Genomic DNA, 144179 nt, shown 5'->3' on the forward strand with positions numbered 1-144179 from the left:
GGTGAGCTTTGGTTTCTTTGCCTTCTGTCCACTGGAGTTGTGAGATAAACCAATGCAGGCACTTCACTGAAACTGAGTCTGAAAGTAAAGATCCATCCATCTGTATTTACCAGCAGGGGGACCTCTCAGAGGTCTCAGATAAGATAAGATAGGAGAAGAGGTACACCTGGCCTGGGAGGACAGGATGAATCCTGGGAGCTGGGTGGTGGCAGCAGGAATTACCCTTAGGACATGGAAATACAGTTAGCCCACGAACAATGCAGGGGTTAAGGGCACTGGTCCCTGCAGTCAAAAACCAGGTATAACTTTTGACTCTCCCAAAATTTGGTTACTAATAGCCTATTGTTTACCAGAAGCCTTACTGATAACATCAATAGTCTATTAACACATATTTTGTATGTTATACATTTTCTATGCGGTATTCTTTCAACAAAGTAAGCTAGAGAAAGGAAAACGTCACTAAGAAAATCACATGGAGGGGCGCCTGGGTGGCTCAGCTGGTTAAGCGACTTTCTTCGGCTCAGGTCATGATCCTGGAGTCCCGGGATCGAGTCCCACATCGGGCTCCCTGCTCAGCAGGGAGTCTGCTTCTCCCTCTGACCCTCTTCCCTCTCGTGCTCTCTGTCTCTCATTCTCTCTCTCTCAAATAAATAAAATCTTTTAAAAAAAAAAGAGAGAATCACAAGGAAGAGAAAATACATTTACGGTACTGTACTCTATTTATCCAAAAAAAATCCATGTATAAGTGGTTCCATGCAGTTCAAATCCCTGTTGTTCAAGGGTCAACTGGACTTCAAGAGCAGGCATAAACTAGTTATGGAAACTCATTCCCTTATTCTATTCTACTATCCTATTAGCCGACATTTGAATATACTGGCATAACACCAAACCTGTGGGAGTTTTAACCAACATTTATAGATTGTGTAATTGATGTTTGGCATCCATTAATCACAAGGCCAAACTAACGGCCGGAGTTGTTTACATCTCCCCTGTTGTCTTGCTTTCGTGGGTGTGCCGAAATTATATCACAAATGCCCCAACTACAGACCCCGACATCTGTGTTTTGCTTCCTGCCCAGTAGACCACCCCACCTGACAGCTTCCCACCACTGTAGTAATAAAGGCTTTTTGCCTATTACTCTCCCTCCTCTTTCTCCTGACTGACCTGGTACTTCCCTGTGTAGCCCTATTTGGTGTGGCATGCCCCCATCTTTTTAGGAATTATAAGTAATAAATTCTTCTTTCAAATACAGTTATCTCCTTGCCTGTCACCTTACCATACCTGATATTTTAAAATCCCAAGTATATTTTAAACACAGGATGAACCCCACAATATATAAATTTTTATGCCAAGCAATGGCAAATGCTATGAAGGACAATAAAACAGAGAAAGGGTGTAGAAAGGGATAGATAGAGTGATCAGGGACAGACGCCAGTGAGGGGACATTTGAACAAAGAGACCAGAGCAAAATAGGGATCAAGATGCACTGATACTTACCATCAAAAGGAATGAGAGCTTGCCATTTGCAACGACGTGGATGGAACTGGAGGGTGTTATGCTGAGTGAAATAAGGCAATCAGAGAACGACATGTATCATATGACCTCACTGATAGGAGGAATTCTTAATCTCAGGAAACAAACTGAGGGTTGCTGGAGTGCTGGGGGGTGGGAGGGATGGGGTGGCTGGGTGATAGACATTGGGGAGGGTATGTGCTATGGTGAGTGCTGTGAATTGTGCAAGACTGATGAATCACAGTTCTGTACCTCTGAAACAAATCATACATTCTATGTAAAAAAAAAAAGATAGCAGGAGGGGAAGAATGAAAGGGAGTAAGTCGGAGGGGGAGACGAACCATGAGAGAGGATGGACTCTGAAAAACAAACTGAGGGTTCTAGAGGGGAGGGGGGTGGGGGAATGGGTTAGCCTGGTGATGGGTATTAAAGAGGGCACGTACTGCATGGAGCACTGGGTGTTATACGCAGACAATGAATCATGGAATTCTACATCAAGAACTAATGATGTAATGTATGGTGATTAACATAACAATAAAAAATTTTAAAAAAAGATGCACTGATACTTAGGAGCATAGCATTTCAGGCAGAGGGAACAGCATATACGAAGGGCCGGAGGCAGGAGAGAACATGCTTAGAGTGTGTAAATAGGAAGAAAGTGAGGCAGCATTGCTTAAGAGTAGGGTGGCCTCAGAGTATAGGAGGGGGGCTGATTTGTGTCCTCCCCAAATTTCTCTGTTGAAGCCCTAACCCCCTAGTACCTCAGAATGTGACTATATTTGGAGATGAGGTCTTTAAACAGATAATTAAGTTAAAATGAGGCTGTTAGAGTGGGCACTAATCAAATCTGACGGGTGTCCTTATAAGAAGAGGAGATTAAGACACAGATACGAGGAGTGCACATGCACAGAGGGACAACCATGTGAAGAGGCAACAAGAGTATGGCCATCGACAAGCCAAGAAGGGGCTTCAGAGGAATCCAACCTGCTGGCACCTTGGTCTTGGACATCTGGCCTCCAGAACCATAAGAAAATAAATATGTGTTACATCACCCAGTCTGTGGTATTTTGTTATGTCTGTACTAAAGCTAAACCGCGATGGCAAAATGTTGCTACCTTACAATGACCATTAATTAGCATATCTGGCAGGTTCGACCTGTGTTCTCCTGGCCCGATGTTGTTTTCTCTAATTTTGTATGCTACTTATGTTTCCAGATAATGTGCAAGCTTCCTGATAGCATGAATGAGTTTACACATTGTTCATATACTCCTAACCTGGAATAGCCAAGTTATTTGATTTTTTTGTTTGACATCTGATTAAATAATAGGAGTCTCATTTAATTTTATCTTAATTTTTTCTTTCTTCTTTTTAAAAAAATTTTTAAAGTTTTTTTTTATTTATGTAAGTAATATCTATACCAAACATGGGGCTCAAACTCATGACCCCGAGATCAAGAGTCGTATGTTCTTATGACCAAGCCAGGTGCCCCTTTTCTCTCCTCTTAATTGTTAATCTCCTTATTAATACATTCAATTTGTACTGCCCCCTCCCCCAGCTTGCCCAACATAGTAGCTTCTTCACTTTCCCATTCTGTTTTAGTCTTCTCAGGCCATTCCCATTTTGAGATTTCTGTTATCAACAATGTTACCCTTTCAGACCAAATATAATTTTCTTGTGTTCTTTGCATCTCTGACCATAAGATCAGACATAGCCCACCCCCCTCCCTTTTTGGTCCCAGGACTTTTCCCTGGCTTTTTTCATCCTCTATACTCTGTGAAACCAATTTGTAAATATACAAAAGCTGTGCATTTACAGGAAATAGTCATATCCTTGATGATCCCGTCCCTTTCTAACGTTGCTAAGACATTTACATTTATTATTTCTTTGGTCAGCTTGTGAAATCAGAGCTGAATTTGAGCTTTTGGACTCAAAGAAGACATTTCTGAGAAAAACAAGTCCTGTGGCTTAGTTTCAGGAGAACATCTAAGAGATCTTTTCAGGGACTTAGTTTTCAAGTCACTTATGAATCAGAGGATAAGACAGGCATTCAGGAAATCTCAGAGTGGATGGGATAAAAAAAAAAAAAGAGCGATTCAGCAAAGAAGGGAGTAAATAACAAGAAAATTCCTATGGAAAATAAATTTCATCCACATAAGAAATCGGAAAAAAATCAGTTTTTATCATGTAACACATCTGCAATTTCCAGGTGAAGAGATTTCCTATAAATGTGATATGTATGGCAAACGTTTCAATTGTGGTTCAGCCTTTTCTCAGCACGGAGAATCCACACTGGAGAAGAGTCCAATGAGTAGGGATCGTAGCAAAGCTTTTGCCTTCAACTCTACTTCTGTTCAGGCACTTCACTGAAACTGGGTCTGAAGGTGGAGATGCGTCCACCTGAAACCAACAGGGTGACCCCTGAGAGGACCCACAACAGGAGAGCAGTCCTATGTGTGCAAAGAATGTGGCAAAGGCTTTAGCTTCAGCTCAGCACCAACAAGCCCACACTGGAGAGAAGCCTTTCAGATACAGGGACTGTAGCAAGGCCGTCAGTCAGATCACCTCTGTTCTACATCAGAGGACATACACTGGAGAAAAATCCTGTGCAGGTAATGCATGGGGTAAAGATTTTAGTTTGAACTCACAGCTCATTCACCATCTAGTACTGCACACTGGGGAAAGATCCTTCCTTTGCAAGGAGTGTGGGAAAGGCTTCGCTCAGAACGCACCTCTCCTCCAGCACCAGAGAAAGCTTATCAGGGGAAGGATTGCAGCAAAGCCTTCAAGCAGTAAGTCAGCTCAAAACCACATCGATGGATCCACCCTTAGGCAAAACCCCATGAGTGGGAGAAGAGCTGCCATAAGAGCTCAGGATGAGGCATGACCAGAGACTCCATGTTGAAGAAAAACACTATGAATGTCAGAAATGTGGGAAGTCTTCATTTGGAACTCAAGTTTTATTCACCATTGGAGAATTCATCCTGGAGAGAAAATTTTAAATGTTAAGTGTTGGTCTATGTATTTGCCGAGTGCAAGTTAGCAGGCCCTCCTCTTCTTGGCCTGATTATCCCAATCCAACTGTACTTCCTCCCCCTCCCCAGAGTGCTCACTCAGCTCCAGCCATTCCTCTCTGCTCACTGTCTACCTCTGAGCCCTTGCCTTTTCTGCTCCCCCAGGTAACCTCTACCCACCTCTTCCCCTTTCTTTGATCCTAGCCAGCCTTAAGACCTTTTCAAACTTACCAGTTTGATGCTGCCTTTCTCACCACAGTCTCCTTCATCTCTGTTTTCTTAAAGAAAGCCTATTCCATTTAAAATTTACATGCTGGGTTTTTGTTATTGTTGTTTTGTATTTTTATTTTTTTATTTTCCCTCCAGTTGGCTCAGTATCATTTCCAGCTCTGCAGTGGTAAGCTTCTTCAGAGCAGGATAGGTCAGGAAGTCGTAATGTCCTCAAAGGAGATAAATAAATGGAGTGGTACAGTTGATAACATCCAGGATTTTATCAGTTTGTGTCCAATTAGGAGACAGAAACCAATAGTGATTTAAACAAGGGGAGTTTGGGGTGCCTGGGTGGCTCAGTTGGTTAAGCAGCTGCCTTTGGCTCAGGGCATGATCTCTGGGTCCTGGGATCGAGTCCCACATCGGGCTCCCTGCTCAGTAGGGAGTCTGCTTCTCCCTCTCCCTCTGCCCCTCCCCCTGCTTGCTCTCTCTCTCTCAAATAAATAAAAATCTTTTTTAAAAAAAACAAGAAGTTTAATAAAAAGAATTATTATTATTTTTTAGAGAAAGAGAGACAGTGAGTGGGGAGGAGCAGAGGGAGGAGGGAGAGAATCTTAAGCAGGGGCCCGATCTCACGACCCTGAGATCATGACCTGAGTCAGCTGCTTAACCGACTGAGCCACCCACGTGCCCCAACGGAAAGAATTATTAAGCTATGATGAAAGAATAGCCTATAAGATGTAAGAGAATGCGATATGGTACCTTAGGGCTGATGGAGATACCAAAGGAAGCATAAATTTGGAAGGGAGGTTTCTCCCCAAGGCTGAGGTTCAAACCTGGTTGGAGAAGGTATAGCTGTAGTCCACTAGGTGGCAGAAAATGGTCTGGTTTGCTCAGGCTAGAGCTGGTTTGTAGTTGCTGGGCATGCAGCAAAGAACCCTCGAGGGCATGGGTAATCTATAGTCAGTGAACAGGTATGTAGATGGCACCATTGTGGGCCAAAGCACATCGTATTAATATTGGGAGAGTCACTAGGGACAAAGCTGGGGTGGAGATGTTTACTGGAGATCGACATGCGTATTAATGAGTATGTGGGATTAGGATTTAATACCCATAGAAGTGGTTATGATCACCAGGCATATATGCAAAGAAGAAAGTGGCCATCTGGACTCACTAAAGGTCACACTAATATTTGTCACTGATGTGTGTCCAATGTGCTGGGTCCAATAGTGCTGTCAAATGGGATGCTCCAAGAGTAGATTTTGACATGCGTAGGCCCTGGGCTCTGTTTCTCCCCTTAGGGACACTCTCTGAACTTTTACCCTGTGTGTGGAGTTGACTAGGTGCACATGCATACGGTTGTCCTGGGGTCCTATGGCTGGGCCTCAATTTTAGGATGGTGGCTGGCATGGTTTTTCTTTCACAAGATCACATGAGACTGGGCCATCAGAATGATGGTGACAGTGATTTTGGGTGCTGACAGTGACTCGCTCATGTCACTCACAGGTTGAATTCAGGGCTCGTATACTGTGGATCCACTGCTAGCCCTTGGGTATGAGCTGCATGGGCCTTTGTGTCAGCTCTTGTTCATCTGTGTTCCTACTGCAACGCTGCCTATGTCTATAACACCCAAGACAATGGAGGCAGCAACAAATGTCCTTTATCTTGTGTCCCAACATTGTTGGCATCCAGGGTGGTCACTTTCCCCCTGCTACAGGCTCTGGAACCACATGTCAGGCAATCCTCTGGGAGTAGCCTCTCCTATATCCTCTGAGGGCTTTCAACAGGCTTTCTGATGTCCTCTCATCTTTAAATTGATGTAGTGTTGGGCACCTGGGTGGCTAAATTGCTTAAGCGTCTGCCTTTGGCTCAGGTCATGATCCTGGGTCCTGGGATGGAGTCCCGTGTTGGGCTCCTTGCTCAGCGGGGAGTCTGCTTCTCCCTCTCTTTCTCTCCCCTGCCCCCGCTCGTGTTCTCTCTCTGAAATAAATAAATTTAAAAAAATAAATTGATGTAGTGTTGCCATGTTGTCCTGGGTCTGTCTTAAGCTGTGCTGGATGGGGATGGACATTTCTTAGGTAAATTGAACTGCTCTCCCTACTCTGCTCATGGGTCCACTGCTTATCCTCCCCACTGGTGGTGGTGTGTGGAAGGGAGAGGTGTGATCAACATGGAAAGGCATCATGTTTTAGGAATGCAGTGATTATAGCAGTTGCTGTGGTCTGAATGTTTGTGTCCCCTCAAGACTCAAATGTTGAAATCCTATTCCTATTGTGATGGTATTAGGAGGTAGGGCCTTTGGGAAGTGCTCAGGTCATGAGGATGGAGTTCTGATGAATGGGATTAGTGTTTTTATAAAAGAGACCCCACAGACTTCTGTAGCTCCCTTTCCACCATTTGAAGAAACAGCAAGAAAACCCTGTCTATGAACCAGGAAGAGGGCTCTCACCAGAATTCAACCATGCTGGTCCCTTGATCTTGGACTTCACAGCCTCCGGATAGTGAGAAATATAATTATTTATAAGTACTCAGTCTCTGGTATTTTGTTATAGCAATCCAAATAGACTGAGACAACAGTTCCAGAGAAGTCATGGTTGTAAAACATGTTATTTAATGATTACGCTTTAACATTCCACATGGTAGATTTAACATGTCCAGAAAACATATTACAATTCACATTTCCTCCATATTCTTGTAAGATTCGTATTTGTAGTCATTAAAACCAACTTTGAGAGTATCATTAGAAACCAGTATTTGTGGGTGGCATGATGCTGCCATGTCATTAGTCATGATGTAGTGTTAAATAAATGGTATTAGAGAACTGAAGAGGCAAAATGATCTATATTGTTTCAATACCATGGTGAGTTCAAGGATCTCAGGGTTGATCAAGAAAAAGACAAGAGAAAGAAAGGAAAGAAAGAGACAAGAAGACCAGGAGATGGCTTAGGTAGCCCCTGTCCTGGGATTGCGCAAGAGGGGAAATCCTTACAGAAGGGGACTGCCCAGTAGGGAAAGAAGGTAAGGAAATTCTGCGGGTGGGTGGGGGGTGGGGGTGGGTCTGGGCTTAGGTGGGGGCGTTAGAAAGGGGCTTACCTGTCTCGGCAGTGTCACTCAGCAGCAAGGTGGGAGGCTCTGGGTCAGAGAGTTTTGAAGGGCAGCAGTGGTTTAGGATCTTTTATGGCCACAGGGTTTGTCTTATCTATGGCTAGCAGATGTTAGGTGCAGTTTCATGGTTTATGCAAAGCAGGTAGTCTCTAAATGGCTAAAAATATGCTCATTCGGTTTATATTTACGGAAATGGGATGGCTAAGAATTTGCAAAATGTGTAAAAGCATTTAGACATGTAAACACATGTCTTAAAGCTTGATATAAATTCCTTATGTTTATAGGTTATTTAGACAATTACAACTGAATATTCAAATTCAATATTCAAATTGAATTAATTTCATGTTAGGGACAGTGATGTTTTGCTGAAACTAAATTGCTTTTCTAAAATGAATATTATACTAACCACTATGGTATAAGTTCTTTTGATTTTGCCTTGGCATATCTACCCAGCCATGTACCTTGTGAACTTCTGAACTTCTGAACAGGAAGTGAGATCCTAACCCGTGCTCTCCCATATTTAAAGGTCTTTTGGGAGTGATCAGAGGAGTTCTTATAAAGGTCTGGGGTTATGTCAACCACTGAGGACTTGAGATTAAATTACCTTGAAGAGATATGATCTAGGCTCCACACAAGGTTCTCATCAATTCTAGGGAAGTATTGGCCTCAGTAGGACATGACTGAGAGCTGCATGTTCCTCTGGATCCAGCCTTCTTGGCTGTGTGGTGGTTTTGTGGGAGACAATGGTTGAACATGAGTGTGAGATGAAAGAGATGTAAACTTTGAGTCCCGTGTAGGGCATTACAGTAGCCTGGATAGGAACTAGGCAAATGAGGACATCCAGTAGTGGTGGACAAATGAAACTAGCCAAACCAATCAAGATAGTCGAAGAAAGGTATGCAGGTGTGTAGGCTTCTAGCTGGGGCCTACACTCACTTCGTCTTGCTCCTGACCCTCCCTCATGCAAGGTAGTTCTCCCTACTATGCAGGACCAAAAAGCACCGCCTTCTTGACATCCTTAGGGTCTTCTGGGTGCACAATAAGATCACTACTTTATTTCTCGACTTCCATTCATTCAGCAAACGTTTCGGAGGCTCCTCTGTCCTGCAGTCCCTACCCCGTCCAGGCCAGCCCTTAGCCTTGTTCAGATCTCCCCATCAGACTGACTGCTCTTCCAGGCTCTGAAGAGACTCATCTCCAGGTGGGAGATCTGCCAGGTGGGGGCCGGGCCTCTCTGGACCGGGAACAGGCTGCTGCTACCTAGGGGAAGGATGATCTATGCAGGATCTATTGCTCATTGGCCTGGCTGGGCCCCGCCCCCTCATCTGATAGCCAATGGAATAGTACCCTGCTTCTTGCTGTAGTCTTAGGCTCCGCCTCCTTCTGGAGATCAGTTGTACAAGCTTCGTCTGGGTTCCCGGAGGCAGGGAAGGAAGGTAGCTACCTCTTCGCCTGCCCTCCCTTTTCCTCAGATGTGTCTCTCAGGAACTGGAAGGGGGGGGAACCCCCGAGATGTGGGGTCCTCCAAGTTTACTAGAGAGAATTTCAGAAAAGGTATAGGTTGGTAGGACAGTGTGATGACGTACTTCCTACGCAGCCCTTATTTTCTTTAACTCGTGAGGGTTTGGTTTGTGAGGACCAGGAGTGGTGCCCCAAACCTGTTAGCTAGAAAGCTGTAGAGGCCGCCGGGAGCCCACGGTGAGCGGGTCTGGCTTGGCCTGAGCAGGAGGTGAAGGACTCCACGGGAAATGGGCACGGTTACTGCTGCTACAGGGTTCCTCACCCAACCCCTTGAGCCTGACTCGATTCCATGGAGAGGGGGCGATGACAGCCCCGGGACCCTGGTCTTGCCCGCTGGTTTCTCGTCCCCACGACAGCCTGTGGCCTGTTCAGATTCTGGTACTGACACAGATTCGAGTGTTGACACCAAGGTCCTCAAAAAGTTTTAAATGTCTTCGCTTCAGGACACACTATCAAGAGAGAACACGACTTCCCAGTCACTCCAGCCCCCTCTTGTCCCAACTGTGGAGACCTCAGCCCTGCCCCACGGCCCGTGTACATCTTAATGGTCTTTCTGCCTTTTCTGTTGGTTCTTCACTTACTTTACTTGCCTGGCCTGGTGTAAACACAATCTGGAAGCTCATTACTATCCGTAGAGCCAAGTTTTGAGAATATTGAAATAGTTGAGTCTTTTTACTCCAGGATGGAGGCTATTTACTTCGTCCACAAATGGGAGAACGTAGAGCCCTGGATTTGGATTGTCCCATATGAATGTTTAATCTAAAAATCTCATGACGAGTCCTATCCACCAAGCACCTAGTAGGTGTCCAATGTTTAGCGTACAGTTTCATATATACAGTATTGAAGATACCAAGAGATTTCTTGACCTTCTCACATCCTTTGTCACTCTTCTCATTACATTCTCTTAACTTTCCCGTCATTGTCGTAATCTCATTGTTAGGGTTCCTAACAATCAGATTAAATATTTGGTCCCTGCTGTTAGTGAAGTGTGTTGGGTTGTGATTTATTTTCAACTCGAGCTTGTTATCTATGCTTCAACTCCATAGATTTGGTTTTCCTCATAGGCAAGTAGGAGGGAATGTTTTGTCAGGTGGTCTCTGCTGTTGTTCTACTTCCAGAGCATTTTCTTTTCACAGATTGTCACCTGTGCAGATCAGACCTTTCTGCTTCAATCCTTTTGTTTCATATGCCAATATTATTAAGTATCCATTGTAAGGGACATTTATTACAAAGAGAGGATGGCAGCATGATTTAAGGGAACTAGAGCACACAACTACAAGGCGTAACCTATTTGCTCAGTATGAATCACTTCTTTTTGTTACCCTGGGACAAAAACCATCCATGAATTTAGCAGTATTACTTGTGTGGGTTTGCACTGCATTTTCTTGTACCTCCTGCACTTATATCTTCTCTTTTTCCTTATTGGAATCCCTATAATTGCCAAAATATGGTTTTTAGCCTCTCCTAACAGCTCTGTTTCTGTGAGAGCCTCAGCTTTGTCTACCTTCCTGGATGACTTTCTGGATTCACTAAGAAGGGTCAGTGGAGGAATGGGCAGTGTACTGAGTATCTAAAGTCTTTTGTCTGATGCTATTGTAGTACCTGAGACTTACAGCAAACTGCAGAAATGGAGTTGAAATGTAAGTTGTTTTTAAGGTCTATAAGTGCATTCATTTTTGTGCTTGTTGAAAAATTCTGACCTGATAGCAGCTATTTGAATTTCAGGTGTTACCTTTAATGTGTAAACCTTGCTGATTCACTCTACTGAATGGCAGAAGGCTTACTTCTTAATGATGCACTATTAACTGATATTAGAAATGAAATTGCTTTGGGGCGCCTGGGTGGCTCAGATGGTTAAGCGTCTGCCTTCGGCTCAGGTCATGATCCCAGGGTCCTGGGATCAAGTCCTGCATCGGGCTCCCTGCTAGGTGGGGAGCCTGCTTCTCCCTCTTCCTCTGCCTCTGCCTCTCTCTCTCTCTCTGACTCTCATGAATAAATAAATAAAACATTTAAAAAAAGAAAAAAGAAATGAAATTGCTTTGCTTCTCTTATACTATAATATTTAGAACTTGGCGTATTTGAGATACGTCATGAAGTTGATGGATCATTTAATATGGTAGTATGTTTCTTCTCACCATCTACCCCCAACACTTATAAAACTGAATGAAGATCTTATAATCAGTCTGTGTATTTAGAGGGAAAAATAGTAGTGGAGAGACATAAGGATATTCCTAATAAACTCTTTCCAAATTCTGTTCTGACTTATTACTTAGGTAATAAAACTGTCCTATTCTAATATTTTAAAGAACATAAGAGGAAAAACAGATCTGGGGGATCTTATGGTGTTTGATGGATTCCTTGTAAATAACTCATTCCTAACTGTACTGTGTGGATTCTAGAGATCTTAACTGGGGCCCCAGCTTTCTTTTCAGCCTATCACATTCTATTCACTAACCACCTTAGTTTCCTTTTCTGTCCTCTTTCCTATGATGTTTCTCTGGATTACCGAAAATTATAGATTTCTCAGTCTACCTTCACATCACACATTCTGGGGATGATTTTTGTTTCCTTTCTGTGTTCCCCTCTATGCCCACTATTTCATCACTGAGATGAGAATTGCCATGATACAAGGCAGTAACTGATGAAGAGTAGTGATTCATGTAGCCTCAAACAGGGGGGGTCAGATGTTGTGTACAGGAGTTTTGGTCAGTAGGGTTACTGTTACTAATGCTTCTTTCTTTACCTTCAGCTCCTGAGACTTACTTTTCTCCAAGATGAGAATAAAAGAGGTCAGATGATGGCAGCAATACCCTTAAAAGCCAGGCCCCAGGTGAGCTGTGTTTCCTCTACCTCTGCACATACACATGTGTGTATGTACATATGTATATTTATATATGCATGTATACTTTCATGTATGCATGTACAAACGTACATTTAATATAAATATACATTTATATGTTATATACATGCATATGTAAGTATACATGCATATATAAAATATATGTAACGTATTTTTATATTTGCATATATAAAATATATAAATTTACTTTCCTATTGAGGTATAACTTATTTATGACACAAATCTGAACTGTATAGCTCACTTCTTAGAAATATATACCCTTGTATTACCATCACTCATATTAAGACATAGAACGTTAGTGGTATCTCAAAAGACTACCTCATGCACCACCCTGAAGTTGACCATTATTCTGACCTATCATCATAGATAAGTTTTATTTGTCTTAAATGCATATAAATGGAGACATTCAACATGTACTCTTTTATATCTACCTTCTTTTGTTCAACATATGTCACTGAATTTTGCCCCTGTTCACACATAGCAGTAGTTTGTTCTTTTTCATTGCTGAATAGTTTTCCATTATATGGTTATACCACATTTTATTTACTCATTCGTAGAATGTAGCTGGACATTTTGGTTGTCTCCAGATTTTAACTACTGTGAATAAGAATGCAGTGAACATTTTTGTATATGTCTTTTGATGGATGCGTGCATTCATTTGTCTCGGCTTTACCTTTTGGAGTCAGATTGCTAAGGCATAGGGTATACATATTTGATTAGTTTTAATAGGTGCTTCCCAACGATTTTCTGAAATGGTTGTTCCAGTTTATACTTTCACCAGCAGTATATGAGATTTCCAGTTGTTCTACATCCTTGCCAACACTTTTTGTTATTCATTCTTGATAGCTCAAGAGGTTTTAAAATTTCCTTTTCCCCAATAAGCAGTGATACGGAGCACGATTTCATAATGTTTGTTGGCTACATGGATATCCTCTTATGTGAAGTCGTTGTTCAGATATTTTCCCCATTGTTTATTACACCGTGTGTCTTTTCTTTTCTCCATGTTGTGGTCCTTTATTATGGATATGAGTCCTTTGTCAGGTGTATGTATTATGAAATATCCTCTCCTGGTCTGTGGCTTTTTCACGGTCTTCATGGTGTCTTTGAAAAGCAATTTTTCTCTAGCCTATCCCACGTAAGCAGCATTTTCCTATGCCTCTCTATCCTCACTATCTTTGCATGGCAGTGGGGAGTCATAGGCAGATCTGAGAGCTTTGTGCCCAGGATAGTGGGGCAAGGAGACAAGAATGAGGGAAGCACTGGCACAAAAGCAGAATTGGGAAATGGCAGTAAAATGACAGCCCAAATAATCATCCAAATACATTACAAGGTGGGGAGGGACTTAGAGCTAAGGTGACGGCCACATCCAGTTATATGTTAGTTCTCCTTTTGTATATGCACTTTCAGACCCAGGCCCAAGCCCAGCTCGTATATAGTAATCTATTTTGAGGTCACATATGTTTGGAAGCTCATAATGGAGATGGATTTGGTTCTAACTGGAAAAGTGTGCTGAACTCTGCCTGGCTGTCTGCCTTTTATTATGTGTGCCCTGCCTCCACACCTTTCAAATTTCACACAAAATTCCCCCTGGCACATGAGGGACCCAATGCTAAATACTCATCATTGTAGATGCCCTTCCTATGCCTCTCAGTAATGGTTTTGACCATCACCAAAGTCCTGAGGCCTGAGAGAGCAGGAACATGTCCTTTCAGAGATCAGTAACTTTTGAAGACATGACCGAGTACTTCACCGAGAAGGAATGGGCCAGCTTGGTGCCTGCTTATAGGGCCGTGTAACAGGGGTTGATGCTGGAAAGCTATGGGACTGTGGCTTTCTTATGTAAGGTCTCTTTGCTACTCATGTCTCCCTGGGCCCTTAGAGGCTAAAGGGTTCTCTTATAACTATTAGCTGACCCTGAATGGCAATGCCAAGGGTTGCCAGGCAAGGAGAGCCCTCCATGACTATTTGACCCCCAAGAAAGTTTTCCTTCTTTTTACATCATAAAAGTTACTCTCTCTCCCTATGTGTCTTAGAGGTGATTCTCTGGATACAGTAGGGCTGGAGCCAAATCTTGGTACCTCCTCGCTAGTATTGAACCTCCAGGTTATCTGGAGAGAACTCAGCCTATTAGTCTCCCTGTGGGAGCTGCTCCACCATGTGTCTGTTTCCCCAGAGTGGGAATTTTCTATTCTCTAACTAAGAAGGTAGGAAATTTTGTTTCCCTTTTAATAGAAATTTGTCTCTCAGAATTTGTTTCAGGCTTCCTTGGGAGCACTATTCAGAGGCTTCTCTCCAGGACACCTCCCTATACCTCTTTAGGGTCCCTCTTGCTCCATTCACCCAGGAATCACTCTCCTCATTTTGCAGCCACAGGCTGTGATTGGCTACTATGACTCTGCTCATCATAGGATATATTTCAGAAATAAGAATATTTACCTACTCATCATCTTCTTTCCTTCAAGTAGTGTCACTGACTTCCAAACCAGGTCTGATCTCTCAGCTGGAGCAAGGGAGAGAGCTGTGTTTCACCCAGCCACAGGGAGCCCTAAGCAAGAAGAGCAGGAGAGCTGGCCCTAAAAGGTAAGTTGAGCAAAGGATGCTCTTTATAACTTTTTCTCTTCCTTTGCTTTCATTTCATCAAAATGAAAGATGTGTGTTCTCTGTGCCTCATCAGGGAGTATATTGGGACCCTTGATCACACTCTTTGTGACTGGTCTGTTATTCATTGCCTACCATCCCTTTAAACCATTTTTTTTTAAAGATTTATTTATTTATTTGACAGAGAGAGACACAGCGAGAGAGGGAACACAAGCAGGGGGAGTGGGAGAGGGAGAAGCAGGCTTCCCGCCGAGCAGGGAGCCCAATGCGGGGCTCGATCCCAGGACCCTGGGATCATGACCTGAGCTGAAGGCAGACGCTTAACAACTGAGCCACCCAGGTGCCCCGCTTTAAACCATTTGTACACAACAACTTTTGTTTTGCACACACTGGGATGCTTTCATCCCTGGGGATACGTGGAAAATTTTTTCTAAATACTGGTTATGTGTGATCACCTTTTTCCAGTTTCCCACAGTTTTACAAAATTGATAAGCTCGGTGCAGTATTATCTTGTCTATTAACCAACAGAACACAGAGAAATTATTTTGGCTTTTCATGATAATTAACATATTACTAACTTAAAATAATTTTTTATATTGACATACTTTAAGGTAGCTGACAGATATTACAGTTTTCCCCCCCTTTAGGACACATCTCAAAAATAAGAATATTTTCCTACTTCACTAAAATACTATTACAGGCAATAAAATTTAAAATTCCTCAAAATCATCGATTCTGGGGAGACAGGAGAAAGCCTTGATTCTTTACTTTTAACATTAGTTTTCAAAATAAGGATTTAAGAGCCATCTTAAATGCTGTTAAGTGCACATTTTCTTTTTCTATAGACTCATGGATTTCCATAGATTTAATGGTTTTTTGATTCATTAAAATTAGGTACAAAACTGGCTCTCGTGTCCTTTTTTTAAAAAATAGCTTTATTGAGGTACAACTCACAAACTATACTCTTCACCCATTTAAAGTGTACAGTTCAGAATGGGAGAAGATATTTGCAAATGAATATTTTCTGGTAGGTCATTTTAATTCCTTTTATGATTGTTTTAAACTATGTTTTGAGTTATTTTTCTAGTGGATTACTCTAAGGCTTACAATATACATCTTAGCAGAACTTACTTCAGGTTTATACTAGCTTAATTCCAGTAAGATAGAAACTTTACTGATACATTTTCTATTCCCTCTTCCCCATGTACAGGTTATTAGGCACTCCCCTTTTTGGCCAGGTCACACCAATCCAGCCCTACCTCTTGCCTCTCCCCAAAGGACTCTGTGTGTACCAGACAGTTCTTTCTCCCCACTCAACACCACAAGCACTCTCACTTCCTACCTTACAGCCCGTGCTCTTTGCTTTCTCAGATGCCCGCCTACTTCTCTCTCCTTCCCTTTGATCTTCCCTGGACTTTAATAGGCCCGTTGAGTTTGCAACTTTGATACTGCCTTTTGCACTATCTTACATGCACCTTCCTCCACCTTGAATTGTTACCTTTTCTGTAGATGGCCACATCACTTACTACTCAATGATATACAGGAGTTCCAGCCCCACCCCCAATGGACTCAGATTTTTATTTTTTAACCACTGCAACCAAGTTGTCACTTCTCAAGGACAGGAGTCACATGGATAGATGAAAAAAAGATCAGGAAGTTTGGATATGTTTCTACTGTAAATGAAAGTATGGCATGACCATTTGAGTGTAGGCTATAGGAATGGTAGAAGTGAGTGATTTCATCCCACTCAAGAAGGGAAAACTTTCCACGGAAACTGAAGATGTTGCTTTAAGAAATGGACCTTGTTTGGGGCGCCTGGGTGGCTCAGTCGTTAAGCGTCTGCCTTCGGCCCAGGTCATGATCCCAGGGTCCTGGGATCGAGCCCCGTATCGGGCTCCCTGCTTGGTGGGAAGCCTGCTTCTCCCTCTCCCACTCCCCCTGCTTGTGTTCCCTCTCTCACTGTGTCTCTCTCTGTCAAATAAATAAAATCTTAAAAAAAAAAAAAAAGAAATGGACCTTGTAGAGAGCTGTTTATGCCTGGACTATGTAGGAGGCTGTAACCTAGTAGGAAATGGAAACTGGTCCTCAGTTGTACTTCTTCAAGGGGTGATTTTATCAGGGCTACCCCATACAGTGGGACACTAGCCACTTGCCTCATGGGACATTTCACAGGACATTGATCTAATAAACAAAAAGTCAATTTGTTGTTTTTCTATGTGGTACATCTTTTCTAGGTCCAAAGGATTATTCGCTGATTTCCATCTGTCTGTCTCTCTCCCTCTTTCCATAACAGAGTACAGTAGCTTCATTATGAAAAAACATAATCCTTTATAGGTTGGCTGCTTCTAGATGCTATCTTTAGGAAGTAGTGTGATAGGTTACCTCCCTTTCCCTTGTTCACCCTTATTTGTATCTTGCAAATAATACGTTCTTTTATTGTAACCAAAGGTTATGCTTGGTTGGAAGCTGTGGTTTAGAAAAATACAGGTGAGCCAGATGTTGATCACATTGAGCCAGGATAGTCACAACCTATTTAGAGACCATTTTATCCAAGGGTAGAGAGCGTGAACTCAGAACACGATCTGGTAGCTGAAAGCAGTAATGTCACTTAGAGAAGTGGCCGAGAGGACAGAAACTGTGAAAGAAAAGAAAAAGCCTGCTAATGGAGTTTCCAGGTTTATTTAAGCAGTGAAGGGGTTTGATCAAAGGATAAGGAGCATTAATCCACAGATTCATCTCTGGAGGGCCAGACTGCTCCCTGGAATGTGGTACCTGTGGCCTGAGTGTATTATCTGGTAACTATATTGGAAGTAATAGATGATAAGTAATTTAATCTGTGCACCGTTCTTGGATTTCTGATGAGAAGGGAGCTTATCCTTAATATCTATGTATTGAGAGGGAAATAACCAGGCTAAGGAGGAGATAAAGGAGACTTAAGCTCTCACCTTAATCATTCCTGTACCTCAAGCTAGTCCCACTGGGTTCTGTTAATTTCATGTATTTATAATTATAAGCCTGCATGGCACTCCTTGTGTCTGGGGCATATTGGGTCCTTTGAATGTGCTAGGGAACTGAAAATGTTTAGCACAATGCTGGGAATTATCTTAAGAGTTAATGTTGGAGGGGTGAACAGCACCCTAGATCATTGAGAAACTGGTATGCCATGCTAAGGAGTCTGAACTTCCTGGACAGAGGAAGCAAGGTCACTTGAGGCATCGGAGGACTTAAGGGTCAGTGAAATAGGAGCCAGGAAAGCTAGATAGACCAGTGCTTCCTAAATGGGAATCTGTGGACCAGTCATGACAACATTTCTACCAGTCTGCGAAGTGAGGAAAATGTAGTGGAAATCTCTGTGTATAGGCAGAGCTGTATATGTTCACACATGATGGCCCACAGTTCTTGGTAGCTTACATAGAACTTGTCCTTTCTCCTTTTTGGCATTAGCTTGATCTTTTATGAAATAATTATGAAGACTGTAGACTTTTGGTATAGCTCTGCTTTGTTGTTTAATGCTCTTTATTGAAAAATGAAAAAGATGGTTGTGCTGTATTTCTGCCTTCTCTCCTGGCTATTCATGTTTTTAAAACTGTTTTTGTGAAGTCAAAGAGATAGCTAACCAGTAGCACAAGCTTTTCTGGAAAATTTAGCTCAGAGGTTAAACTAATGCTTCTCAGACAACCTGTAGTAAAGGATTAGTTCTCCAGTTCCTCTGCCAATCTTACATTGACAAATAAATGCTTCTGCAGTGGCATGTGACTAAGGACACAACTCATGCTACATGCGATTCATTGTATGAGTTCAAATCTAGTATAAATCCTGTATGAGGTGACTGATCATATGCTGGGTATCTTGGCTCTGTCAAGTTGCTATATTCTCTTTGGAAACATTTATTCTCAATTTCTGTACTTGTGGGCCTGTGTGAAACAGTTCACAGTTGGCCACCAGTCCACAAACTGCCTTTTGGTTGCAGGGCATGAGACTGTATCTTTATGGATGAAGTCAGGAGCCTGTCAGGTTAGTGGGCTAAGCTGTTGAGGAAAATTGGTCAGTCCTGTGGTCAGAATACCTTAAGTGAAAGTCATTACTTTTCCTGGGACCCTGGAGGCTAAAGGGGACTCTATGAGACCTTGGAGAAAGAAGTAGTGTGACTGGACAGAGGGTCAGGAGTTAGAAGCTGGGCTGCAGTGTATAATTTTCGGAGGGATGATTGCAACCATTAAGGGCTCTTCTTGCATAACACCTGTGCTGATTGTGATTGTGTTATTGTGTTTTATTTGAACTGTGTAATTCGTATCTCCCAGATTGTTACACTTCAGTAAAGATATGCTCTTAAGTGAACTGTGAATGTGTTGTGAAGGGGTGCTATGAAGAACGGCTACTATTTTTTAAGATTTTATTTATTTATTTGACAGAGACAGACACAGCGAGAGAGGGAACACAAGCAGGGGGAGTGGGAGAGGGAGAAGCAAGCCTCCTGCTGAGCAGGGAGCCCAATGTGGGGCTCGATCCAGGACCCTGGGATCATGACCTGAGCCGAAGGCAGACGCTCAATGACTGAGCCACCCAGGCGCCCCAGAAGGGCTACTTTAGAGAGTGAGTCAAAGCAGAGGTGGTTAGACTCAAGTTAAGTTTGGGAGCTCCCGGGGAGTGGCCTCTTTGGTTATGTGGCTGAAATGTCAGCTGTCCATTTGTGATGGAATCAGCAACTCTGCCTGCCATTGGTAGCCTTAAGTATCCTTGTGGGGTGTAGTGCACAACAGACAAAGGAGGGGGTGGGAGGGCATGTTTGAAGAATGTTCAGTACAAATTGCTAGCATGGCCTACCCTTTCCTACTGAGAGCCATATGATGTTCTGATGTCTCCCTTATGTGACTAGAGGGCCTTTTCTGGAGAACAGCCCTGTGCAAGAAGTCCTCTTCTCAGCAATAATTGAAAAAACAATAGTGATACTACCATTTATTGAGTGTTTACCATGAGCCAGGTACTGTGTTATGGATTTGTATGCTTGATCTCAATCTTGTAATTGTTCTGTGAGGTAAAGGGTTATTATTGCCACCATTTCATAGATGAATACATTGGGATTTATTGATAAGTCGGAATTGAAACCCAGAAAGTGTGACTCCAGAACCCTTGCATATGGTCATAGTTGTACCACCTCCTTTATTCATCTACCCCTATTGGTGCTCTGTGCCCCAAGCTAGGATCTCTGAGGTCAGGGATCCTAACCTCTCTTTTCCCTACTCCTAGACCCATGCCACTGAAAGACCTCATTTGATCCAGCTCCCACATACGGAACCCACAGAAGAGCCAGTCACAGCCTCTGTCTACCTTCTCTTCAGGACTGGGAGCAGCTGAAGATCTTGCTCAAGGGCCTTTCTAGTGCAGAACTGAACACTTAAAAAAATAATGGGAGTAAGAGAAAGAAGGGCTGGGAAAAGCAGCTGCAGTCTTGATCACAGCCTGGGGATGAGGAAGAAGGTTATAGAGAATTGTGTTGGTTGGAAACCAATGGTACATAAATGAAAATATATGTGAAGATCTGACTGTGTATGTAGCAGAGCCAAGTGTTGAAATAGGCAAATGTGCCAAGGAGATAATAGCTACTTGGACCTGCTAAAAATTGAACTAATTTTAAGCAATACACTTGGGTCTCACTTTCATTTGATTATTCAAAGGTTGTTCATGCATTATGAATATTATCATAGGACAGTTTAAAAAGTTATTACACTGTTGTCCAAATAAATTATAACTATTTTAAGTAAAATGTGAAGAAAAACGTACCTCCCAATCCCATTTTTATTTGTCCATGTTAGCCCTTGTACATATGTATATATAATTGAACCATAACAGATAAAAGATTATACCCTGCTTTTCTTCCATTATTATTGTCTTAAGCATTTTCCCTCTTCCCCAGGTCTGTATACTCTTCATAATTACTGTTTGTCATTCAATTTGTCATTCAGTACCTTCTTATTCCCCCTCTCCAGTTGTGAATGTTTTTAGGGTAGAGACGATGTCTTAATCATATTTTCCTCTCCAGCATCCATCCAGTAGGTGGAGTTCATTTTTACTGGAAGTTCATTAATGAGCATTAGGAAATTTCTATTTGTGAGCTTTGTAAATGATGTTACTGTCAACAGTGCCATGGATAGTTTTTTCCCCCCCTTCTTTTGAATGATTTCCTTGGAATAAATTCTCAGGAACGAGATTAACCAAATCAAAGGATATAATCATTTTTATGTTTTAAAAACATGCCTTCATATTGCCTTAAAAGATTGTACTAATTTACTCTGCTAATAGAAATGTATAAACACAGTACTTGATTTCAATCTCATCAGCAGTAGGTATTATAATTTAAAAAATACTTTAAATTCAATTGACATAAAATGTGACATTTCTTTTTTATTTATATTTTTTATATTTTGCTACTATAATTAGTAAGGCTGAATGTATTTCTATATTCGTTTGTTAATTTTAATTCCTACTGTGAAAAATTTGTTTTTATATCATGTGCCTTTCAGTCCACTGAGCTCTTAATGTTTTGCTTAAGAATTTAAGATCTTTAATGCAGTATATAATAACTCATTGTTATTCAACCTCCAGAGAAGTGATACTACTCATTTCTACTTTATTAAGCTCAAAATATTTTTCTAATTTATATTGTGACATATTCTTTGACTTGTGAATATTTAAAAGTATACTCTTTAATTTCCAAACAGACGAGGATTTTTTAGTTATCTTTTGTTACTGACTGCTAGCTTGGTTGGATAGTTGTCAAAGAATGTAGTCTGTATGATTTCAGTCCTTTGAAATATGTTGATACTGCACAATGGATACTCAATTTTGGGAAATGTTCCAGACTTTAAATTTTTGTAAAACTTTTGTAATTACTAGATGCAGTATTATATATAGATCCATTAGGCCTACTTTGTTTTCATAGTCTTCAAATATTTTATTTATTTTTTAAAATTTTATTTAAATTCAATTAGCCAACATATAGTACATCATTAGTTTCAGATGTAGAGTATACCTTGACTTCGATTGGTCTGTTTTGCCAATTATTGAGAGGCATATTTTAGAATTTCATACTGTGCTTCTGGCTGTGTCCATTTTTCCTTGTTTGCTTAGTAACCTTTGAGGCTATATTTCCAGGTTTGTATAGGGCCTCAAGGGTCTGGATAGGCATTATTGATGTGTGAATGGTGGGCAGGCCCCACACCACTGTGGTCCTGAAATAGTGGGCTCCAGGTTCTTTTTTCCCTCTTAACCTGGGGCAGCAGCACTTTCCTATTGACTCTGAGACTGAGGAAGGGAAAGTTGCAAGGTGGTTAGAAAATAGAGGAGACAGAGAAACAGAGGTGGGGTCAAGAAGGCCCAGCTACCAAAAGGTTGCCAGGGAGGAAGAAAAGAGGCTGTTATTTTGACAGTGTTTTCAAATATTCCCAGTTACCAAGAAAGAAATTACTTTTGGGGAGAAAGTTTTGAAGGCTTTTCCCTATCACTTCCTGCCATGCCTCCAAACGGTACCCATGGGCAGATGGGCCTTTTGTGTCCTGCAGATCCAACACAAGCTCGATTTTGTTTTGCTCTGTGAAGTCCAGATCCAACCCCATGCACATCATTCAGTTCCCTTTGACAAGAATGACTCCCCTTCCCCCGTTGCTCACTTGGAGAACTGCTACTCATCCTAAACACTGAGCTGGCCACAAGTCCTGGAAGCATTAGCTCATCTATTCAAGCAGATTTAATTCTTCCTCCTCCAGGTGTCAAGAGCAGCATGTTCATATCTTTCTGATAGCTCTAGTCATATTACTCACTTCTACACACTCTCTCTTTCTTCTGGAGATTCTCATGGGCAGAGGACCGTGTTATCTTTGTCACCCTGGCCCCTTACACAGTTCTTGGCACATAGGAGCTATTTAATAAATATTGAATCAAGAAGTGAGTGAGTGAAGTGATTTCAGCAATCAGTAGATATGGTGTATATTGGACAATTCAATCACTTTAACATTATTTCACCCAGGATTACACCTGTGAATAAGTTAGTCATGGCATCTGTCCTCATGTTGCTCAGGAAAACCCCAAGAAGACAGGCAACCATCTCTGGGGGAAAGCAAGGACTCTGATAAGAAATATAGTTTCATGAATCTCACACTGGAAGATCAGCTGGTAGTGAAAACCAGTGGGGTGGGGCTTGCTCAGGATAAGGTTTATGAGATGCCCATGGCAAGGGGTTGGTTGAGTTAGAGGCTGTTAGAAGGTAGGAGGCCCTAAAGACACCATGAGCACACTGCCACAGATCTTCTCAGTGAGGTACAGATTATGGGATCAACTGTACTCACTGCCCTAAATTTGCCTGATTCTGTCTCTACCCTTGTGAGACCAGGATATTATACAGTAGCTAGGAAAAAAACAAGACTGAATAGAACAGCTTCCATATGGGGAAATTGATCATAGAGTAGAACTATTTTACTTCTTCAAGTCCTCATTATTTAAAACACATCTCTCTTACTTTTGATTCAGGGACTAGCCTGGATGTGTCAAATCCTGCCAGTCAGCCTTGAAGCTCAGTGCATCGTGAGGGGATTTCTGTCCACGATTGGTGAGAGAAATTCAGGATACTCATTACTCTGAATTCGCAGAATTCATCTTCAGATCTTAAATGGCGTGGTCAGCTGAACAGTATCTCCTGAACTTGAAAGAAGTGATCGGCATTAGGAAGCATGTTGAGCTGATGCTGGCCTTCATTCATTCTCTACATTGCTGCTTGGGTACGGGAACAAGGTAAGAGAATCATCATTGTTTTATTGAGGGCTCTATGAGCAAGGCCTTGGTGAGTGTGGAAGAGAAGAAAGTTGTCATTTGAGGGGCGCCTGGGTGGCTCCATCAGTTAAACATCCAACTCTTGGTTTCTACTCAGGTCATGATCTCAGTGTCCTGGGGTCAAGCCCCACCTCGGGCTCCATTCTCAGCAGGGAGTCTGCTTGAGATTCTCTCTCTCCCTCTCCCTTTGCCCCCTCCCCCTGCTTGCACGCTCTCTCTCTTTCTAAAATAAATAAATAAATCTAAAAAAAAAAGAAGAAATCTGTCATTCGATGAGCACTCATTAGGATTAAGCTCCTTCCATTCATTGTTTAAGACTTTCTAACAAAGTTCACAAGGGAGGTGTTATCCCCATTTTATAGATGGGGAAACTGAGGCCAGATGGGTACATTTTTTGGTCTAGGGTAACAAAGCCATCAGTGACAAAATTCAGTTTTAAACCTAGGTTTGACTATCTCCACGGCTCCAAGTTCTCTTTCTTCAAGTGATTTGTGAGATGAAGCTGAAGCTGTAGCATTTATAATTTACTTAGATAAGGTTCCTAAAACTATGTTTAATTACAAAAAGGTGACAGCAACTTAAAATAGATAAAACAGGGCTACTTTTGTTGACACCAAAATGTTCATAATATATTGCTAAGTGAGGAAAAGTGGGCTTGAGAATAGCAAGGTAGGCTTCAGTGGAGGCAAACAGTGAGATGGATTGTGCCCACCACCCAGATCCAGATGGCTCAGAGGCTTCCTTGTGGTTCTTACTAGTCAACCTCCTCCCAAGGGTTAACCATTCTAATGATTTCTATTGCTGTAAGTTAGGGTTATCTGTTCTCCATACAAATAAAATCACTTAGTGTGTACTTTTTAATGTTTAGATGTCTTCACCACATTTTGTCTGTGAGATTTATCCATGTTGTATATAGCAGAGGCTTTTAAAATTGCTGAGTACTATTCAATTAACTGACTATACCACTGGTTGATGGATATTTAGATGGTTTCGGATTTGGTGCTATTGTGAATAAACCTACTATGAACATTGTTTTATATGTTTATGGCTTCCCTATTTGCTCATGTGTCTTGAATATCTATCTATCTATCTATCTATCTATCATCTATCAATCATCTACCTATCTATCATCTATCTATTGATATTTATATAAATTTGTAATAGTTAATTAATATATGGGTGGAATTGTTGCCTTGTAGGTTGGGCATATGTTTAGCTTTAGTAGGTGCTGCCAAAAGTTTACAAAAGGGTCATAATTATTTATACTGTTTCCAGCAATGTATGAGAGTCTTTGTTCTACATTCTCTTCCTCCTTAGTGTTTTATTTTTTTATTTTTAAAAATTTTATTGTGTTATGTTAATCACCATATATCACATCATTAGTTTTTGATGTAGTGTCCCATGATTCATTGTTTGTGCATAACACCCAGTGCGCCATTCAATACGTGCCCTCCTTAATACCCATCACCAGGCTAACCCATCCCCCCACCCCCCCTCCCCTCTAGAACCCTCGGTTTGTTTTTTCAGAGTCCATAGTCTCTCATGGTTTGTCTCCCTCTCTGATGTCCCCCCCTTCATTTTTCCCTTCCTACTATCTTCTTTTTTTTTAAATATATAATGTATTATTTGTTTCAGAGGTACAAGTCTGTGATTCATCAGACTTACACAATTCACGGTGCTCACCATAGCACATACCCTCCCCACTGTCTATCACCCAGCCACCCCATGCCTCCCACCCCCCTCCACTCCAGCAACCCTCAGTTTGTTTCCTGAGATTAAGAATTCCTCATATCAGTGAGGTCATATGATACATGTCTTTCTCTGATTCCTCTTTAATGTTTTAAATAGTAGCCATCTGGTGGCAGTATAGAGGTAGCTTAGTGGTTTTAATTTGTATTTCCCTAATGACTAATGAGGTTGCGTACCATTTTCATATGCTTACTGCCATTTGGATATTCTTTTTTGTGTGGGGAGTAGAGTTGGGGTGAGGGTACCTAGTCTGCCTCAGGGGCTTGCATAGTTTGAACTTCTCATTGGCACCAAGAAGGGAGCCTGCAGGGTTTCTTACAGGTCTGTCTGGGTGTGGGGCAATTGGAGAAGAGAAAGCTGTCAGCAATCAAACATCAATAATGGAATGATACTCTTTATTACAATGTCTCTAAGATCTGAAATGGTGAGAAGACCATAAACCTTAATATTCACTGAAATAATTAATACTTGCCTGTTGCATGCATTTGGAACACTAGATAAATCAGTATGAAAATGTGATACTCTTGATTTTAACTCTTTGGTCTAGGCCAGAGAATTAGCATTTAAGTGTGACTATGTTTTGCTTGGCTGTACTGTGACTGTTTTATGAGTGAGAACTAGAAGTAGAATTCCAGAAAAAAATACAATTGTTTTTTTTCTTTGTTTTGTTTCTTAAATTCCACATATGAATGAAATTACATGGTATTTGTTTTCTCTGACTGACTTATTTCACTTAGCATTTACTCTCAAATCTATCCATGTTGTTTCAAATAGCACAATTAGATTCTTTTATATGGCTGAGTAATATTCCATTATATATATATATCTTCTTTATCCATTCATCAGTGGGTGAATACTTGGGCTTCTTGCATATCTTGGCTATTGTAAATAATGCTGCAATAAACATAGAGATGCATATATCTTTTCAAATTAGTGTTTTTGTGTTCTTTGGGTAAATACTCAGTACTGGAATTACTGGGTCATATCATAATTCTATTTTTACATTTTTGAGGAGACTCCATACAGTTTTCCACAGTGGCTGCACCAGTTTTTATTCCTAATGACAGTACAAGAGGGTTCCTTTTTCTCCAGATACTCACCAACACTTGTTTCTTGTGTTTTTGATTTTAGCCGTTCTGATAGATGTGAGGTGGTATCTCATTGTGGGTTTTTTTTTATTAAGTTCAATTAGCCAACACATAGTACATCATTAGTTTTTGATGTAGTGTTCAATAATTCATTAGTTGCATAACACCCAGTGCTCATCAGATCACGTGCCCTCATTAATGCCCATCACCCAGCAACCTCATGCCCCCACCCCCGCCTCCCTTCTGCAACCCTCAGTTTGTTTCCCAGAGTCAAGACTCTCTCATGGTTCGTCTCCCTCTCTGATTTCTTCCCCTTCAGTTTTCCCTCCCTTCCCCTGTGCTCCTCTGTGCTATTCCTCATATTCCACATATGAGTGAAACCACGATAATTGTCTTTCTCTGATTAACTTATTTCACTTAGCATAATACCCTCTAATTCTATCCATGTTGATACAAATGGTAGGTATTCATCCTTTCTTTTTTTTTTTAAGGTTTTATTTATTTATTTGTCAGAGAGAGAGAGGGGGAGAGAGAGCACAGGCAAGAGGGAGAAGCAGGCAGAGGGAGAAGCAGACTCCCCGCTGAGCAGGAAGCCCGATGTGGGACTCGATCCCAGGACCCTGGGATCATGACCTGAGCCGAAGGCAGATGCTTAACTGGCTGAGCCACCCAGGTGCCCTGGTAGTCATCCTTTCTGATGGCTGAGTAATATTCCATTGTATATATGAACCACATCTTCTTTTACCATTCATCTGTTAAAGGACATGTTGGCTCCTTCCACAGTTTGGCTATTGTGAACATTGCTGCTATGAACAGTGGGGTGCACGTGCCCCTTCTTTTCACTACATCTGTATCTTTGGGGTAAATACCCAGTAGTGCAATTGCTGGGTTGTAGGGTTGCTCTACTTTTAATGTCTTCTCTTCTCATTGTGGTTTTGATTTACATTTCCCTGATGATCAGTGATGTTGAGCATCTTTTCATGTGTCCCTTGGCCATCTGTATGGCTTCTTTGGAGAAATGTCTATTGATGTCTTCTGCCTATTTTTAAATTGGATTATTTTTGTGTATGTGTTGAGTTGTATAAGTTCTTTATATATTTTGGATATTAACCCTTTATCAGATATCTCATTTGCAAATATCTTCTAAAGAAAAATAGAGACAATAGCACCTGGGTGGCTCAGTTGGTTAAGCAACTGCCTTTGGCTCAGGTCATGATCTCAGGGTCCTGGAATCGAGCCCCACGTCAGGCTCCCTGCTCACTGGGGAGTCTTCTTCTCCCTCTCCTTCTGTTCCTCCCCCTGCCTGTGCTCTCTCTTGCTCTCTAAAATAAATAAATAAAATCTTAGGAAAAAAAGAAAGAGAAATAGAAACAAACAAAAAGAGTGTGGTACACTCTTAGGGGCGCCTGGGTGGCTCAGTCATTAAGCGTCTGTCTTCGGCTCAGGTCATGATCCCAAGGTCCTGGGATCGAGCCCCACATCAGGCTCCCTGCTCAGCAGGAAGCCTGCTTCTTCCCCTCCCACTCCCCCTGCTTGTGTTCCCTCTCTCACTGTCTCTCTCTCTGTCAAATAAATAAATAAAATTAAAAAACAAAAAACAAAAAACCAGACTCTTTTTAAATGTAGAGAACAAACTAGTGGTTACCAGAGGGGAGGTGGGTGGAGGGACGGATGAAACAGGTGAAGGGGATTAAAGAGTACACTTATCACGATGAGCACTGAGTAATGTATAGAATTGTTGCATCACTATATTACACACCTGAAACTAATATAACACGTTAATTATGCTGGAATTTTAAAAAATTAAAAAATAAATATAATTATTGACACTGTTCATTTATCCAGAGCGGTAAACTAAGTATGGATCCTTGGCTACCTAAATAGTTATAAGCTCAAAGAATATGTCTTATGTAAAATTATTTCCTCAGTTCTCACAAAGACTGTGGAATGGAGAGGGAAGGCATCATTGCATTTTTGCTTTTATAAGAAATACTGGCTTATAAATGTGAAATGCTTGCCCACAGCTACTGCTTTCTGGAGCAGTAATTTTAGACAAAGATTTTGAAACGCAATGTCAGAAAGGTATTTCAAACATTTTAATAATTATTTAGTTATTTTAACATTAAAACAAACACATGCTACCTGTGAGGAGGCTTAAGGCCTCATCCACAGTCATGTGCCTTGGGTATAAATTCTCTCTGGTTTGCCATTAGGGAGAAAGTTCAAGGACTACTGCATAAGGTATACAACTCTTAATAAAACAAGGTCCTAATATTCCAGCAATAAAAGCAGTCACCCAATGGTAGGGAAGAATAGTAGGACTGGCAGGTCCTAACTCATCCCCCCTATAATTTGTTCATCCCCCCTATAATTTGTTGTCTTTCCATTAGAGTTACCTAGTTCTCTCCTCTTTGCCAGTGTGTCTGACCCTTAGTTTACTCAGATATGGCTTCTCTCTAGCAAAGGCAAGGACAAAAATCCGTTTTCCACTTTCTCTAAGTCCGTAAGTGGTGGGGTCCAGATTTTAAGCCTCATTTTCTCCATCTGTAAAATGAAGACTATAAGAGCTACTTCATGGGGCTATTGTAAATATATATATATATATATATATATATACTAAATTAAATGTCCATGAAAAGACCTTGCACTGCACCTGGTCATCATGGATGCTCAGTAACTATAGTTAATTGCTAATTGAATCCCTCCATTCTGGAAGTGGATATAATTGATATAGATTTGAGCTTCCTTTAGGCAACGGTGACTGTCTCCCTGGTTTGCTCAGTGCTATCTCAGTTTTAGCACTGAAAGTTCAGCATCCCAGGAAGCTTCTTGCCAGGGCATAAAAAGGCCTGCCATAAAATCATATTTTCAAAGTATGGAACAAGAAGGATGTCTGTTTTGGTCCACGTGGGTTGTCATAATACCATAGACTCCTGGGTGACTTAAACAACAGAAATTAATTTTCTCACAATTCTGGAGACAATAAGTTCAAGATCAAGATGTCAGGAGGTCGCAGACAGTCATCTTCTGTGTATGCACATGATCTCTTCTTTGTGTGCATGTGGGCAGAGAGAAAGCCAGTTCTCTGGTATCTCTTCTTATAAGGCACTAATCCTATTGGATCAGGGCCCCACCTATGACCTCACTTAAACTTAGCTGCTTTTTAGAGGCTCCATCTCCACATACAGCCACGCTAGGGGTTAAAGCTTCACCATAGGAATTTTGGGAGGACAAAATATTTAGCTGACAACAATATCCTTCTCAATTGGGAAGTATATTGATGAGAGTGGAGAAAAGGATTACAGTGAAACAATTTATATGCTGTTTCTCTGAAACAGTTTGGTGATCTTTGAAGAGGTCACAAGGAGCCTGAAAAAGCATGAACTGACTACATCTGAGTCATTTGATGTTGTGGGTAGGTTGCATCAAAAACTTCTACAGTGGGGCGCCTGGGTGGCTCAGCTGGCTAAGCATCCGACTCTTGATTTCAGCTCAGGCCATGATCTCGGGGTCATGAGATCGAGCTCGCACTGGGCTCCACACTGGGCATGGAGCTTGCTTAACATTCTCTCTCTCCCTATCCGTCTCCCCCCACCCCGCTCACTCTCTCTCTCAACAAACAAACAAACAAAAAACTTCTACAACAACAGCAACGAAAAAAAATGACTTGATTTTTGAAAGTAAGACTGCATTAAAACTCCAAAAAGTGTCACCAGGAAAGGGCAGCAAAATTAAACAGGACTTTCTCAATATCCTTTTCAAAGACTGTAACTTATTTAGAATTTAATTTCACAACTTCAAATTACTTGTGTGCTTTAAGTCCATTTTCCCTAAGAAAGAGAGGTTTAACTTACGATGACAGCTCACTTGCTTCAGATTACTTTAAAATGATAGACATTTCAGACATATATAGCCCATCTGATGAATGTATAGATGCAAAGTACCTGATTGACGAACAGCTCATCTACCAAACAAATCTGGAGATACAAAGTGGATGGACATTTTTGGAGAGCTGGAAACTAATTCCTACAAATCTATAAGCCTGTTGTCACAGGTATAAGATAAACCTAATAAATAAAATCCTCAGTATCCCATTTTGAAATGCTTTTGTTGAGAGGATATTTAGCTTCATGTCACCACATTGGACACTAGCAATCAACAAAACGTATATTTGATAAGAGCAGAGTTATAGGTCAAAGTGAAGTTTACATGTGGACTGTATGTGGTTTTACTATTACATAAAATAAAAAGAAGGATGCCTTAAAGGTTGCAGGCAGTTCAGAGAAATGCCATTGGGAAAAGAAACAGGAAAAGTAAAATATATCCTACTGTATCATGGACAGAAAGAAATGTATTGTTATTTTTTATTAAATATATGTAATATCTATTTAAGTAGTCCTATTGCATTTATTTTCTCTTAAAGTCTTACATTTATGTAGCTTAAGAATATATAATAATATAGTCTGTAAATAGCCATGAAGATTTTAAATAGCCATATCAAAAGAGAAAAAGAAATATTATAAAATATTGTTATATTTTTCTCACACATAATTTTAATTACCATAAATTACTGTTGCTAACTAGTCCTATTATTGTTTTGTTTAAATAATAGCATTTCTGAAGCAAAGGAAATTCAATTATTAGAATAACCCAACAAGAAAGAGTCCATCCATAGTTTGCTTTACCTGATGGATATTCTTCCCAAATTGTCTAGATAAGTCTTCCATTTAATTTTTTTAATTAAAGTATAATTAACAGACAGGGTTATATTAGTTTCAGGTGTACAATGTAATGATTCAGCAGTTCTGTACATTAAGTGCTCCTTACGATAGGTGTATTTTTAATTCATTTTATCTATTTTACCCATGCCCTACCTAAGTTCCCTTTGACAACCACCAATTTGTTCTTTGTATTTAAGAGTCTGTTTTTTTATTTGTCTCTGTTTTTCTTTGTTTGTTTTGTTTCTTAAATTCCACATATGAGTGAAATATATGATATTTGTAATCTGGGATCATATGATATTTGTCTTTCTCAGTCTGACTTGTTTAACTTAGCATAATACCCTCTAGGTCCATCCATGTTGTTGCAAATGGCAAGATCACATTCTTTTGTATGACTAATATTCCATTGTGTGTGTGTGTGTGTGTGTGTATGTGTGTGTGTATATATATATATATATATATACATATCTTACTTATCCATTCATCTATGGATAGACACTTGGTTTCCTTCCATACCATGGCTATTATAAATAATGCTGCAATAAACATAGGAATGTAGATATCTTTTTCAATCAGTGTTTTTGTTTTCTTTGGGAAGAACTTTCATTCAAAAGTCAACCAAATATTTCAAACAGGTCCTCTGGAAAGCTAGTTAATGTCTATTGCAGCAATGAACTTACTCTTACCCTTCCATTTCTTGACCAAACCTCTTGAAATAGTGTGTCAGCCCTGACCCTCAGGAGGTCAACAACATTTGTAGAAATAGACACAATTTTTTCAGGATAGCTGGCAGAGTCATTGATACCAGGTGACACCACTGCATGTTGAGATGAGGAGCATCTTCTTCATGAAAGCAGCAAAACCAGATGTGTTGCCAAGCATCAGATGCTCTGTCTGAACCCACAGTACAAAGATTTTTATTCTGCCTGAATTTGGCAAAGAAATTCTTCACCGTGTTAAAGACATTGACTGCAGATTCTAAAAGAAGTTCACAAAACACCAATTCTCTCTTGATTACAAGAGCTTGCAGACAGGGGTTGGCTTTTGCTATGCAAATAGGGGTATCTCTTTGTATTATTATATGCAAAAGTGAGATATTAAATAAATGTCAGAAAAAATAGCATTTATGAAACAAAAGTAAATAATACAGAATAATACATAAATTTTTTAAAGATTTTTTTTTTTTTTATTTGACAGAGAGAGGCACAGCGAGAGAGGGAACACAAGCAGGGGGAGTGGGAGAGGAGGCAGCAGACTTCCTGCGGAGCAAGGAGCCCGATGCAGGGCTGGATCCCAGGACCCTGGGATCATGACCTGAGCCGAAGGCAGATGCTTAGCTGACTGAGCCACCCAGGTGCCCCAGAATAATACATAACTTTTAAAGAACACCAATTTCCATATTTTTATGTTGAAGTGATAACACATTTATAATAACTTGTTATATATTATATTATTATGGGATTTGGGGAGTATAATATGGCACTTTTTTTTTTTTTGGCCTGGCAACCCTTTTGTCCTGGGTTGGCTCTCCAAAAGCTTAACCATCCTACCCGTATCACTCAACTTTTATCACAATAATGCTCTGTAACAAACCTCTCCAAAATTCAGTGGCTTCCAACCATAAGCATTTGTTCTCATGCCTGTGGGTTGACTGGGCTTGGCTCCAGGCAGTGAGTTGAGCCTTAGGTCTGTCCCACGTGTCTTGTTTGGGGGCTCAGACTGGAGGATAGTGGCTACCTAGGGCTTGTTCTTTATACCGTGAATCACCAGAATGAAAGCCATTTGATACTGCATAGTATATACAGTGCCTCTGTTTGCTTACCTTTTAGTGGTCAAAGTGCGTCCATGGCCAAGCCCAACAACAGTGGAGCAAAACTACATGCTCTGCTCATAGTAGAAGGAAGGGGAAAGAACATTTGCTGAACAATAACCTAAAGGACCCCACCCCGTTTAAGAGCTTTCTGTGGGCCCCACCCACTGACTTCCACTTATTTCTCAGTGGCTGTCCCCTTTTTGCAAGGGAAGGTGTAAAACATATAATTTTTTTGGCTGAGTACACTGCTGCCCGCTAAAAGATAGGGGTTCTGTGAGTGAAAAGAGAGAAGGTAAATTGGATGCTAGCATTCTCTGCTGCAAAGGAAGTTTCTCTCTCATTTATTCATTCATGTATTAAACAAATGTTTTTCAAAGTTTACTATGAGACAGGTAATGTTTAGATAATGTAACTTATATGAAGATGTTACATGGTTGCAGGAGCCCAGGAAGTGGGGCTGGACAGGGATGAGGGTCCTTATTTGTCAGATGAGAAACCTTGAAGCCAGTAGGAGGGAAGTTGCTTTCCTGAGTACCTATGCTTTGTGAGCAGTAGATTCAGCATTGAACCCCGGTCTTCTGTCTTATTCTTTCATTTAGAAGCATTACTCAGTAGCTACTTGCTCCTAGGCAAATGGAGGCAGAAGGGTCCAGAATGGTCCCTTCCTCTAGGGAGCTCAGGGTCCATGAAAGAGACTAACAAGATCATATTTGCAATAGAGTAACTTCAGGAATCATGCTGTATTGGGTCTTCAGGATAGAGAAGATGTAGGGGTGGGGGCGAAGGGGTCTGAGGTGGAGGTATGTCAGGTCGAGAAAAGGCTTTGAGAGGAGGAAACTACTTAGAAGGTTTAGAAATGATAGAGGTAATTAGGAGTCAAACTTTGAAGGACCTTGAAAGCCATGCTGAGGAATTTGCTTTTAATCCTGACAGTTACGGGGAAGAGGCCAGTGGCAAGTCCACATTTCAGCCATCATGTGCAGGATAGATTGGAGGGAGTAAAAGTAGAGCCTGGGACACTAGTTCAGGGGTCCCTCCAAAAGTATTGTGAATGAGACAAACATTTGGGCCAAAGAAGTGGTAGTGAGAATGGATAGAAGGAGAGAGATGCCAGATTCCATCTGGGCATGAGAACCAAGGAAGAGGAATTGCTTAGGTTAGCAGTTCTCAGCCCTGACTGTGCTTTAGAATTAAGTATGGTGCTTAAAAAAAATACAGATCCTCAGGCCTTGGAAATTTTGATTTAGTAAGTCTGGGATAGAGCCAGACAAGGAACCATAGTAAAGAGTGAACCAGTTGGGCAGCTGCCTGGGTTACAACTTTACAAGGAACCTAAAACATCATTAAGGCAAATTGGAAATCTGACCCTTTAGTACTGGAGAAGGGAAAAATAGACTCACTCCTGATGAAGTAGGAAGGGCCCTCCAGTGGAAATAGTAAAATATTCCCCACTAGCACCAACCTGTCTCAACTGAATGTTTACCACGTGCAAAATCCACTGTGTAATCCGAGGCCCTACCAGCACCCTGGGAGCAGCCAACTGCCAAGCAACTTAAATTCTGAAAGAAAGTAATACAGGAGTGCTATTTTCTAGACAGGAGGAGTTTATTCGTTATCTAAATTTAAAAACTCTTTTAACATTGCATCCAACAAGTGTCTAGCTCAGAAAAAAAATCACAAGGTAAAACTGAAGGGGGATGAAGTATGTAGTCTTAAATACAGCAGTCAGGGAAGGCTTCACTGAGGGGGTGACACTTGAGTAAAGACCTGAAGGAGATGAAGGAGCAAATACAGGGCATTTCAGTCAGAGGGAATAGTAAGTGCAAAGACCCTGAGGTGATATAGTGCCTGGAGTATGCAAGAAACAATAAGAAGGAGAGTTTCTCCTGGAACATAGGCAGTGAGAGAATGCAGGTGGTAATGATAGAGAAGCAGAGTGTGGAAGGACTTGTGAGGCTCCTGTAAGATTTGGGATTTTTTACTCTGATGGGGGTGTGAAGCCTTTGGGAGGTTCTGAGCAAAGGAGTGACAAAATCTGATTTGTGGTTATTCTCAAGCAACTCTTCTCAAAAGTAATTTTATTCATGTGATTAAGATGGATTAAGTTATGCTACTGGAACAATTTTTGAATCATAATGGTTAAACACACAAATTTATTTCTCATTCACTCTCATATCCAGTGAGGTCTTGTGGAGGCTCTGCTCATCATAGTCCCCAGAGACCCAGGCTGATGGAGACTCCATCCTGACATAAGCTTTTCAGTCACTGAATAAGAGAAGGAGCATGGCCAATCATGCACTGGCTTTTATAGCTTCCACCCAAAAGTGATGGCACTTCTACTTAACATCTCATTGGCCAAAGCTGGTAACATGACCACACCAAACTTCAAAGGGCAGGGAGACATACATCCTACTCATCGTCTGAAAGATGGGGTGCTAGATGTTTGTGAATAACTCTAGCAGCTACCATAACCCAGCTTCTTGGAAACACAGCCTTACAAAATCTCCCTTTCATTAGAGAGTTCTGCGTGACGAAGAGCTCTATTGGTACATACATATGGGTAGTGTGTGTGTGTGTGTGTGTGTGTGTGTGTGTGTGTGTGTGTGTAAGTAAAGAAACATTTCAATTCCTATTTCTGCTCTATTAATTTCACCCCTTCAAAATTTGTTGTTGTTATTGTACATTTTATAATAGGTAGAAAATAAGTTGTACACTTAAGTAACTTGTAAATATGTCATGCACATATTGGAGAATATACTCAAAAACTTATTGCTACTGAATAATTTAAAAAGTTCGGAGCCTGCTAGGATAGATTATGAGTCCTTTGAGGCTAGAGACAGGTTGTGCTCATTTTTGTTCCATGTAGCTTTTTATTGAAGTTTAACATACATATAGAAGGGTGCACATATCCTAAGTATTACAGCTTGATTTATTTTCATCTCTAATTGGTACTCAAATTAGTAGCAAGATTGACAAGCAAAATACTAGCAGCACCACAAAAGCCCTCTTTGAATCTTCTTCCCAGTCATGACTTTCCCCTGGGTAACCACTCACCTGACTCCTAACAGAAGAAATCAGCATTGACTGTGCACTGCATATAAATGAAAGCATATGTAGGCCTATTTTTGTGGCTGGCTTTTCTCCCTCCACAGAATGTTTGTGTGTGGCTATAGTTCATGAATTGCCATTGCTGTAAAACACTATATTGTGTGGATACACCACAATCTACTTTTTGTTTCTCCTATTGATGAATATTTGGGTTGTTTCTTGTTTGTGACCATTGCAAATAATTTGCTGCTAATGAACTCTCTTGTACCTACATGGCTTTTGATGCACATATGTAGGCATTTCTGTTGGGTCAAGGTCTAGGATCCGCTGGGTCGCAGGGCACATGTATATTTAGCTTTAGTAGATAGCCAGAAGTTTTTTAATGCAGTGCTACCTCTTACTTGTTCTTGACATTAACACCAGTCATAGAGTGTGCGGCAAAAAATGCATGGAGAGTAAGGAAGCAGGAGACGGGACAAAAAGGTGCATGTCAAAGATTGTTGGCATGCGGACCTGTTGAGTCACGGAGCCACAGCTGTGGTCATGGCCCTATGCAGGAGGACGTTATCAGGGAAGTCAATGATTACATCTAAGATATTGTGGACCAGTGGTCTGAATTGTAGCACTGCAGAGCTGGAAGGAAGTAGGAGGTAATAAAGAAGGGGGAGTTGCCTTCTCTAGGCAGGACTCTGCGAAGGGCAGGTGGAGTCATTGCGGATCCAGGTGTGTCCTCAGTTCAGCAGTTCCAGAGCTCAGTTTTATCTGCTTACCCAGCTGTGGCCATTCCTGGAATACTGACTGTTCACATTCAGTCTGGGTTACAAAAGTGGCAGTTGTTCGCTGACAGATGGAGTTCCTACACTCACCATCTCAGCATCTCCTTAGCTGAGCAGAGTCTCAGGTGAACAGAATGATGCAGAGCTTGGGAGTTTGGCTTCAGAATGCAGGATTTTGACTCTCTGTTCTTAGGTTGACAATTCACCTGGCTGGGCCAGGTCCTGGAGCAGCTTCTCCCAAGTGTGTCCCATGAGTCCTCAGAAAAAGAGGTTAGCATCCGGTAAATGTGGAAAAAACTGGGCACTTTCCAACTTTCTCAGGAAATCTCAAAGCACATCAGCATTGACATTTCTGACTAGTCCTACTGCTAAAAAAAAAGAGAGAGGGGAGAGAGTCTGTTTACCTGTGTTCAGTGTTCTCAAATTTGGCCAACAGAATCCCTGCCTCTTAAATTCTTTTTATACATAACAGATACATTCTGCAGAATACCACAAAACCCTTTGAAAACATTAATTTAAAAAAAAATGTCTGCTCCATTCTCCAGTGTTGTGTTTTTCAAACTGTACTTATTCGTGGATATTATTGAAATAAATTTAATGATTTGAGACCACCATTACAAATAATTAAAATGGAATAGAATAGAAAATACCAGAGTGCATCACATGTAATAATGTTTTATAAAACTTGGTTTTAGGGACATTTAGACATATATGTTTGTGTTAAGGGTCACGGCATAGAGTGTACATCTTATGTGGGTCGCAGTCAGAAAAGGAGACTCAAAAGACCACACTATTTCCTCAGATGTCTGAATGAGACAGTTTGCAGGATCCCCGGCCCGCCCCGTCCTTACTATCTGGCTTTAGGAAACTCACTTCAACTCCCTATTCCTCAGTTTCCTAATTTGTAAAATGGTGATAATAAATTTTCTTTCTTAAGATTGTTTGTAATAATGAAATGAAATAAGCTATGGAAAGCATCCAGAACATAATAAGGACTGAAGAAATACTTTCTCTTCCATCTGTCTCCCCATCCCCATACACAGTTTAAGGAGACCACTGAATATTTGTTCTCCTTTAGAAGTACTGTCATCAGTGACAACCTCAAAGCATTCTGTAGCTGGTGACCCCTGGGAAGATGGTTTCTGGCCATCTAGTGATGATTCTTGTTAATTTCAACCTCAGAGGGTAATTTTTCAGCCTGGTTCCCAGATTCTCTCAGGGCACCCTACTGCTGACTGCCCTCACCCCTACCTTCATGCCTATAGGCTCTTAAGAATCCTGAGGTCCAAACATTGGACTAGTCAGGGACATAGGTCTCAAAGACATACAGGCACTGGATGAACGTGACTCAGCTGTTAAATGTCACTCAGCTATTAACAGAGGGGCCAGCCCCCAATTCCAGGACTATGGACTCCAAGCCCAGCCTTCTCTCCAGCAAGGAGCATGCAGATCCTTCGGTCCTGCTTCGACCGTGTCATAGCCTACTATAGGTGACCCAGGGGACACAAACACTCTATGCATCCATAGCAGAGGGGTCGGTATCAGTCACTTACTCCAGCGACTTAAACACTGGTTAATTCTCAAGGGGGGAAAAATGTCCATTGTGATTGACCTTAAGTGGTAAAAGGGTTTTCCTACCATATTTCCTTCCAAACAGCCTCTGGAGACTGAGCCCAAATAAGGTTACGAGATGCCAGTGAAAGACTTCTCTTTCCGTGGCTTTGCTTGGGAGAGCAACGGTTTTGGCGACCCTCAGCGGGCGGGTCAGGCCCCTCCTTCTCGCTCTCCGTCCCTCCTCCCGCCCATGACTGCCCAGGGCTCACGGAACACCCTCACACCTTGGAGGCGGGATCGGGGCGATCTGCCCAGACCTTGCTCCGCGCTTGCCGCCCAGCCTCAGATCATCACCCGGCGGTCGGCCCCATTCCTTCCTAGCACCTGGGCCCGTGCTTCAGGCGGCTCTGGCCGCCTGAGCCCGGGGCAGGGCTTTTATTGTGAAAGGAGCTCCCCCCTCCTTCGCTTTCGGGGAAGTGGGGAGGTTGGGCTGGGACGCTCAGCAGGGACTTCGCAAACTCTGCAAACGTCCCTGGGCTGATCGCGGAGGCTCACGGCTGTGGGAAGGCTCCTGCAGAACCGCAGATCCTCAGACACGCAGATCCCCCGTGGGCTGGAGATCCCAGACCTCCTCTAACAACCTCACCTGCAGAACATCCCTGAGCGCATCGCACACCCAGGAATTGTGGGGCCACTTGGCCGCTGGGAAGCTGTGGACCTTCAGTCCGGGAAACCCGAGTCCAGGGAAGACTTGGAGAGTTACGGAGCAAGGGGCGGTCCCCGGGGCGGTGGGATGAGCTGGAGAGCCGGCTGAGATCGCCGAGGAGCGGGTCCAGCCACCACAGGGGACATGGTAGGAATCTCCAGGGGGGACGCTCGGGTGGGCGGATCGGGTGGGCACCCAGGCAGGTGGCCGCGGACAGCGCGCGCAGCTTTGGGTGCGCGGAGCCTGCACGGCCTCCGGGAGCCGGAATTGTTCTGGAAGGTTGCTTGGGGGCTGCAGCGGCTTTTATTTCTGCACCTAGGACGAAGTGTGGGGAGCGAGGGGTGGGCAATCAGCTTTGCCGCTTCCCTTGGAGGGGATGACCAAGGGCGCTTTCATTACGGACCCGTACACCCTGGCTGAACCTTAATCCACGTAGAAATAAATCGGTCCTGGTAAAGGTCCAGTGCCTGGCTCCATCTCCTGGACCGTCGGACAGGTGTGGGCGCGCTGGTTGGTCTGGGATGTTATTCAGGAAGTTGGAGAGCTTGTGAACCGTTGCCTTTCCTTTGATAAAACTCAAAGACACCAACACGCAGGAAAGATAGACCCTTTGAGCATGAACCAGGCTACATGTGTAGCCTCAGGAAGGGGGCTTCTCTCAGGACCGGCTGCTGATGAGCTCTGCTTCCAGGTAGAAACTACCTGCCGCCCCCACCCACTGTTCCTACAGTTCACTGCCCTACCCTGGGTGGGTGGAGTGGGGGAAGGGTGTCAGACCCAGAATGAGTTTGAACTCGGAAGAAACCCACAGGGCTCTTCCATCTGCTTCTACGACCCCCTCCCTCTCCCCACTCTTAAGCTCACAGAGGCCAGATTGGGGCTCCCTGGGAATACTTCTCTGGGAGCTTAGCTGTGGGCCTGGAGTTTAGATGGGTGCCTAGAGTTTCTCCTGTAGGATGGAGGGTCTCTGCGAGAACAGTTCCTTGGGTGCAAAGGTGCTAGTTCTGGCCTTGTGGGGACCAGAGGCCATGAGCTGGTCAATAAGAGCTGGGGGCTCAGGGAAGGGTACCAAGAGGCTATGTGTGTCTCCCTTTCCCTAATACCCTCTCTCCAGTCCTCATAGGGGTCTTTCTCAATGCTGCTAAAGAGAAAGAAATAATGGAATCTTAGGGTTGAAAAAGGGGGAATGATCAGAGGTAGAGGATGTGAAACTGAAAATGTGCAGAGTTTTTTTTTTTACTACCAAATTCCATGTTCAGGAGCAAGACTATTGCCAGAAGAGGGTAGGGGCCAAAGCCAACAACCCAAAGGGTTGTTAATGGTATGCAGGAGTTTCTGGATTTTATTTTCTATTTTTATTTATTTTTATTTATTTTATTATGTTCAGTTAGCCAGCATATAGTACATCATAAGTTTTTGTTGTAGTGTTCAGCGATTCATTAGTGGAGTATCACACCCAGTGCTCGTCCCAACGCGTGCCCTCCTCAATACCCATCACCCTGTTACCCCCTCCCCCCGCCCTCTTCCTCTCTGAAGCCCTCAGTTTGTTTCCCGGAGTCCAGAGTCTCTCATGGTTCGTCTCCCTCTCTGATTTCTCCCCCTTCAGTTTTCCCTCCCTTCCCCCACGGTCTGTTGTGCTATTCCTTAAGTTTCACATATGAGTGAAACCATGTGATAATTTCCTTTCTCTGCTTGACTTATTTCACTCAGCATAATCCCCTCCAGTTCCATCCACGTCGATGCAAATGGTGGGTAGTCATCCTTTCTGATGGCTGAGTAATATTCCATGTATATATGGACCACAGCTTCTTTATCCATTCGTCTGCTGAAGGGCATCTTGGCTCCTTCCGCAGTTTGGCTCTTGTGGACATTGCTGCTATGAACGTTGGGGTGCATGTGCCCCCTCTTTTCACTCTTGATTTTAAAAGTGTCTCTGACAGCGTCTCAGGCCTCCTGCGATGGAGATGGAGTGCACAGGGGGAGAAAGTACCTGCCTTCTGCTCTAGCGGCCTCAGGGTGTGGGGATGTGTTTGCTTTGCTGCCAGGGTGGGCTTCCTGTCCTTGTCAGCCTGCAGGCTCCTGGCTCCTCATCCTTAGTTCTGGGGCGTTAGGAAGAGGACTTGAGTCAGAATTTCCCTTGTGTCAGGGTTCACTTGCCAGAGAGACGGAGGTAGCCTGATAAGGAACCTCTCGCAGCAAAATGGCCTTGGAGATCTGAAGCCTTCCTTTGCTTCTCCCTTTGAATGAAGGGTCTGTGGTCCAGAGGCCTGGGGGCCCAAGGTACAACCGGGCACTGATTGGAACCAGTATAAGAGGAGGTGGGGGGCTGGGAATCCTTGGCAGGGGGCTTCAGTTTCTTCCTCTGTAACATGAGAGATTGAACTAGATGTCCTTTGAAGTTCTATTTAACTTCAAAAATGGATGATACGTGAATAATTCTGAGATTGGAGCCCAATCAGGTCTTGACTTCTTAGCCTTCTTAGCATGGACACCATTCTGATGGTGTGAGGAAGAAGGGATTCTCAGCCCTAGTGGTTCTCACTGCTCCCCAGACCAGATCCAGACCAGACCCAAACCAAGGGATTTGTTTTTCAGGCTGTGCAGGTGACCCCATTGTGCGGCCAAGACTGAGAACCACAGGGTTAGAAGGTGGAGAGAACAGGAACTGCACTTCCCCAGACACCCCGGAATCTGTCGAGCTGCCATCCCTTTAGATAGTCCTAAAATTGAAGGTGTCCATGAACTTCATCTGCAAATGATACATCTTATATGCCCCTCTGGCAGGATCATTTCGCAGAGCAACCCCTCTTAATTCATTAAAACTGAGATGTGAACTTCCCCAATTTGTTTGAATATGGTCTTTATCTAGGAATGCCTTAACACTGTCGTATTCCTGATCTGAGGCACATAAAATGAGAAACCCAGGGTTAGAAATATAAAGCTAAAAAGTCCGGAAGCCTTAGATGTCTTTTCGCAAAAGTGAACACTGAGCTGCAGGACCTGTGAGGGTATTTTTATCATCCTGGGCAGGGGTGGGGGGGGTTGGGGGGGTGGGGGGGTGGGTTCGGACGGGGCTTGGTGTGTGTATTTCTGAAGCTAAGATTGGGACACTTGCCACCTTTCCTTACAATCATGGCAGGAGACCTGGTGTGTGCCAAGACTCAGAACTCAGATGAAGAACCTGGGTGGCTCAGTCGGTTAAGTGTCTGCCTATGGTTTGGATCATGATCCGAGGGTCCTGGGATCGAGCCCCACGTGGGGCTCCTTGCTCAGCTGGGAGCCCGCTTCTCCCTCTGCCTCTGTCCCCCCCTCCTCCTCATTCTCCCTCTCCCCCAAACAAATAAATAAACATCTTTAAAAAAAAGAATATTGATAGGAGAAGTTAAGACTATTATTGCCAACTTTAAAAAAAAGTTTTCTTCCTGATCCTATATTTGGCCATACTGCCAACTTCTATAGGTAACCATGGGTATCATTTTGGCATATTTCCTACTGTCTTTGAGTATTATTTTAAAGTTGAGATTATGCCGAACATGCAGTTTTATAGTCTGATTTGTTTTACTTCACTTTTTGTCAAAGCATGTTCCGTGTCTGCATGTCCAAAAAATATTCATAGCCATACTTTTTAATGCTCAGTACCATGATTTTGGTAATCATTTCTCTGCTTGTGGACTTTAGGGGGTTCCCACTTGGGAGCTGTTTTCAGTGTCATGTGGCCGGCTTCTGATTATCCATGGAAATGGGGATCTGAGTGCCTGGCTAAGTGGAAATCAGACAAGCTCACCAGAACAAATTGCTTCAGCCTCTTTATAAAAGATTTTACTGCAATTACCTTTGAAGGCCCAGAGTGTGGGTGTGGGAGGGGTTTCCTCTCGTCTGTCTTCACTCTGTGCTGTGGGCATGTCACCAGACAGGCAGCCATGCAGGGAAGGGGATCGCAGGAGGACCCACTCATGGGTCAGTTATTCTCCAAAGAACCAAGAGCTAAACTCCCTGATGGTTAAGACAGAGGGGAATCTTCAGGAAAAGGAGCTGAAATCAGAGAAGGGATGTGACCTTCTCAAGGTTACTCAGAGCTGGGTTAGAGCCCAGGTCTCCTAAGTCTTCCCCCCACCCCCCCGCTGCATGCAGGTCCCATCACAGACACCATAGCCCCTTTATATACTTGAGGCATTTGGTATAGCTTGGAGTGGTGAAGGAAAGGCATGGGGTTTGAAATCAGAAGAAGGTTTGTGTGAGACTAGGCTACCACATGGCTCTGGGTAAGCTTTGGAACCCTCTGTAACATGGGGTTATAATAATGGACTATTATAAGGAGCAAATGCAATCATGGAGGTGAAAATACTTGGTGCCCCAAAGATGCTGTAAGAATGGGGGCTTTACAGAAGACCCACCAAATAGGTTTTCTTTTTGTCAGAACCTAAAACGAATCATAAGGAAGTCACTGATGCATTTTCATTCACTACCAGTCAAGGGGTTGTGGGGGAGGGGGGCTTCTGGGACTCTCCTCTAAGTATGGGTCGTATGCAGACAGATTCTATTCTAAAACTCTTGTCTTGCTCCTTTAAATCTTTCTTCTCACCAGCTGGGAAAGGCCCTGAGGGAGATGTTTGCCCAGTTTGTGTGCTCTGGCCCTCCTTGCTGAACACTGGATGAGAATGCAGCCCCCACTCAGTCACAGGCCCCTGAGGTCTAATGCTGGGGTGCTCCAGCCAATCACCTTGCCCAAGTTTCTTGGGCTCAGCTGAAGAAAAGAGATTCAACTGGTTTTGAAATCAGAACTGGGAACCATGACATCCAGCCCTTGGAGCCCATGGGGAATTTGATACCCTTTCTCTTGTGGGCACCTCCTTGACCTGCTGCATACCTGAGCCAGGTGCTGCACAGGGCTGGCCAGGGGGCAGAGGGTTTTAAATAATCTCTTGGCCCTAACCAGCCCAAGCAGAGGTTGGTTCAAAAAGCAGTAGGTAGGGAGTGAGGGTGGAGAACAGGCCTCACAAAGAAATGAGTTCTTTAGCTGTTTCAGGGGGCTAGTGAAAGAAATGTGCTTCAGATGGGCCTCCAAGATACTGAGAGTGCCCTCAGTATAGACCCGGGGGACCCAGCCCTCCCTCCCCACCCAGGGGGATTTTCTAATTTCTAAATTGCACTCTGCAATTTAGAAGCAGAGTGCATACATCAGGTTTCCTTGAGGCCCAAGTGCTGTGAGCAACCTGTGCTATCTTTGCTTGGATCCCTTTTTGATGTGACTGTGGAAGTGTTTCCATCTGGGGAGTTTGGGATGCCATCCCTGTATTGTCTGGATGTGTCTACTTGGGTTTGCTTCTGAAGGACCGTCTGGCCCAAGAGTGAGGATGGAACAGTGGTTTGTGGGGTAATCTCTAGGCCGCCCTTCTCTGTGTGGACCTCCAACACACACACATACAGGTACAGACACATATTCTTTGAAGTGGCCTGGGATCTGGCTGTATTCCCAAGGGCTCAGCCTGGTGGCCCTGGAGCTTCTCACTGAGTGGAAGCCAGAAGGTGCTTTATGATGGCAGCCGGTGAATTCAGTGGTGGTGGGGGATGCTTAATGACAGGAAGTGTCAGAGGATGGCCTAGCTTTTGTCAGTTGAAGAACAGAGAAGCCACTACATGTCTATTAATTAGCTAAAAAACAAAATACTCTGACAGTATCAAGTGCTGGCCAGAATGCAGAATAACCGGACGCTCATACATTAAAAGTAGAAACGTACAGTGATAGGGCCACACTGGAAAGCAGCTTGTCAGTTTCCTGTGAAATTGAACCTACACTTCCCATAGAACCCAGCGATTCTATTCCTATGTCTTTACCCAAGAGGAGTGAAAACATATGTCTACGCAAAAACCTGGATCCAAATGTTTATAGTAGCCTTATACATAATCACCCCAAACTGGAAACAAACCAGATGCCCTCAGCTGTAGACTGGACTAACAAGATGGGATCCGGCCATACCGTGCAACAAAGACAGCACGCAACAACATGGAGGAGTCTCAAAGGCATTTTGCTGAGTGGAACAAATCCATCTCAAAAGGTTACCTACTGTGCAATTCCATCTATATGACATTCTGGGCAAGGTGAAGCTATAGGCATCAAAGAACAGGTGATGGTTACCAGGGGCTGGTGGTTCTATAAGTGTGTATGAAAACTACTAGAACTGTCTGCAAAAATTTTAGTTGTAGTGTATGTGAGTTAAAATAATACAACAAGAAGAAGGAGGAAAGGCAGTCTTGTGGAAGGAAGAGCACGTGCAAAGCCCTGGAGGCAAAAGTGAGCTGTCAAAAGGTGGCTGGGAGGGGAGTTGGGGGAGCCTCCTGGAAATGGGGCTGGAAGCAGAGTCTGGTTCTGGGGCATGGGTGGTCTCCCCACCCAGCTGTGGATTCGAGTTACTATCCTCAGGGCAGTGGGGGCAATGGAAGGGCTTTTGAGCATGGGGAGGTGGGATGTGTTTGCATTTTAGAGAGCAGTTTCAGAGGGAGGGGAGGAGGCTGCATGGAGTGGAGGGGAGCATCTGCGAAAGGATGGCGATGGGGAAACGGGCCCGGTGACTGGCCTGGCTGGAGGGAGCAGATAGGAGGGGTATATTTGGGCAAGAGAACCTCTAGTCCTTGGTAACCTCAGACAGGGAGCCTGGGCAGGTCAAGAGTGACTTGTTTCTTGTTCAGGCATGTGGGTATACAGACCTCTGTCTGCCTCCCTCTTCTCTCTTCATCTTCATTTTTATTTACCTTATGGTGTCCTTTAGTCACACTTAGAAGTAATCGTCATATAGCAGTAACTTATTTAAAAATGAAACTAATCATTTTAATTCTATAAAATAGATTATTAGGTTGTATTCTTAAGAGCCACAGTTATATCCTTAAGAGTCAAGTGTTTGACATTTCTCCCTTAATCTTCTACATTGGTTTTGCCCTTGTTATCGTAAAAAATAGGTTAGGGATCATTGCAATAATAAATGAGTACAGTGTTGGTTATGTTAGCCTAGCCACCTTGCCCGTGGTCCCTGGTGCTCCCTGCCAGCCAACCTGTGGCTCCTCCATCTTCACCCCCGAGTTCCCCGCCTGCCAGGGGCTTCAGTTTGGGTTTCTGCTAAGTGGCTACAGGAAGGGGCTGTGTCACAGGCTTGTTTACTTGTGGGCAGTTTTTGTTTGGCTTTCAAGGATGTTTGCTTGCAATGAGCAGACAGCCTCTTCCAGAAGCACCTGGAGAACTCAAATCCTTTCATCTTGGCTCAGGCAGCAGGCTCGTGGTTCCATGTATAGGAACCAGGTCCAGGAGGGATTTTTTTCAGAAATGTTATCAGCCTGGTGGAAGACATCAGAGGGGAGAGAGAGAGGGAGAGAAAAACAAGAATCAGAGCCAGAGATGTATGGATGTGAGATGAGGGGACTGAGGCTCAGGAACAAAAAAGACTGGCCCCGTGGAGGCCCCATCCCCGCACGGGCACCGGCGAAGGAGCAGGCAGGAGCCCCTCCCAGCGCTGGGATCACGGCGCTCGGGGGACATGGGGCTCTGGGGCTGTAGCGGGCCCAGTGTCCTGGGCTGGTGTCAGCATGTGTTGCCCTCTGGCAGAGCAGTGATGGTCTCCCCTGCCACTGCCTCTCTGTGCTGCACATGCCCTGCATCAGCCCTGGGCTCCCGCGACGAGGGGGAGTAGTAGCGGGAGAGCAGACTTGGCTTATCCGGTGACTGGCCTTGCCTGTGTCCAGACTGGTTTTGCACCAGTGCTATGAGGTCACTTCCAATGCACCAGGCGCTGGCGAATTGTCCAGACGTTCTGTCTCTTCTATCTCATTTTCCACAATTCCTAGAAGGGGATTATCCATGTGAATCTACTCCTTCATATACATAAACAAGCAGCATGTACCCCTTCACTAATTTCTACAATCCATCTAAGTACTTAGGTGGGCGGTGTCGTCTGTGGCCATCTTCCCATCAGGACTGTAAACTGAGGGCAGAGGCCATGCCTCTCTTCTTTGTTCTGACAACGATTTAAAAAACTGCTTTATAGTATTTACAAATGCTTGGTGCCATGCTTGAGCTGGGAATGGAAGACCCAAATATAGTCAAACCTGTAGTATCAGAGGGTCATGATTTCAAAAAGTATGGGACCCACAACCCCCTTCACTTTTTTCCCCAAAGGGGATGCCTGAGCTGCAGCCCCAAGGATAATGTGATAACCCATGACCACCCAGATGGAAGGAAGCAGGAGGGGTAAAAGGCTCAGGCTGTGCCCAGGCTGGGATGGGGCTCCGGGCCGTGCCGCGTGGGATGCCTGAACCCACTGGAGGTGGAGGCTGCAGGCAGTGTGAGGCCTAGAGGCTGGACTGGCTCGTGAATGGGCCATTTGGATGTCCATCCCTGTGCTCTGAGGAAGGTGGGCAGGACACACAGGCTTCTTTCTCTAGGACAGAGTGGCTCTGTTGTCTGTCCACACAGAGGCTCAGTGTGTACCTCCTGGGGGAACTGGACCCCAGCTCAGGGCCTGGCTGGCGGCAGGGGTGGCCTCCTGGACAGCACGAGCCCTCCCTCCCGGCCTCCCCGTACACCCGGCCGCTGTCTGCAGGCCCCGGGCCCAGTCAGCCACCGAGTTCTGTCTCCCCCTCCTCCCCCCAACTACCCTCACTTCTCCTGGCACTCTAGAGATCCTGTTGCAACTACAAAGATGCTATTGTAGTCCTTTTTTTTTTTCAGAACATTCTCTCTTGAAACTCTAGTTAGAATCCCTTCATTTCCCATTTGTGCGGGGCGGGGGGAGGTGTGGCTGGCTGACTGGGCAATGCCACTCTGTTCAGTCACCTCACGGAGAGTCAGGAAAGGCTCCTGCCTCCTTGTTCACCTGCACTCATCTCCCCCGCAGTAGCACTCACTCCCAGGGTGAATGGGTTTAAAGAGTAATTGTCACAATAGCTTACTTGGTATGGTTTTAAAGCATGAAGCGTGAGAAAGGGCGATTGGTAATCAGAACTAAATTCAAACCCTGCTTGCTACTTTGGGCAAATCACTGAACATTTAACCCCTCAGCCTCAGTTTCCTCATGAAAATAACACTGTCCCCTTGTGAGGTTGCGTGTTCGATACTATAATGAGCATAAAACAGCTCATACAGTGGTCATCAGCATATACTAAGTGTGCAATTAATGGGAGCTGTCCCCAGACAACAGACAGGGCTGCAGATGTAGCAAGGCCTGAGCCTCTAAGATTATTAGTAGGATCCTTCAGTGCATCAAGGGGAACAGGAGTTGGGGGGTAGCCTTGGACCCTAGCTCCTGTGCATAAAGGGTTTTAGAATCGGGGAATATATGTTACAAAGGGGCTTCTGTTGTATCAGCCATGTGGATCTATTCCTACACTGGTGAACTAGAGAAAAACAGAATCAAATGGTAGAGGTAAAAGGGAACCTAGTCCAGGGGTGCTTGGCCTGGAGTCCATATGTAAAATTCAGGGGAGCCCTCAGCTTGGTTGAAGAAAAGTTACATCTTTATTTTCCCTCATCTCTCACTGAAATGCAGTGTTTCTTTAATAATGGATGTAGGCACTAACCACAGTGTGTTAGCAGGACATGTGACTTTGTCATCAGCAGGAATCATAGATATTTCATTTCTTTTTTTTAAAGATTTATTTATTTTAGAGAGAGAGAGAGAGAGAGTGGGGGTGGATGGGGAGGGACAGAGGGAGAAGGAGAGAGAGTCTTAAGCAGACTCCACGCTGAGCAAGGAACCTGACACGGGGCTCGATTTCATGACCCTGAGATCACAACCTGAGCCAAAACCAAAGACGTTAAGCGACTATGCCACCCAGGCACCCCAGGAATCACAGGTATTTTATATCATGACAGTGGAAGCACAGATTTTGAAATACAGTCTTTACTCCTTACTACTTTGAAAAGGTATCTGTAACTGACTGTGAACAATCAAGTGTATTTGTTATTAGAGGTGCTGTTAGATCTTATTATTTAATGTGTTAATAAAGAAACTATGTATTATTATACCATAAATTTATTTTTTAGGATATTTTAATAACTATATTTCAATATGCAATATATTCGATACAATACAATGTATTCAATATAATTAGTTGTCTTTGGAATGGTGTATCTTTTATTTTATACATTTTAAAAAAAGCATCCTGATGGGGCACCTGGGTGGCTCAGTCGGTTAAGCGTCTGCCTTCGGCTCAGGTCATGATCCCGGGGTCCTGGGATCGAGCCCCGCATCGGGCTCCCTGCTTGGCGGGAAGCCTGCTTCTCCCTCTGCCACTCCCCCTGCTTGTGTTCCTACTCTCACTGTGTCTCTCTCTATCAAATAAATAAATAAAATCTTAAAATATATAAAAAAAGCATCCCGAGAAGAGTCCCTGGCTTCACTAGGTGGCTAGAATAGTCTTTGGTACTAAAAAGATTCAGAACCCCTCCTTCTGTGTAGGTCTTCATCTGTGTGGGTCTTCATCTGTGTGGTCTGATCTTGAGAGTATGCTAAAAGCCCCGTTTGTCTAAAGGGTCTTTCCTCAGCCTCTACTCCAGGATCATTTAAAAATAGTTTTCAACACACTTCTAGTGTGTGCTAGGCACTGTGCTGGGTGTCAGAATATAATTTCTCCTTAATGCTAATAACAACAGGTATTTGCATTGGGCTTTGTGGCTTTCTTGTCCATTATCTCATTGAGTCCTTAATCCTTCAACTGTTAAGGCTGGTGTTATTAAATCTGTCTTAGAGATCAGTAATAGAGTAATTTAGAGATTACTGATGCTGAGTAATGCCAGGTCACATAGTTATAAATATGAAGGACTTCCAGGTGGGCCCTCCAACCACAAATGTGATGCTCTTTCCAATCAGCCTGAAAATTTTCACAACTTAGATGTAGCCCTTCTATTTTGATATCTAGTCTTTGGAAATTTTCTGTTAAAAGTAAATATCCTTGGGGGCACCTGGGTGGCTCCGTCAGTTAAGTCTCCAACCCTTCATTTCGGCTCAGGTCATGATCTCAGGTGAGATGGAGCCCCACATTGGGCTCTGCCCTCAGTGCAGGGTCTACTTGTCCCTCTCCCTCTGCTTCTCTCCCCATCCAAATAAATAAATACAGTCTTTGTCTTTTTTTTTTTTTAAGTAAATATCCTTGGAAATTAATTCGTTGTGTAGAGTGTTGTCCTGAGGATCTGGGTCCCAGGTGTATCCTGTTCAGTTATAGGAGAGGGAAGGGCAAAGAGCTGGAGCAGGGAGCCCTGGAAGTGGGCTGGCTGTGGATTTGGGAAGCCCTGGGGAGAGGACAGCCTTGGGGAGTGGTGCATGGGGGCAGGAGAGATAGGTGGTGGGGTGCGTTGGAGCAGGGTGTGGGGACATAGGGGAGGCCAGTGCTGAGAGGAGAAGCCCTGTCAGGGAGGGAGAGCTCTTAAGCCCAACCTGACTCTCTTTGGGTGTTTTGTTTGAGGAGCCTCAAAAACATGGGGTTGAGTCCCAGATGTCTAAAGCAGCATCTCCATGAGGCAACAAGGAGTCCCTGTTTCGGGAAGTCTCAGTTTCCTGGAACTGGGCCAAGAGCACAGTGTGATGGACAAGCAGAGCATTTTCTTTGTATCATGAAAACAGAGACCTGCTCCCGTTCTTGGACTCTTGAGAGGGTCCTTGTGGCAATATTGGGCACTTTCCACTGTCTCTTGTCTTTGCCTATGGCTTTCTGCCTTGTTCGTGAACCCCTGGAAGACAGCAACTTCCCCGCAGTGCCCAGTGTAGATGCAGAGGACGTGCTCAACTGCTCAACAGGTATTTTAATTGGTTGGTAGCTTCCCATATCTTATATTTAAATCTTTCCAGAGCTGTCCAGTGTAACTTTCCAAGATGATGAAAATACTCTATTTTGTGCTGTCCATCATGGCAGCCACTACTCACAGGAGGTTCCTGAGTACTTGAACTGTGGCTAGTGGACCAGGAATGGAAATTTCAAATTGCAATTAATTTAAATGTAAATAGTCACATGTGGATAGTGGTGCTTATATTGGATGGTACAGCTCTGGGTCAAAAAGTATCAACTGAAGTGTTGATGGAACCTGGGCTATGGGCATAGTGAGTGGAGCAAGCTGGGTATAGTGAAAAAAACAAATCAATCTATGTTTTGTCTTCTCGAGGCTTGATGAGCCTTGGTCAAAGAAGTGTTTATCTTCTATGAAAAACAATAATGCTAGTGAGATCCCAAAGGCAAATGTCTTTCCTCCTCAGCGTTGGGAGACAATAGGGAGTGGTGGGGCCTGTGATGAACTGCAGAGAGCATGTTGTTGAGAAAGAGCCGTGCTCCAGCTATGTGAGAACATGGGCCCAAGCTGTGGCTAGAACTTCCTTTTTTTAAGGGAAGCCAGAAATCTGAGTTTTTTATGTGAAATATCCTGGTTTTTAAACATTGGCTTGAATTTATTAAAAATACTTCAGGCCAAGCAAGACACATCTGTACACCAGATTTGGCCCATGATCCCAGGTTACAAACTCTCCTCTGGGCCTTATCGGAAAGAAGTCCATACAACCTGCTATAACTGGCATAGATTTAAGGCAAGAGGGGGAGTCTTCCTTTAATGTCTTAATTGTCTCAGTTTCCCCTGTTGTCATGGGTTTGATCAGAAGAGGGGAGAAGTGTCTGGAAGACAGACTTCTTCCTCTCCCTCTCTTCTCTAAGGTTGTGTCCTGTCCTCTGAGCAGCCAGGAAGCAGAGTACTCTGGAAGGCTGGAATGGAATGGCCCAGAGGGAAACTTGCTATATTTTTTAAGCAGCAATTCCTACAGCCCCATTCCTGGGCCTGAGAGCAAAATATATGGATGTTAATACAAGGGTAGCCAGAGAAAATTTCCAACAAATGACAGGGTCTCCAAAATTCCATCTGGCCTGTGGTGTTCCTACACTGGTGCTCTTGTGAGCTGGAACAAAATGGCAATTCAGTTATGGCTATAGAGAGGGCTCCTGGGGCCAGCAGGACTGCAAAAGCCCCAACGAATAATCAATGTAAAGATGGCAGCAGCACAAGCAGCAAGCAGGGAAGGAGAGATAAAGGATGTATGTTTAACTCCCTCCCATCTCAGGAGCAGGAAGAGGGTTCACATGCCTTCCTATAGGGCATGCATTCTCAATGCAGATTCCAGGAGTCCTACCGTGGAGGTAATCCCATGGGTGTTGCTAGAAAAATAGTAAGAATACTGATGCACATTGAACATAACTGTATGTCAGGCTCTGTTTCGAATGCTTTACCTACAACGGCTCATATAACTCTTGCCGTACTTAGTGGAGTGTTTTTATTTTTATGAATGACAAGTCGCATTCTTTTCCCACCAGAATGTCACCATCCACTAGGGTAGTGACTTTTGTCTATTTTGTTCACCATTCTTCTGTCTGGAGGAGTGAGTGCTTGGCTCAGGAATATCTGCTAAATGAGCCAATGAATACTCCACCTTATGAAGGAGGTATTATTCTTATTGCCATTGCACAGATGAAGAAGTTGAGGCCCAAGTTCCCACAGCAAAGACACAGTGGAGCTGGACTCAACATCCAGGCAGCCTGACTCTGAGCCCATGTGTTACTCATGGGCTAGGGATGGCAGGCAAGCCTGGCAAGTTGCTGCCTCCCTCTGAGCCCAGAGGTGGAGCTTGTCAAACAGCTTGGGGACTAGAGAAAGGTTTTGGTGAGCAAATTTGTCCTGGGGGTTGGTCCTGTGGTCAGGGACTGCGTGGGGCTCTCAGGGCCTGTTTGCATGTGGGGTGCTCAGTCCCTTACTTAGCCTATGCCTGTGGGCTGTGGCCATCCATACTGAGCTTGAGGACTTGGGGCCTCCCTGGAGAAGGTGCACAAACCCAAGAGATAGTTTGTCTTGCTGATGACAGAGAGGTCATCTGTCCCTGGAGCAGACACCCTGGAGCAGACACCCGGCGGCTGCATGTGTGGAACCCTGTGTAGAACTGCACATTCCACGCTCCCTTCGTTTGCTGAGCAGTGAGTGGGAGCTGAGGTTGGAACTTGGGCTAGAATCCTGTCCCCTCTGGGGCCGGGCTGAGGGGCCCTGTGATGGGCAACTCCCTGAGCCAGGCTTCCTTGCTTGGAGAAGGAGGCACAGAAGTTTTCCTTCCTGTGAGGGAAGGAAACTCCCTCCACCCTCTAGATCCATACCTTGGGTGACACCTGCGACTCCCCTTGGGAGAATGACAGGAAGGTTGTTTTGTGTGTGAGCTTCAGAGATGGGAGAATCTTCAGATTGAAAAACGTCACATTCTTTTCCCAAAATACACCTCCCTTGGGCTTTTCGTCCATGGGCCCCTCCGACCCTGACTGTGCAGACTCGTCCCTCTCCAGCTGAACCTCATGTGACACTGCCCAGGGAAAAACTCCTCCTAGCTGACATTTACTGAGCATCTACTAGGAGACTGGAATCCTTGTAAGCATTTGATATTTGGCTCGTTTAATTGGCCTCATTGCCTTATAAGGCTGTTAGGTTGGCTTTTCCCAAAAGCAGACCTTGAGACTAAGATTCCAGTGTGAGTAATTTCCTTGGAAGATGTCACTATAAGACAGCAGCAGGAGGGGCTGGGGTGGGGTTGGTGGAATAGAAAGTGAGACCAGGAAGGCAGCTGATGCAGGCAGGGTGCATGAAGGAGCAGCTTTCCACTGCAGGCTGGAGCTCATTGCTGCTGGGGCCTTCAGGAGGACTATGTAGAACATGCCTCACAGTTGGCCTACCTGAGGGGTAAAGCAGATGGAACCTGTACCCACCAGTTCCTGTCTGTCTGAGGTCCAGGGCTGATGCTGTGGGTATTAACTTCCCAGCAGACATACTCCAGCATCAAAGCAGCCTGAAGGCCAAGAGCCAAAGCGGCTTGTGGGAGGAGATACGGGTGAGGCACAAATAGCACCCTCCTATAGGTAGGTGTGTCTATTTCCCCCAATTTACAGGTGAGGAAATTGAGGCACATTCCATATTAGTGGGTCACTACCAGATTATTCTTTTTAGAGAAGGGAAAGTAAGAGAAGGAAAGAGAAGGGAGAGAGAAAACATGAGTCATTCCATCTCTTAAGGGTATCATTTCATGAAACTTTAATTTCAGTTACACACACACACACTGAGTCACAATGTCAAATGCATTCCTGTGTATATTGGTAAAAAGAAAGATTGAAGGCCAGTGGTTAAATGACGTAGCTGTGGCAGTCAGGATTTGGTTAGAAGGAAAGAAGGTAAGTAACTTGCCCAGCAAGTAGATGGTATTGCTGGGATTTGAACCCAGGAAGTCTGACTCCAGAGCCTCTGTGCTGAACTGCTGTGCTGTTTATTGACCACTTCTGAAGTTCTTTAAGTGGTTCTGGTCATATCCTGGTAGTTCAGCTGTATGGGCAGGTATCCTTGCTCTTCACTTGTTTCTACAATGGTTGAAGACAAGTCCATGAATTTCCATAATTCTATTTTGCATGTCAGAAGGCGAACATTGGTCTAACCCTGTGCGTCTCTTTTGTAACATTCATCTGTAACACTCCCAGGTGGGTGGATAAACTTCAGCTCAGGTTCTCAGGAGTGCAAATCGGAAAAGCACATTAATACTTTGTAAGTTCTATTCTTCCTATTTTTGTTGTTTTACACTGCTCCTCCCATGAGATTAACCGTATCATTGTCCCATCCAACAAGTGGCTGGGGTTATGGACTATTTAGTTTTAGTTGTGGGGGGGGGCGGGCAAGATGGGGAATAGAGGACACATAGAAGACTACTTTCTTCTACTTCCTAGTTTTGCCTTTTTTACATTTTCATTCTTTGGACCCCCACAGCACCCCAGTGCACCCCTAGAGGTACCCAGTGGATGCCTATCACAGGAGGCAAATGGAGTTTAGCTCACATTTCCCCGCCTGGGTGAATTCTCTCCTTGGCTCTTCTTCCCCCTCCACCTCGGCCCCTCTCCTGTGGACCAGATACACCATTCCAGATGCCCCAGTATTGGGAACACCCAGCACCAGATCTTCACCCTGGCAGAACTCTGTCTAACTAGATCACTGACATTGTGGGACTAGTCCAGAAAGCCTGCCCTGGGTCATATGCGGAAAGAAGTTACACTTCATGACACAGGAGAGGAGCAGAACCTTTCCAGCTTCTTTTCTTGGTGGAACTTGGTGATACATAGTCCAGGATAAGGGATCATTCCTTCTAACACTCAGTGCAACTTAATCCAAACAGCATGTGGTCACATGCAGCCTGAAATGGGTTTGGCCCAGGCAGACCAGGGCAGGAGGCCAGAACAGAGGAAAGGGAGCCAGATGTTATGAAATATTGCTCTGTGCTCGGAGGGCTCACATAGCCCTTAGCAAGGATGTGGACCGGGATGCAGCGCTTGCTTGCTTATTTCGTAAACACAAAGCTGCAGATGGGGAAATATTGATGACTTGATCCCTTTCAAAAGTGAAGACCTGAGATTCGGGGGGGTGGGGGCTATAGCTACTGACTTCCAGGAACACCTAATTTTGCCAAGAGCTTCAGTGAGGAATTAGAGGAGGCGAGGAAGGCAGGGGTGAAGGTGGGGGCAGGTGAGCTTCTAGGGGTATAATTAGAGCACTGACGTTGGACACCTCTGGGGTAAGAAGACATGTACTTTAAAAACTTCGTGTGATGAAGAGAGGGCAGTCAAACTCGCTTTGGAGAAAGAATTTCTGAGAGGTAGGAGACTTTCTGCTCGCTGGGTCCTTGGCTCACTTCTTCGCTTGCCCTGCAGGCTCCAGGGCTCAGGCCTGCCGCTCCTCCCCTCGCCCACCGTCTTTCCCATCTGAATTATGTTTCCTGCTGCACTTGCTGCCAGTCCCCTGCTGCAGGTCCCTAACCTCCTTTTCTCTCATTACACACACCCTCCTTTCCCTTTTGGATTCTTTTTACCGCTAGAAACTTTGCTGATTAGAAATCTGGTGTTAATTATTGCTAATCTCCTTCTAAGTGTTAATGGAGTTAGGTAGGTCTGTGTTCAACCTTCCTCTCCCCAAATCCCTTGTTAGATGGTCTGATGTGTTTCTCAAGACTCATAGTTTCAGAGGCTGAGTGTGCTAGAAGAATTTTCCAACTCGAGACAAAAGACAACATCTGTTCTAAGGTTGGAGGAAAACCTGATGTGTATCAGTTTCCTTCTTAAGGGATTTTCAAGGGTAATTTTGATCTAGACTTAATTTTTGCCTAATTTGCTCTATTAGAATCTAACCTTCCTGTAAGTTGGAGCCCCACTATACTATAATTGTTATGCTTGCCTTTGTGTTTGTATTTACAGCTGTATTGATCTAAGTGATCTGGTGCCGTTTATCCTTTAGTATAATATTTCTCAAACGCTGTGGACTCCTCAGGTTCCAAGGATCTATGCCTCAGTTTATATCTGAGCCATTCAGGAAGGTAGCCACCAGCCACATACTGAAACATGGCTGGTCTGAGCTGTGATGTGCTATATGTGTGACATACACATTGGATTTCAAAGACTTATTACAAAAAATGTAAATATCTCAATAATTTTTATATTAATGACATGTTGAAATGATACTTGGCCAAATAAAAAATATTATTAAAGTCAATTTCCCCTAGCTTTTTTCCCTTTTTAAAATGTGGCTACTAGGAAATTTAAAATTTCGTACGTGGTTAGCATTATATTCTTATTAGTCAGTGCTGAGTTAGATAAACACTGGCTCAGAGCAGAACCTCATTCTTTAGTTCTTTTATTCTTAATAGTCAAGCTTAATAGTTTCCCATTTCTTGTTTCCTGACCTTTGTTCTGATTTTTGTTTCTGAACACTGGGGGACTATAGGTTTTCATTAGACTCTGATTTTCTCATTCAAATGTACCTGGACTTTATTTGATTCATTTATTTCTGAGAAGAGTCTCTAGACTGTTGACCTCAATCTTGATGATTCTTCTAATTTACACAAGAAAATATTTATTTTATTTGGTCCTATATCCCCTTCAAATAATCTTTAGCACATTGTGGTTACCCACAGTGCATTTTTAAGAAATAACAGATAAGTACAGTCAAACTCAGACTACTCCTTGCCAGAGTCATTTGTGTATGAAGAAGCAGACTGTTTCTAGGTTAAAGGTCTCCAAAGCAAGGCTCACTGGCCTCAGGGGTACACTAGACAATCCACTGGGTTACAGTATAAAAAATAATAGAACTTCTTTTTTTTTAAAGATTTTATTTATTAGAGAGAGAGAGAGTATAAGATGGGGGAGGATCAGAAGGGAAAGCAGACTCCCTGCTGAGCGGGAAGCCAGATGCTGGGCTAGATCCCGGGACTCCAGGATCATGACCTGAGCCGAAGGCAGACACTTAATGGACTGAACCACCCAGTCACCCTTAGAACTTCTGTTTACATTTGTTTTACCCAATCCTTTTCTGACTTTTCATTTCTTGTTCATGCTTTCTAATGAACATATTCATTTACAATAATTTGTAAATATTGGGAAAGATAATGTGTAAGTATTAGAGGGATGTTCCCAAAATTTTTACTAGTAAGGGTATGTCATCAAAAGATTTTGAGACTACTGGTCCAAAGAAGGTAATTTTCTCTCCTAGTGTAAATTGACTCCCACCACTGTGTTAGTTACTCTTTTGAATTTATGCAGTTCCTTCCTTCATTCATTCATTCATTCATTCTTGAGGATCTACTAGGTGGCCATTGATTTGCTGGCATTTACCTGACCTCTGGGCTGAATCTGTTGTTTTCCTGCCCACCTCATGGCTGGAAGAAGTTTTGGCAGGCTTTCAGGTGTTTGGGGGTAGAAGAATGAGTGATGGGGGCCTTTTTTCCTGGGCTTGCCAACATAGCTTTTAGGACTGGAGTGGGTCTTCACTGAGGAGAAATGTCTGCTGTCTTTAGTTTTAACGTTCTTCTCTTTATTGTTTTTAAAACTTGTATTTCCTGGGGCTCTTCTCCCTGTTTCAGTTCTTTCCCTAGATTGAGAACCATCACTTTTTAAGACTTCTTTGGTCTTCATTCCCATCCCAAGCACTAGCTATTGCTATTTGTTCAACCCAAAAGTTTCTGTCACATCACAATGTGACCACATCCCTGAAGTGATGCTATGGAAGCTAAGCAGCAGAACCTGGCCAGACATTCATGGAATCATTTGCTTGGGGTAAATGAGATTTAAATCTGAGCCTCAGGAGAACTTCAGACTACCCCCTGCCATGACCCTTCAGTCCCCATCTCTGCCATAAATCCCCCAAGGTCAATATCTATAGTGCTTTTACCTGTCCAAAATACTTTCCTTCAAATGTGCCAAGGAGAACATTTACTTGGGCAGGTTAAGGAGGGGTGGGGGCGGGGATGAAAAGAGATTTCCATTTTCAAGGAGGACTCTTCTCCATCCTTAAGAACCCACTGTGTAGACCACCACTTACAAGGCTAAGCTGGCTTCTTGAACACAGCGCCCACCGAATTGATGCAAGTAAAAACCGTGTGAAGCCATAGGAAGTGGTTGAAAGGGGCGGCCAAATCCCAGGTTCCTTTGCCATGTTTAGCCCCTCCCTAAACTCACCTCTGTCTCCCAAGGCTTCCTTCCTCATTCTGTGGTGGAATGAGAAAGTACGTGGGCCTTGGGAAAAATTTAAATCCCGCCTGCCACTGACCAGCGCTGTGACCTTGAGTAAGGTACTTCTCTAAACCCCTCTATACAGTGCTGTACAATTTCTAGAATTGTAGAGGGATCGTCGTATTAGTACATACATCGTGGGATTTTGAGACTGCCTGCCCAGCACGTGGTACGTGCTTGGTAAGATGGCTATTATTAATAGAGATCTGCCGTGTCCATCTCTTAAGTCAGGTATGTTCAATTTCCTGGATAGAGTCTTTTACTTTTTTACTTGAAGTATAGTTGACACACAATGTTACATTAGGTTCATGTGTACAACATTGTGATTCAACAAGTTTATACCTTATGCTTTGCTCACCACAAGTCTGTTCCTGGCTTCCCTTTTAAGAATGCTTGAGCTGAAATGAACTTGGGGACCATCTGGTTCTGGAAGGATCAGGAGGCATGGCACCTGTCTGGTGTTGAGATCAAGCCCTAGACCTGACTTGATGGTAGCAGATCATAAGAAACTGCTTCTGAAGTTACCTCTCAAGTATGCCCAGATTTGAGTGGGCCAAATGTCAGCATTCTCTTTGATATTCTTTTATTTAACGAAGTAGGACGTGAGAGAAAACAGTTATTTTCATTTTGAAAGAAAAATAAATGTAGCCCGAAAACGTTTTTATTTTCCCTCAATTTTCCCCATTGCAAAAACACTGCCACCTACCCTTGACCTCGTGCAAGCTTCATTTTCCAGATGAACTGACCAGTCCCAAAGAGGTAAGCCTCATTTGAAGGCAGGGCCTATCCCTGAGACCCAAGTGCGGTCTTTTGCAATCAGGGCCGGAGCAGGGGCTTTGGGTGGCAGCCCATTTCCAGGGTAGCACAGCGATTGGGTCACTGGCTCTGGAGCCACACTGCCTGGGTTCATGTCTTGGTGCTGCCCTTGCTAGCATTCTCTATGCCTTGTTTCCCTTACCTGTAAAATTTAATAATAATACTAATACGTATCTTATAAGACTGGCATCTAGATTAAATGAATTAAGAGAAGTAAAGTTCTTCAAACAGTCCCAGGTACATAGTGAACACTGAATAAGTGTTAGTTATCGTTAGTTATTGTGTGTGTGTGTTTCAGGTGTTTCTTTTTCCTGGAAATTGTCTGGGCTAGAAATTACACGGGCAAAAGTCCTTTCTTGTCTTGAAGTTGCTGATGTGGAAGGAAAAGTCACAACTCTCCAGTGAAGCTGAGCAAGAGGGCCTGGCTAGGTGGTGGCTTAGGAGCCAGGCAGCCTGAGATCCTGCCCACAGTGGAACAACAGCTCCAGCCTCCCAGGACCCAACAGATCTTACTGGGAGAGGGACACTGTGTGCCTGGAAGTTCTAATGGGGTGTGCCTTTCGCCTTTGCCCCCAGGCATATGTCAGGCCAATTTCCCCTGCCTGGAGCCTGACTCTGGGTTCAGCCAAGGAAAGCAGAGTTTGACCAGGTCTAGCATGCAGTGTTACTCACAGGACTGACATGTGGTTTTAATCCAGCCCTCTGAAAATATGCTTATGTATTCCCTTTCACTCCAGTCATGGTTTTGTTATGAAAATTATTTAACTGATCTTTAAAAAATGGAACAGAAACTCCAAATTCAAAATCTCTGCCAGTCTCACTCAGGGTCTGAGTAGTGATGAATCAGTGATCAGCCAATGGGGATTGTTTAGTTTAAAAGAGCAGAGGTCGGGGAGCAGAATGGAAGGGTCTTTGACATCTTTAGTGATGACTCTAGAACCAAGGCCAAACATGAGCTTTATTACACATACACACACACACACACACACACACACAATCACGTGGCTTCCCTCAGAAAACTCCCACCAAGAAACACTTTACAAATGCTTTGTAATTTTATCTGTTTTGATGGGGAGAGGAACCTGTGACCTCTGTCTTCTCTCCACCTTCCCTGCCCAGCATGTTATCCCATCATCCATGGCAGTTTAGTGGAGGTCCAGGGTTTTGTCATCTTTTTCTGACACCTGGGAATTGAGAAAAGATGGCTTTGCCTCTGTCTCTGCCACTGGGTCCCATGCAGCAGCCAGTGGGAATCATAGTTGTTAAGCACGGGGGATGTCAGTGTTCAGAGCAGGGCCTTCTGGGAAGTGAGAGCTAGGGCCCAAAAGTCAATCCTGACTGGATTTTCCCGAAGTAGATGAGCATTCCTTTCCCTGCTACCCTTTAGAAATGGGGGGGGAAAAAAAAAAGTCTCCTGCTGGCTGTTACAATACAAACTGTAATCGAGTCCTTTCCTCCAAGTGTCCTTGTTTCTGAAATCGTCTCAGTGCAAAGGCCACCAGGTTTGTGTTGGAATTCTTCAAAAAAGCCCTTCTCAAAAGACCTCTCTGGTTTCCATTTAACAGAAGTCTCCCTCAATGCCATCTGCCCATCTTATGAAAGTAACCCATTCATGGGACATATTTGTGACCAGGGTGCACTCTTATTGTATGCATCATAGCCTGAGCCCATCTGTGGTGACAGCACTGTACCCTTATTAGTTAAGGGAAGGCACTGTATTTCATTACTAAACTGCCTTACTGTTCTCTGACCAAGGGCCCACACTGAGCCCAACAGAAACCACGAAACTAACTGTGTTAGTTAACTTCTGCTATGATAATGCTGCATAATAAACAACCTCCCAATCTCAATGGCTTACAATATACACCTATGTCTATGTGTGGGTGTGGCTGGTTTGGCTGCAGGCTGGGGATTGGATTCAGGTCCCTTCCAGGTGCCTCACCTGGGGCATACGCCTCTCGTGGCGGAGGACAAGTTTGTAAGGAGGCAAGTCAAACCATGTAAGCACATTCAAAGCCTCTAGGAGGATGTGGCATATGTGATGTCCACTAACATTCCATTGGTAAAAGCAGGTCACGTGGCCCAGGTCAAAGACAGTGGGTGGGAGGTAGACTCTATCTTCAGTGAAACCATGGCAAGGTGAGGAAGAAGGAAGAATAGTGAACAGATAATACCACCAATGACGCTGTCCTTCAATTCATGTTGAAGAGCGGTCTCCCACCCTCTATGGCGGCAATGATAGGGGGTTTGGTGGTGGCTCCTGTCCCCAGCCCAGCACAGGTTCCCAGGTTCTCAGTGGGCTGGGCTCTTTTCTACTCTTTCAGCTTTCCTTCCCACAGTTGCTAGGGAGCCCAAACCCCATTCTTGTGAAAATCTGTCTTTTCCTTTAGTCCCTGCACATACTTCCTTCCTGGCTCCTACCCTCCACTCTTCACCTTCCAACGTGCTTTTAAGCCAAGCAATTCCTTCCTGTTCCATCCCTGATGTCTTTGGATGGAACCTCTGTAGGACAAGACCTTTCCCAGTGCCAAGGTGGCCTCCTCTTAGTTTACACTTGTAGTTTTATGATGAAGGAGTTTCTCATTATGCCTCTACCTTGAGCTGTGCTCCCAAATATCCCATTTTTTATTCTGACATTACAATATGCCAAACGCAAGAAAGGGAATGGGTATTTTTCAGATCCCAGAAAGGTAAACGGAGTTAATTTTTTTTGAAGATTTTTTATTTATTTATTCATGAGAGACAGAGAGAAAGAGAGAGAGGCAAACTCCCAGCGGAGTGGGGAGCCCCATGCAGGACTCGATCCCAGGGCCCTGGGATCATGACCCGAGCCGAAGGCAGACGCTTAACTGACTGAGCCACCCAGGCGTCCCAGGTAAAGGGAGTTTAGAAAGAGGAGGCAGAAACATTGATCCCACTACTCATTTAAACGTACCAAACTATGTGGTGGACCTTTTACATATTTTGACTCATTTACTTCTCATGGCAATCCTTGGAGGGAGGAATTATCTCACTCTCCCCCATTTTATGACTGAGGAAATGGGCCAGAGAGGTTGTGTAGCTTGCCCATTGTCACACAGGTGGAAAGGGCAGAAGCTGATCTAGAACTCAGCTGTGTTTTCCCCAAATCCCCTTTTTCTCTGGCCACCCCCTCTTTCAGTCCTCTGCAGCTGTGGGTGGATGTGACTGACAGGCCCGTGGGCATCTTCTCTGAGGAATTAAGGGGAAGGAGGGAGGCTTGGAGAAAGCGTGGGTGGCGGGGGTTAGAGGCGGGCAGGAGAAATGGAGCTGCCATAGGAATAGACAGTGAAGGTCACACCCGTCCACTTTCCTGCCTACCAGCATCATCCCAGGGCAGCAAAGGTAGTGTGCAGGTGTTGGATGGGGAGATCGGGGGCGGGTCCAGCTGGCAAGTGGGCGGTGATGGAGTCTGTTGGGTCCCATCAGCAAACTTTCTAGAATATCATGAATCAATCCCCTTTCCCCTTCTCTAATGTCCTCTTTGTTATTCAGCTGAATATTTCTCTTCAGAGGATGTTTTTCTCAGTTTGATCAAAGCTGCTTTTCTTTTCCCAAAGCTTTACTTGGGTGGCCCTGTGGGGACATCTGCTCATGGCCGTTTTGAACCTTTCTCTCTGCACAACCACACAATTACCAACTTTCTCCAGGTTGCCTGAAGCCAAGTAAGCCAAGAAGAGGATCAAAACAGTCTGTCTTCTTCAAACACTTTTAAAAAGATGACTAATTTTTCCCTAGGGGTATCCAAAAGTTTGAAAATACAGATTATGAACCCAACATGAAAACATATTTTCCTTTTTAGAAGGGAAAAAAAAACCAAACAGATTTCTTTTTCTATGGCCATTTCTCCTTTTAGTTTTAATTCAAAATATTGGTATTCTTGCCAGCTGTGGGACCGTGGGCAAATGTTAGCACTCTGGACCTTTCAGTCTTCTCAGCTGTAAAATAGGAATGAAAGCATTCCCATTTCCCTCATATGCGTGAGGATTTAATGAGATAATAACTGATATACGTTGAAGAGTTAATATCTGTAAGCGGTGGGACCCAACGACTTCGTCTCTCGGTGTCTCCTGTATAGAAATCCTCACAGTTCCCCCCAGAGCTGCATGTGCTGTGTGTTCAGTGCAGCGCCGTTTGCTATAATAAAAATCGGGAATGATCGAAATAGTCTCCCTATAGTGGAATGGTTAAAGAAACTATGGAATATTCCCGCTGTGAACTATTAAGCAGCAATTAAGTAACTTTATATAGACAGATACGGGAAAAGCTTCAAGACATCTTAATTATGTTCAACGAGCAAGTTGTGGAATGAGCCTCTCTTTTATGCTAAAAGTAATTACTATGTATAGTAGATGAAAAAGTAATCCCCCCAAAGACATCCACGTCTTAATGCCTGAAATCTGTGAATGTTACCTTATTTGGAAAAAATGGTGTTTGCATATCTAAGTTAAGGATCTTGAGATGGGGAGCTTATCCTGGATTATCCAAGTGAGCCCTAAATGCCTCACGTGTGTCCTTGTTAAGAGGGAGGGAAAGAGAGTTTTCTAATGCACATAGAAAAGGAGGAGACATTGGGGCACTTGGATAGCTCAGCTGTTTTGTTTTTTTTTAAGATTTTATTTATTTATTTGACAGAGAGAGACACAGCGAGAGCAGGAACACAAGCAGGGGGAGTGGGAGAGGGAGAAGCAGGCCTCCCGCTGAGCAGGGAGCCCGATGTGGGGCTCCCCGCTCAGTAGGAAAGCCTGCCTCTCCCTCTCTCTGTGTGTGCACACGTGCTCTCTCTCTCTCTCAAATAAATAAATAAAATCTTAAAAAATAAATAAAAAATAAATAAAATTCCCTACCCTAAACAGTTAAAAAAAAAAAAAGGAGGAGGCGCAGTGACCACAGATTGGAATGATGGGGCCTCAAGCCAAGGAATGTCAGCAGCCACCAAAGCTGGAAGGTTCTCCCCTAGAGCCTCCACAGGGAGCTAGTACCTTGATTTTGGCTTAGTGAAACTGATATTGGACACATTTCTGTTGTTTTAAGCCATCAGGTCTGTGGATATGTATTGTGGCAGTCACAGGCAATTAATACATCATGACAGACGTGCATGTCTTAACGGAAAGAAAAGAAACAGGCCTAGGAAGATGTACATCCAAACTGTTGACTGTGGCCCCCTCTGGGGAGAGGAAAAGATGTTCACATTTTATTTGATTTTCTTAACATTATTTGGGTTGTTCACTGTGCTTATTAATGCATGTATTGTGTGTGTGTGTGTGTGTGTGTGTGTGTGTGTGTGTGTGTATTTTAAATAGTAATAAAGACCAAATTAAAAATATATCTAATCAGGACAAAATTTAGAATCGCACTTCGGAAGGATTATCGGGTAAAGACATCTTAGGGGGTGACAAGAATCATCTGTTTTATAGAAAAAAGGCTCATTTCCATGCCTTTCAGAATTGTCCCTCTGAAGGATGGTGACTGAGCATTTATCCACTGACTTTTGTCCCCTTTGGGCTGAGGGTTGTCGCCAAAGGTATTACCTTCCTCTGTGTCCCCCTGCAGAGCAGGCAAGAAAGCAGAGAGTGCATCAGGCACTTGAGGTGGGAAGCTGTCAGTGTGCAAGGGATTGTCCACTGTGGGGCAGTGGGAATCTGTTGGGGGCCAAGAGGACCACAACGTGGGGCACCAAAAGCATCTGCTACAGAGAGAAAGCTCCTGGAGCCCCAAACAGAGAAGAAGCGCAGAATTGGAGGAGCCCCTTCTCACCAGCAGACTTGCAGCGCCCTAGGCCAGGGATCGGTGTCTGTCCCCCTCCGAAAGCCCCTCTTATCTGAGGGCTCGTCTCATACGGAGCCTCCTGTGTGGTGGGCACTGTGATAGTCCCAAGACACAACAGCACGGGACCCAGTGTCCCGCCCGCGTGGATTGACAGACTTCAAATGGTCAAATATAGTAGAGAGTGAAAGGGTGTGCTCAGGGAGGAGCAGGGTGTTATGGGAGCTCATAGCTAGGGCACCCAGCCCACTGAGGGGCCTCTGTGGAAGGCTTCCTGGGGAGGACCCAAAGAATGAGAATAGGGGGAGAGCGATGTTCCAGGCAGAGGGAACAGCATGTGTGAAGTGACGATAGAGAGGATCTGGCACTGTCCAGGAAATAAAAGTTCACCATGGCCAAGCACTCCAGGCATTTAGACTTTCTCCAGACAGGCTTTGAGGGATATGATCGAGTGTGTGGCGAGTGGATGGCGGAGGAGCAGGAGTGGAGGGAGAGACCAGTTAGGTATCCTAGTAAAGAAGAGGGTAGACACAGAGTGGCCAATGAGAGATGAACTGATTCAAGAGATGTGTAGGAGGAAAAATTTGCAAGACTTGGATGTATGGGGCAGAGGGAAGGGCGGAATGGAGATCTGGCCCAGATTTCTGGCTTGGATGTCTGGGTGGATGGTGCTACCTTTCAGCAGATTGGAAACAGGAAGGGCATGTTTAGAGGTGGTGGAGATGGTGAGAAATCATACAGAGTAGAGAACATCTTGTTGACCTAGTGACCCCTTCCCCTCTGACTCCTAGAAATCTCACTGTGACAGGGGGGCCACCTCTCTTCCTGCTCCATGACACTCTTGAAGGGTGGTCCCTTGGGGGTGTTAAGTGGCCAGCATACCTGGAGGCAGCACTCAATTCCCACAAAGCTAGTGAATAGATCTTGTGAACATGTACAGAAGGAGCAAAGCTCTTGGACTTCCCGGAGCTGTTTGGGTGCTGTGGCTGCAGACCACAGAAGTTGGAAAAAGTCGGTTGTTCTGTGGCCTGGCCAAGTCACTGCATTCTGTAAGGGCATGTTCCTTTCTTCTTAAAAATGTGCCACTAAGGCCTGTTACTATGAACATGGCCACATAAACTCAGCATTCTTGCCACCGTCTCCTGGAAACCATCTGAAAGCAACAAAGAGAACGGAAGACAAAATGCAAATTCCTTTTTCCTTTTTTTGCGGCAGAGGAGAGGATATATGAAGGATCTGCTCACAAGCCAGATTTGCAGGAAGCAGCCTGGTCATGATTTCAAATTCAACTCAGGCCCCTCTATAGGAACCTCTTTCAACTGACTTGTCTAACTCATAAAAGGAGTTCAGCATCCATGCAGAGACACTGTAAGAGAAAAAGGGAACAATAAACAGCAAAGTTTATGAGCAGATTAAGGTCAGTCACCCTGAAATAGGTGAAAATTTTGAACAATCCCTTCATTATGAATTTTTAAAGTTTAATGAGAAAATACATCTCTGAAGAAACACTACGAAAGAGAAATGCAAGAACTCAAGAAAAAAAAATGGTAAGATAGCAGGAAGAAGTAAAATACGAGCTGGAAAGAAACAGGGAATAGTAGAAATTCATAGGAATTTGGTAGAAATTTGAAAGTACACAAGGGTGAGTGAATATTGGGGAAAACACAATCAGCCAAATAGAATATAGAAATAAGAAAAATGACCAAACTGAAATGAAAATGGTTAGAAAGGGTTAGGGATGAAAGATATGCACAGGACAGGCAGAGGAGATCCAACACATATATAATTAAAGAGTCCAAAGAAAAAATAAAAATAAAATAGTGGAATGGAAAACATACTTAATATTTAGTCTAAGAAAACTTTGGTGAAATAAAATATTTAAATCTACCTTTTCTAACAAGGTAGATTACACCCAGAAAAATTGACCCAGGAAAGTCAACCCTGAGGTATATTCTATTAACATCACTGGACTTCAAAGAAAACAAAAGATCACGTCACACCTGTCAGAATGGCTCCTGTCAAAGAGACAAGAGATAACGAGTGTTGGTGAGGATGTGGAGAAGGGGGAACCCTTGTGCACTGATGTTCCCCAGAAAACTAAAAGATAGAACTATCAGATGATCCAGCAATCCCACTTGTGGGTGTTTATCTGAAGCGCATGAAATCGGTATCTTAAGGAGACACCTGCAATTCTATGCTCATTGCAGCCTTATTCAACATAGCCAGGATATGGAAACAACCTACGTGTCCACTGATAGATGAATGGATAAAGAAAATGTATACATACACAACACAATATTATTCAGCCATAAAACAAGAGAAGGAAATCCTGCCATTCGTGACAACATGGATGAACCATGAGGGCATTTTGCTAAGTGAAATAAAGTAGACAGAGAAATGCTATATGGTACTCTATGGTTATCATTTGTATGTGGAATCTAAAAAAAATGTTGGGCTCGTAGAAACAGAGAGTAGAATGGTGGTTACCAGGGCTTGGGAAGGGGCAGGGGCAACGGGGAGACATTGGTCAAAGAATATATAGACTTCCAGTTATTAGGTAAGTAAGTTCTGAGGATCTAATGTACAGTAGGTGACTGTAGTTAATAATACCATATTATACACCTGAAATTTGCAGGGAGTAGATCTTAAGCATTTTCAACACACACACACACACACACACACACACACACACACAAAGGTAACTAGGTGAAGTGATGAGTGTGCTAAATAACTTGATTGTGGTGATCATTTCATAATGTATACACAGATCAAATCATCACATTATATACTTTAAATATATACAATTTTTATTTGTCAAATATACTTCAATAAAGCTGGGGGAAAAGTGTAAAGAAAAAGAAAGAGTTCTTGCGACAAGCAGGCAGGATAAAAGGTCCCTTCTATTCGGTGCAGTAGGACCCACAAGCCATTCGGAGAAAGAAACTGTGCCAAAATATTTTCTTTCTAGTCAAACTTTCCTTCGGGCGTGAATGCTGTAGAAAAATAGTTTTGAACATGCAGGAACTCAGGGAATCTTGTCCCATGAGCACGTCTCGAGAAAATTATGGATTTTTGGCTGCAGTCAACCAAGAAATAATGAAAAACCAGGGCAAGAGGGACAGGAGGTATGCAAAGAAGGTACTTCACTGAAGGGCGAAGACCTGAACAACGTGAGTATTGGACTAAAGGGATAGAATGTACAAGTTTTATATTCGAATAATATAAAAACGATACAAATATACAAATTTGGGAGGGGCATCAGGGAAAGGGTGGGAGAAAGAATAAACATGCTATTCATTAATAAGAGCAGAGAACCAAAGAATATCATTTAAAGCTGCCAGATACAGTAGAAATGTGGGCATCTTTAATTGTACGAAGGCAAACATTAAAATGATAATGCGAGTGATGAATATTGACTAGCAGAAGAATGGTAGGGGACAGGAAAGAAGATGGGTGCTCATTTTATGACTGTTCTTACTAGGGATTCAGAACGACTATTTAAAGAGCTAGACAACTAAGGGCATACAAGCCTCAAGGTATACACCATAAGACAAAATAAAGGTAACTGAAAACATAGTGAAAGAATTCCAAATTATAAATACAAAAAATATGCCATAAAATTTAATGACAAACAGACTAAAGACGTATAGCATATCACGTAACATAAATGGGCTAAACCTACCTAGTGAAAGAACACAGAGCTCTTTTGGTGGAAGTGTGTGTACATGTGCATGTATGTGTCTATTTATTTATGTGTATGTATTTGTGTGTGTGTGTGTGTGTGTGTGTGTGTGTGTAGGGAGATACAGAGCGCACAGAAGTCCTCTCCTAAACCTTTACCCCATGGTAGACCATGAAGGAACCCTCTGGGCGGATTTGAAAACCATTGTTCCAGCCCATCTCCAGCAAGCAGGCAAGGGATTCCAGATGAAATCCAAGTTTTCAGAGCCCGCATTTCCGAGGAAGATCTTCTCTAGGCTTTGTCTCCCTGCCCTGTCGCCCTCGGGGCCTTGACTGGAGAGGGAGGAAATCAGAACCCTGCCTTCATCTGATCTGCCCACTGCTATTCAGCATACTGGTCCTCACCCTGCCCTGCCTCAAGCAGGGTGTTCAAGATCGGGGCAGCACGGCCCTGGGACGTAGACCCACCTGCTGGCTCCCAGCGGCATAGGCACCCTGGAGTCAGGTGGCGAGGGGTGGGGCCTGAGAATTTGCCTTTCTGACAGGTTCCCAGGTGATACTGAAGCTACTGGTCCAGGAACAGCATGTTTAAAAATCACTGCCCCAGAGTATGTCCTTGCCAGCACACCTGGAGCTGGTGCTACCGCATCTGTGTGCTAAGAAAGGCCAGGGCATCCGACTTCCACATGAGCAAGTGGGGCGTGCAAACGTGCCTAGGCAAGGACTGAGTCACATGGCCACAGAGAGGCTGGGCAAGGTCATCTGTAGCCGGGCAGCCTTGTGCCCGGGAAAAGGGAAAGCCATGTCTGGGAGACAATTAGAGATTTAGGGAGTGGGCCCTAGGTCTCACATGGAGATGAAGAGAGGGGCCAGCCCTCAGGGGTGAGGGAGAGATGTGAAAAGAGATACTCATGGCGCTTGGTGACTGGTGTCATAATGGCGGTTTATCCGAGGGGGAGAAGCCCAGGTCCGCCTGCAAGCATCAGCAAAGGCTACCCTGGAAGGCAAAGCAAGCTCAGCTTTGAAGCAGGAGCGCAACTGGCTGTGGTTGCCCGTTCCTCCCTTGAAGGCTGTGAGGTGTACTCCAGGTCTCTTCCCTCTTCATACACCTAAGATGTTCGTTCACTGTCCCCGTTGTTTTGTGGATTGGGTCTGACGTTTTCCCAGGTCTCAAACTTTCTTTTTCTATCCTGTCCCCCAGGCATCTTGGCTCTGGAGAAAGCTGCGTGGCAAGAGGCGGTGGGTGATGGCATTCTGCCTCTTGATGACTCTGTCTATGGTGACTGTCACCCGCTTCCCCCCACAGCATCCAGCCACTGGCCCAGACCCAGGTCCCATGGAGCCCCAGGGGGTCACTGGAGCCGCTGGCCCCCACAGCCGGCAGGCTCTGAGCTCCAGCTGGAGGCAGCGGGCAAGAGACCTAGGGTTCTGGAAAGGCTGGCCCTTGCCTAGGAATTCCATCCCGGTGTGTGCTGAGGAGCAAGGCCACAGGGGGACAGTGGACAGAAGCAGGAAGTCCCTGGGAGAGGACAGCAAGCGTCCAGGGAGGGTCAGGAGGGACATTACTTTGGCCTCTCCAGGAAATTTGAGACTCAGTACCTCGCGTCTTGTGCTCCTGAGAGACGGTGAGGTCAGGGGTCCAGGAAGCGAAGATTTGGGTACCCCCTGGCATGACAATCCCATCGGAGAGGCACAGAATAAGACTGGCACCCTGGTTGACCCCGTCACAGGACGTGGCATGACAGCTTTACAGGCTTGGAGAGCTGCTGCTGGACCCACCCTCCGGCCCCGCCCAGTGGAAAGCAAGAGTCTGCCAGGAGCTAGGAACGGAGCCTTGACTGGTAGGCGACAAGCAGGGCATCCCACCCCAGCTACAGGGGCTCGCCGGTGGCCTGGCTCTTTTGGGGATCTGCAAGAATCTGTCTGGTGTGATGCCGAGACCCCTGAGCCGTTGGCCAGCTTGAGGACCGGCGGGCAGGTTCCCCCATGGCTCACAGAGCATGATGTGCAAATGCTCCAGCTGTTGGCCCAGGGGGAGGTGGTGGGCAAAGCCAGGGTCCCTGGCCATGGGCAGGTGCTGCAGGTTGGCTTCTCCAGTGAGGGTGCCCTTCAGAACATGTCTTCCGGGCTCAGCCATCTCTGCTCCCAGGGGCTCTGTGGCCTGATCAAGAGACCTGGGGACCTGCCGGAAGTCCTGTCCTTCCATGTGGACCGGGTGCTGGGGCTGCGCCGGAGCCTACCTGCTGTGGCCCGGAACTTCCACAACTCCCTGCTGCCCTACCGATACACGGATGGTAGCACCAGGCCTGTCATCTGGTGGGCGCCTGATGTGCAGCACCTGGGAGACCCAGAGGATGACCAGAACTCTCTGTCCTTGGGCTGGCTGCAGTACCAGGCCTTGTTGGCACATGGCTGTAGCTGGCCAAGCCAGGCCCCCTGCCTGGGCATCCACCACACTGAGTGGGCACGCCTGGCGCTCTTCGACTTCCTGCTGCAGGTATGTGGGGTTGGACAAGGTGAGGGTGGAGAGCAGGGCAAGTGTGGGATTTGGGATGAATTGAGCACCTGGAATTGCCCTCCTGAGGATGGTTGGTGACTCCCCCTCCAATCCTTGTCTTTTGACCACCAAGCACCCGTTTTTGTTATTTTTCTGCCTCTGTGTTTATTCATCCAGTGGTGTGCTGGAATCAGCTCATATGGGCTAATAAGAGCCAATTCCCAGAATTTTCAGGAATTTTGTGACCTGGTGGAGAAACACAGGCATTATTAAAAATGAGATAATATCAACTAATAATATAATAAGTTATATTAGAAAAAAAGGTAATAAATACTCAGAACTCATTAATTCCTAATGATTTCACTATATTTTACTGTTATCTGTACTTGTTAAGTTATTTGCATCTATATAGTAAGCATTCTACAGTGGTGAGTGAGCTACTGCACGTCTCCTGTCAACTGCATATTCAGTCATGTTGGTAGCTTGAAAGTGGCCGGGGTGGGAGTATTTACACCATGGGAGTCAGCAAATGCTGCAAATCAGGACTCCCCACTATTTCCGAGAGCTAGTTGCTAAACATTTATCAGCACATCACTGTTGATAACATTATATCCTTGAATCAACAAGGATTCAAGGTTGTGACCTAATTTATAAAAGAAAGTAACTGTGGGGAGAGGGAGAGACACAGGAGGATACACGGACGATCCTTGGGCACTGAAGAGTGAGAAAGAACTCCAGCCCCAAGGCCAGCTGAGGTCCCTGCTGTGCCAGAAGTGAACCCTGGAGTTTCTGGGGATCCTAGGGAAGGATGGGGCAGTCAGGGCACAGGGTTAACGGGGGTACCGCAGGCACTGACTGTTTACTAACTATAAAGAGTGTGGCTGTGCTGGGGCCTGTGCTCTGGACGTCAGCTGTGGAGACACAGGTGTGGGAATGTGTCCAGAAATTAACATAAAAAAAGAAAAAAAGCTCAAAATGGGTGGATTTGTGTACTAAGTGCAGACTGAGCCGGCCCCCATTTCTGTAGGGATGCCCACTGAGGCAAGACCCCAACACGAGCCCTTAGATTCAGCGACGGGGGTGAGTGGATGAGCCACAGGACAGAATTCAGGCAGCCACGGGCTGATATGCTGTATTTGGTCCACACACGGTTGGTTCACAATGTGGTTTTTAGAAAATTCTTAGACAACATGTAATACTTTGGAGATTTCCCATAAAAATCCAGCTTCCTTTGAAACATTGGATGGTTTAGAAACATTGGGCGTCCATTCCCACATGGCTGAGTAGCGATGCCTGCTTCAGAGGCTACCATGCCCACCTTTGGGGCGTAGGCCCTACCTCTTTATTCTCTATCATCCCCTCCCCCCCCCCCCACGGCCCCAGCCCCAGAACCATGAATGCTGTCAGCCAGTGCGTGTTCGTTTCCGGTCAGTGGGCGAGCTGGTCTCCTGAGGTACTTCTGGCTCCTCTAGTCTGTGTCCACAAAGGCTGCTTTGTGGAAAGAGGAGTGTGGAGCCTAGTGGTCGGCATGGGCTTTGGCCTCAGCCAGACCTGGGCTTGAACCCCCCACTCCCAGACCCCTTCCTGCAGGGTGACACTGAGCAGATTACTTTGCCTCTCGGAGATTCGCTTTGCTTTCATCTAAAATGGCGCTGGACAGGGGCGCCTGGGTGGCTCAGTCGTTAAGCGGCTGCCTTTGGCTCAGGTCGTGATCTCAGGGTCCTGGGATCGAGCCCCGCATCGGCCTCCCTGCTCGGTGGGAAGCCTGCTTCTCCCTCTCCCACTCCCCTGCCTGTGTTCCCTCTCTCGCTGTGTCTCTCTCTGTCAAATAAATAAATAAAATCTTTAAAATAAAATAAAATGGGGCTGGACATCCTGACTTCACCCCCTTGGGTCTGACCATTATAATGTGTGGTAGCTTCTAATTGCCAGCACCAGCATCTGTGGGCTTGCTCTGGGTGACATGTGACAGGCTGGATGCTGGGGAGCTAACACTAAACCAGGAAGTGTGACCAACCATCCAGGTTGGGAAGGAGGAGTTTCTCAGACCACAGAACCTATAGTCCTGGGCAAACAGGGACGGCTGCTTATCTACTTCCAGGAGCAGCCTCCAGTGACTGATGGGAGCCAGGGTATAAAAGCCCCGGCACCCTGGCTAGGGTAGCTCTGTGTGTTCTACGTGTCTCGCAGAGTCCCTTACCAGGACTGAGACCTGATTACTCACAGTGGTCATTGTTCACCCTCTGCGCCTCACATCTCTGCTTCCTGCTTGTGTTTTTGGATTAGCTCTCTCTCTCTCTCTCTCTCTCTCTCACACACACACACACACACACACAAACTGCTTTTGCTTGAATCCTTGTCTCAAGGTCTGTCTCTGGGGGAGCCTGGCCTATGTCAGATGATAACACTGACCTTGTGTGGTTTCCGCATGCAAGACTGTTCGTGTCATACAGTGCCCGGAGAGTAGCACGTGTGCAATAATAAGCAGGCACAGTCCCTCAAACTTTATAGGAATTAACTCATCCAATCCTCATAGCAACCTTACAAGTGAGATGCTATATTTATCCTTATTTTAAAGTTGAGAAATTAAAGTCCAGAGAGGTTAAATTACTTGCCCAAGGTCATGGCTGCTGGACTGGAGACAGAGTCTGTACGGTCTGACTCCAGAGCTCACCCTCTTAATCACAGAGTTCCTATTCAGCTGGTCATGACTGAGTCAGGAAAAGGGGACTCTTGCAGGGATGCCTTGGAGCCTTGAGATTGGAGGCACCTCCTTGCAAAGCCCCAGTCCAGCTGATGTGCACACAGCAGTTTTCTGCTCTACAGAGAGCCCCTCTGTCCATCTCCCAGAGCTGCTGTGTGGACCCTTCCTCGGACGCCAAGCCCTGTTGTGGGGACGGAAGCTGCAGCAGCCAAGGCACACACAGGTTGGGTGTGTGGTCAGATGCTACTTGGCATGGCCTTGTGCCACCTCTTCCTTGGTTTGCTGAACACCAGTCAAGTCAAACACCCCTGTCTGGCTGATGCTGCCTTCCTAGAAGCTGCTAGCAAGTCAGAGAGAGACGAGGTTTCAGGATGTGGGTTTCCCCGCATAGGAGCCCGAGGTGCCTTCTGACTGGGAACTGGGTACACACTCCATCTACAGCCCACTCTGTGGTGTGCTTGCTCATTTGTTTTGTATTATCCAATAGAAACCCTTGCTTTTTCGTGTTTGTGTATCACAAATATCATTTCCCCAACACAAAATACACAAGCACCACACACATACACATTCCTTGTACTCCCCACAAAGCATACCCTATGCTTTGCAAATCCCATCTAACACCTTGTATTAGTTAGTGATTGCTGAAATGTTAACAAACCTCTCCAAAACTCAATGGTTTAAAATGCCAACTCGTTATTTCTTGCTCCAGGGTCTAGGGGTCAGTTGGACTCAACTGAGCTTAGCTCCAAGCTGTGGTTTGGGTTTAGGTCTGCTTGGTTTCTCATTCTGGAACTCAGGCTGAAGGGGCAGCAGTACCTGGGCAAACTCTTCTCATGGGAAATGGAGAAGCTCCAAAAACTCAACCAAACTGCTAAAGCACATTTAAGGCCTCTACCAATGTCACTTCTGCTTGTATTCCACTGACTAAAGCAAGTTAATGTCAGGGAAGGGAAGTAGAGTCTGCTCAGACTAGAAGGGCTGGAGAGGAGCATATATATGCTGGACAATAGTGAAAATCATTTACATACCCCCAAACACACACATTGCACACTTACATGTGAGCCTTCTGTGCCCGCATGCGCCATAGCCACCCACACAAGCACACCATGCCCCTGAACCCTACACCCTCACGGACTCCAAATGATGCCCCAACACTGCTGTGGGCAAGCGGGAGCTCAATCCTGCTGAGATCATTGAGGGAGTGTGTAGACCATAGACCAGAGTTGTCTCACCTGAGGACCAAAGCTGGGTTATTTGCCCACTAGCTCCCAGCTGTCAGTGGCTGAGACTGCTCGTGAAAGCATTGACCTCGTGGCACTTGTAGCCTGGCCTGTGGGCTGGCCAGCCAAACCAGATCCTTCAGCCAGAGAGGGGCTAAGGCAGAGACCTGCAGCACTTGCCGTGGAAAGCCATTGGTATGTACAGGAATAGTGGGTGCCAGGGGAGTAGGCGTGGGATACTAACGGCATCTGCAACTCCTAATGAATTAAGTCAAGAGCCAGTAGGACCAGGACGGTGCTCTCGGTTAATAAACTGGTTTCTCTACGAAAAGATAAAGTACTAATTGTGAGTAGGTACCATCCCACCCAATCTAGGCTGCGTCATAGGAAGAAGTAGGACCAAGAGAGGGTCCACCACTTCTGAATAGATCAGTGAGAAGCTGGTTCTACTCAGGTGGACGAAATGGGTAGGTGAGTGTGTATGTGTGTTTGTTGAGCGGGGCTCACAACACTCTGCTCAATGTCGGCGGCCGCCTGCAACCAGAGTTGCATTCACTCCGGTAAAAGGTAGAAAGTCCCTCTCCTCTTGGGACGGTGATGATGGCACAGCCAAGCCATGGTCAGGAAGAGCTAATGACCATCACATTCACTGTAAGCCAAATCCAACCTGAGAGGAGTTGTGCCTGGGACCCAAAGGGGCCTTCGACCTAGACGCCAGAGTGAGGGCAGGAAGTGCTAGGGGTTGGGCACGTTGCTATTTTTTCTCTTTTAAAGGGGCTTCTTTTCTCATACTGTGCTTCCTCTTAGAGGGTGTGTGACTGGCTAGATGGTGGGTGAGATGTGGAGAATTCAGACGGACTGGGAGCTGGTAATGTTGGCTCATGAAAGTCTTTCTGCAACTTCTGCTTGTGAAGGGCCTTCACATCCCTAAGAGTCGAGATCCCAGGAAGCCTCACCTGCCACCATCTTGGTCCAGGTCATCATCTTTTCTTACCTGGACTAACACAACAGCCTCCTGATGTGTCTCCCTGCCTCCACTTTTGTCCCCTCCAATCCAGTCTCCTTACGGAAGACTTCCCCAGGCAGACCCTGAGTCCGGGATTCCGGCGAGGTTGTTTATCTGGGGGACGATCTCAGGAGACAGCTGAAGGGAGGTGGGAAGTGAGATGGGGGGCAGGCAGCCAATAAAGGGCATGATATCAAGGCAGGTCACCACGTGGCTGACTGGGGCTTAGTTCCATAGGAAAATTTCTGAGAAAAGGTATTAAATACATGCTCAGAATTAGCCTATTTTGTAGCCAAATATCCCATCAATCTTTGGTTGAGGGCTGCTCCTGGAGGAATGGATCCCCTGGAATTTGGAAAGCCCCCAGACAAAGCCATATAGCAGCTGGAAGTTGGAGGGTGAGCTCTGAAGGTCATACAGAACTCTTCAGACACAGAGTGCATACTTCTATGATCATAAATCAGATCATGTCACACTTCCCCATTAAAATAAGGTAAGGCCTTCCCGGTGCCCTCAATATCAGGTTCTTCAAGGGCCCATGTTCCTTTTTTTTTTTTTTTTTTTTGGGCCCATGTTCTTTTAAGACCTTCAGGGATCTGTCCCTAGCCCCATCTCTTGGCACCTGGCCTTGGTCAGTTTCTAAACACACCCGGCTCCTTCCAGTGCAGGGCCTCTTGCTTGGACTTGCTTCTGACTCCTCCTCCCCAGGCTTTAGCTCTCCTGACCACCCCTCATTGTTATTCTCTTTCTCTTTCATGGCATCCTGTTTAGTCCCTTTCTGATTCCCAGCACAGTCTATGATATTTTATTATGTATTTATCGTACGTCTCTGTTTTGTTCATCACCACATCCTCAGCACCTAGCACAGAGCCAAGCTCTTGGTTCAGTCCTAGATAAGCACTTGTTGAATGAATGAATGAATGTATGAGCAATGAATGAACTTCCAGGGTCTCTGTATGATATCCTGTCCAGATGTTGCTGTGTTTTGCTTTCTCGACCACCACTTCTTCCTCTCAACTGAAAAGAATCCCAAGGCTTTCTATAGGCCTTTCTTATAGGGTCCAGAATAGAATCATAGAGGTAGAAAACATTTGCCCTGCTCCTGCATTCTGGCTATCAATTAACTTACACTTCCAGGACAGATGACAATGTCCTTCACCGCTGTTTCAGCACTTTGCAAATGTTAATGCCTAACAGCCCTTGGAGGAAGAAAATATTCTTAGCTTCATTCTACAGGTGGGGAAACTGAGGTTTAAAAAGAGCTAAGGAACTTGCCCACAGTCACAGCCTTGTTTCATCCAGTGCAGTCTGGCCACAGAGCGCATGCTCTTGCCCTCTTTGCTGTACTTAACTGGCCCTAGAAAAAGTATTTATTGAGTCTCTTGTGGGTGGGACTGGCCCATTTCCTTCGCAAGAAGCCTGTTCTCAGTTATTTGTGATCCTGCATACGTTCCTTGTTTTGAGTCCAAATATATGGCTTCAATTCAGGTGTATCTCCTCTGGTTTAGTCTTCCTGGGACATCAGGTGTTCTGTCAGTTAGAGAGGATCTCAGATCTGTCATCACTGCCGACCTTTCAGGCTTCCAACCAGAGACAGTTATGAAGTGCCTACACCTGTCCGGCAATGTCTGACCCAAGACACACACACGAACTCATTTAAGTCCTACAACAGGCCTACGAGATGGGAGCTGTGTTCCTCCCCATTTCACAGATGGTGCAGCTAACTATGGAGGATGAAACACATGCCCGGACAAGGGTGATTAAAGGGTGACATTGAGTATCTTTACACATATGTTAAAGCAGGACCTTGATCAGGGTGAGGTATGAGGAACAGACTTCTAAGATGATCCCCACAGTTCCCACCCTGCTGGAATTAACCCCTGCCCTTGAGTATGAGTGAGACCTGTGAATATGATGGACTAGTACTCCAGTGATTAGGTTACCAATCATTTAACTTTAAGTTGATCAAAGGGAAGATTATCCTGGGTGGGTCTGACCTAATCAGGAGAGTCTTTCAAAAGAAATGAAGTATCTAAAGAATTTCCTGCTGGCTTCAGAAAGCAAACAGCCATGCTATGAACTACCTGGTGGAAGGGGAGGTCTCTAGGAGGACCCTGAGATCCCCCGGGACCTAGTCATACAACCACAAGGAATGGTTTCTGCCAACAACCTGCAGGAGCTTAGGGGATGACCCTGACTTACAATGAGACGTGGCCCCTGGCCAACACCTGGAGTTCAACCTGGTGAGACCCTGAGTGGAGAACCGGGGAAAATATGATGGACTCCTGACCCACAGAAACTGTGACATAATAAGTGGGTTCTTTGAAGCCACTAAGCCACTGGTCGTTTGCAATGCAGCAATAGAAAACAAATTTATGAGCCCAAGGTGCAGACATTTTAAGGAGGTTTAGCGCCTGTCCTGCATGACTTGGACAGTGAGCACCTCCCTGTTTCTTCAGCACCACCCTAGTCCTGTCTCTGGTTCAGATTTTTTTAACTTGTTTATTCTTTGTCCATAGTCTTTGCTCATTTCCTTTTAGGTTGTTGGTCTTTTTCTTAATGATTTCAAGAGCTTTTTATAGGTGAAGGCAATTAGTTTTTCGTTTGACTGTATTGTAATATTTCAGGTTTGGTTGTCATTAAACTTTGTTTATAGTTTTTCTGCTATGCAGAAATTTAAAAAATGTTATGTTGTTAAAATTATCAAGCTTTTCTTTTATGACTTCTAGGTTAGTATACGTTTTAAAAGGCCATCCTCACTTCAAGGTTATTTTTAAAAATCTCCCATATGTTTTCATCTATCTTTGATCCATCTGGAAGGTGTTTTGGAGCAAGAGATAAGATGCAAAACAACGATTTTTTTTTTTTTCAGATGGCAACCCACATGTCTCAACACATTTGTTGAATAATCAACCTTTTCCCCAAGCTGAAATGTTGCCTTTACCATATAGCCAGTTTCCATATGTATGTAGGTCTATTTCTGGACTCTTTTCTGTCCCAGTAAAGGTTTTGCCTATTTATATGCCAGAATCACAGTTTTAATTGCTGTGCTTTATATTTTATGTTGATAACCAGTAGGGCTGGGTCTTCCTCATTGCTCTTTCTTAGAATTTTCCTGATAGTCTTGCATACTATTCTCACAAGAAATTTAGAGTCAGCTTGTCACTCCTTCTCCTTCCCAAGTCCTTTTGGGATTTTAATTGGGATCAAATTAAATTTGTGTGGACTATAGAGAGAATTTACATCCTAAAATATGAAGTCATTCTAGCCAAGAATCGGATATTGTTGGTTCACAACCCACTCTGGATCTCCTCAGGTGTAATCTGAAACTGGCCACCATAAGGGGAGGGCAGTGAGAGACCAAAGAAAGAGGCAGACCACTCCAGGTTGGTAGGAGGTAGGTTTAATAAACAAAGAGAACTTATATACGAGGCTTGTCTTGGGCAGCCGCAGGACAGTGGATCTCTGCACCCACCTTCCAAACTTAGAAGTTTATATAGAGGCCTTAACTGGGTTCAGTCATGTATACTGTGCAGATGTTCTCAACACCACATCACCATCTCCAGGCTGTGTCCTTGGAACAGCCTCTGGGAGCGGGAAAGGCAAGCGGAACCCACATTCCAAGGATCAGGGAGGGGGCAAGAGGCCTCCAAGTGCCCGGGTCCAGCTCATATTCCTGTGGCCATTGAAAATGGGATCTTTTCTTCCAATATATGTTCTGTCCAGTAGCCCCCAGTCTGCATGAAGGCTATTATTTCTGTGTATTAATGTGGTTACTGGCCACACAATAACTTTGTATTGCTTCTAACAGTTGCTCAGTTTATCCTCTGGGTTTTCCAAGTACACCAGCATTTCATCTGTAATGAATGCACTTGGTCTTCTCATTGCTTCTCACCTCATTACATTTGCTGACTGCTCCAAGGCAATGGGAAATATTAATGGGCTGAGGGACACGAGTTGTTGCTACAGATTTGGGACAGTTTCTGCTGCTTCACAATTAAATGTCATACCAGTTTTTGACGGAAGATATAATGAGGAACTATTCATTATTCTTGCTGTATTAAGAATTTCTATTGTCAGGAATGGATGCAAAATTTTATCAAATTCCTTTCAAGTATCCACGGAAGAAGTCGCAGTATTTCCCCTCTAATGTAGTATGTGGGGACTCTTGTGGAAGGTGTTCTAACGGTGACTCAGCCTAGCTTTCTCGGTTGGAAACGTTTTTGCTGTGGTGAATTTATCTTTTCATGGCTGTGGTTTTTGTGTTGATGTTAAAATTTTAGACCGATCTACAGATGTGTTTTTAGATAAGATCTAGTTCTTCTCAGTGCATCTCCTCAAAGCCCATTAGCCAGTCTATTCAGCCGCATCCTAAGCTGGCGCCACAGCTTCTGGGCCCAGGCTTCGGGCAGATGCAGCGTCCAGATGTTCCTCCCCAAAGCCTCCAGGAAGATCGCCCTTTATCAGGACCCATGGGGAACACTCCAAGGTGAGTCCTCAGAAGAAAGTGGGAGCAGTGCCCGTTAACCCACTTCCCCCCAACTCTGACCTCCCCAAAGAAGCCTCGAGAATTCTTTAACCGCCAGTTGGGTCAGGGTGGGACCAGACCCTTGCCCTCTATGGAGAGAGATGCTGCCACCCTGTGGCAGTCTGATCACCAGGCAGGGAGTCGGCCCTGCCAAGAGCCACCCTTTAACACCCAGAAAGACCCAGGCTTGTGATTGCTCCCAGCTTGGGAGAAGGTCCCTGAACAGGGGGTATGGGCCACCAGGGACAGCAAGCGGCCCTCCTGGAATCCACCAGACCCAGATCAGGCACTGGCTGAGGAACCTGTCTTGGCCCAGGAGCCTGATGGGTCAGTGAGGGGACTCTGGCCACCCTTCCTACCCTGTGCTGGCTCCCCCCCAGACCTCCCCTCTCCCACAGCTGGACCTGCTGTCCCTCCTTGGCAGACTGCAGTGTCTTATCTCATCCAGATGTCCTGTGTGGGGGCCACAAAGCCAGGCCTCCCCCTGGATACTTCCGGTGTTGGCATCTTGGGCAGGGAGGTAGGGTTAAATGATCACAGTCCCCGTGCTATCAGCCAGCCACGCACTCAATTCACTCATTCTTTCACTCAGAAAAACCTCAACTCAGTCTCTGGTTGTGCTAAGCAAGTGCAGGGTGCTGGGGACCAGACCGAACCATGTCTGCATCTTTGCCAGCAGGGAACTTGGAAGCTCTGGTGCCACACAGCACGTGCCGGCCACACCGTCCCACTTACCGGTCAGAGCCGGACTGTTCGGCTTTGAGTCTTGGCACCACTGCTTCCTTGCCGTGGGATCTTCAGCATACGGGAAGGAAGCCCCTGGGACTCAGTTTCCACATCTTTGAAGTGGGGATAATAATGGTATTTACCTCTTGGCTACTGGGAGGGAGTAAACGGGTTGTTGTGTGTAAAACACCGAGTGGGCTTTACAATGGCTTAAGTAAAAGTGAACAAAAACCTCAGTCCACATCATGAGCATGCAACGTTGCTGGGTGGGTCAGAAAAGCAAAACTGCAAAGGTCTATCATTTTTTCTTGGTTACTGCTCATTTTTTCAAAAAGCGGGGAGAAAATCAAATCCTGAAGGAATGTGGGAATGAAACTTAATCTTGGTCTTGTTTGGCTGCTAGCCTGCTGCTGTTGAAATTGAATTTCTCTTCGGTGGAAGAAAAATAACCAGACGGTGTGGCAAAATAATCAAACTGGCCACCGGGCCTGGCCAGACCCTTCCTGTTAAACATTCAAATGGGTATAGAGTCTGAGAAGCCAGGAATATTGGATGGGCCAGTATTCCTTGTGGCTTCCTCTGGAAATAGATGCTGCTACAAATTGAGATCTGCACAGAATGGCCGGGAGACGGGGGGTCGGGAAGGGTTTGGCAGGAGGAAGGGGGCATGGCTGGCTGGGTGTCAGGCATAACATGAAATCCAGAGCAGTTGCTGTGTCAATCTTGCCGGAACTGCCCTGGCATTTACTCTCCCGGCCAAAGAGAACCCAGCAGGTGGTGTCTGTTGCACGTATCTGTCCAGAAACTAGGTGTACCCACAAGAAGAGCGTGGCTACCCTGCTGTAACACTTCCCATATTTCAGACTCTGGTTCTCTGGCCTGTAGCACTGGGTGAGGCTGGGGCTTCCTGGTGTGTGTGGGGGTGGGGGAACCCCTGAGATTCCTGGAGGTCTTTGGGCCTGTCGCTTCCAGGGCAGACACCACAGAAGGCTCTTCTGCAACAACCACTCCCTGCTTCACAGGTATCATTACCCTATGTGGGCCTCGGGGCGGTCCCACGGGCGGAGAGTATCGCTGCCCCACTTTGTTGATGAGAAAACTGAGGGGTATAGAGGTTAAATAACTTCCTCAGGTCGTATAGTTAGGACATAGCGGAGGGGGGCATGATACAAGCCTCAAGTGGGTTTAAGACCAGTTGGAAGACTGGGAGGTCTCTGGAGGCAAGCTGCAGGTCTCTATCCTCAGCCCTGCCCTGGTCAATGCTATTATTAGTAGCCTGAGTGAGGACATTGCAGCTAAAGTAGACTTTCACACAGAGCCCTGATTTGATTCTCCTTCTGCCCATTCCTGGGTCCAGGGATCAGTGCATCGCCATCCTCCACTGGCCACGCCCGGTCCAGGGATGTGTATGACCTGATTGGTCCAGTCAGGCTAAAGGGAAGGTGCTTAGAGGAGAGATTCCTTTCCCCTCTGTCTGTCTCTCTGTCTCTATTTCTCTCATTAGTCCTCTCCTTCTCTCTGGACCTGAACATACCCACAGCGGCCACCTGCAGGCTTCTAGAGACAACTCTGGGATGTTAACATCGTGAGTGGTGAGTGGAGAGCAGAAAGAAACCCGAGTCCTTACCATGACAATAAGGAGCTGCTAAATCTCCGGCCTGCCCTATCTTGGGACTTGCTGCCACAGAGGATCTTAATTTTCCTTATGGTTGAAGCCGTTTTGATCAGGTTTTTCTGTTACTTGTGACTGTTGTTATCCAAAGCCTAGGCAGCCAAAGCAGTGATGGTCCACGTCAGGGTCTTGTTAATGGGCTCACTTCATGCACGGGGTGATGGTTTTTTGCCACCCTGGCCAAGTTGGACCGGTCCTCTGGGCTTTGTGCATTGGTCTCAGTAGTGCCTGTGGGTGTCTTTGGCCCACCGCCCCTGGAAATACTGCCTAAGGTGGCCTCACAGAATTGCCCTCAGCCTGTTTGGGGTGATTGGTCTATGCCCGACGTGCAACTTCTCCGTGTTGAACTATTGCAAAACAGAATGTGTTTTGAGACAGTAGTTGGGGGGACTGTTGAACACTCTCATTCCTGGATGTCTAGTTTTGTGACGTTGATTGAAGCATATTTTCTTGTTTGTGTTGGAGGAGATCAATTTTGTATTTCTTCAGAACATATGTGAGTTCTCCTACAAAGGGATATGGAAATGGAGCAAGACCTTTGGCCAGCGCTGAGCTGGGCTGAGTGGACTGGGGGGTGGCTTTAATGAGTACTGCATCCTGGAGGTGACAGATCGTCCCCCTCGCCCCATTTGTGGAGAAGGGTGGCTGTGCCAATGGGCAGAGGGAGGCAGGATGGTGGTGCTGGCTCTGGTTGGTCACCACAGTGACCACAGAAGAGAGACATGGACCATCCAAACACCACCACGGCCGCTGCTGCATTGTTGTCATGGAGGATGACGGGCTCTGTGTCTTCTCATTCTTCCCCTTCCTCCTTCATAGTTTTGAAAGCTCTTCTCTAGCCTTAATTAGCAAGGGTGAAACCAAATTAATTAATCTCATGAAGAGTAATGATGGAGACCTCATTTGACCTCTGTAACTGGCTCCCCTTTCCTGGTCTTCGGGGAGGCAGGGCAGGATAACACAGAGAGCTGGCCTTCGAGCCAGACAGATCGTGGCTCGAATCCCAGCTGTATTACTTTTACATGTATGACCTTGGGTATGTCTGGGGTCAGTGTCCCCATGTGTAAAATGGGATCATAGTGTCTCCCTTGCATAGCTGCAGTGAGGAGTGAATGAGCTAGGGAGGATGGCAGTGGTCATGGTGGTGGTCATCTTAGCAATGTTTTGTTTTGACACCAATTCTCCACCACCAACTGGGTTTCCCACAGTTCAATTCAGTTCTGACACTGTCTACCTGGAGTCAGTGTCAGATCCCACACAGGTTAAGGGGCTCAGTCCTACAACACTGTCCCACTTCAGATACCAGTCAAAAGTCCTGGGCTATGCACACTTCTGACCAACTGGCTATAAATTCTCACAGCCCCCTCCTCAGGTTGGATAATTTGCTAGAATGGCTCAACAGAACTCAGGAAAACACTTTACTTACATTTACAGGTTTATTATAAAGGATACGAATGAATGTCCTGGTGAAGAGGTATATCAGGTGAGGTCCAGAAGGGCCCCAAGCACAGGAGCTTACGTCCCTGTGGAGCTGGGATACGCTACCCTCCTGACGCATGGATGTGTTCACCAACCCAGAAGGGCTCCAAATCTCATTGTTTGAGTTTTTATAACCCAATCTCCAGCTCGCCTACCCTCCCTGGAGGTTGGAAGGCGGGGCTGAAAGTTCCTATCCTCTCTTCCCTTGTCTTTCTGGTGCCCAGCCCCCATTTGGAAGTTTTCTAGGCTGCCCTGCATCATCTCATTAGCATAACACAGATGTGGACCAAAGGGCTCATTAGGAATCACTCAGGAAAGTCCAAAGGTTTGGGGAGCTCTGCGCCAGGATCAGGGCACAGAGACCAAATATATTTCTCATCATACCACATCATGTATCCCTGAGAGACAGTTGTTGCTTTAAAATCAGATGAAAATGATCGCTGCTGTAAGCCTGTGGCTTTTCTGCATCCTCACCACCACCACCACGGGGGAGGGAGGGGCCCCAAATCCTGCCAGAGCTGAACCGTGCGGTAGAGCAGAATCCCAGAAGGTTCCCAAGGACTGAGAGAGGAAGCAGACCCTTTCTTTCTGTGGGGTTCATCACCAGCTTGGTGCCATCTGGCTTCCTGCTTCCCTCTCCCTGACTCTCACTCACCTCCACCCTGACTCTCTGCCCTCTGTTCCCTGGGCAGTTGGCCTAACCACAGTATGTTACCTGGAGCTGATTTCTAGATTCCCAGGCTGGCACCTGTCTCTCCAGTGGTGTTCCCAGGCTTCCTAAATTAGACTAGCCATTCTGCCATGGTGGGGTCTGGGTCTCCATTCTGGGTCTTCCACACACCGGGCTTTTTCAGGAAGTGAATTACCTTTGCATCCTGAGAGTTAGCACCTGTGTGATTCATCATCCTTGGGGGGTGGGGGGGTGTCCCTGAGTCCCCCCTCTCCTGTGACCCTGACACCACCTGGGGATTTAAGATGACTCAAACCCCGGGTCTCCCAACCCAGGAGGATCTGGAACCCTTCCTAGGGTTTGGGCAGATCCCAAGCAGCTGACGGCTGCTTCACATGCCTCGATTTGCCCCACACCAAACCTGAACGCAAAGCTCAGCCCCTTCCCCCGGGGCCAGCAAGCATTTCACCAGGGTGGCCGCTTCTGCTGGAGGATGGAGGGGTCACGGAGGGCCCATCTCACCCCCTCAGCCTCCTGCTGCTCCCTGCTTCACTCCCCTCTTCCTCTCCTCTCTCTCCTCCCCCTCCCACAGCAACAAACGGACTTTTCCTCTTGTCCCAAGCAAAGCAAGTCCTCCCACACCCAGACCTCTGGAGATCTGGTGAGATCTGTCATTAGCACTCCTCCAGGTATCGTATCGAACCAAATTTCCTTCCTACGAGGAAAAAGGGTACATCTCCTGCAGCTCGCCCACCCCGTGAGGGGCACTGCTGGCCGCCCCCAACCCCACCCGATCTCTCCTCCACTTCCTGGCACATCCCAACCTTTTCCACACCACCTCCCCCTTCACCTGTCTCTCTCCTGCCTGTCTCCCTACGGCAAGACCCTCCCTCTCCCACCCCAGAGGACTCTGCCACTTCTGTGTTTAGGCCTCTCCGTTCTGGATCTCTTTGCACTTGCTGCCCCCTCACATAGGTCAGGGCTGGGGCGGATCCATGTTTCTATTTAATTCCCGACTTGCAGGCGGCAACTCCTTCCTTCGCAAGAAAGCTACTGGAAGCAGGTGAGTGGGATATATTATTATGAGAACCCTGTGACCCTCTAAAATATCATGTATGTCAGCTACATGTGTGTATGGAGGGGGCGGGAGGCAGAGCTCCTCGGAATTGACCCCACACCATGCTTGAGAATTCCCCTCCGGTGGAAACCGAGCCCAGGAGGGGAGTGCCCTCCTCCCGCCCTGACTTCGAGTCTGGCCTCTGGCCTCGCTGTAGGGTTGGAAGAGCTATCTAGAGGGTCACTAAAGCACGTTCGGTTCCCAAGAGGGGAGGAATCCTTGCTGTAGCGTTGGCTGCTTTAGGAAAGCATGGAGTCCAGTGTGGATCCCCCCCCCCCCCCCCCCCCCCCCCGCCGTAGACAGATGCTCAGCACTGGGAGGCCCAGTGGCCTCAGGCCAGAGTTCGGGGCAGGGCCACAGGGGAAGCCGTGGGTACCGGTGGAAATCCAGGCTGGCCTGAGGCGTGAGCCAGCAGCTCCAGGGGTGCAGGGTGAGCTGCCTGGAGGAGCAGGGCAGAAACTCCCTCACTACGGGCTGACCAGCACCCACAGCCACGGAGGACTGCCCCCAGCATGAGCCCCCCACCCAGCCCGGGCCCAGGCCGCCCGAGTGCTGGGCCTGGGGGAGGCAGGCCTGGAGCTGCACCCCTCACAGCCTGGGTGTCCTCGCAGGTGCATGACCGCCTAGACCGCTCCTGCTGTGGCTTCGAGCCCGAGCCGTCGGACCCCTGCGTGGAAGAGAGGCTCCGAGAGAAATGCCGCAACCCCAGCGAGCTGCGGCTGGTCCACATCCTGGTACGTCCGCTGTCACCCCTCACCTGTCACCAGACTGCGGCCCTCCTGCCGGAGTTGCAGAGATCACGGGACACGGGCGGTTCCCAGCCCTGCTCTTTTTAGCAGCAGGAGCCTTTGGCTGGATAATGTTTCCAGGAAGCCACCGTACATAAAACTGACCCCAGTGGGGCTTTGCCAGTGTGGTTGAGGTGGGACCACTCCACTGTCCCCTTGAGAGGTCTACAGGGAACCCCGAGGGCACCCAGATGCAGGCGTGACATCTGTGTGTCTGGGGAGCTGCCCCCACCCTGCCAGCCAACGTGGGGACTGTGGCTTGGACCGGGCTGGGCGGTGGCAGTGACAGGGCTCCCTCCTATAGGATAGCCCACGGGCTGGTGCTGATCCGAGGGACACTGGGCTGTGCAAAGTAGAGCCCAGGCTGGGAAGTGACGAGCCGAGGACATCAGAGACAGTGACGAGGGGCCACCCTCGGGAAGGGCTACTGTATCTTCTCCCCCAGTGACCCTAATGTCCTCGACGCCTTCTCCTGGCCAGTTGCTTGTGGAGGGTACCATGGTGCCCCGGGCTGAGCGTCAGGTAGGCCACACCGGCCTGGAGGCCAGGGCTGCCTCGTGAAGCCGCTGGGTGGTAGGAAATCTCCATCTCCTGTCCTCAGAGCCCACTCCCCTCTTCCCTGGTAAAAGGCAGTCACCCTGGGGAGAGGTAAGGCTTTTATATCTATCATTCACCCCTGGGCGGCAGCCATTTCACAGATCCCTTAGGACAGCAGTTTTTGGAGGGAGGAGTCAGTAGGCATCAAGAAATAGATGATCCCTGATATGGGGTAGGGGGGAGAGACAGAGAGAGGGAAAGCTAGGGTCCTGGAGGCAAAAGTTCATAAGTTAAGCCAGGGTGATGGAGAGAATTATGGGAAAATACCATGGAATCCTGGAGAATATATAAGAATGGGGTGCACGGGGGTGGGAGTAGGGAGCAGAAGACACGGACTCTCATTCCCAGCCACACCACATCGTGGGACTGTCAGCTCAGCCCCCCCCCCCCCCCGCCAAGTCCCTTAACCCTGAAAGAATCCGTGGGTGCCAGCTAGGCTGCAACTTTCCCCACCCCTGTCCCTGGCCATCTTCTTCCCCGAGGTCCGGAGCAGTGATCCATCCCATCTGGTCTACATCGATAATGCCGGCAACCTTCAGCATCGTGAGGACAAGCTGAACTTCCGGCTGCTGGAGGGCATTGCTGGGTGAGGGTCAGCGGGATTGGATGGAGGTTTGGAGACTGAGGCCCGATAGCCCTGCTGTAGACTGTGCGACCTTGACTCATGCTCCCGAGCAGTCCGCAGCCTGAGACAAAAGCTGCTGGATCTGAGCCCTGGGAGGAGGTGGGGAGCTGGGGGAATGCAGCCAGCAGGCACCCCCAATATCCAGAGGGCCTCCTGGCCCTGCAGAACACGGCAGCCTGCTAGGGTCTGGTAAGGCTAGCCCTTCCCTTGCCCCAGAGGAGGAGCCAGCCTGGGGAGCCTGCCTGCCCTGCTCAGTCAGGGCAGGCGGCTTGGCCTTCTTAGGGCTCTTCCTGGCATTTCACCTGAGATAGCAGAAGCTGATTCCCGCAGCTTCTCTGTGGGAAGGGGGACCCCTCCAGAAGCCCCGTCCCCTGCCTGCTTCCGCAGCAGAGTAGGTGGGAGGGTTCTCTGATAACGAGTCAGCAAGCGGGCCCCGGGCACTCTGCAGGACGACTGTGCCAGGCTTGCCGGCCATGCAACTTCTGGCCATCTGGCTTCACCCGTCCCGGACATTTTCTGAGATCACTTTTGCTTTTCCCTTCTGTCCTGGGGCCCGGGGGACCTGCCTCCAGGTTTCCCGAGTCTGCCGTGCAGGTTCTTGCCTCAGGGTGTCTGCAGAACATGCTGCTCAAGTCCCTGCGGATGGACCCCGTGTTCTGGGAGAGTCAGGGCGGGAGACAGGGACTGAAGCGGGTGCTCCGGACCCTGGAGCGGCGAGGCCGGGTGCTGCTGGAGCACATCCGCAAGCACAACCTCACACTCTTCAGGGAGGAGGCCTCATGAGCTGCCTCGCTGGCGGGGCGCTCCCGGCACCAGCTGACTGGATGAGCACCCATCCTGGTGGCCACAGTCTCTTGGGTTTCCCCCAACTTGAAGACAAAGGGGAAAAGCCAGAAGAAACCAGAGGATACCGTGGATGTCCCAGATGTCCCACCTTCTTGGGACAGTGAAGGTGGTGGTGGGTGGTGGGTTTTCCATCTTAACCACCCTCCTTTCTGCCTTTTCAGCTCTGGCTGTTTACTCCCTTCCACCAATAAATATATTCAACAATGTTCTATGAACCGCTCCAGATACTATAAAGTTGTGCATCCCACATGCCTATGTAGAGTGGATGTGTGTGTGTGTGTGTGTGTAAGTTTCCCCCTGGAGACACCAAGCCAGAAGCTTGTCAGTGAGCAAGCCCCCAAGCTTCCAGCAAGCTCTTGTGTGTCCTGATGTGAACAGGTCTGCTCAGCACAGAAATGTGGACGCATCAACAGTGTGTGGCCCCATCCAGCTTGCCCAGTGCACGTCGACCACCCAGGGCACGGGAGGACGGGGCCCAGCGCTCTGCTCAGCCCACTCGGCAAAGACCAGTCTCCAGCAAGCCCAGCTCTCCTCGTATGTCCTCAGAACTCCCAGGTTGATCGCCCCCCCTTCCTGGGCTGCTCCTCAGCCCCAAGTTGCTCCAGCAGGGGGCGCAGGCCTCTCATGGGGCTGTTCCTCAACAGGTATCCCTGCCCTCCCTCCCTTCTGCCTCAGAAGGCCTTTTGAAATGTAGGTACCCTTAAGATTCTGTCTACTTTGGTTTTCAGAGGACTGGACTTGAACGAAGGAGCTCTGGGTTCAGATGTGGCCCGGGCCACTGCATGGTCAGCAGATGACATAGGTTTATTGAGCACCCGCCGTAATGACACTTCCTGAGCGACAACTGTGCGCCAGGCACTGTGACAGTGGTTTGCATGGATCAAAGCATGTACTCTCACCACACCCCGATGGGTACGTGTGATTATTAGCATCTCCACTGTACAGATGAGGCACAGAGGGGTTAAGTAACTTGTTCAAGGGTATCCAGCCCGTAGGCGGAGGGGTCAGAATTCAAACCCAGGCAGGAGTTGTCTTGAGCATGTCTTGCGTCCGGGACCCCCACGAAAGGGCTCCCACTGCCCTCCTTGGTCACTCGGACAGCTTTTCCTCCTCTAGTCCCTCTGGATTCAGAGCTGATGATGAGGCAGGGCCGATTCCCTGGAGTGTGGATCTGCACACTTCGACCCAGCCACACACAGTCACATGCATCAGGCTCCCTGCCCATTGCTCTTTGCTCGTGAAAATTGGCTCAGTCTCTGAACTGGGTCTTTCCTATGAACTTGAAACTTCAGCCACTTTCTATCCTTTTCAAAGAACACTCTCAGCCACAGGGTGCACTGCTTGCCCTCTGCCTCCCCCAGCCATTGCCTCTGGAATGAGAAGGATGTGCCCAATGAAGCAAACAGCTGGGGTTGGTGAATCAGGACCTTACCATCAACCCAAAGAGGCTTAGGGAGGCAGGGGCGGGGCAAGAGCTGTGAGAGGTCTGCGGTGCAGGGGCTGCTCACCTGCGTGCCAGTCCTTAAGAAACCGGCCGGCCACAGGGTCTGGTAAGACCAGCACCGGCGCCAGCCACCATGCTGCCTGACTCGCCTCACCCCAGGCCTGACCCTGTTTCTTTATACTTCATTCCAAAAGGGCTGCTGCGAAGAAAATGATGGTGCTTCCAAAGGGGAGCGGCTGGTGATAGTAACAGAGGTTCACAGCTCTCTAGATGCAACTGCAACAGTCCCCAAGCTCTGAAAATCAAAAGCCTTTTCCTACCTTCGGTGCCAAAACTCATGTCCCACTCAGCTCGAATATTCAAACGTTTCACTGCCGAAATGCCAATGTGTTCGGTGATTGGGTGTAACCTCAGACCCCGCTGAGAGTGTAGCATTACCCCTGGTAGAGGTACCATATTACCTTTCTATATCTGAAGAATTCAGAATTCGGAATGACTTCTGGCTTCCAGGGTTTGGTTATGGGATTCCAGACCCGTAATAACTTAATACAAACCAGGCATGGCGCTAAGGGCTTTATACAGGTGATCTCATGAATGCCTTACAATCCCAGCTGCACTATCCTCACTCTAGAGATAAAGAACCTTGGCTGGGGAGGGAGCGCATTGCCCGAGGCCGCACAGGTGGGGTGGCAGAGTCTGCCCCTGAACCTGGGGAGCGTCACCTGGCATGAAGTGAATACAGACGATGGCCCACACCATGCCAAGAGCTGTACCGTGTTCCTCGTCGCAAACCTTCGGAATAACTCCAGGAGGTAGGCGTTACTGCTCCCATTTGACAGAACAGGAAACGGAGGCACAGAGAGGTTGAGTCACTTGCCCAAGGTCACAGTGCAGGTAACTGCTGGAGCTGGGATTTGAACCCAGGCCCGTTTAACTCCAGAGCCCCTGCCCCCACTGCTATAGCATCCTTCCTTCTTACCTTCATTCATTCACTCATTCAGATTTTCCACGCAGAATATAGAATTTGGAAGCAATCCATGTGTGTGGCATGCTTTGGTGGCCACGTGTCCCAGATGTTTGGAGACACGTCATCTGGCCATCAGAGCGTGTGTCCTGGCGTTCTGTTGGTGAGCAACGTCCCCGTATTCACAGTAGTTGCAAAGACAGTACTTGGAGGTCCTGTGTACCCTTCATCCAGTTTCCCCCAGTGGTTGCATCTTCCGTAATTACGGTACAGTTCCAAAACCACGGACTTGACACTGGCATACTGTGTGTTATTTTAGCACCCGTGGATTCATTAACCACCACAGCAATCAAGATACAGAACTGCCCCAGCACCGCAAAGATTCCCCCTCCTGCTCCCTCTCCTGCCACACCCACCCCTTCACTCTCTCCCACCCTCATCCCCGGCAGCCGCACATCTGGTCTCCATCTCCACATTTTTTTGTCATTTGAGAATGGTATCTAAATGGAATAGCACAGCATGTAAACTTTTGACAGTGGCTTTCTTCACTGAGCATAAAGCCTCTGAGCTCCAGCGAAATGGTTCTTTTTACCAATAGTCTGTTCCTTTTTTATTACTGTTCCTTTTTATTAGTTAGCATCCCATGGTACAGAGAGACCGCAGTTTGTTTACAAGTCACCCCCTGAAGGACATCTGGGTCATTTCTCGTTTTCGGCTAATACAATTAAAGCCGCTCTGAACATTCTCGTACTTGTTTTTGTGTGAACAGAATATATTTTTTTTTCTGGGGCAAATGCCCAGGAGTGCAATTTCATGGTAATATGTTTAATTTCTTAAGAAACTGCCAAACAATTCCCAGGCTACTCTTTTACATTCTTCTCAGCAATGCATACGAGAGATCCAGTTTCCCTGCATCTTTTCAGGCATTTGGTATCATTCTTATTTCTTATTGTAGCTGAGGCAGGAGTGAGGTGTTCCTCCCACCAGCACCTCTGCATTTCCACTTGGAAAATGGGAGTATGGGGGGATTATTAACCTCGTGGTTATACAACAAACCCTGCCTCACATTTTCCGTTAGTTGGAAAAAGGTGTTGTTGCCAAATATGGCATGAGATTGCCAAATACGTGTTACATGAAATTCAGTTTTGAGTGTTTTGTATTTTGTTTGCTAAACCCTAGCAATCCTAGAAAAAGGCTGACCTACCTGAACCTGGGAAGTCTGATAGTACAATATTCCAAAAGAGAGTAATGGAGTATTTCCCTAGATGCAAGCTCCCAGAAAGCAACTGTATCTTTTTGTGTTTTTTATTCCCCAAACAGAACAGAATCGTCTCAAATTCTAAATTAGCTGTGTGGCTTCGTGAGGTTTTCTCTGAGAAATGAAACTCCTTTTTGTAAGGGCCCTGGGGTCGCAGAGCCAGCATGACTCCTGAAGGGAAACCCCAACAGTCCCCTTCCGCATGTGGATGCAGCCCTGGGCTCTACCTCTGGCACTGACCAGGGGGACCTGGCCAGGCTGTCACCATCTTCAACACTGACTGGGCTGGGAGAGCACGGGGCCAGACCCCTGCAGAGAGGAATAGTGGCATGCCACTTCCTCCCTCCTACCTTCCCCCATGTCTGAGGAGGACTATTTGCAGACCTGACACTGCCCTTCTGTGCTGGAGGGTGGGGACCCAGAAGAAGGGGCCCTCCATCAGCTCTGGGGTACATGCTATTGTGCAGCGCCTGGCACCTGGAGGGCCTGACCACATGGGGACGGCCGAGCGGGGCGGACAGAGGCTACACAGTCAGGGGCTGAAGAACAGCTCTGAGGGGTTTGCTTTGGGCTGGGGGGGGGGGGTCCATGTGTGCTCCATTTCCAGGCCTCCCACGAGCCTGCTGCCACCCCACCTACGGCCAGTGAGGTGACCTCAGAACTGACTCATGGGGCACAGAGGGAGCCACTTGCTATTGGGATGGGCTTCTGTCGGAGGAGCCCCCCCCCCCCCCCCCCGACTCCGGGCACCCCAGATCCCCGCTCCCAGGCTCTCCTGCCCTCATCTCCCGGCCCCGCCCCGATTCTTTGATGGGGCTGTATTAGGACGCAAATTTAAAACAAACAGTATCAACAAATGTGAATACCCTTAATGTTAAAAGCAGCTCTTATAACTCCCCTATGATAACAAAAAAACAATTCTTGCCTGCTAAATTTCCAAAGCTTAAAAAACTGCAAATACGGGGATGATGGAAATAATCTACACCTTGCAGGGATGTGGGGTACAAAGAAGTATATATGAGTGAAACCCACGGAATCTACACTGAAGATGGTGCACTTCACGAGAAATGAACTAAACATCAATAAAAGAAACATGATGACAACAAAAAGCAGCAGCAAGAGAAGAAACACGCAGTGCTGTCAAAGGGCCTGGGCTGGGCTGCTGGGCATGCGGATCCAGCCTCCTGCCCCTTAACAAACGCTGTGATCTGGGGAAAGGGTATCAATTTCTCTGTGAGTCCATGCAGTGGAATGCTCTACAGTCAACCAGAATCTTGTTTTCAAAGAATAACTTTCAGTGACACGGTAAAGCGTTCCTATTATAATGTTAAGAGGAAGAAAACAAACAAAAAGAACCAGGACAAAGTTTCACAGGATTACAAATCTGCAAAAAGCAATTTGGACACAGGCAGAAATCCAGTTTCGTGGAACACATGAACCATTCACGGAGCGCCTCGGCATCATGATCCACACACATAAACACCCACCCTGGGCCTCTAGCTGGTGGGTGACCCCTTGCGGGAGCAGAGTACCTTCCAGAACACGACAGGGCGGCAGAGCTGGGGTTTGGGGGGACACGGCGGGCCTCATGACCAGGGAGCTGGAGGAGGCACACACTGTTTTCCAGAAGAGTTGCCCCTTGAGCCGAGCTTTAGTTTGTTTAATTGAAGTATAGAGTGAAGTATATCAAGTGCCCTGATCTCAAACGGTTGCTGTGCAACCACCAGCCAGATCAAGACATTCCCAACCTCCCGATTCCCTCGTGTCCCGCCCAGGCTCCACCCTTCCCAGGAGCCATTCTGACTTCTCCCACCATAGATTGGTTTTCTTGTTCTAGCACTTCACGGAAATGGAATCATACAGTACGTACTCTGTCACTCAGCATATACTCAACACTCTGAGACTGACACTGTTGTTATGTACCCATATTTCATTCTTTTTTAAAAAATTGTTGTGTCCTGGGGCACCTGGATGGCTCAGCCGGTTAAGCATCCAACTCCTGATTTCGGCTCAGGTCGTGATCTCAGGGTCGTGAGACAGCCCTGAGTCGGGCTCCGTGCTCAGCATGGAGTCTGCTTGGGATTCTTTCTCCCTCCCCCCATTCATGCTCTCTAAATAAATACAATCTTTTTAAAAAAATTGTGTCCTTTGCATGAATACACTTGTTGGTGGAAATTTGGGTTGTTTAGTTTCTGGCCATCTAGAGCTGTATTTTATACATGTCTTTTTGATACCATTAGCACTCCTTTCTCTTGGGTCTATATTTAGCAGTGGAATTGCTGAGACAGGGTCGCTATGTGTTCAGCCTTAGCAGAAACCACCAAGTGGTTTCCAAGTAGTTTTACTCTCGCCCCTCAGTCAGAGACTTTCAGCTCAACTGAATCTTTATGTGTGCATCAATGTGGTAGTCCGAGAAGTTGGCCGATGGAGGATACAGTTAGGGACAAAGATGTTCTGGGTAAAAGGAAGGTCATAGAGGTACCCGGTGATCATGAAAACGTGCCACTCAGATCTCCTGCTCTGAATCCACCACCGACAGGCACCGAAGTCATTCTCCCCCAGCTGCCCTTAGCCAGGGAGGACCAGCTACTCATCTAACAGACCACTTGGAGCTACAGCCTGAGGCTCTCCCTCCTGGACCCCCTTTCCTGCTCTCCTTCCCAGGAGTCAGACTTGGAGCAGGGTCCCTTCTCCAAGGGCAAATCTGATCTTGGGTTAACATTCTAGATCTGTTTCCATAGAAGCCAGACAACGGCAGAATGTCAGGGGTGCCATTCAGCAAAACTGACAGGACAACTAACCTTGGATGAGCTGTGGGAAGGGCTACGCGTGAACTTAATGTCTGGTTGGGTACCAGAGCTGTAGGCTCCGCTGAGTGCAATGTCCTGGAGGGGCCCTGGGCCCCACTGGAAGACAAGGGTTCCTATGGGGCTTCTAAGCCGGTGGCCCCAACTACGGACAGGGGTCTTACCTCGTCATCCTCGAGCAGCAACTCCCAGAACAGGGCGAGAATGGGCCCTGGGATGGTGTGAGGACTCCTCCTGCAGAAGAAAGTGCTCAACACTGTCCTGCTGAATGCCCTGCCCCTATGTCCTTCTAAGAGAACCCGAGGCTAAGTGTGATCTGTTGTGGTCTTGGGTGCCTGATGGCCTCTTTAGCCTAAGAGCACCCCCTGGTGGACACTGCTCTTCCTCACCGCAGCCCTGGCCCTAGGCTTCCAGACTTGGACCCCGCTTAGGTGGCAATGTGATATTCAAAGGGCAAGTTGCAAGATACAATCCAACCAGCCTGCCTCACTTCGTGGTCCTCGCCGCTTGCCCATTGCCACATCTCCTCGGCTGACAGCTGGGATGAAAGATCACGTGGGTACTGACTACCAGCCCCACTTCCACCTACCTAATAAAAAGACTTGACCAAGGGGCGCCTGGGTGGCTCAGTTAAGTGGTCTGCCTTTGGCTCAGGCTCAGGTCATGATCCCGGGGTCCTGGGATCAAGCCCCAGGTCAGGCAGCCCCACTTGGGCTCCCTGGTCAGTGGGGAGCCTGCTTCTCCCTCTCCCACCCCCCCTGCTCATACTCTCTCTCGCTGTCAAATAAATAAATAACATCTTAAAAAAAAAAAGACTTGACCAAGATGTTTACAATCATTTAATGAATTTTCCAAACACACTTTCACTGTGCTACAGGTGAATTTCATGATGATGGAAGCTGATGAACCACCCACCCAAGCGACCACATGATATACTCACAGTTTCCAGACATCTGGTTATCAACCAGAAAGATTCATAGGGAACAGCACGATCACTCAGCCAGAGGCTCCTTAGGTTTTTACTTTCCTTCTTCCTCCTCCACTTCCTCCTCCCACTAAGGACCTTCTCCAGGGTATGGATGCTCAGGACGGGAGAAGGGGGCTAGGAGGGTCTCATTGTACCAGTGCAAAGAATGCTGGGAACTCCACACTCCAGATGCAGTAAGACACGGAGGCACAAGCCTGGGTGGGGCAGGCCTGCTCAATAAATAAATAATTCCCAGAAGCCACCCCAGGGTGCTAGTGGACCCAGGGATGCTGAGCTGGAGGAGCCAACCCCCACACCCCCCTGAGGCCTGGCCATGGCACGCTCACTACGTGTTGCACACCAGCACATCTGCAAAGGGTCCCAGGAGGATCTTGTTGAAGATGCAGCGGACCCACACCAAGTAGGTAGTGAAAGGCTTGATGTTCTCAGTGAAAGTATGGTTCTGCAGGGCCAGGATGTAAGGCACGTAGGTGTTCTCCCCCTGCTCCTGGAGCCACACCTCGTACTTCACCTCCCTCACCTTCAGGTACTTGAGGTTCCAGGGGATCTGCCAGGAGACAGTGAGGCGGGCCTCAGAGGCGCCCTGCACAGACGCCTGGCACCGCGCCTCCCGAACCTTGCCTGGGTAGAGGCCGACGGTCCACTTTTGCTTCCGTGGCCCTGGCCGGCCCTTTACCACTCGCCGTATGGTTTGGATGAGGGATGGGATGTCCACCTTGGTGTCCTGGTAGATCCGGAAGAGCCACTCAGGGTTCCGGCAACACAGATGCCGCGGGACCTCACGGCTCTGTAGGATACGGGCCTGCTCAGCCCGGTCTAGGTGAGTGATGCCCCCCTGGTCCCAGGGCCGCTCGGGATGCGTGACCGTGTTCTCTGGCATCATGTTGCGCCAGGCTACATACTGGAGGTCCATGCCAGGCAGCGTGGCCAGCGTCTTATAAGGGGTGTAGTGGTCCGGATTGACAGCATACGGGAAGAGCTCGACCACGGTGGCCCCGCGGGGCAGGAAGAGGGCAGTGACCAGCTGGGCCCCATGCATGCTGACCAGCATGGAGGCATTGCTGACCAGCCGCACAACATCGGCAAAGGCGTGGTCCTCCAGGGACACGGTCACTGTCTTCATCTGGAACTCCTGGGCCAGCGCCAGCAGCAGCTGTGCCTCATTCAGGATGAGTCTGTTCTGGGTGCGGCTGAGGACCAAAATGTACTCTTCGCTGGCGGGAGTCCCTGAGTGGCTCACGTTCAGCTTTTCCATCATGAACCGGGCAAACTGCCGGATCTCGTTGCCTGAGACGAGGATGTTAGCCTTGGGGCCCTGGGGCTGGACGAAGCCGTACTGGTACCATGTGGTGATCTTGGAGAGGCCCACGAAAGCATGGGAGAAGCACAGCAGGCGGCCCAGCGTCTTCAGCTGCGCCCGCAGGAGCGGCTGCTTGGGACTGAGCAGCTTGTACAGGTCAAAGTGGGCGCCCTCACTCCAGCCCTCCATGAAGAAGAGCCGGGCCTCGTGCGCCAGCCCAGGGAACTGCCGCAGGGTGTAGAAGAGAGGCAGCAGGTCGTCGTGGAAGACGTGCATCAGGTTGTCGGGGTTGAAGCGGTTGGCGAGGAGCGCCACGTCGGGCACGAACACGGGCTTGGGCATGAAGCGCAGGGCAGCGGCCGGCAGCTCCACGAAGTTGAAGTACTGGGTGTTGTGGTCCTCCACGGTGGACAGGTCGAGCAGGGCCGGCTGGAAGCGCCGGGAGCCCAGGTTGGGCAGCATGACCGAGGCGTTGCCATGGAAGAAGATGAATTCCTCGGCCTCGTTGGAGTAGCAGAGCCACTTAAAGCGGCAGACGCGGTCGGTGTGCGTGCGGCCCGTGCACACCATATGCGTGCCCCCCTCCATCAGGATCTGCAGGGCCTTCGGGTAGTCGATCCGCGGCGCGGGGGCGGGCTCCGGGGCCTGGCGACTGCCCGCCACCTCAGCCTCCAGAGACGCCGCATGCTCGCGCAGCCGCACGTGCTTCCACAGGACGGCCGCCAGCACCGACACCAGGAGCGCGTTGACCACCGCCGACAGGTGCATCCTAACGCCGCCGTGGGGCCCTAGTGAGAGCACAGCCCCTGGGCAGTGCCACAGGCCCGGCAGGCTCTACCCATCCCGGCGGGCACCCCGCGCGCCGGCACGAGCCTGCAGGAGAGAAGGAAAAGGGAAAGGCGTTGGCTCCGTCTGCGCGTATTTGCGCCCTCCCTTCCCCACTGCTCCCATCGGGGTGGCATACATCCCTGCACCTTGACTGTGGGCGTGGCCACATCACTTGCTTTGGCCGGTGAAATGTTAGCAGGGAAAAGGAGCAGAGGCTTGGAAAAGAGCTTGCGTCTTGTGCGACCTTTGCCTTCTTCGTACCTAGGACAGTGCCACGAGGAGAATGTGTGCAGCCTAACTTCCCGGTCCCAGGAGGAGCCAGAGGTGTGTGGAGCGGAGCTGCTCCTGCCAAGCCCAGTCTAGCCCAGCTGAACCCTCGATTGGGAGTGACCCCCACACAGACATCTGGGCTCGTGAGTGCTCCTTATCGTATGTCACTGAAACCCTGTGGCTGTTTGGTATGAAGCGCCGCTACAGCAAAAGCTAACCCACGGAGGATCTGTGATGAGAGGCCACAGGGAAAATCCCCTCCAGGGGCCTGGCATTCCTAGTACTGCAAGGTAAGGACTCTTCCTTATGTGGGCACAGAGACCAGACCATACACCAGGACCCCAGTGTCCCTTTCTTTGGACACATGGCACATATGCCTGTGGGGTATTGGGGGGGGGGTCGTCTGCTCTTGCTTAAAGCTCCTGTTTGGAAATCACGCCTGCTGGTTTTTGAGATTCCCATGAAAGGATGGGTGGATATTCACCCCCTCCCTGATCCAGTAAAAGAACTGTATCTGGATGTCACCACTGACATGTCACCTGGCTGGGCTGTGGGCGTTTGCTCCATTTTCCTGCACTAGCAGGAAGGGTAAAATCCTTGCTCTGAAGCCCAGGACTGCTCAGATTTGAAGGGTCTCACCCTTCGCCCTCATAGAGGCAGCCCAGGCTGGTGCCTGGCCAGCACTGCACTGGGGAGGGATTGGAGCCGCCCCTTTATTCCCTCAAGGCTAGCTTTGGACTCTTGGGGTCTTGTAACTTCTCTCTCCCTGCAATCATAAAAATCAAAGTGCAATCCTGCCCAGAAAGAGACAGTGGCTTAAGCTAGATTCCCTCAGAAGCAGAATCAGAGACAAAGGTTTGAGCCAAAATAGTTTGAGAAATTATCCAAAGAAATCCCTGTAGGAGAGTGGGGAATTAAGAGGAAGGAGCAGTGAAGCCAATACAGCGCACATTAATGAGCAGGTCACTACTCTGAAGAAGCCGGGCTATTTGCCTTCCGATTCCTCTCCAGCACTAGCTGAAGGCGATTCCTGGGGTCACCATCTCTTCCAGCTACCCTCATCTAAGGGTTGAGCATGCACACATTCATACATACACACGTTATATTTTCCCACCAAAATTTCACAAAGAATTACCCTGACCAGCTATAATGTACTCCAGTGTTTCTTTTTCTAGTCCAATATTTTAAGTTTGTTCTAAAAAGGGGCATGTTCATCTTAATTTTACAACCTAACAGGGTTGGCAATTTGCTGTTTAAAAAAAAGGTCTAGGGGCACCTGGGTGACTTAGTCAGTTAAGCATCTGACTCCTGATTTCAGCTCAGGTCATGACAGGTCGTGAGATCAAACCCCACATCAGGCTGCAAGGTGAGCATGGAGCCTGCTTAAGATTCTCCCTCTCCCTCTGCCCCTCCCAGCACCCCCCCCCCACATGCTCACTAGCTCTAAAATAAATAAATAAATAAAAATAAAAAATGGTCTAGACCACAGATTCTCAAACCTGGCTGGTTCTTGAAATCCCCAGAGGCACTTGCTAAAACCGTATATTCACAGGCACTAATCCTGGAGGTTCTGATTCAGTAGTAGGTCTGGAGTATGGCTCAGGCATCTGCATCTTTTGTTCCTCTGTTTCATTTTCCCGTCTTCTTGCAGATTATCTGAATTCCATTTTTATTTCTCTATAGTGTTTTTGAGTGTATTTCTTGGTGCAGATTTTCTAGTGTTTGCTTTAGGCACCATACAATGTATATGCAACTTAGCACAGTCTACTCTGGAGTAAGTACAGAGACCTTGTCTCCATCTGGGTTCTTTTACCCTCCTCCCTTATAATTATCTTCAATATTTCCTCTACATGCATTAAAATCCACGTCAGACAGCATTATAATTTTTGGTTCAACTGTCAGGTGCAATCTCAAGAGGGAAAGGAGAGTCTATTATATTTACCCATATTTTTACTCTTCCTGTTCTTTCTTCATCCCTGATGTTCCAGGTTTTCTTGTTATTTCTCCAGAGAACTTCCTTTGGTCATCATTTTAGGGAAGTTTGCTGAGAACAAATTCTCCTGGTTTTCCTTCAGGCAAAGAAAATGTCTTGATTTCACCTTCTTTCCTACAGGATATTTTCACTGGGACAGATCTTTGGGGTGACAGTGCTCGCTCTCTCTCGGCACGCGAACGCTTAGGCAGGGCAGCCTCCTTCCGGCCGCCATGTTTCTGATGAGGAATCTGCTGTATGCGAAGCGCCATTCCCTTGGCCGTAGTACGTCCCTTCTCTCATGTGGCTCTGAAGAGTTGTTTCTTTGTCTACTTTTCAGAAGCCTGGTCATCAGGTGTCCTGGTGTGGGTTTCTCTCTGTTTACCCTGTGAGGGTTTCATTCACTCTTGAATCTGTAGATTTATACCTCTCACCAAATTTGGGAAATTTTCAGCCATTGTTTCTCTAAATACTTTTTCAGCCTCCAGGTCCACGAATGCTAAATTTTAAAAAAAGTATTGTCCTATAGGTGTCTGAGGCTCTGTTCAATTTGTTTTCCCAGTCTACTTTCTCTCTGCTGTTCAAATTGGATAATTTCTACTGTCTGTTTCCATGTTCACCGATTCTTTCTTCTGCCAGATCCATTCTTCTACTGGGCCCACCACTGATTTTTTTTTTTTGTTACTACATTCTTCAGTTCTCAAATCTCCATTTAGTTCTTTATATCTTTTCTTTCTTTGCTGAGACTTATCCTGGAGCTTATATTAAGTCTTCCGTTTTAGCAGGTCTTTGCAAGAACCATGCTGGTGGGGGAAGGGAGAGCACCGACTCTTTATCGTTGGGTGGGAGGAAATCCACACTTCCTTGCTTGGCCTCCACCAACAGCACTCTGGCAGGGAGAGTGAGAGATGCGGCACAACCGCTGAGTAGGGGTGAAATCTAGGCTCCTCAGTTGGCCTCAAAAGGGGTGCCTCATCATCACTGGGTGGGGGTCGAAGTCTAGGCTCCACTGACACCTCAAGGGGACCATGGTGGTGAGACAGGAGGGGACATCTTTTTACCTCTGGGTGGTAGTAAAAGTCCAGGCTTCTCATCCAGCCCCATGGTGGGGGGATGGGGGTGAGGTGCTGAAGGTGGGAGGTACCTGGCTGGTTACCACAAAGCAAGGATGGATGTCTAAGCTGTCCACTGAGCCTTTACTAAAACTGGAAGGGAAGGGAGAAGCAGTTTTCCCTGTTGTTTTATAAGAATAGGGTGTTAATGGTCAAAAAGGTTTTGCAAGACTGCTCTTCTTCCAGTCCTTTGATGAGAGAGAGCGTGCTTTCCCTGGGGCTTTTTCTGGTCTATGCTCACTGACATTTCTGGGTTGGCTTTTTTAGCACCCAGTCTAGGATACATAGGAGGCAAAAAGAAAACCCAAGGAACTCACCACTGTGTTGTTCCACATTCTTCTCTCCACCTTTCAGTCTTCTCATGTTTTATACCCAACGTCCTGTGTTTTTAGCTGTATTAGTGCATGGTGCATGGATAGGGATACACGTGTCCACTCCATTTTGACCAGAACCCAAAGTCTCATTGGTATCTGCTTTTTTACCAAGCTCCCAGGTGATTCTGGGGTACAGCCACGTTTGAGAAAAACCAAGAAGAGGCTCTTAACCAAAGAACCAGGCCATGAGTCCCAATAGCCCCTAAAGTCTTCCTTAACTCATTCCAGCATCATTCAAAATTATAACTCCAAAGTCTCATCACCATGGGATATGGTGAACTCGGGCTTCCTGGAACCTGGGGTACCTAGTGGTTTGCAGACCTGATCTTTGGGGGCTGCCAAGGCTGGTGGCAGGCCACAGGGACATGAGGCCAGGGTCTTGGGCCTCCATTTACCTCCAAACAAAACCAAGCACCTTTAATTTCTTATATTTAGGGGTACTATAGTGGGTCGAATAATGTCCCCCCCCCAAATTCATGTCTACCCAGAACCTCAGAATGTGATATTATTTGGAAATAGGGTCTTTATGCATATAATTAGTTAAGGATCTTGAGATGAGATTGTAATGGATTAGGTTGGGCCCTAAATCTAATGAAAGTGTCCCTATAAGAGGCAGAAAAGGACACAGAGGAACAGAAAAGGTGGCCACGTGAAGACAAAGACAAGAGACTTGAATGATGTAGCTATAATCCAAAACCACTCAGAATTACCAGGAACCACCAAACACTAAGACGTAAGAAAGGATTTTCTCCTAGAGTTTTCAGAGGGAGCATGGCCCTGTCAATATCTTCATTTTAGACTTCTGGCCTCCAGAACTGTGCAAGCATAGATTTCTGGCATTTTAAGCCACCGTGTCCAGGGTTAAATCTGTTGCAGCAACCCTAGGAAACTCATAAAGTACCATAAAACTTATTTAAAAAATGGGCTTCTTTGTTCTTGGCAGGGAATTCCACTATTAGTCAGGCTTAACAATCATGAAGCAAGTCATCCTCATTTTAGAGAGGTGAAGAATTTGCCCCAAATCACCCAGCAAGTCTGTGACATGGCCAGGATTAAAAATGGAGGTGTCCTAACGTGTGGGTGAGTGCTGCCTCCTGAAGGCTGGGGAGAGCAGCAGGGCAGGGGCAGGCCTGGCCGGGCAGCTTCTGAGTTCAGGGTCTGGTGAAGGTAGACGGCTCTTCGCACAGCCCAGCCTCTCCACTTCTTCATCCCGCCACCTCCCTCTAGGGCCAGGCCAGGTGTGATGTGGATGAGCCCCTCTGGACCCCCTTGGGCACAGCTCTACTAGGGAGGGCAGACCCATTCCCTCCCCTGCAGCCTCCTCTGCCCAAAGAAACTCCTGTGGAGTTCTCCGCTTGCCACACCTTCTGCTAACCCTCCGCAGAGCAGGGAGAAAGGCAGTCCGCACGCCTTGGTCTTAGGGCACCAACTCCATCTTACTTCAGTAAGTCTGACGGACTGGTTAGCTCTTTTGGAGACACCTGATCACCAGTAGTTCTCACACCACACCCTAAACCAACCTGGCTCTGAGTTCCCACTACATTACTGGTGGTCGATGGCTCCCAGAAGAGGATGTGTTCTGTCTAGGGAAGTTTAAGGATAAGAAGCCAGAAGACTTGGGTTCAAACCCCAGCTCCATGACTTTACTGTGTGGCCTTTCTGAAGTCAGCTTCCCCATCAGCAAAGGTGAGGGTGCAGCCCCCACCTCCCAGGGTGGTGGTGAAGGTCAGATCATGTATTAGTTGTACCTCATGAGTACTGATAGCCTACTGCTTCTGATGTACAAAAACAACAATTTCACACAAGTAGGTTCAAACTAATAAGTGTCTAGCAGAGGGGCAAAGGAAAAAAATCGGGGCATCAGATGGTTAACAAAGGGCCACAGGGATGCACAATGAAGTCTGGCGTTTTGAAACCTTCTGGACACACTTGGCTGCCTTCGTGTGACTTGAAGCAAAAGCTGACCGGCGCTCAGGTGGGAACTGTCACTTTTCATTACAGTCATTTGAAACAAAGGATTTTAAATCTAAGCAGAGGATTCCTCCCAAAAATGGAGACCGAGATGAGCCATGCCGTCACCTGTTGGCACCTTGGGCTGGAGTCAGTCACCTGCTCTGCTCCTTGGGCTGCCAAGTCGAATGTATTAATACGTACCAGGGCAGACACTGTTTCCACCCAGGGTCCCCGCCCCCTCCCCCTGCTTAATAAAATCCCGGGTCTGGCCAGAGAGCCAGCCCTTCCCCCGGGAACCCACGAGGCGCAAACAAAGCCAGGATCTACCTCCCACCTCCAGAGAGCTGACCAGCGGACAGCGAGCTTCTGGAGCCAGTTACTGGCCCATTGGAGGATGCTACCAGAGTAGAACCAAGCAGAGCAAAGGGGAAGGAGTCACAGCCCATATTTGCACTCACCAGGGAGGAAAGAAGGACCTGCCTGCCATCTGCTGCCCAGCGGGAGAACGAAGCCAGGATGCCAAGGACGGCGGGATGGAGGAGAGATACAAAGGACCCTACTGACACCTTGGAGCCCTATACCTGGACTTCCTGCTGTGAACTTTCCGGATCATCGAAGCCAGCTTCGGCTGGGGTTTTGGTTTCTCCAAGCCAAGAAAAATTTACCTGAGGAGAACCTCTTCATAGGTTGTTGTGCAGGAAGCAGATGCACGGGAGTCTGGCCTCTGCCTTCTGCTTCTGAGCTGTGTTCTAACCTAGTGGACCTATTCGGCATCAGTTTCCCCATGACCCTTCTAACTCGGGTAAACAAAGCCCTCCGTGAAACTCTGGTATTAGCAATTAGAAAACAAGCATATTCATTGTGGGCCCAAGTGGAGCTACAACTTTCCACACAGGTCCCATGTGGTAGGGAATGTGGACTAAGGTAACTTGAGTGTCATAACAGGCGGTAGGTGGGGCTCCGGTGAGCCCTGCAGGCTTCCTCTGAGGAAGAAATGAGTCCTTCTGGTTTGGCCATTCCTTGGAGCTTTCAGAGGAACCAGAAATGTCATCTCCAGGGTAGAAAGAAAGGCGGTGTGGGGGCGGGGGGGCATCCAAAGACGGAGGAGACCACACAGCCCAGTCTGGTTAGGTAGATGGTTGACACAGAGGAAAAGCAGAGAAGAGACTTAGAAAAATTAGCTAAGGACAGAATGTCAACGACCTTGATGATAGGTCTGAACTCTACCCTCTAGGCAATGGGGAGCTCTTGAAGGTCTTTGAGCAGAGTAGCCTGGAGATAGGGGAGAACAGAGGTAGAAAACCCAACGATAAGCTCCCGGCCTCAGTGTCTCTCCATTCATGCGGGAGTTAGAATGGGGTGCCTAGAGGAGAGGGAGCTCTGCACGAAGGGGTACAAGGATCATGTTCCTTAGGGCAATTCAAGTCCCGAAGTCTGCAGATGACTTATTTGAAATATATTCCCATGTGAACTAAAAGCCGGTCCTTTAACAGAACTCCCACTTGCTCAGTCCCATTGGGCCTTCTTGGTCTGTAGGGAAGAAGATAAAGTCACAGCTCTCCTGAGAGCCCAGGAACCCCATGTCCTTCATGCAGGTCCTCAAGGCTTTTGCGGAACAAGAGCAGAGACCTTCTGGTCCAGCCCCAGAACGAGAGGAGACGCAGGCGGCTGCCTTCTTGGCTTGGTTTTGTCAGTGCTCCAGTCAGCCCTGTTAATCTCCAGGGGAAGGGCTTTGCAAGCCCAGAACCCTACAGCCAAGAAATGTGCTTAAACGTCAGTGTTTCCCTGTCTTTTCAAACCCAAGGGCCCACTGATAAAAAAAGAGAAACTCTTTCGTGCTCCATACTGACATGTAAAGTCCAGTACCCCCTTCCCCAAGCATTCTTCATTCGTAAGAGATTCTCTTCTTACAGGATCCATCCCCAAGACTGAAAGATTTCATCAACTTTTATCTTCTGAAGCTGGCATTTTTTATCTATATCTGCGTACATAAAATCATATTGCTGCATATACTTTTTCAAAAACATGTGCCCCCCACACCTCACCCCATGAAATTCTCCACCCAGCCCCACCGGCGAAGAACTACTTTGCTACCAGGTTGAATCACGGTAAACTGCTGACACATGACCAGTTCTGACCAGTGTCCCGTGGTTCTGCCAAGGGCGCCAATGATCTTTACCACCCCTGTGGTACGGACAGCACAAGGCTGCTCAGAAGAGAGCACCTGCGTCCTCAGCGTGACATGACCACAGCTGCGGGTTCTGACATCTCTCTAGGAGGTGAGAGGAGGGAAAAAAAGACACAGAAAGAAGCCAGGGGGAGGGAGGGAGAGTTCATTCATCCTTAAGGTCAGGAGAGGCCAGAAGGGCAGGGTGTCTCACTGGGGAGCGGGGGAGGCTACCCTGGCGCCTCAGCTGAGATCTGGGCCAGGGAACTGAAGAAGGACTCAGGCCCGCAAGGCAGGAGGGTGTGAGAAGGAGGAACAGCTGTGGGGGTGGGGGGGGGGTGGGGGGCGCACCCACATACATACAGCTCCTAGTTCTGACCCACAGGAGGGCCTGGGAGCAGGGACAGCACAGCTGGCACTCAGGTCTTGGTTCCTAATATCATCCCCTACTAAGGAACCAGGGCTCTGTGGAAAAATCAGCTTCCACGGCTCGGGCAGGGAAAGTACAAGGTGAGTTTGGAACATCTTGTACTACCAGAATGTCAGGAAGTTCTCAAAAAATGACGAGGACATAACAAGGCGGCGCAGGAGCTAACCTGAAGGAGCTCCTGGTGGCTAAACCTGGGGCAATGTAACAAAATTAAAAAGCAACAGTAATGGATTATAACCCATAGAATAAGTACACACAGCCCATGCATAAGCATGCAATATTGATATGAATAAATAAGCAAGAAGGAACATATCTTTCTTACAGTAGAACTCCAATTAATAAATGTAGAAGCAATGATGGAAACAGAAAATCACCATTTGGCAAACATCACAGTAATAATGGTCTCAGGCAAGATCCACAGCTAGATGCTAAAATTAGTGGGTGGAGGTATGATGAGAAATAGGATATTTGCATCATCTTGAACAATCTCCCTGTGAGATACTATTACAAAGGCAAAAATAGGAACTTTACGGTACAAAAGAAAAAGAAAAGAAAGAAAGGAAGGAAGAAACTTTACAATACAGAAGCCCGGCAGACAGCCCCTGAATCAACAAATCGACGTTAACATCACTGGTAATAATTTCCTGACACCATGTGCCCCTTGATACCCCTTGCTCTCAAATAAATAAAATCTGTTTAAAAAATTAGATAACCTTCTATTTCCATTATTGCTGACACTGAGAAGGGCACCTCATTCCTGTCATCTTCTTACCCAAAAAACAACCTCAATCTGTATGTCCGTATGAGGAAACGTGGTCTAGCTCCACTGTTAGCTCTGAATCTGGTGTATAGGTAAGTCAGTAGGGAAAACATTAAACCCAAATTGAAGGACATTCTACAAAATACCTGACCAGGACTCTTCAAGAGTTAAGGTCACAGAAGACCAGGAACGACTGAGAAACTGGCCCAGATGGAAGGAGTCTAAGGAGACACAACAACTGAACATAACGTGGGATCTTGGGCCAGGCAATGGACATTAGTGCACAATTGGCAGAATCTGAGTAAGGTCTGTGGTTTAGGTAATGGTTCTGTGTTAATTTCCTGGTTTTGATCATTGCACTGTGGTTATGTAAGATTTAACATCAGGGGACGCTGAGTGAGCATTTTGGTGACTTTTCTATAAGTCTAAAATTATTTCAAAATAAAAAGTCATAAAAAATTAGGTAAGTGGCGCCTGGGTGGCTCAGTTGGTTAAGTGTCTGCCTTCGGTTCAGGTCATGATCTCAGGGTCCTGGGATCGAGCCCCATGTGGGGCTCCCTGCTTAGTGGGGAGTTTGCTTCTCCCTCTCCCTCTGCTTCTCCCCCCCCAACCCTGCTTGTACTCTCTCAGGCTCTCTCTCAAATAAATAAAATCTTTTTTTTTAAAGATTTTATTTCTTTATTTGAGAGAGGGAATGAGAGAGAGAGAACATGAGAGGGGGGAGGGTCAGAGGGAGAAGCAGACTCCCTGCTGAGCAGGGAGCCCGATGTGGGACTCGATCCCGGGACTCCAGAACCATGACCTGAGCCGAAGGCAGTTGCTTAACCAACTGAGCCACCCAGGCGCCCCTCAAATAAATAAAATCTTTAAAAAAAACTTAGGGCACCTGGGTGGCTCAGTCGTTAAGTGTCTGCCTTCGGCTCAGGTCATGATCCCAGGGTCCTGGGATTGAGCCCCACATCAAGCTCCCTGCTTCGAGGGAAGCCTGCTTCTCCCTCTCCCACTCCCCCTGCTTGTGTTCCCTCTCTCACTGTGTCTCTCTCTGTCAAATAAATAAATAAAATCTTTTAAAAAAATGAAAAAAAAAACTTAGATAAGAAAGAAGAGAACATAAGTGGTTTTAGGTAAAATGACATGTACGTGGTTTGTTCTAAAATACTCCAGCAAAGGGGCTCCTGGCTGACGCAGTCAGTATAGCATGTGACTCCTGATCTCAGGATTGTGGGTTCAAGCCCCACGTTATGTTAGGCACGGAGCCTATTTTAAAATAAATGAATAAATAAAGTAATAAAATAAAATAAAGATACTTCAGCAAAAAAAGTATGGAGACAGATGGAACAAGACAGTAGCAAATAGATCACTGTCAAAGATGGTGATGGGGGCCTTTCTATGATCCTTTTTTGGGTCTGTTTAACGTTTTCCATAATAAAAAGTCAAAAAGTTAACAATAAAGAATCAAATAAATCCCTATTTACAAATGACAGAATTCGAGAGAGTGGCTGAGTAATAATATTTAGACAATATAAGATAAACAGCCCTCCCTAGAGAGATGAGAGGCAGACAAGCAGGGCAGGAGCTGCTGTGTGTTCTGCCCCCATGACAGACAGGAATGCTTCCAGCAGCAGCTAAAGCGAGGACAGACACACCCAGGGGACGTCAGAGAGCAAGACCTGCAGGGAAATGAGGAAAAGGGAGGAAAGACCAACCTCTAACCTGAGTGGGCACCTCTCGGTGAGCATTCTGTCATCTGCCCCTCTCCCAGGCCTCCCTGTGGGGGAATGCGAGCTTGGCAGCAGGTAGGTGAGGGTGTGGGGTGGGGCCACAGAACGAAGGAGGCTGGGCCCCTCCTCTGGACCTGAGGGACTGCGTGTGCAGCGGACAATCCCAGGCAAGCCCTAAGCTCGGGGCCCTGAGGCCAAGCCTATGGGAACCAGGAGACATGGGGCTGGGGCATTGTGGGGCAACTAGGCAACCAGGCAGGGGCCAGCCTTTGAGCCTGGGGGCGGGGGGCGGGGGAAGCACTGTTTCTAGTTAGATGCTAAGTTACCACCCCCTCCCCAGGCCAGCCAGAAGGATGTTGACAGAAGACAGGACAAACACAGACTGGCGCACAGGGCCCTTCAGGCTCTCAAGTTGCCTTCCGAGGAGGAAAATGGCAAGAGAGGTTTGCTGGGGATGGGCAGAACCTTCCACTAGAAATCGTGTGGTGATTAAAGCATGGGGCCCAGAGGAGGGATTGCCTGGGTTTCTAATTGTACCATGTACAAGCCAGGCAGCCTGCACCAACATCTGATGGGAACAGGTGCATAATTACCCCCCTCCCATGGAAGGGTTGAATCACTAATATAACACTGCATGTTCACTATACTGGAATTGAAATATAAGTGAGTGAATGAATGAATGAACAAACGAATACCCCACTCCCATCTTCCCCAGGTCGGAGAGTTCTGAGGCATATTCTGCACTCCAGAGTTCCCTAACGGATGAGGTGTTGCCCACAGTGGTCACTGGCCTGATGCATTCCCCCTCCTTTCCCTTCCTTGTTTCAGTTCTTCACTCCCTTATTCATGTTTATTGGGATGGAGTTCAAAATCATCTACTTCTACTTGAACCTTTGTCTCAGGATCTACTTCTGGGAGAACACTAACTAACATAGTTATTTCTGTATTTTGCCACTGTGGAGACAGATGAAAAGCCACCTTGCATTTTCACCTGCCGTGAAGTAGCCAAAGTGCAGTAGGAAAAAGCCAACAGGTAGTTGGGCAACCGGTGGTTATTATAAAGTCCTTTCAGTCTGCTTCCCGTACTCCCCCTTCCCCGGGCCCCCCAAATGCACTGCAGCAGCAGCTGCATAAGCCAGTAGAACTCAAGGATCAGGCAAAATGCTCAGAAGAGTTTTCAGAAGATACGGCTGGAGGCAAAGAGCTCATTTAATCAGACCCCTAGCACTAAAGAAGATAAAAGAGGCCTTTCTCCGTCACCGTTCCAAATGTTTCTGGATAATAAACTCTAGGAGGAAGTTCAAAATGGTGAAGAATAATTGGGCCAAGTTGCTTACTGGACAATGGACCCCATGATGTCCCCTTCCTCCAGGCCAATTTTCAGTGCTCCTGGAGAGGCCACCAGTCTCGGTGACAGCCGGGCAGTGGTAGGGAGACGGGGGCGGTGAGGGAGAAGTCAGGTCGCCATCCTTGGCCTGGGAGACCAGAAGAGACACTCAGCCAAGCTTCTGACTTCTGCAGGACTGCGGCCCACCTGGCTGGCAGGACAGCTGTGTCCAGTCCTGAGGTCTGACCCACTGTTTAGTGCCACTCCATGCACCAAGAGCCTCTTCGGAATGACAGCAATCGAGGAATGAGGACTTGTCCAGACTGAAGGCCTCCATACCCCTCCCTGTCACCTGGCTCTGCTGAATAGGCGGAGGGGCCAGAATCCCAGAGGTACCTTACTCTCAGTGATGGGGAGTTCCCTCCCACTCCTAGGCAGTCCATCCTCCTGTGTACTTACTCTCCTGAGACCTCAAGAGCTCAAAAACAGAGCTGGAATTTGCCCGTCCTTCATCTGCTGTCTCTAATCCTCTCTCTCTGGATGACGCAGCTTCTGAGCAGTGGGGTGGCCTCCACCCTTGTCTGCAGGTAGATGTAGAAAGCACCACATACGTACTGAGTTCCTGCTCTGTCCCCGTGCTGTGCTGGGTCCCTCACATGCATGCATGACGCCACTTACTCTTTCCTCACCAGCACTCAGCACGGATGCTTCACCTTGTCCCCATTGTTCCTCTCCAGAAAGACTCTCAGAGGCTGGGCCACATGTCCACAGGCCAGGAGTTGACCCCACACATTTCCACCTGGGCTGCCTCTCAAAGATGAGGGCTTGTCATAAGACTCCCTGGACAAGGGAGAGGTGGTGGCCCTCGAGGCAGAGGCCACCCAGGACAGTATCTTTTGTCTCCTCCCAGTGCCCCCCCCCCCCCCACCGAAAACCTTCCTGTCTCTCTAGGATCTGTGGGTGGGCATGAAGGTCCGGTGCTCAGTGAGAAGCCAAGGAAACCACCACTCCCTCTGGGAAGAGCCTCCAATGGGATGGGATCTGGAGAGGACAGAGGGTGTCTGACATGGGCTGTTCCACGCAGAGAAAAGAAGAGTCAGATAAACCCTTTCCCTGCTGGGGCAAGGATAGGACAGATGTCCTAACGGAGGCCTCCAGCCTGGCCCCGGCTCCAAGCCTGCCTTGCCTTCAGGGGTTCCCACGGCCTCTACGTAGGGCATCCCATTTGGTGCTCACCTCAACCCCGTGAAGCACCATTATTCCCAATTCTCCTGTGAGGAACCCGAGGTCAATGAGGTTCAAGGACTTGCCCAAGGACATGCAAGTGTGAAGTCTAGATATCAACCCAGTGTTCTCTGACTCTGAAGACTGCTCAAAACCATCAAGACACAGAAGATCTGGTTTTAATTAAAGTGGAACAAGGGGTGAAGAAGAAAAGGAAACACTCCAGGCATTCAAAGGACTCCAATCAGGGAAGAGCAAGTCCAGCCTCGGGCCCACGGACCCCACCTCGCTCAGAGGCCGCAACCCCCCCACCCCCCTCCAGGGCTGGTGGAGTCGGTAGCTAAAGGACTCCATCCGAGAGCACTCGCCTTCTCTGTTCTGCCTCCCTGGGGGTGCTGCTTCTCCCCTTAGGCAGCCTCCCCTCATGGTCAGGACATGGCCATCAGCCTCAAATGGAGCAACACGCTTCCCTGATTTGTATCTAGTGACAGGCAGAAAGTTCACCTGGTATGGTTAATTCCCACCCAACCCCGTCCTGGGCCAGTGACGAGGAGCAGAGGTAGCACTGCTGGGGAGCTGAGAGCCATGGGTTTCTGCGGCAGGGAGGAGGGCCTTGCAGGAGAGGAGAAGGGAGTGGATGCTGGTGGGTGAGAACGATGTTTGATGTTGCAACTCCTGAAGGACACGGGCTTCACAGGGGACCCAACAACCTCGGGCCTTGTTTGCTTGTTTTTCCTTTAGAAAGCAGAGGAAATAAAACTTGGAAAAATTGCCTCTGCCCACGACCCCTCTCACTCCTGCCCTAAGTGGACACAATGAGGTTTCTCCGTCACCTCGGGATCACCAGCCAGACACCCCGTGGTATACCTCCTGTCCCAACACTCTACTGAGGGTATGGCCTGCACTTGAAACTGATCCCCAGATGACTGCCAACTATCAAATATAAACCCACTCTGACCTCCAGACATATAATCAAGACCACGCAAAACCAAAATCCATTGCCCACGCAAAATGGGCACATCTCATTTTTTTTTACTTTGCAGAATTTAGACAGTAACCCAACTTTAGCAAATTTCTCTTTCAACTTATCTTCCTAGAAGAAGAGACAGGTCGTTCTTCTGCCCCAGATTCTCCTAAGTCCTGTCGGCTGACTGAGGGGATACACCTTTTCCACACAAGGCACAAGGCTGCCGGAAAAGGGAGGGCAGAGGCCCCCCCGCTTCCTCCAGTGAAGTCCTGTCACGGAGGCAGATGAAGAGCCAGCCTGGCTGGGGGGAAAGGAGACAAACCAAAGGCTGACCCAAACCTTGATTCTACTCCTCAACAGAAATGACCCCAGTGGCAACTTCTCCGCTTGTGGGGCCGGAGGCTGATTATAAACCTGTGTTCTTTGGGAATAAATTTGTTACATGGAAAAGGCAGTCCCTATTGGACTTTGAAGGTTCGGCATCAACAGCTTGGATCACGCTGTTTTCAGCACGCCTACTCCCTGGCACGAAGGTCTATAAGACAAGACCAGACCACCCATGTCTCAAATTACCTGTCAGTCAGTCACTTTGCCCCAGACGAAGCCCGGTCTGGTGCAGCGGACCCTCCAGCAGAGTTAAGGAGCCAGAGAAGGCAGGCGAGGATGCGCATGCTCACATCGAACACGGCTTTGGGGCTGCGACACACGGACAGGGTACTTGCCCTGAGCTCCCACCTTCCAGCAAAGAGGCAAGCTCTGACTAGATCCCCAAAGGAAACCCCTCCTGAAAACATCTGCTGAGGCCTGGATACCTGGCCCATGGTGGAAAGCTGTGCCCTTGAGTCATTCATGACGAAGGTTCTTAAGATTCCTTCCTTCATTCTCTTAAAAATAGGCTTGGGTGAGACATGGACAGGCATGACATGGAACTTATTTAATGACTGCTGAGTGAAGCAGTTTTAGGGGGCAAACTGGCAGCACCCTTCTACCTGCCTCAGTTTCTAAAGGGCTTTTTGTAGCCTTTTTTTTTTTTTAAATCTCTTGTTTATTTCATGTTTTCCCTTTCTTTTGAAAACAACCTGACACAGGGCCTTCCTGATAATGGCAATAATAGTGGTAATAGTGGCGATTCGGCAGACCAGAGGCTCTAGCCTCTCCCTGATGCTTGGCTTGTGGCCGAGTACCCAGTGTCCAGCCTGGAAGGCTCTTGGCATTAAGACCGTACCAACGGTAGTCTACCAGTGGCAGAGTGAAAGGTCTGATTCTCTGACAAGAGGCCGGGCCCTGCGTAGGCAGCAGTGAGGCCAGGGGAAGCCAGACAAAAATGGAAGAATCAATCGCTGTCCTGGCTAGCTCAGGCAAAGAGGATGCTGGCCTCTGGGCAGGGGGTGGAGGTTAACACCACCACCAGCTTACTTTATTGAGCACCTGCTGTGTGCCAGGCACCATCCTAACTAAGCCCCTTTCCCGCCCCTTTTCCCTTAAGCCGCACAAAAGCCCTCCAATGTAGGTACTAGGATTAGCTCCGTTTTCTTTTAATATGAAAAAACCCACAGTTTAGTGAGATTAAGAAGCTTGCTCTAGGCCTCAAAGCTCAAGCGGAGGCCCCAGGATACAAACCCATGTCTGACTCCAGGGGTCTTATTCACGGTGCTTCAGACTCGGCAGCACAGTCAGTGACAGAGAAGAAGGGCAGACATCAGAGCAAGGAGTTTTTATCACTCAAGGGCAGAGCAGGTTTGGATGGCTGCGGAAACGCAGACCCACAGGTCCTTCCCTGTAACTTAGCAACGCATGGCTTCCCTTGGGTAATTACTCCCCACCGGGCCAGGCAGAGACACCCAGTGGCGGCAGGCCGCTCAAGGGAGCTGTGACCATTCTCTTGCCCCAAGGAAAGTCTGGGTAGCACAGGGGGGTGATAATTATCCCCCCTGCCCTGCTGCTGTGCTGGGAGGGTTAACACACCAATTTAAAATGACAAAACCATCTATTTTTAGAGCTAGAAGAGCCCTTAGAAATGATCTGCTCCAACTCTCTACTTTATAAAAGAGGTCGAGAGGGGCTGCGTGAGCTCTCAAGGGCAGCCAAGATTAAAACAGCAGGTGTTCTCAGTCCAGAGTGCCTTCTCCTCACACTCATGGCTCCCCGGTGGCCCTCCTCCCAAAGGCAGAGATCAGGCCCAGACAAGAACTCTTCCCAGCCCCTAAACAAGCTCACTTCTTCTCATAATCAAGCTCTCTAGGCCTCATGCGGATGGCGCCCTTCCCTGGCCCTGTGGTCGAGGGGCCAGAGGGCTGCCTCTTCCTAACACCTCATCCCCCAGGCTCACCCAATGGATGCTGCCTCCAGCATCATCCAGCCTCAGGCATGGAGAGGAAGCACAAGCAGCCAGACTGTAGGGTCCCGCCTTGAAGACCCCCTGCTGCAATGCTGGAGGCTGTCCGCTCCCCCGCCCCCCCCCCCCCCCCCCCCCCCCCCCCGGCCCGTAGAAGTAAATAGAAGTGGTTTTGGAGCTGAAATGCCAGAAATGAGCTTCTGTCCTGTCACTTAGCAGTTGCATGACCCTAGACCAATTCTTCTTTTTTTTTTTGACAGACAAAAAGTTGCACATAATTAAGTGTAAAACTTGATGTTCAGAGACAGGTATACACCTGTGAAACTATCACCATAATCTATGCCATAAACCTATTCATCACCTCCAAAAGTTTCCTCCCGCCCTCTTATTTTTTGTGATAAAAATATTTAACATAAGATCTACCATCTTAATAAATTTTAAAGTATATAATACAGTCATGTTAACGACAGGCACTAAGTCTCTGGGACTTAGTCATCTTGTATACCTGAAACTTTATACCCCTTGACTAATGCCTCCCCGCTCCCCCTCATCCCAATCCCTGGCAACCACCATTCCACCCTCTGCTTCTATGAGTCTAGTATCTGTCCTTCTGTGTCTGCCTGGGCTAATTCTTAACCCCTGCAAGCCTCCATTTCCTGGTCTGAAAAACTAACACAATTATACCTACTTCACAGGCAAAACAATGCCTGACGATTATTCTTATAGTATTATTATTATCATAATAATGCTCTACCGCCCATTCAGTGGCCCTTACTCTATACCAGAAAAAGAGCTAAATGCTTTAGATGAACAACCTCATTCATTCCCTCCTACAATCTAAAATAGGTGCTATATCAATTTCATCCCACATTTGAGGAAGTATGCTCAGAGTTGTTAAGTGAATTGCCCAATGTCACACAGCTATGAAGTGGTGCGGCTGGGATTCAAACCCAAGTCCAACTCCAAAGCCTATGCTGACATCTGTGGGCTACGCCTTTCACGTTCATTATTTTATCCAATTTAAAAAAACCTATCAGGCGTTAGGCAGGTCCTGGGGGAGAGTATCCACTGACAACCAAACTGAGAGTGCCGCACACCCTTGGGGAATGGAACATTTGGTAATTTAATTTTCCAGTTAGCTCCGTATTCACCAGAAGCCTTTGTTTATTGCTCAATATTCTCTAAAGCCTGGCTCAGAGCAAGAACTTACCAACCAGAAGGACAGCTGGAGAACTGTTGCAGCTGCTCTGTCACTGACAAATCAAGGCCACCAGGATGCTCATGTGGCCACAGTGCCGTTCTGGGGGAATTCAGTCACCAGCACCCCATCCTCCCCTTTGCTGAGGATCTCCACTCTCTACTGCTCCTCCCCCTCCTGGGGCCCAAGGCTCAGGAACAGATGTGCTGGCCATCCCTGGGGAAAACGGGACCTGTATTCTTTTCTGGCTCTGTCACTAACTGGGACTCGGATTCCTCATCTGTGATGTGAAAGGATGAACTGGAAGATCTCCAAGATCCGTGAGAGCCTGAGAGAGCAGCTAGTTCCAGTACAGAGATGGGCCTGGGTTCCAATCTCACCTCTAACATTTTCTATCTTAGCAACCCCAAGTGCTAACATCTGCTGCACATCCACTGTGTACCAACAACGGACTGAGGACTTGCACAGCATTATCTCATGTAATTTTCACAGCAAGCCTGTGATGAAGGTACTTTTATCCCCAGTTGGCAGAGGAAGAAACAGAGGCTCAGAGAGGTTAAGTGACTAGCTCAAGTGCACACAGCTAGTAAACGAGAGCCGGGATTTGAATGCCCAGCACATGTAACAGTAACATTTGATGAATGAACTCTGTTCTGTCTGTGCTCCTGGACATTAAGTCCTATCAGAGCTCACCCCATAACCTTTCCTGTGCTGGGCCTTGCTTCCCCCAAGAGTAGGCTCTGAGAGTTGTTTCGTTATAAAGGAAGCAGACCCTAGCCGCCCGCCACCAGGTGCAGGGCTCTGGCCTGAGAACCCTAGATCTTAGCAGAGGATTCTCATCAGTGACCAGGAGACGGGGTCTACACACATGGAAGGGGTCAGGAGTCCAGTGGGTCCCTGCAGAGGCTATCCTGGCACTGTCAAGCACGTCGTGGCAGGCTCTTACCACCGCGCACACAGTAGATATCCTATCGAGCCCCAAAGAGCCCAGGGATCAGCTGCAGGCCTGCCCAGGTACTGCCTTGCAAAGGAGCTCGGGAGGCCCAGGCCCCTCCGCTCACCTCGCTGGCTCCCCGCCAAACGTGCTAATCGTCTCCCAAGCAAAAGGGCGTGAGGACCCGCTGCCAGTGCCAGCCAAGAGCTAAGGGATTCAACGGGGGCGCCTGGGGCGCGCCGCCCGGGCTCCGCGGCACCGGGACCCCGAGGGCCCACCTCTCCTCACCGCCGCCCCCATCCCGCGCCTCCGTCAGTCCGCATCACCGGTCGCTTCTTGGTTCTGCAAACTTCCCTGGGCTCCTCTTCACCCCAGGGCCCGGCGCTCCCGTTGCTCCCTCCTGGGGGAGGTCCGGGGCCGATCCCTCAACTCCACGCGCAGCGGTGTCGCGGAGTCCTCGCCAGCCCCGAACGCGCGCGTCTCACCTGCAGCCCGCAGGCCGGGCTCCGCGGGGCTGGAGCGTCCAGATGGGCCCACCGCGGAGCCGGCTTTGGCCAAAACAGCCGCCGCTGCCGCCTCCCGCGCCCGCTACAAGACCGGGAGGTCCAGGCATGGAGGGCAGATGCCGCGGCGCCGCCGTCCGCCGCAGCCGGGCTCGCGGGTGCCCGCCGTGCGCCTGCCCGGCTGGCGAGCCCGGAGCGGCAGCCTTTCCACGAGCGCACGCTCGCGGACTCAACTGCCCCAACCCTAGGCCAGAACCACCCCCTTGGCTAGCGGGATTCTGGGAATTGTAGTTTGCCTCCGAGAACAGCCCACCCCCTTCAACCCGCGGAATCCTGGAAGTTGTAGTTTCTTCCCGAGAGAGGGACAGTTTTACTTGGTGTTAGATTTTTACAATTATGGGAGTCCTGATAATAAATATAAATTCAAGTCAAATCAACAATCAGATGTCATTTATAAAATCAAAGTAATTCATACATCACATGTTTTTAAAAATATCTATTACTACAGATACAAATAAATACAAAAGCTCTATCTAGTTCCCCATCCCATCCCATCCCATTCGGACCCTCTTAAAAGGGCAAACATTCCCAACTCTTATGGCTGCTACATCTGGAATTTACTGCCCAGTCTCAAAATATACATATTCCCCTATTTCTTGATTTATGAATTTTAGACCTCTTGGCTTTTTACTAGGATAGATGAGAATTTAACTCATTTAAATATATGCACCAACCATGACTACCAGCACCCTCCTTGAGTTATGAGACATTTCTTTTTTTCTTTCTCCAAATTTTTATTTAAATTCCAGTTAATTAACATACAGTGTAATATTAGTTTCAGGTGTAGAATTTAGTGATTCATCACTTACATACAATACCCAGTGCTCATCACAAGTGTCCTCCTTGATACCCATCACCTATTTAACCCATCTCCCCACCCACACCCCTCCAGTACCCTTCAGTTTATTCTTTATAGTTAAGAGTCTGTTTCTTGGTTTGCCTCTCTTTTTCCCTCCATGTTCATCTGTTTTTTCCCTTAAATTCCACATATGAGTGAAAAAATTTGGTGTTTGTGTTTCTTTGACTGACTTATTTCGCTTAGTGTAATACTTTCTAGTTCCATCCACATCACTGCAGATGGCAAGATTTCATTCTTTGTTATGGCTGAGAAACATTCCAGTGTGTGTGTGTGTGTGTGTGTGTATATACACACATATGTATATATCTCACATCTTTTTTATCCATTCATCAGGTGATGGACATTTGGGCTCTTTCCATAATTTGGCTATTGTTGATAATGTTGCTATAAATAAACATTGGGGTGTATGCATCCCTTCGAATCAGTATTTTTTTATCCTTTGGGTAAATACCTAGTGGTGCATTTGCTGGATCCTAGGGTAGTTCCATTTTTAACTTTTTGAGGAAACTCCACACTGTTTTCCAGAGTGGCTGCACCAGTTTGCATTCCCACCAACAGTGTAAGAGGGTTCCCCTTTCTCCTCATCCTTGCCAACACCTGTTGTTTTCTGTGTTGTTAATTTTAGCCATTCTGACTAGTGTTAGGCGATATCTCATCGTAGTGTTGATTTTTATTTCCCTGATGATGAATGATGTTGAGCATCTTTTCATGTGCCTTTTAGCCATCTGTATGTCTTCCTAAGAAAAATGTCTATTCATGTCTTGTGTCCATTTTCTTAACTGGATTATTTGGTTTTTGGGTGTTGAGTTTTATAACTTCTTTACATATTTTGGATACTAACCCTTTATCAGATATGTCATTTACAACTAACTTCTCCCATTCTATAGGTTGCCTTTTAGTTTTCTTGTTTCTTTTGCTATGCAGAAGCTTTTTATTTTTATAAAATCCCAATAGTTTATTTTTGCCTTTGTTTCCCTTGCCTCAGGAGACATATCTAGAAAGAAATTGCTATGGCTGATGTCAAAAAGGTTACTGCTTGTGTTCTCCTCTAGGATTTTGATGGCTTCCTGTCTGACATTTAGGTCTTTCATCCATTTTGAATTTATTTTTGTGCATGGTGTAAGAAAGTGGTCTAGTTTCATTCTTTTGCATGTTGCTGTCCAGTTTTCCCAACACCATTTGTTGAAAAGACTGTCTTTTTTCCATTGGGTAGTCTTTCCTGCTTAGCTGAAGATTAGTTGGCCATATAGTTGAGGATTTGTTTCTGGGTTTTCTATTTTGCTCCCTTGATCTATGTGTCTGTTTTTGTGCTAGTACCATACTGTCTCAATGATTACAGCTTTGTAATACAGCTTGAAGTCTGGAATTGTGATGCCTCCAGCTTTGGTTTTCTTTTTCAACATTTCTTTGGCTATTCAGGGTCTTTCTTGGCTCCATATAAATTTTAGGGTTGTCTGTTCCAGCTCTGAAAAATGCTGGTTGTATTTTGATAGGGATTGCATTAAATGTGTAGACTGCTTTGGGTAGCATAGACGTTTTAACAACATTTGTTCTTCTAATCCATGAACATGGAATGTTTTTCCATTTCTTTGTGTCATCTTCAATTTCTTTCATCAGTGTTTTATAGATTATGAAACATTTCTATCAAACTGGTCAAACCTTGCCTTTCATTTGTAATTATTTTAAATGATAATGCCCAGTGTTGAGGCAGTAAAACTTAGTAAGTTTATGCAGGACAATTTGACAATACAGTCAAAAGCCTTTAAAAACATGCAGACTTTTGGGGTGCCTGGGTGGCTCAGTTAAGTGTATGACTCTTGGTTTTGGCTCAGGTCATGATCTCAGGGTCTTAAGGTCAAATACTGTGTGAGGCTCCACACTCAGCTTAAGGTCCTTTCCCCCTCCCTCTACCTCTCCCTTTGGTCTCCCCCCGCCACCCTCACCCCTCACCCCCACCACTTGCTCTCTCATGCTCTCTTTCTCTCTCTAAAATAAAAAGATAAATAAAATCTTTTTTAAAAACAAGCAGACTTTTAACCAAGAAATTCCCATAATTGTGGATGAGTGCAAAGGCTAAACAGTGTGGTTTGTGATAATAATAAAAGGCTGGAATGGCTATATTAATTTCAGATAAAGTAGAATCAAAAACAAGGGAAAGTACTAAGGATAAAAAAGGATATTATGTAATGACAAAAGGATAAATTCGCCAACAAGACACAATAATTCTAAGTGTGAATGTACCTAATAACAGAGCCTTAAAGTAAATGAGTCAAATACTGATAGAATTAAACGTAGAAATAGACAAATCTGCAATGATAGGTAGAGACTTCAACATCCCTCTCTCAACAATTGACGGAAAAACTAGACAGAAAGCAGCAAGGATATAGAAAATCTCAGCAAGGGGCGCCTGGGTGGCACAGTTGGTTAAGTGACTGATTCTTGGTTTCAGCCTCAGGTCCTGATCTCAGGGTCATGAAATCGAGCCCTGCATCAGGCTTCATGCTCAGTGAGGAGTCTGCTAAAGTTTCTTTCTCCCTCTCCCTCTCCCTCTGCCCCACCCCCCCAAAACAAATAAATAAATCTTTAAAAAACAACATTATACTTTCTGGCTCCATCCATGTTGTAGCAAATGGCAAAATTTCATCCTTTTTTTATGTCCTCTCCCCACTTTTAATTGGATTTTTTGGTATTGAGTTGTATAATTCTTTATATATTTTGGATATTAATCTCTTATCTGATATGTCATTTGCAAATATCTTCTCCCATTCAATAGTTTGCCTTTTTATTTTGTTGAGTTTCCTTTGCTGTAAAAAAGCTTTTCATTTTGTTGTAGTCCCTATAGTTTATTTTTGTTTTTGTTTCCCTTGTCTGAGGAGACATATCCATAAATATCTTGCAAAGGGCATTGTCTGAAAGATTACTGCCTCTGTTTTCTTTTAGGAGTTTTATGATTACAGGTCTCACATTTAGGTCTTTTATTATGGTGGCTCCTTAAAGGCAGGGACTGTTTCCTATGGCCCTCAGCTTTCCCAGAGTTAAACCCACTGACGTTTAAAGTACCCAGAATTAAGTCCTTCTGATTTTAAAAGCTCCTGAAGTTAAGCCTCACTGTTTCTCCAAGCCCAATGTTAGGCGGACTCATCTTCCCAGTGCCCCCCCAACCCCCACCCTGTGCCTGGAATGCCTAGTATTGGGGTCTGATCCTCCTGTTTCTCCGTGCTTGTGGTGCCCCCCCCCCCCCATTAGTCTCCTGGGGTTTTGGTTTCCAATTGCGGCTCTGCCTCTCCTACCCTTCTTGATGTGACCTCCTCTCTATGATTAACTGTGGAAGGTCTATTCTGTCAGTGTTCAGGTTGTTTTCTGGGTTAGTTGCACTGATGAGGCTGTTATATTGGTGTGTTTATGGGACAAGGTGAGCTGAGGATCCAGCTACTCTGCCATCTTCCTCTTTCTTTCTTTCTTTCTTTCTTTCTTTCTTTCTTTCTTTCTTTCTTTCTTTCTTTCTTTCTTTCTTTCTTTCAACTTAAGGCAAACCTTAGTCTTCCTTTTAAATCAATCTAGTTTAAAAACAAGTTGAGGTTAAGAGACATCTTCCACAGACAGAGCCAGACAAAGACAGGAGGCAGAATGGGCTTTGGCAGGGGCCTCAGAGTCCTATCTTCTCCATCTTGAAAATGAGGTCCTCACAGATTCAGTCAGTTCATCATTTCTCTTGGTCTTTTGCTCAATAGTCTTCTCCAGCGAGTAGATGCACAATGTTCCTTTCTTGGGCTCACCTAGGAGACCAAGGCCTCTGCCTGGGCTCTGCTCCAGGCCTGGGCAATTTCATTTGCCAGCTTTCACTTCTCTTCTGCATGGGCCTTCAATGTTTGGTACCTCTGGCCTTCCTTTTCAAGTCTTACCATGTAATTCTCAACACTCTCCTTCAGCGATTCTTCATTTGGGTGATACTCTTCAATCACTTCTATTTCTCAAACCGTTTGAAGAGGTGGTGTTCAGGTTTGCAGTCAGTTGGTCCTTTTCTTTCAAGTTTCTTCTATTTCTGAGCCTCTTCCATCATCTGATACGGGATCCCCCTAAACCTATGGTCTTCCCTTCTCCAGGTTTTTCACGTGGAGCGCCTCACGCCTGCTTTCTCAGCGACAGCTTCTCACTTTGTGTGGCTTCCACTGCTGCGTCCAGGTCCTTCTGGCTGCACTGCAGCACATCCATGATGGGCCGCAGGGGCAGCAGCGGAAGCCTGCTGGAAAACACACATGGGTAGACTCAGCACAGGAATGCCCCGAGCTCCCAGGCCGTCAAGTTCCATGAGCTTCCGCTCAGGCGGACTTCCAGTGGAGGGCGCATGCGCTCTCGGTGCGCTGCTTGTGTCTGGCGCGTGGCTGGGTGGCTGGTTTCTGCGGGCTGTCCTTCAGGCGCCTGGGACACTTGAGGTGTAAGGACTGCTTCGTCAGGGCCATCTCCTTAAACAAGGAAGTCCCAGCTGAGAGAATGCACCGCGCCGCGTGCCTGGAACCTCTGCTGGGTCTCGGAAGCGCCCCTCATCCCGTCTGAAGCGGGCTCTGCCTGCCGGACCTGCCGGTGTGCACGGCCGGTGTGGTCATCCCCCAAAGCCAAAGACACCTGTACACCTCACGTGAGTTCCCTGCCCCGGGGGCACTCTGGGCGCCAGGCCTGTGCCACCTCCACTACCTTGTGCATAGTTCTTCCCTTTAGTGAACATGGATTCTTTTGGAAGTTTAAATTGTTTTTAGTTTTTAAAAGCTCCTTTGTGGAGTTTATGGTTCTCTACAAGAGCCAGTGATGGTCAGCTGATGGGGAGAGGCACCAAGCACCCCGGAGAGCAGCCCGTTACTGGAGAGGGGGAGGGGGCTTGGGTTCTGGTCAAAGCAGAGTCTTCTGGTTAAGATCCCAAAGGACATGGCTTATGGGTCCCCTGGGACCCAGTGTTCAGACAGTGATGTCTCATTTTATGAGCCCATCATGGTCTTTAGAACTATTCTGGCTGTGGAGCGTTAGGTAGTGTTTTATTTGTTGTTAGGAAGCTTTAGTAGACTGGAAAAAAAGTATTTTCCTTTGTAGTAAACACTCAAGGTGAGCTGGGTAGCTGGCTTTTTGAGGTCTTGCCCAATACTTTCAATAAATCAAGCATTTATGCAGCACCAAGCTGGGTTAGGCCTCAAGGCTGAAACCTCTCCCTTTTTCCGGGGTCACATTCCCTTTCTTTTGCTCTATGTGGTTGACTCCCAGATCCATATCTCTAGTCCTGAGTTCTAGATGCACATTCCCAATCAAGTTGCTTGGGGCATAGCTCCACCTGGCTGGCCTGCCGGCATCTTAAAATCTATATGATGAACATCATGATGATGGTAATGGTTTTAAATATATCTGAAAATTATTTTCCTGTCCTTTAAAAAGGTGGAGTCAGATTTCCCTTCCCTCGAAAACTTAGTAACTGAGTGGCATAACTTAATGACTCACTTCTAATAAATAGAATATATCAGAAATGATGCTATATGACTTCTGGAACTAGGTCATAAAGATACATCTTCTACACCTCTCTCCGTCTCTTTCTGTGTGTGGGTGTGTGGGTGTGTGTAGTTGACTTTGGAACATAGCCACTATTGTGAGGAAGCCCAGGCCACATGGAAAGGAGTGCATGGGCATATTAGTTTGTCGGAGCCACCATAATAAAATACCACAGACTGAGTGGCTTAAACAACAGAAATTAATTTTCTCACGGTTCTAGAGGCTGGAAGTCCAAGATCAAGGTAATGGCAGGTTACATTTCTCTCTGAGGCCTCTCTCTTTGGCTTACAGATAGCTGCCTTCTCACTGTGTCCTCACATGGCCTTTTCTCTGTGCACGTGCATTTCTGGTATCTCTTCCTCTTCTTAGAAGGACCAGATTAGATTGCATTAGGGCCCAGCCTGATGACCTCACTTTAAGTTAGTTACTTCTTAAAGGCCCTGTCTTCTGATACAGTCACATTCTTAGGTACTGGAGTTTAAGGCTTCAATATATGAATTTGGGGGGAACACAGTTCATTCCATAACAATGGGTGTACCAGCCAACAGCCCCAGCTAGGCCTTCAGCTGACAACCAGTAGCAGTTGCCAGGTGTGAGTGAATGATCCCTAAGGTGATTCCAGCCTCCAGCCTTCAAGCCACCTCAGTTGATACCCCAGACATCATAGAGCAGAGATAAGCTGTTTCCAATGTGTCTTGTTTAAATTTTTGACCTACAGAAACCACAATAAGTAATAAATGATTTTTGTTATTTTCAAACCACTAAGTTTTAGAATGTGGGTTACATAGTAGCATTAGATAACTAATAACTTCTTAAAATAGTTATCTACTGCTGCATAACAAATCACCCCCAAAATTTAGTGGTTTAGAACAACAGTAATCATTTGTTGGATCTCACCATTCCTTTAGGTCCAGAATTTGGAAGTGACTTAGCTGATTGGTTCTACCTCAGGGGCTCTTAAAGTTCCTGAAAGCTGACTGAGACAGGAGGATCTGCTTCCAAGGGAGCTAGCTCACGTGGCTGGAAAGTCAATCCCTCCCCATGTGTGCTTTTCTGTGTAGCCTCTTGAGTGTCCTCATGGGCAAAGTGGTTTGTTTACAACCCTCCCCCCACCCCACCCAGCAAGTGATCTGAAAGACCAAGGCAGAAGAATACCTTTTGTGACCTAGCTTCAGAAGTGACACACTGTCTCTTCTGTACTAGTCTGTTGCTCACATAGATGAGCAATCAGTGTGGGAGGGGACTATGTAAGGGTGTGAATACCAAGAAACATGGCTCTTTGAAGACCATCTTGGAGGCTGGCTACCACAATAATTAGATATACCATCTATTCAGGATCTACTATGTGCTTGGCTTTAGATGGAAATGATCCCATTTAATCCTCACTACAACCTTATATAGTAGATTATATTTGTTCCTAGTTTATTGATGAGAAAATTGAGGCTAAGAGTCATTAAATATCTTGTCCAAGGCCATGTAGCTAGCAAATGGAGGAGGAAGATGAAACCCAGCTTGAGGTGACTCCATACCAGCCTCTCTGTTCTCTCCCAGACCACTTTCACCCCTTCTGCTCCCTCTCTTTCCTCAAGTTGTGTAAATTCCTGGTATGTTTATTCTCTTCACCCCCATCCTCGTCTAACCTGGGCTTCTGCTGTCCTCATTCAGGGTGGCCCTCCAGAAACCTGGTACAACTCTACTCAGTTTGAAACCTATGCATTTATTAACATCTTTAAAAGGAATCCTCAGACTCAAAGCAGATGGAGAAACAGGAAGCCAGGTCATCTCAATGGCATCCGTGCCCAGACCAGAAATTGAGGCAAGGCCCAGAAGAGCTGAATTGAGAGAAGAGGCAGAGAATGAGAGCCCTTCTGGCCAGCCATTAATCCAGGGCTGCTTTTCTCCGGATACGGCGACAGAAGGAAGTTTTGAAGGGCTTTAAAAATATGCTTTCCAAAACTTAATAATTATTTTTAAGAAAATTTAATTTCTGAAAGACTTCTTTATTGTATGTTTTTAAGTCAAGATTATATCTGCCCATCTCACTGTTGGCATGATAGGTAGTTTTGCCAGCATTTGAGCTTACCAAGTCTGCTTGCCCTGGGGATACTCCATTTTGCCTCCCACGCACGGTGAGCACTCACGGCCAGCTTGAGCAGGAGGTGTAATCAGGGCTTTCTTAAGGCTCCCCACTGTGCATTGGCTTGTAGAGATAATTAAATGCTACCTAGGGAAAAGGATAGTTATAAAAGACACATTCATTTCCTGAAACTGAAGCTTAAATGATTGCATTGCCTTTAACAAACCTTAAGTTTTGGAGGAAGAATGTAAAATTTGCGTAATTCAAAATCACCCCATTCCTTATCTCCTCACCCCCAACACTGCCCTTTTCCTTTTCTCCTGCCAGTGACTGTTACTTGGCTTGTCCTGCCTCTGCAGGCTTGTCAAAGATGATTTTATTCTAAATGTGAGAGAGAAGTAAGACACATCCGTTAGTGGCAAATGCTCAAGTTACATCGAAAAAATAGTGCATTTAGTACACATACCTGGGAAATACATACATGACTGAGAACACTGTGAACTGGCCTCCCCACACCCTACAGGACTGTCCTGCGTCACTTGCTTGTCTGTCTTTGGTGGTTCTCTTACTCAAATAGATTGCCAGAGGCGAGGAGTAGGGAGTAGGCAAAATGGGTGAAGGGAGTCAAAAGGTACAAACTTCCGGTTACAAAATAAGTAAGTCACAGGGATGTAATGTACAGCATGGTGACTATGGTTAATAATACTGTATTCCATATTGAAAGTTGGTAAGAGCAGATCTTAAAAGTTCTCATCACAAGAAAAAAATTCTGTAGCTATGCATAGTGATGGATAATAACTAGGCTTATTGTGATTATTTCACAATATATATAAATATCGAATCATGTTATACACATGCTGTATGTCAGTTATACTTCAATAAAAAATAAGTGCTAAAAAACATAAGATACGGGGCACCTGGGTGGCTCAGTCAGTTAAGCATCTGCCTTGGGCTCAGGTCATGGTCCTGGGGTCCTGGGATCGAGCCCCGCATTGGGCTCCCTGCTCGGCGGGAAGCCTGCTTCTCCCTCTCCCACTCCCCCTGCTTGTGTTCCCTCTCTCGCAGGGTCTCTCTCTGTGTCAAATAAATAAATAAAATCTTTTTTTAAAAAACCCATAAGATACTTTGTAACATGTAGTGCTGGTGAGAATATGAGGGGAAAGATGCTATCAGACACTATAGGCAAGAATGTGAAAACTGTGAATCAAGGATTGTGTTGGGCTGTTAGCATCAGAGGGCTGCCTGCGGCAGCTTAGATAATCAACTAGGATTTTGTTTGCTCATGTCGAGAAATAGCCCAGAGCTGTTTGGGGTGAAAGCTCTAAGGGGACTTTCAGGGACCCAGGTTCACTTATGTGGCCTTCTTGCCACTCTCTCCTTAGTGCATGGCTTTCATCCTCCAGGTCACAAGAAGGCCGCTACAGCTCTTGCCATACAACAGAGACCCACGTAGGAAGTGGAGGAAGGACTGGAAGCAAAAGGAAATTTCCTAGAGGTCTTACTCAGAACTTTTGCTTACATCTTATTGGCCACCCCTATCTGCAAGGGAGTTGCAGAAATGAAGCTCTTTGTTATTAAGAGAGTAAGGGAATAATGAATACTGGGTAGATTACTAACACCCTCTACCATGAAGTTCAGCCTTTTTGGAGGACAATTCAGAAAATAGCTATCAAAATTTAAAAATTTAAGTGCACTTTACCTCTTGACTCAAATCCCCCTGCTAGGAATTTATCCTGGAAACGTGTTCTCACATATGTGCGTGTGCCTACTCACTACAAGCTGTTGTTACCTGCAGCAGAAAAGGGTTCATGGGAATGCATTTCACTAAATGCAATGTCTCAGTAAATGTCAGGTTCTGACCCATCAGATTCCCAAGGAAGAGGTGGGTAGAGACAGGGAGCAGAAGTGTGGGTGGGGATCTCTAAAGCCAAAGAACAAAAGTGGGGAGAGGAGCATAGATGTTTCCCTGCAGCGCCCCAGAGTAACCACTTAACAGGGAATGAGAGGGTAGGCAAATCATCTCTGAGACTAAAGAGGGTTGCTTCAGTGTCTGTAAATAAGTGTCTTCCTTTGTACTCTTCTGGGTAGAGGAAGCAGGGGAGGTAAGACTCAGAATGCGGCTGTTAACACTCAAGACTCTTGAAGACAGTCGAGTCTGCTTTTCATCTTCAGAGGAGGACGCTGAGATAGAGGTGTAGGGGCAGTGGGGATGGAACTCTTCTGGGTCTGCTTGTTGGAGATTGTCTGCTTTACGGTAGATTCTCAGACACTTTGAGGTCATCGTGGTTACTCCATTGAGAGCAGTCGTCCCTTAGTGTCACACTGCATACTCAGAGGGGCTGCCAATGGCACTAAATTGGCATTTCATGAATGGGGGCTGCTCAGTCCTCCAGAAACTTGGGTTGAGTCTTGAAGAGCCCCTGCCCAACTGTAAAGACAGCACTAATAGCTCAGAGCAAAGGGCTTCCCTGGTGGCTCCCTTCACCAAAGGCTCCTTCTAAGTAAGGACCTGAAAAGACCCTTGGAAAGAACTGTTGGAGATTTGTATGGGAACAGCTTATCTATAAGGAGGAATAAGGCCTCAGTTATCATCTAACTACAGCTTTGTATTTTCACCAAATTAATGAGGCATTTGGAGAAGAGGGGCTCAAAGTGCGATATTATAGATGCAGGGGGGGGAGCAGGACAGGAATGGTCATTTTTATAGCCCTGACTGTTCAAATAGCCACTGTAGGGTGGACATTTTCATTTGAGAGTCTTCCTAGTAAAGTATTATAAATTCATACTATGCTATGCATAGTGGCAGGGAACACATATGCTGAAAATAACTGGTGCTTCCCCCACCCTCCTCTCTCTCCATGGAAACACCAAAAGCCTCAGCAAGTAGGGGGAGAGCATCATCACCTGGGACTTCTTTCCACCTTTCATTTCTACCTGACTCTCAAACAGAACCCACTCCGACTTCTCTCTCCACCTACCACAGATCCTGGCTCTGGACTCCTTTTTCAGCTGAGGGATGTATTTTATGAGGAAGCAGGGATGATTTGGAAATCTTTTGGCATGTGTTATGGTGAGGAATTTCAGCAACTTGAAAGAAGCAGAGCCAAGTGAAATCCCCACACAGATGGTTCTGTCAGACGAATCTGGGGGCCTTTCCCCTGGCGGTCTCAGGGACAACACTGTGAGGTTGTTCTGGGTCCACCCCATCTATGCAAAAGAGCTTGCTGCCCTCTCCACTTCCCTACCACAGACACTGTCCAAATGCTGTATCTGTGCCAGGCACTGTGCTGAACACTGGGGATAAAAATGAGGCAGGGCTGGGTAGGTCTGGCCAGCAATCCCTGGCTGGTCCCCAGCAGAGCCATGGCCTAGAGAGTTCTGCTGAAAAAGGCTGCGAGTGTTTAGAAAGACACCAACAGGACACAGAAGCAATGCTTTAAACAGAATATGTGGTAAGGGAGAAGAGAAGACTGGGTGTGGAGAAGGCGGTAACGGCAGAACAGTGGGCATTTCTTGTTTTAGCCCACCTATGATCTACTCTCTCTCTGAATATGCTCCTTGGAGTTCTTATGGAAAAATGTCCTTCTGGTACCTCAGGTCATGTGGTTCAAGTCTGTTGGCCTTGTCGTGAGTGCCAAGGGTGGGATATGAACAAATCATAACAGTCTACTCCTTGACCACAGGATTTGGTTCAGAAGTGGGCGCTGAGCCTCATTTCCAGGACTTGTGCTGTATCTCCCGGGACTCTTTCCTCTGGGGTCATTAAGGGTGCAAGCCTGGAGATGGCAGTTGGTACCTTGGGGGGACGCTACTGGAGAATAAAAGAATGGAGTAAAGAGATGAGGAAAGAAATGGAAGAAAGTAGGAGAGTGAAGGACCACCTGCGCCAGACTTGAAGCTAAAAGTCCTGAGCTTTACAGAAGCATGAACCAATTTCCTCCTCTCCTTTTTTTCTTTTTGCTTTATCCAGTTAGGGTAAAGCTTCCATCACGGTTAGAAATGAGTCAATCCACAAAGATAGGGTATTAGAAAAGGACAGAAAGGTACTTTCTCCCCTTTCCCATCCTTTAAGTTCACAAAAGATTAAGAAGCTGCCTTCAAAGGGCTCTAGGGAGCAAAGAACCCTGCTAAGGGTGTGACTGGGGCCATAATGTTGCTGGTAGATTCTGAAAGAACCAGGAGGGACCCCACACCTGAGGAACAAGAGACCATGAGTTGGGAGATCAGAGAGCCACATCAGAGTGTGCACGAAGGCCAGGGAAACCAGCTCAGAGAGCATCTCCAACTCCTCAATGCCCACGGGGAGGTTAAGGGAGCCTCCTGTTGGGACTCCCCAGCCCAAGGGCTTTTCCTCTTTTTGCGCATCACTTGCCAGCTTGGTGTCCACCACGTGCTCTTTCCTGGTACTTAATTTGGCTTGGTGGCTGATCTGGCAGCTAATTATGAGTAGAGTTGTCAGAAGGCACTGGTTGGAGTTTAGGCTTTGAAATCAGACAGATCTGACCATGAACACTGACTCGTTATGTGACTGAAGGATTTGCATCCTCATGAATCAGTCCAAAGTAGGAGCTTCGCCCCTTCACCGGTTTTCCTCATAAAACCTCACATAAAGCATTTGTAAGCGTAACAGAGGAATAGGCTTTACTGAAGAAGTAGCACTAAGAGTTAGGACATGCCAGGGCGCCTGGGTGGCACAGTCCACTGAGCGTCTGACTCTTTTTGTTGGCTCAGGTCATGATCTCTCTGGGTCCTGCAATAGAGGGACTCCGTGCTCAGTGCTGAGTCTGCTAAAGTTTCTCTCTCCATTTCCCTCTGCCCCTACCTGCACTTGGTGATACTCTCTCTTTCTATCTAGAATAAATAAATCAATCTTTAAAAAAAAAAAAGAGGACATGCCACACACTGCATGGCAAACAATATCCGAAGTAGATGCTCTTGGACTGCAACCACCAGGGGGCCTCTCTTGGCTTTTCTTCCCTTGCCCTGTGTGCAGTCAGCCCACCTGCTACTCCTCCCCTCCCCTCCCCTCCCCTCCCCTCTCCCTTTTCCTCTCTTCCTCCCCCACTATCTTCTCTTTGCCTTATGCAAGGGAGTCACTGCTCCTCTCTGAAGGCTCAGCACCGGTTAGCACCCAGGGCCTGGAGGTCTCAACTTCTGTCCTATGCCAGAGGATTCTTAGTAACAGATTCTTAATTATAGAGAACAAACTGATGATTACCAGAGGGGAGGGGGGAGGGCGAAGGTGATATAGGTGCTGGGGATTCAGGAAGGCACTTGTGATGAGCACCGGGTGTTGTATGGAAGTGTTGAATCACTATATTGTAACCTGAAACTAATATCACACTGTATGTTAACTAACTGGAATTAAAATAAAAACTTAAAAAAAAGAAAGGTTCTTAGTTGCAGACTATGAAATCCACTCTGGTTGGCTTAGGTAGAATGGGATTGATTGATTGATTTTTAAGATTTTATTTATTGATTTGACAGAGAGAGAGAGCACAAGCGGGGGAGTGGCAGGCAGAGGGAAAGGAAGAAGCAGACTCCACGCGGAGCAGGGAGCTGGACTCAGGGCTCGATCCCAGGACCCTGGGATCCTGACCTCAGCCTAAGGCAGATGCTTAACCGACTGAGCCACCCAGGTGCCCCCAGAATGGGATTTATTAAGGGATATTAGGTGACTCATAGATACACTGGGATGATGGAGGGGCAGACTCTGAACTGGACTTCTAGGAGCAATGCCCACAACTACAATGTCTGAGAACTGAACTGCCAAGGGAAATGCTGCATCCTGGCCTCCAGGATCGTGCTGCCCTGCCGTGAGACAGAAGCCACCACTGCCCCTGCCAGCCACAGAGAACAACACTCCTCTGCCGCCATTTCCCCATGCAGGGGTATGACCTCATGGACTTCCCTTCCTTCTTCCAAGTTTTCTTTTTGATGGAGCCCAGGTCCCACATGGATCCCCAGCTCCAAAGAGTGTGGGAGATGGGCTTTATAGTTCTCTATTGCCAGTGTGGACAACGTGGGAGAAGGGGGTTGGAGTGATGCTGAATGAGATGTTGGCTGATGAGTGTGGTCTTCGGTCTGTGGTCTGCTACCCTCACCAAGCACCTCACGTAGTTGCTTTTCAAAAGACGGTCTCTTTTATAAGAGGGATTCAACTGCCAGGTTTTTAAGACCCTTTTCTCTATCTTATTACACGGCAATGTGAAAATGAATAGAGTAAGGCCGTGAAGCTATTAGCACAATGTCTGTCATGTAGCAAGTGTTCAGTGCACATTAACTACTAAGCAGTAAGGAGGCACCTTTCCAGTTGGCCCTTCAAGGCTGGGGAGGGGTTGCAACTCAAGGTGCTTAAGGAGAGCAAGCAAAAATCTTGGGATGGCGGAAGATCCATTAATGAAAGTGTTGATCTTTAAATTTTTTTTCTCCCTGCCGTCCGTCCCACTTCTCCTGGAGTGTCTTTTCATTCTGTTAGAATAACAAACGTCACTCAGCATCAGCTCTATCTGTTGAAACCTCTGAACAAGGCAGCCTTTCACAAGACTCCAGAGTCGTCTATAGTCCCTGACTTGGTTCCTGCCGTGTATCTCCATCAGCCTTCACCAGTTTTAGTCTCCTGCCCAGAGGCAGCAGGACTGGAGAATGCATTCATCCAGGTGAAACCTCTGAGAGTCAGCAGGATGGATGATGTCCCTGCCTTGCAGGATGCCCTGGATGAGCTTGGAAAATAATAGTGAGTTATTAGTTCTTTCGTTGCCCAATGAGACTATATTTTTTCAAACAGCTTAAACAGTCTGCCGTATACCACATACAAAGTCTAGCAAAAGAAAGTCTGCTGAGAAGGGCGTTAGTTTGTGGAGGTCCAGCTGGGGGCCAGTTGACATTCCCCCAGAAGCTGTGTGGAACAGCAGTGCCCACTGCTAGAAGTCTCCCACTGAAGTCAAGAGGAAGCCCTGGGCTTCTGCTTCACATGGGAAACACTGTTCTTTAACGCTTCCTTCATTCAGCAAACAGTCTGTGCAATATATCATTTGGGGTATTTCTCAGTATTTTGAGGGATCTTTAATAGATATTTTCAGACTATATAACCTCAGAGAAGGTATTTGGGCCAAATAACATCATCAAAGACAAAACTGAGGACTTGTTGGCTTTGCTTCCTTTATTTGGGAAACAAACTCTTCTTGTCTGATTGAATCTACCTGGTTCACAGCCAAGCTGGATGGAGGCAATCATCTGACAGACATTCTAGAAGGTTCTAGAGGAAAAAGACATCTCCTGTTTGTCCTGCTGTCATCAGACTGTCATCACCCATTCCCTAGTTCACAGGAAAAATTGCCAGCCCTTGGCCTGACTTTGAGGAGTACTGGAGGAGGCCACGCTCTTGAACTTGCTGTGTCCTGTGTTTTGTTCTTTGATCCTGACTTGTGAAAGAGACATTTTATAAAAGCAGAAATAGTAATAAGGCTGACTTGGGCGATGCGACCTAAAGAGTAAGTGATCTCACTGGTACATTAAGATTCACCAGTTCAGAAGAGGAAGATTATTCCTGAAGATGAGGGAGGAAATTCTTAAACCAAAAACAGCTTGTTAGAGCAGAAAAGTCATCCCTTCCCTGGGGCAGGAAAGGAAGTCCAATATAAGTTTTGCTCACTTTCCATACCTGCCCTTTGAATGTTTATACACAGAGCTTCCTCCATATTCCTCCCCCATTTCCAGGCCTCCCAAGCCTGATTAACACATTAGGTGCTGCATAAACACTGTTTCGTTCGTCTGCACCTGCAGGGACCTGTCACCTGTCTATGACTTCCATTTATTGTATCATTCTCTTAAGTTGGGTTTCTCCAAAACAAGAATTTGAGGGCAAGCAGTTTATTTCAGAGGTGGTCCCAGGAAGCTCCCGCCAGGGAGTGGAAAAGTAAGACAGGGAAGGGAAAGAAGCCAATATATAGGGTAAATTTGGAAACAGTGGCTCGGTTCCACTGCGGAACTCTGGGGACTGCATAGAACACTCCTCAGAGTCATAGTCCCCAAATTGGGGAGGAATGGAGGATTTTATCCTCCAACTCTTATCCATTGTAGCAAGAGGTATTTCTTTCTTTTTCCTTTTTTTAATGATTTTATTTATTTATTAGAGAGAGAGTGCACATGAAGTGGGGGGGGGGGGCGTGCAGAGGATGAGGAGAGGGACAAACAGAATCGGTGCTGAGCACAGAGCCCAGTGCTGGGCTCGATCCCATGACCCTGAGATCATGACCCGAGCTGAAATCAAGAGTTCGGATGATTAACCAACAAAACCACCCTGGTGCCCCGGCAGGAGCTATTTTTAAGAGTCTCGTCTTCTGCCCCACCCCTGTGGAGAAAGCCCTCAGATGGAGAATCCCCGGTACTTTCCTTAGGAAGCCTTTAAGGTGCAAAGGAATTAGGGAAGGCTAGGGGATGTAGGTCAGCACCACAGCCTCTGTTCTACTTTCCCTCCTTTACCCACCATTCATCACTCTCCTTGCCAGATACTGTAGCTGCAATGGAGAACAACACAGATACTATCTGTGGTCTTCTGGAGCCTAAAATCTAGCAGAGAAGTCCAGTGTTAAGTAAATAAGCATGACGGTATATAATAAAATCGGTGAACAGGTAAGGTACAAGGAAAGAACCGAGAGCTCTGAGATGATGGCAGGAAAACATACTCTAGTTTGAGGAATTATGGAGGGAGGGATATGGGAAGAGAGAAGAAATAGTATGTGCAAAGGCCCTGGGGTACCAGGGACCATAGTCATGAAATTGGAGCTCAGAGAGCAAGAGGGAGATTTGGGGCTAAATAAGGCTAAAAAGGTAAGCATGGAGTAGAGTGTGCAGTGCTATGTAAGCTGTGCTCAAGGCTTTGGTTTCTAAGAGCAATGGAAGCCATCGAAGAATGTTAAGCTAGGAAGTGATCTAATTAAGAGATGGATTTTTTTTTTAAGAAGAAAAGATAGCTGTTGGGCAGAGAATGGGTAAGAGTGGGAAAGACTGGAGGAAGTGTTGATGGTGGCATTTCTTCTCCAGCCAAAATAGAGTAACAGGAACCTGATTTATTCTCCAGGCTGAAATATGATTGGACAAAGCACATGAAATAAGTGTTTTTAAGACATTGGACATCAGTCGGTAAAGCACAGTGATCCCTGAGAGTGAGTAAACAAATGGGAAAGTTTACAGTTACCCCAGCTTACTGCACAGAGAGAGTTTCTAGGCTGCAGTGCAAGGGGAGGGAAACTAGGCAGAGAGCTGAGTTGAGAAGATAGGGCTGGAAGTCTTGGGAAGCCAGAGTAGTTAGAGTTCAAAGGACAGAGTACTAGAAAAGAGGGATCTCAGAGAGGGGGGGTTCCTAGGGCACTGCATAGGGTCCCCCTCAAGTTTTCAGTTGAGTGTTGATCAGTGTATGAGGAAACCCAGAGGCCAAAGAAAGAGCCATGTGAAAGGATTAGAGGGCAGAGTGCTCAGAGCTCACACAGGACTGAGAGATCGCAAACCTCTGTCTGCATAATTAATAACAAGTGGACAGAAAATCAGTAAAGATACAGAAGACTTGAATAACCCTACCAACCTGACCTAACTGATATTTATCAAATACTCTGTCCTACTATAGTAGATTAATTTTTTTCAAGTGCACATGGAACATTCATCAAAACAATATTATGGGACATAAAACACAATTCCATAAACTTCAAAGGATCCAAATTAAAAGTAGGTTCTCTGACCACAGGGCAACTAAATCAGAAATAAATGATGGAAGCATACCTAGAAAGTATCCCAATTTTTTGACACTAAATAAGATACTTCTAAATAACTCATGGATCAAAAAGGAAATCAGAAGATACCAACTGAACGAATACAAAAACCCAACATACTAAATTTGTGAGATGCCACTAACAGCATTCTTAGAGGGAAATTTATAGCACTAAAGGCCTAGATTTTAAAAAAGAAAGATTTCAAATTGATGACTTCAGATGCAGTTGGTGGAGGGTTGGGCAGGCAAGAATAGCTTGGACACAGGTCCCCAAGAAAACCGCTCTGCTTATACTGGAGCTCTGCTGATAAAGTGGCACCTGTGACACAGTCTCCTTCCACACCTTCCACAAGGCTTATACTCCTTGGGATGTGCAAGTTTGGAAATAAAAGATTTTCTGAGAAAGTTTTTGTATTTCCTTCACTGAAGCTATAATGTGTTCGTTGCAGGCAAAACTAAAAACCACTATAAGCTGAAACAATGCAATTTAAATTACCCATAATTTCACCAGCCAGAGAGCACCAGAGTTAGCCTTTTGTTGTATCACTTTCCAAACTGTTTTCTCTGTGTGAGTACGCCAACATGCAATGTCAAGTCCTACTGTACACACTGTTTTGTAACCTGCCTTTTTCACTTGCTAGTAGGTCATGAGCGTGTCTTGGTAAGAAGAGTCTTTGGGAATTGACAGCAATTCTCACAGGAATCACTGAGTTTGCTGAGTCATCTGCCTTGGCCCAAATCATTTTCCTTTAAGTGTCTTAAAGATGAATGCAGACATTTTTAAATTAAAATGTTCTATTTTTAATAAGTGTCTGATTTTCTTCTTTCTTTCCATGGGTACATGTTTTTACTTTATGTATTGTATTCCATTAGGGTGAATCTAATTATACCAGTAGTGGGAGCTAATTGCTCATTCTTTCAGATCATAGAGAAATTATTTATTTTATAGAGGTTAAAGAAACTCTAGCAATGATTTAGTCTAATCCCCTTATTTTATGCATCAGAAAATTGAGGTTCAAGATAGATGGGATCGGATTTGGTTCATAAATCTGGAAAATGACACATCTTAAGACCCCAGAAATGGGGGCGCCTGGGTGGCTCAGTTGGTTAAGCAACTGCCTTCGGCTCAGGTCATGATCCTGGAGTACCGGGATCGAGTCCCACATCGGGCTCCCTGCTCAGCAGGGAGTCTGCTTCTCCCTCTGACCCTCTTCCCTCTTGTGCTCTCTCTCATTCTCTCTCTCTCTCAAATAAATAAATAAAATCTTAAAAAAAGACCCCAGAAATGGTTTGCACATTTTTCAAATGCTTTTCTCTTATGGGAATAGTATAATCAGAAAGATCTGAGGGCGTTGTAACACTGTGACAAGATAAGGACCCCTATGTGACTATCCATTTAAGGCCACCCCAGCTGTAACCTTCTCCCCTTTGCAGGAAGCCATACAACCCCAATGGAAACTCTGGTCATGGGGGCTGATGACAGATTGGGATCCCTGAGGCTGGGGGTGGGGTGGGTGGCTGGGCGTCTGGTGAGGTTAAGACTAGGGGAAGGGGGAGGAGGAGGGTGAATATAAAACCACGTCCAGGAAGGTGCTGTGAGGGGGAAAATGGAGAAGTCAAATGACTGTCAGGTCCAGGGATGAACCGGTGATCGGGAGCTTGTAACCATGGAAACAGTGGAAGATGAGGAACAAGGTAAGGCCAGGGGGACAGGTACCAGATGCTGAAAGTATCTTTCTGTAGCAGTGGTTCTCAATGAGTTGTCCCTGACCAGTAGCATCAGCACCACCTGAGCACTTGGGGGCCATCGCAGAGTTCCTGAATCAGAAGCTGTGGTAATAGCAATCTATTTTTTTAACCAGCCCAACGGATGATTCTGATGCACATTTAAGTTTGAGGGCCAGTGGTCCAGCACAGTGGTTGTCAACCTTTGGAGTTGCACACATTTTAAAATACCCATATCTGGGCCCTACTCCCAAATATTGATGTGACTGTTTTGGGGTGGAATCACAGGTATCGTTCCCCACCCCACACCACCAAAGTTCCCAGGTGATTCTAATGTGCTGCTAGGGGAGACCACTAACGTAGGTAATTGAAAAAAGGTTGGATGGCCTCTGCTGGGTGTCCACTCTGGTTTCTCTGGGGTAAATTTCAGCTGGTACCACAAGGAACAGATGAGTGGTGCAGAGAGGAATTGCTGGTCCAGAAGCTTTTACCTGAGGCTTTTGGCTTTTCCCTTGACTTCTTTCCTCCAGCCTGCCCTCCACAGACCAGCACAGGACATTTTAAAGGGGACAGTTTCTCCTCACAACCACGGAATCAAATTCCTGGGAGTGGCTCATGGTTTCTTCATTTGGAGAATTGCAGCCACATGGTGATTCTCACTGGTTCCTCATGCAGGGGCAGATGAAGGGGAAATGGTGTGATGTGTCCTTGGACACTACTCTGGCTGATGGAGGGAAATATATGAAGAGGCCCATGACTCCACCTTTCCTTGACCTGCATATGTCCATAGGCTACACCTTGCTGGGAAATTCCATTAATTCTCATTATGTTTCTAGCCAGCACAAGAAGGCAAATGGATGCGTCTTTAAGACCTGCAGTTCAGGAAACTCAGAGCCCAGGCTGTCACAGCTCACTTTCAGGTTCACTTGTAACCATGACAACTGCATTGATGCAAGTTGCCATGGAACATAATTTAATCTGGATCAGATTTAAAAAAAAGAAAGACTGGAGCTTTGTCTCAGGAGACTATTGGAGATGGAATCTCTGGTGATATGCTCTTAACTACCATACTCATTTAATTATTTTGCTTGTGATTTCCCTGGGGAGGTATTTCTCTCAGGAGTAACTTCCTGGGAAGGCTGGGGAGTGTTTGCATGGAAATGGTTGGTGTTAAGGAATCCAATGGCTCACATGACCTTGAGCATCCCTTAGGTGGGAAGATTTTCACCCTGTCCCCACAAGTCCATCTTATTTCCACTATGTTAGTTTTAATGGGGGAAATATCAGACTCCTTATTTCGGAGCTGGAAGGTGTTCGGATGGGAAAGTAAGATGAGAGAGGTCAGAGATACATCTGAACCTACTAGGGGTTTAGGTCTTGAGTGTATACAACCAAAATTAGGGAGCCAGAAAAAAAGTAGGAGGGCATGAGAAGAAAGAGATACAATCAGAGAAATAATGGAAAAACCCTGTAATCTTACATTTGAATAGGAAATATCAGTAACTCATTATTTCCTTTGTTTTTTTTCTAAAAAGTTTTCCCCAGCTATTTGCTGAAAATGTCTAGTAGCAATGATTTTTAGTCTCTAAATACCATTTCCCACTCAAAGGAATCAGGACTCCTCGAGAAATGACTTTTTCCACACTTGAGGCAGAAAAGGTACCACATGACCCTGGGACATGTGGTTGTGCTAGAAAAGGAAGAAGCTGTCAAATATTAATGGAATCTTATCAAAGGCACCTTTGGGTCAACTTGAGGGCCTCCCACTGGCTAAAAGTGGAACAAGTGGACATGGAATTGGAATTGGACAGCAACTGGAATTGACAGAATTGAAAGTAAAAGATCTAGGTTTATAATGACACTTAAAAGAAGAAAACTACTGGCCAGTCTTTGGATGTTGCTAAGGATCCCAACAAAGAAAGGAAAAGAATCAAGCATTTGTCCTGTCTCTTCTGCATGATCTGTTTTTCAGGGGACCCAAGAGTTGATGAAAGTTCATTGTAGAAGGCAGAAATGTCCCTGATATTGGCCATAACAACTTTTTTCTAGATATGTCTCCTGAGTCAAGGGAAATAAAAGCAAAAATAAACTTTTGGGATTGCATCAAAATAAAAAGCTTCTGCACAGCAAAGGAAACAATGAACAAAACTAAAAGTCAACCTACTGAATGGGAGAAGATATCTGCAAATGACTTACCTGATAAAGGATTAGTATCCAAATATATAAAGAACTTATATGACTCAGCAACCCAAAAATAAATAATCCAGTTAAAAATGGGCAGAAGACATGAACCCATATTTCTCCAAAGAAGACATACAGATGGTCAACAGACACGTGAAAAGATGCTCAACATCACTTCTCATCAGGGAAATGCAAATCAAAATACAATGAGATATCACCTCATATCTGTTAGAATGACTAAAATCAAAAACATAAGAAACAACAACTGTTGGTGAGGTTGTAGAGAAAAAGAAACCCTCTTGCACTGTTGGTGGGAATATAAACTGGGGCAGCTACTGTGGAAAACAGTGTGGAGGTTCCTGGAAAAGTTAAAAATGGAACTACCCTATGATTCAGTAATTGCACTACTGGTTATTTACCCCAAAAATACAAAAACACTAATTCAAAGGGATACAAGTACCCCTATGTTTATAGCAGCATTATTTACAGTAGCTAAATTATGGAAGCAACATGAGTGTCCATTGATAGATGAAGGGATAAAGAAGTGGTATATATACACAATGGAATATTACTCAGCCACAAAAAGGAATGAAATCTTGCCATTTGCAATGACATGGATGGCGCTAGAGAGTATAATGCTAAGTGAAATAGGTCAGTCAGAGAAAGACAGATACCATATGATTTCACTTGTATGTGGAATTTAAGAAATAAAACAAATGAGCCAAGGAGAAGAGAGAGAGAGAGACAAACCAAGTAAGAGACTCTTAACTATAGGGAACAAACTGATGGTGACCAGGGGGGATGTGGGTGGGGGATGGGTGAAACAGGTGATGGGGATTAAGGAGGGCACTTGTGATGAGCACTGGGTGATGTATGGAAGTGTTGAGTCACTATATTGTACACCTGAAACTAATGTAACACTATGTTAACTATACTGGAATTAAGGTAAAATAAAATAAATGAAAAAAAGAGAAAAAAACAGCAAAAACAACAACAACAAAAGTTGGTTGTAAAGAATTCCAGCTAATTAGTGCAGATGGAAGGATACGATTAGTAAATCTTTTAGAGTAATGTAACTAGGTAACATTGTTGTTACTATGTAATGTAATGTAATCAGCTGTGGATGCTGAAACCATTGGGTGAAATGTTGATGAGGTGTTTTATAAGGGATAAATTGGGTTGATAATACTTGAATCCACTGATTGATCTTACCATTACTAAAAGTGGAACAACCAGACAATTGCAAAGAAGGCAATCTTTGTCCCTATGATCAGGACACTCCCTTCCACCAACTAAAGGCTGAGATTATTGAAGTTCTTTCCACCCTTCAGGCAGTATCAGCAGGGCTCAGTGGGAGCCCCAGCAGCACCAGATACATCAAGCACACCAAGTTGCATCAAAGAGGCTCTGAATATTAAACTGTCATTGGAACCACAGCTCACAAAAATAGGCCAAGACCTGTGTGTTAAATCTAAATAGGATGACTGCCTGCAATCACAAAAGAACTACATAAGAACTGGAGTCTCCTAACTTAATAACCGAAGTATCAAGGGTGCAGTAGAAAATCACCCGTCATATCAAAAATCAGGAAGACCCAACTCAAATGAGAAAAGATAATCAATTGACACCAACACCAAAATGAATCAGATGTTGAGATTATCTGACAAGGATTTAAATCAGCCATAAAAAATACTTTAACAATAATTAAAAATTATCTGGAAACAAGAAAATAGAACATCTCAGCAAAGAAGAAGAAATTTTTTTTATTGTTATGTTAATCACCATATATTACATCATTAGTTTTTGGTGCAGTGTTCCATGATTCATTGTTTGTTCATGGAGCACTGGGTGTTATGAACATCTCAGCAAAGAAATAGAAGTCATAAAAAAATCAAATGGAAATGATAGAATTGAAAAATGCAGTAACGGAAATTAAAAAAAAAAAAACAGAGATGACAGAGGATCTGTGAACTTCAGGACAGATCAATCAAGTTTCCCCAGTCTGAGGAACAGAAAGAAAATAGACTGAAAATAAATGAAAAGAGCTGTCCTTCAGCAGGTGAATAGTCAAACTGTGCTGCACCCATACCATGCAGTGCTGGCCCACAGCCCAAGAAACAAACTACCAATACATGTGACAAGTTGGAAGAATCTCAGCAGCATTATGCTGAGTGACGAAAAGCCAATCCCAGTAGGTGGCAGGCTGTGTGATTCCCTTTATATAACACTTCTCAAATGACAAATTATTGAAATAGAAAACACCGTTGATTGCTAGGGGTTCAGGACAGAGTCAGGATGTTGGAAGTTGGCAGGAGGGAGGTGGGTGTGGTTATAGAAGCCAACACCAGGGATCCTTGTGACGTTAGAACTTCTTGACAGGTGGTGGGTACACAAATCTACATATGGCCTAAAACTGCATAGAACCAAATACACACACACACACACACACACACACACACACAAGTACAAGTAAAACTGGGGAAATCTGAAAAAGATTGCTGGATTGTATCATTGTCAAAACCCTGGTAATGACATTGTATGATAATTTCATTGGGAGAAACTGGGTAAAGGGTACATGGGATCCCTCTGTATGACTTCTTACCACTGCATATAAATCTATTATCTCAGAAAGTTTGATTTAAAAAAAAGCAGGAGATTGCTCTGCTGGCTAATGGTTGTGCTGGTCCTTGGTCTGGTTGCCCTTCCTCCTCCCCCTTCCTTTACCTTCTCTATATCACCAGGTGGCAGATCCACACTGCAGGCACATTTTCCAGAGACTCTTGCTCTCAGGCTCAAACCAGTCTCAGTGGGTGGAAGACAAGGGTGCAGGAGGAGAAAATACTTCCTTCTACCTCTCTGTCTCAAGTGGCCTTTCCAGCAGTGACTGACATTCCTCATGGCTCCAGCTTCCCTGGAACCACCTAGCCTCTGGGCTCTGGTATGCTTCCAGCCTGGGGTGGATAGCTTCCTGCTATTGATAAACTCTGAGTTACATCACCAATCCATTTGACTTCTCACTTCTTCCTTTCTCTGATCAACAAATTCCCTACAATAAATCTCATCTCTTTAATACCCATCCTTGAGTAGTTGCTTCTTTCCTAACTGGACTCTAACTGGTACGGACAGCTTGGTCCATAGGGTCTTCCTAAAGCCAAGTTAGAAAAAGAGAAAGGAGTGGGTGGGTTCGACCTTTAGAAACCCAACACAGCTGACATGTACCCCTCTAAGAGATTGTTGTGGATTTAATTGTGTCTCCCCAAAAGATATGTTGAAGTCTTAATACCCAGTGCTAGTGAATGCAACATTATTTGGAAATCATGCAGATGTAACTGAGTTAAGAGGAAGTCATAATGGATTGGCCCTAAATCCATGACCGATATCTTTATAAGAGAACGGGGAAAGAGATTTGGATACAGAGACACAGACACGCAGGGAAGAAGACCAGGTGAAGAAGATCACAGAGATGGGAGTGCTACATCTATATGCCAGGGGAACACCAAGGATTGCCAATAATTCCAGAAACCAAGAGAGGCATGGAGCAGATTCTCCCTCAGTGTCTTCAGAAGAAATAAACCCTACTGATACCTTGATTTTGGAATTCCATCCTCCATAACTTTGAAATAAATTTCTGTTGTTTTAGGCCACCCTGTTTGTGGTACTTTGTTATATAAGCTTTAGGAAGCAGGAGGAAAGGATGGGTGGTCCAAT

The 144179-nt window shown here is 46.3% G+C and overlaps 2 protein-coding genes across 7 annotated transcripts; one reads left to right on the forward strand and one right to left on the reverse strand.

Moving 5' to 3' along the window:
* Positions 1–38893: 38893 nt before the first annotated feature.
* On the forward strand, positions 38894–89649 carry GASK1A (golgi associated kinase 1A). 6 transcript variants are annotated; one of them, XR_003518122.1, is made up of 6 exons: positions 38894–39242; positions 70165–71460; positions 86058–86154; positions 86489–86528; positions 87194–87316; positions 88450–88475. XR_003518122.1 is itself a non-coding variant. In XM_027584611.2 (5 exons), exons 1-5 carry the CDS (start codon positions 39240–39242, stop codon positions 89373–89375), a joined length of 1737 nt encoding a protein of 578 aa, XP_027440412.1. In that variant the 5' UTR covers positions 38894–39239; the 3' UTR covers positions 89376–89649. The 6 variants fall into 6 exon arrangements, 3 of the variants coding, with proteins under 3 accessions (XP_027440412.1, XP_027440414.1, XP_027440413.1); XR_003518123.1 differs by lacking the exon at positions 88450–88475 and adding an exon at positions 87675–87692; XM_027584611.2 differs by lacking the exons at positions 86058–86154; positions 86489–86528 and adding an exon at positions 89165–89649 and having other exon boundaries at positions 88450–88553.
* A 7086-nt stretch (positions 89650–96735) lies between these two features.
* On the reverse strand, positions 96736–118497 carry POMGNT2 (protein O-linked mannose N-acetylglucosaminyltransferase 2 (beta 1,4-)). The gene is made up of 2 exons (XM_027584837.2): positions 118257–118497; positions 96736–99072 (listed from the first exon to the last, which is right to left on the reverse strand). Exon 2 carries the CDS (start codon positions 98965–98967, stop codon positions 97225–97227), a length of 1743 nt encoding a protein of 580 aa, XP_027440638.2. The 5' UTR covers positions 98968–99072; positions 118257–118497; the 3' UTR covers positions 96736–97224.
* Positions 118498–144179: the final 25682 nt, after the last annotated feature.

Source organism: Zalophus californianus, chromosome 1 (genome assembly GCF_009762305.2).
Source record: "Zalophus californianus isolate mZalCal1 chromosome 1, mZalCal1.pri.v2, whole genome shotgun sequence".
Classification (NCBI taxonomy): domain Eukaryota; kingdom Metazoa; phylum Chordata; class Mammalia; order Carnivora; family Otariidae; genus Zalophus; species Zalophus californianus.

What these genes read in the sequence shown, in the direction of transcription:
- POMGNT2 (XM_027584837.2), bottom strand. Translation starts at nt 98,967, where the DNA reads ATGCACCTGTCGGCGGTGGTCAACGCGCTCCTGGTGTCGGTGCTGGCG.
- GASK1A (XM_027584611.2), top strand. An exon ending in TCTTCGACTTCCTGCTGCAG is followed by an intron (nt 71,461 to 87,193) that starts GTATGTGGGGTT and finishes GTGTCCTCGCAG; the next exon opens with GTGCATGACCGCCTAGACCG. An exon ending in TGCGGCTGGTCCACATCCTG is followed by an intron (nt 87,317 to 88,449) that starts GTACGTCCGCTG and finishes TTCTTCCCCGAG; the next exon opens with GTCCGGAGCAGTGATCCATC.